Genomic DNA, 144,179 nt, shown 5'->3' with positions numbered 1-144,179 from the left:
AGATTAGATGTCAACTACAGGGGAAAAAAAACTATTAAAAATACAAACATATGGAGGCTAAATAACATGCTTCTGAATAACCAACAAATCACAGAAGAAATTTTAAAAAATCAAAATATGCATAGAAACAAATGAAAATGAAAACACGACAACCCAAAACCTATGGGATTCAGTAAAAGCAGTGCTAAGGGGAAGGTTCATAGCAATACAAGCTTACTTCAAGAAACAAGAGAAAAATCAAATAAATGACCTAACTTTACACTTAAAGCAACTAGAAAAAGAAGAAATGAAGAACCCCAGGGTTAGTAGAAGGAAAGAAATAATAAAAATTAGGGCAGAAATAAATGAAAAAGAAACAAAGGAGACTATAGCAAAAATCAACAAAACTAAAAGCTGGTTCTTTGAGAAGATAAATAAAATAGACAAACCATTAGCCAGACTCATCAAGAAAAAAAGGGAGAAGAATCAAATCAACAAAATTAGAAATGAAAATGGAGAAATCACAACAGACAGCACAGAAATACAAAGGATCATAAGAGACTACTATCAGCAACTATATGCCAATAAAATGGACAACTTGGAAGAAATGGATGAATTCTTAGAAAAGTATAACCTTCCAAAACTGAACCAGGAAGAAATAGAAAATCTTAACAGACCCATCACAAGCACAGAAATTGAAACTGTAATAAAAAATCTTCCAACAAACAAAAGCCCAGGACCAGATGGCTTCACAGGTGAATTCTACCAAAAATTTAGAGAAGAGCTAATACCTATCCTACTCAAACTCTTTCAGAAAATTGCAGAGGAAGGTAAACTGCCAAACTCATTCTATGAGGCCACCATCACCCTAATACCAAAACCAGACAAAGAAGCCACAAAAAAAGAAAACTAAAGGCCAATATCACTGATGAACATAGGTGCAAAAATTCTCAACAAAATTCTAGCAAGCAGAATCCAACAACATATTAAAAAGATCATACACCATGACCAAATGGGCTTTATCCCAGGGATGCAAGGATTCTTCCATATTCACAAATCAATCAATGTGATACACCACATTAACAAATTGAAAAAGAAAAACCATATGATTATCTCAATAAATGCAGAGAAAACCTTTGACAAATTCAATATCCATTTATGATAAAAAAAAAACCCTCCAGAAAGCAGGCATAGAAGGAACATACCTCAACATAATAAAAGCTATATATGATAAACCCACAGCAAACATTATCCTCAATGGTGAAAAATTGAAAGCATTTCCCCTAAAGTCAGGAACAAGACAAGGGTGCCCACTCTCACCACCACTATTCAACATAGTTTTGGAAGTTTTAGCCATAGCAATCAGAGAAAAAAAGAAATAAAAGGAATCCAGATTGGAAAAGAAGAAGTCTCTCGCTGTTTGCAGATGACATGGTCCTCTACATAGAAAACCCTAAAAATACTACCAGAAAATTACTAGAGCTAATCAATGAATATAGTAAAGTTGCAGGATATAAAATTAACACACAGAAATCCTTGCATTCCTATACACTAACAATGAGAAAACAGAAAGAGAAATTAAGGAAACAATTCCATTCACCATTGCAATGAAAAGAATAAAATACTTAGGAATAAATCTACCTAAAGAAAAAAAAGACCTATATATAGAAAATTACAAAACACTGATGAAAGAAATCAAAGAGGACACAAATAGATGGAGAAATATACATGTTCATGGATCAGAAGAATCAATATAGTGAAAATGAGTATACTATCCAAAGCAATCTATAGACTCAGTGTTATCCCTGTCAAGCTACCAGCGGTATTTTTCAGAGAACTAGAACAAATAATTTCACAATTTGTATGGAAACACAAAAGACCCTGAATAGCCAAAGCAATCTTGAGAAAGAAGAATGGAACTGGAGGAATCAACCTGCCTGACTTCAGACTATACTGCAAAGCTACAGTCATTGAGACAGTATGGTATTGGCACAAAGACAGAAATATAGATCAATGGAACAAAATAGAAAGCCCAGAGATAAATCCATGCACCTATGGACACCTTATCTTTGACAAAGGAAGCAAGAATATACAATGGAGAAAAGACAATCTCTTTAACAAGTGGTGCTGGGAAAACTGGTCAATCACCTGTAAAAGAATGAAACTAGAACACTTTCTAACACCATACACAAAAATAAACTCAAAATGTAGTAAAGACCTAAATGTAAGACCAGAAACTATAAAACTCCTAGAGGAAAACATAGGCAAAACACTCTCTGACATAAATCACAGCAGGATCCTCTATGACCCACCTCCCAGAGTGATGGAAATGAAAGCAAAAATAAACAAATGGGACCTAATTAAACTTAAAAGCTTTTGCACAATGAAGGAAATGAAAAGCAAGGTGAAAAGACAGCCTTCAGAATGGGAGAAAATAATAGCAAACAAAGCAACTAACAAAGAATTAATCTCAAAAATATACAAGCAACTCCTGCAGCTCAATTCCAGAAAAATAAATGACCCAATCAAAAAAGGGCAAAATAACTAAACAGACATTTCTACAAAGACATACAGATGGCTAACAAACACATGAAAAGATGCTCAACATCACTCATTATCAGAGAAATGCAAATCAAAACCACAATGAGGTACCATCTCACGCTGGTCAGAATGGCTGCTATCAAAAAGTCTACAAACAATAAATGCTGGAGAGGGTGTAGAGAAAAGGGAACCCTCTTACACTGTTGGTGGGAATGCAAACTAGTACAGCCACTATGGAGAATAGTGTGGAGATTCCTTAAAAAACTGGAAATAGAACTGCCATACGACCCAGCAATCCCACTGCTGGGCACACACACTGAGGAAACCAGAATTGAAAGAGACACATGTACCCCAATGTTCATCACAGCACTGTTTACAATAGCTAGGACACGGAAGCAACCTAGATGTCCATCAGCAGATGAATGGATAAGAAAGTTGTGGTACATATACACAATGGAATATTACTCAGCTATTAAAAAGAATGCATTTGAATCAGTTCTAACGAGGTGGATGAAACTAGAACCTATTATACACAGTGAAGTAAGTCAGAAAGAAAAACACCAATACAGTATATTAATGCATATATATGGAATTTAGAAAGATGGTAACGATGACCTATATGCAAGACAGCAAAAGAGACACAGATATAAAGAACAGACTTTTGGACTCTGTGGGAGAAGGTGAGGGTGGGATGATTTGAGAGAATAGCATTGAAACATGTATATTACCATATGTGAAATAGATCACCAGTCCAAGTTCAATGCATGAAACAGGGCACTCAAAGCCAGTGCACTGGGACAACCCTGAGGGATGGGATGGGGAGGGAGGTGGGAGGGGGGTTCAGGATGGGGGACACATGTACACCCATGGCTGATTCATGTCAATGTATGGCAAAAACCACCACAATATTGTAAAGTAATTAGCCTCCAATTAAAATAAACAAATTAATTTAAAAAAGAAATATCTCAATGCTTTGATTAGTTCTTCCTTATAAACAAAATGGAAGATGGAAGCAAACAGTAATTAATTATAGTATAGAACCAATAAGCCATACCCTATAAATATTAAAAACAATGAGATCACATTTCACTAAATGAAATAGAACTAAAATTTCATTCCAATTTTCTGAATGATTGAACAGACTTCTTCAAAACATTTTTGTCTCCACAGTCAATACTTAGCTCTTTTTTTCCTATGTCTTGTTAATTGTTCTTATGGGCTCTGGTTAGTTCAGTGATGTACTCTGACTATCCCCTCCTCTCATAAAGTGGTCATATGATCTTAGACACAAGAGCAGATGCCCAAATTGCAACAAAATTGAGATTTTTACCCCCACCAAACGATAGGACATATTTGTGCTTCAGTTTGGACGCAAAGCTTTGTTTCTGCCTTCTGTGTTGATAACTGCACCATTTGGGGTCAGCACTGGCATCAGTAAATTGCATGTCCTCTATCCTCTGATGTGTGTTGCCATGAATTTGAATTGTTTCAATGCCTGTAATCTAGTTGTACTCCAGGACTTGGTTATTGGGGAATCTAACCTCACAATGCTAATTATAGATTGTAGCTGACTCCAACACACTTAATTTGTTAAGATAACAAGTTTAAGGGACACCTAGATGAGATGTCTAATTCCCACTAACAGGCCCATACTGTTTTAGTGAGAGGGAACTTGTGAACCTGCTAGACTTCTCAAGACAGCCAGATTTATTCAAAAGTTTCCATAACCCATTTCTGTAAATGGCATTAAGGGCTTCAGTTAGGTCAATATATCATGTGTGATCTTGATGCTCTCCCCATTTTTGCCAAACCAGCCGTAGTATCACATCCAGCAGAAGCATCCTACTACCTTGCATTTCATTCTGATTTCCTAAGTTTCAAGGCACTGTGTTAGGAAGGATTTTACCAACTGGAGGAGTGGTATGATTATGTTCCTTCACTCTTTTATTCAACAGCTATTTATTGTGTGCCTATATGCTCTAAGTACTAAGGATGCAACAGTGGAACAAACTAGACAAGAAGCCCTTGCTCTCATGGAACTTACATTTTTATTGGGAGAAAAACAGAAAAACAAATACAGGATGTCAGGTGATTATAAGTTCTACGAAAACTAATAAAGCAATTTAAGAGGAAGGAGTGAGAGAGAGAGACATGGATGACCAGTGCAAGAGATATGTACTAATTTAGAGAGGGTAGTGGGGCTTTCCTGGTGGCTCAGATGATAAAGAATCTGCCTCCAGCGTGAGAGACCCAAGTTAAACCCAGTTGGGAAGATCCCCTGGAGAAAGGAATAGCAACTGATTCCAGTATTCTTTCCTGGAGAATTCCATGGTCAGAGAAGCCTAATGGTCTACAGTCCATGGGGTTGCAAAAAGTTGAACACAACTGAAGCAACTGAGCACGCACACACAGGGAGGGTTGTTAGGGATCCACTGAGACCTGAAAGAAATGAGGGATGTCAGAGGGAAATGCATGAGTAGTAGCAAAGTGAAGTCTGTGGGGCAAGACAGTGCTTGGGTGTTCAGGGAACAGCGAGGAGGCCTTTGCTAAAGGGAAAAAGCAAGGAGTAGTGGAAAGTAGTGAGGAAAGAAGGGAGTAGTGCATAGGGAGGTCAGAGAGATAGTTAGGAACAAGACAGTGTAAAGTCTAGTGGGCTCAGGTCATGCTATGATAAAAACTAATCTTGATTTTACATTTTTTGTTTTAGAGTTTCATTTATAAATTGGGTCATAGATTAATATAACAATGTTTTATTTACATATTTTGATATTTAGTTGCAGTGGTAAAAGCAGCTAGCTTATATATCAATAGCTGCTGCTGCTAAGTCACTTCAGTCGTGTCCGACCCTGTGCAACCCCATAGATGGCAGCCCACCAGGCTCCCCCGTCCCTGGGATTCTCAAGGCAAGAACACTGGAGTGGGTTGCCATTTCCTTCTCCAATGTGTGAAAGTGAAAAGTGAAAGTGAAGTCACTCAGTCATGTCCGACTCATAGTGACCCGATGGACTGCAGCCTACCAGGCTCCTCTGTCCATGGGATTTTCCAGGCAAGAGTACTGGGGTGGGGTGATATCAATAGCTAGGAAACCTTTATTTTCAAAGGAAACATGCTTTGGAAATAAGACAATTAGAACAGGAACTGATACATGTGTGGTGTAACAAAGCTGGGCCTTATTCAAAACAGATCAGTTCCCCAGTAGATGGCTTACTTGTGGCATGCTAATGTCTGGCATTTTCAAAATGCTTTTATATTTGTGATCTCATCAGACTCTCATAACAACCCAAAGAGATGGGGGGACAGGTGGTATTGCAGATATGGGAATAGAGGGAGTTGATATGGTTTACCCCAAGATAACCCAGAGTATGAGTCAGTATCAGAGTGGGAGACTCATGACTCTAAATAGCCACCTCCTCACCGCCTGCTAAAAGGATTATTGAGTAACTTTTTGACTCAGGGGTCAGAATGTTGAATCAACCAAGCTGTTAGCTTGTTCCTCCCTTTTACCTCCCAAGGGCATAAAAAATATGCACTATAGAGTTGAAAAAGAAGGCAAGGGATCTCTCTCTCTCTCTCTCTTTTGCTCCCCAAGCAAAGTCACTGATCACTTTGAAAACATACCTCTACACTCGGAGAAAGATTGGGTATGTGGGACACAACCATCTTCCAGATCACCATAGTACAGGGGCTATCCTTTTCCCACCCTCCCAGAATCAACCCTGGAAGAGTAGAGTAGCTGTCTGTGAGTCCCATGCGTCTATGAATAAGGTTCAATACTTCAACAAGTTAAACTTCTGCTACCATATTCTCAACTTAACAGGTATATAAATTTTTTCTAGTTTTTTAAGAAGTATTAACAGCGTATTTACTAACATCCTCCTACTGATATGTGGTAAAAAGTAAAAGTACTCCCTCACAAAAGTAGCACAATCTCCTTCAAGAAAAGGAATGTTGATTTAAAGAGGGGAAGAGTTATATTTTTTTGGATGTAGTCAGGGTGATTGAGTGGCAAAGTGAAAGAAAGAATTCAGGATTTTTGATATCCAGAAGTGGAGGGAGAATCCACATATTGTTGTAGCTACTTTTTCATTTTGGAGTACAAAATGAAACAGGCAAAGGCTAACAGAATTTTGCCAAGAGAACACATGCATCATAGCAAATACCCTTTTCCAACAACACAAGAGATAACTCTACACATGGACATCACCATATGGTCAATACCAAAATAAGATTGACTATATTTTTTGCAGCCAAAGATGGAAAGCTCTATACAGTCAGCAAAAACAAGACAGGGAGCTTACTGTGGCTCAGATTATGAACTCCTTATTGCCAAACTCAGACCTAAATTGAAGAAAATAGATGAAACCACTAGACCATTCAGGTATGACCTAAGTCAAATCCCTTATGATTATACAGTGGAAGTGACAAATAGATTCAAGGGATTAGATCTGATAGACAGAGTGCCTGAAGAACTATGGATGGAGGCTCATGACATTGTATAGGAGGCAGTGATCAAGACCATCCCTAAGGAAACCAAATGCAAAAAGGCAAAATGGTTGTCTGAGGAGGCCTTACAAATAGCTGTGAAAAGAAGAGAAGCTAAAGGCAAAGGAGAAAAGGAAAGATATGCCCATTTGAATGCAGAGTTCCAAAGAATAGCAAGGAGAGATAAGAAAGCCTTCCTCAGTGATCAGTGTAAAGAAATAGAGGAAAACAATAGAATGGGAAAGACTAGAGATCTCTTCAAGAAAATTAGAGATACCAAGGGAACATTTCATGCAAAAGTGGGCACAATAAAGGACAGAAACTGTATAGACCTAACAGAAGCAGAAGATATTAAAAAGAGGTGGCAAGAATACACAGAAGAACTGTATAAAAAAGATCTTCATGACCCAGTAACCACGATAACCATGGTGGTATGATCACTCACCTAGAGCCAGACATCCTGGAATGTGAAGTCAAGTGGGCCTTAGGAAGTATCACTATGAACAAAGCTAGTGGAAGTGATGGAATTCCAGTGAGCTATTTCAAATCCTAAAAGATGATGCTGTTAAAGTGCTGCACTCAATATGCCAGCAAATTTGGAAAATTCAGCAGTGGCCACAGGACTGGAAAAGGTCAGTTTTCATTCCAGTCCCAAGAAAGGCAATGCCAAAGAATGTTCAAACTGCTGCACAATTGCACTCATCTCACATGCTAGCAAAGTAGTGCTCAAAATTCTCCAAGCCAGGCTTCAATAGTACGTGAACCAAGAACTTCCAGATGTTCAAGCTGGATTTAGAAAAGGCAGAGGAACCAGAGATCAAATTACCAACATCCACTGGATCATCGAAAAAGCAAGAGAGTTCCAGAAAAACATCTACTTCTGCTTTATTGACTATACCAAAGCCTTTGACTGTGTGGATCACAACAAACTGTGGAAAATTCTGAAAGAGATGGGAATACCAGACCACCTTACCTGCCTCCTGAGAAACATGTATGCAAGTCAAGAAGCAACAGTTAGAACCGGACATGGAACAACAGACTGGTTCCAAATCGGGAAAGGAGTACGTCAAGGCTATATATTGTCACCCTGCTTATTTAACTTATATGCAGAGTACATCATGTGAAATACTGGGCTGGATGAAGCACAAGCTGGAATCAAGATTGCCAGGAGAAATATCAAAAACTTCAGATATGCAGATGACACCACCTTTATGGCAGTAAGTGAAGAAGAACTAAAGAGCCTCTTGATGAAAGTGAAAGAGGAGAGTGAAAAAGTTGGCTTAAAACTCAACTAAGATCATGGCATCTGGTCCCATCACTTCATGGCAAATAGATGGGGAAACAGCGGAAACAGTGGCTGACTTTATTTTTTGGGGTCCCGAAATCACTGCAGATGGTGACTGCAGCCATGAAATTAAAAGAAGCTTGCTCCTTGGAAGAAAAGTTATGACCAACCTAGACAGCATATTAAAAAACAGAGACATTACTTTGCCAACAAAGGTCTGTCTAGTCAAAGCTATTGTTTTTCCAGTAGTTATGTATGGATGTGAGAGTTGGACTATAAAGAAAGCTGAGTGCCGAAGAATTGATGCTTTTGAACTGTGGTGTTGGAGAAGACTCTTGAGAGTCCCTTGGACTAAGAGGAGATCAAACCAGTCAATTCTAAAGGAAATCAGTCCTGAATATTCATTGGAAGGACTGATGCTGAAGTTGAAACTCCAATACTTTGGCCACCTGATGCGAAGAGCTGACTCATTTGAAAAGACCCTGATGCTGGGAAAGACTGAAGGCAGGAGGAGAAGGGGACGACAGGATGAGATAGTTCGAAGGCATCACTGAAGCTATGGACATGAGTTTGAGCAAGCTCGGGGAGTTGGTGATGGACAGGGAGACCTGGTGTGCTGCAGTCCATGGGGTCGCAAAGAGTTGGACACGACTGAGTGACTGAACTGAACTGAGCTGAACTGTTTTGTTACACATGTTGACTTTTCCTGAGGCCCAGTCCTCAGTTGTCTCCCATGTCTATGCTCTCTCCCCTGGCAAACTCACCCGCATCCACAGCTTAGTTACCACGTGCACACACATGACGTCCCCAGTTTATATTTCCAGCTCAGTCCTCTTGTCTGACCTTCAGACTGGTATACCCAAATGCCTACTGGACTGGTCCTCTAGGATGTCTGAAAGCCTACTCAAACTCAACTTGCTCCCCAAACCTGGTTCTCTTGCAGCCTTCCCTATCTCAGTTGATTGGCCTACCATTCTACCCAGTGGTACTTAGGGATCTTTTGATACCACTTGGCTCCTCCCTCATTTTGAAACTTGCTTTTGGGAGGGGAGTCAAATTTTGCTTATTTTTTTGTTTATTGCTTACTTCCTGAAATCTTGGGAATTCATCCACTTCTTTCCATCTTCATTCTCACCATGCTACCATCAACCTCTTTCCTAGACTACTGCAGTATCTTCTCATCTACAAACATTCACTCTGATCTGTTCTGTTAATTGCTACCAGAATGGTCTTAGCATAAGGAATGCCATGTCGTCCTCATGCTTAAAAGCCTTACAGCTTCCCATCACTTTTAAAACAAATGCAAACAAGACTCCTTAATGTAGGCTACAAGGCCCTGCATGACCTGGCGTGTGTACTTATTTTTCCAGCCTCATCATAGACCCCTTCACTCTCCTCACTTACTATCACGTTTGTCTTAAGTTCTTCAAGTCACCAGGCTCCCTCCTGCTATGGGACCTTTGCATATTTGGATTTGTTTTGTTTATTGTTCCTTCCTTTCTCATCTCTTATTCATCCTTTAGATGTCATTCTGAGTGACTCCCTTAGGGTTATCTTCTTTGACCACCAACTCCCCACACCAGCCACCCTCCTCCTCGTAGGTCAATTAGTGTCTTGGTACTGTGTACTAGCATCTGTAGCACTTACTATAGTTCCTTTTTGACATTTGTTAGTATGATTACTTGATTATTATCTGTCTCCCCAGTAGATTGTTAGCTCCTGGAGAGCAAGAACTTAACACAGTATTCCTAGGGCCTAGTAGTAGTAGTAGTAGTCCTAGGGCCTAGCACAAACTATATGCCTGGCACATACTAGTAGTAGTGTTATTCGCTCAGTCGTGTCTGACTCTTTGCGACCCCATGGACTATGGCCCACCAGGCTCCTCTGTCCATGGGATTCTCCAGGCAAAAATACTGGAGTGGATTGCCATTCCCTTCTCCAGAGGATCTTCCCGACCCAGGGATCAAACCTGGGTCTCCTGCATTGCAGGCAGATTCTTTATCATCTGAGCTACAGGGAAGGTCCTGGCACATAGTAGATACCTAATAAATACTTGTTGAATGAATAAGTATGTTTAAGTACATTAGGTCAGTACTTTTCCCCTGTAGAACAAACACTGGACCTTTTTAATTTTTTACATTCCTTAGAGCTACTGACTGGATTCCATAGCCATGCCCAATGGTTACCTATGTTTTTAACAGTAGATTCAAGGATGAGAAAAAATAGACCTAGTTAGGGCTCCCACAAATTTAAATACCAGGGAAATAAAAGAATTTTGCAAATGGAATTTCTGATGTAAACCACTGAAAAGAATGCCACCTTATTAATGCTGTTGGAATAATTTAATTTTTAATATTTTGTCCATTGTGGTTTCTCCCCCTTAAAATAGACTTTATTTTTCAGAGCACATTCTTTTAGGTTCATAGCACAACTGAGCTGAAAGTACAGAGAGTTCCCATATACTCTCTGTCTTCAAACACATACTGCCTCCTCTACCATTAACATTCTGAACCAGACTGGTACATTTGTTACAATCAATGAACCTACAGTGACACGTTATAATCATCCAAAGTCCAGAGTTACCTTAGGGTTCACTCTTGGTGTTATATGCTCTATGGGTTTGGTTTAGTCTCTCAGTCGTGTCTGACTCTTTGTGACCCCATGGACTGTAGCCTGCCAGGTCCCTCTGTCCATGGGATTCTTCAGGCAAGAATACTGGAGTGAGTTGCCATTTTCTTCTCCAGAGGATCTTCCCACCCAGGGATTGAACCCTGGTCTCCTGTATAGCAGGCAGATTCTTTCCTGACCGAGCCACCAGGGATGCCTAATTTTATTCAAAAGGGCTGAGAGGCTGTAAATGATTCCTTCCTTTCAAGTAGTGTCCATGGGAAAATCATTAAAAAAGAATTCAAAGCATGGTCCAAGTCCAAAAGCACTTGGAAACATACTCCACATTGTAAGGTGAGTGCAGAGAAAAAGAGAGCGAGCCGGGCAGTCAGGCAAGAAAAGGGAAATTTATTAGAGGGAAAAGAGAGGGTGACTGGCCCTTAAGGAGAACCAGCATCCTCCCTTTCTGACGGAATCCTTCTTATAACCCACCAATGAAAAATTCTCTGGGTTTGGACAAGTGTATAATGATATTGTAGTATCACACAGAATATTTTCACTGTCTTGAAAATCCTGTGTTCTGCTTATTCATTGCTCTCTTTCCTGCTTATTCTCTGGTAACCATTGACCTTTTTTAAAAAATAATTTTATTTATTTATTTATTTTTGCCTGTGTTGGGTCTTTGTTGCTGCATGGGCCTTTTCTCTAGTTTCAGTTAGTGGGGGCTACTCTTCGTTGTGGTGTGTGGACTTCTCATTGCGGTGGCTTCTCTTGTTGCTGAGCACAGGCTCTAGAGAACTCAGGCTTCGGTAGTTGCCGCATGTGGGCTCAGTAATTGAGAGTCCTGTAGAGCACAGGCTCAGTAGTTGTGGTGCATGGGCTTAGTTGCTCTGCAGCATGTGGGATCTTTCTGATCAAAGATTGAACCTGTATTGGCAGGCAGATTCTTTACCACTGAGCAACCCGAGAAGCCCACCACTGACCATAGTTTTGTGTTTTCTAGAATTTCATATAGTTTGAATCAAATAGTATGTAGCCTTTTCAAATTAGCTTCTTTCACTTAGTAATATGCATTTAAAGTTTGTCCATATCTCTTCATGACTTGACTTTTTTTTAGCTTGAGTAATATTTGACTGTCTGGATGTATTACAGTTTATTTATCCATTCAGCTATTGAAGGACATCTTGGTTGCATCCAGGTTTGGGGAATTGTAGAATAAAGTTTCTATAAACATTCATGTGCAGGTTTTTTAGTAGATGTAAGCTTTCAGCTCATTTGGATAAATACCAAACAGTGTGAATGCTCTATCATATATTAAGAGCATACTTCATTTTGTGAGAAACTGCCAAACTAGCTTTCAAAATGACTATCATTTTGCATTCCCACCAGCAATAAATGAAAGCTCCTATTGCTCTGCATCCTCACCAGCATTTGTTGTTGTCAGCGTTCTGATTTTTGGCCATTCTAATAGATGTGTACTAGTATCTTATTGTTGTTTTAATTTACAGTCACCTAATAATACATGATAGGTACTTCCGCAGTGGCTTAGTGGTAAAGAATCCACCTGCCAGGCAAGAGATGTGGGTTCGATCCCTGGGTCAGGAAGATCTCCTGGGAGGAGGAAATGGCAACCCACTCCAATATTCTTGCCTGGGAAATCCCATGGACAGAGGAGCCTAGTGGGCTACAGTCCATGGGATCACAAAGAGTCAGACATGACTGAGGGGCTAAACAACAGCAAATAATATCCAATTTGGAAAATTTTTTCATATGCTTATTTGATATCTGTATATCTTCTTTCTTTTGGTGACATGTATGCTCAGGTCTGGTGTTAGAAAAGGCAGAGGAACCAGAGATCAAAGTGCCAACATCCACTGGATCATCGAAAAAGTAAGAGAGTTCCAGAAAAACATCTATTTCTGCTTTATTGACTATGCCAAAGCCTTTGACTGTGTGGATCACAATAAACTGTGGAAAATTCTTCAAGAGATGGGAATACCAGACCACCTGACCTGCCTCTTGAGAAACCTGTATGCAGGTCAGGAAGCAACAGTTAGAACTGGACATGGAACAACAGACTGGTTCCAAATAGGAGAAGGAGTATGTCAAGGCTGTATATTGTCACCCTGCTTATTTAACTTATATGCAGAGTACATCATGAGAAATGCTGGGCTGGATGAAGCACAAACTAGAATCAAGATTGCTGGGAGAAATATCAATAACCTCAGATATGCAGATGACACCACCCTTATGGCAGAAAGTGAAGAGGAACTAAAGCCTCTTGATGAAAGTGAAAGAGGAGAGTGAAAAAGTTGGCTTAAAGCTCAACATTCAGAAAACTAAGATCATGGCATTTGGTCCCATCACTTCATGGCAAATAGATGGGGAAACAGTGGAAACAGTGGCTGACTTTATTTTGGGGGGCTCCAAAATCACTGCAGATGGTGACTGCAGCCATGAAATTAAAAGACGCTTACTCCTTGGAAGGAAAGTTATGACCAACCTAGACAGCATATTAAAAAGCAGAGACATTACTTTGCCAACAAAGGTCTGTCTAGTTAAGGCTATGGTTTTTCCAGTAGTCATGTATGGATGTGAGAGTTAGACTATAAAGAAAGCTGAGTGCCGAAGAATTGATGCTTTTGAACTGTGGTGTTGGAGAAGACTCTTGAGAGTCCCTTGGACTGCAAGGAGATCCAACCAGTCCATCCTAAAGGAGATCAGTCCTGGGTGTTCACTGGAAGGACTGATGTTGAAGCTGAAACTCCAATACTTTGGCCACCTGATGTGGAGAGCTGACTCATTGGAAAAGACCCTGATGCTGGAAAAGATTGGAGGTGGGAGGAGAAGGGGACAACAAGGATAAGATGGTTAGATTGCATCACCGACTCAATGAACATGAGTTTTGGTGGACTCCGGGAGTTGGTGATGAACAGGGAGGCTTGGCATGCTGCAGTTCATAGGGTCGCAAAGAGTCAGACACTATGGAGCGACTGTACTGAACTGAACTGATGTTCAGGTCTTTTGTCCATTTTTAAAATTACATTGTTCATTTTAATATTGTCGAATTTTAGACTTTGTACATTTTGAATGACAGTCCTTTATCAGATATATTTTTTGCAAATATTTTTTCCCAATCTGTGGCTTGTGTTTACATTTTCTTAATGTTGGATTTCACAGAAATGAAGCATTTATTTTTAATGAAGTCTAGCTTATCAATTATTTCTTTCCTGATTTTTGCTTTGGTGTTGTACCTAAGGGGCTTCCCAGGTGGCACTAGTGGTAAAGAACCCACCTGCCAACGTAGGAGACATAAGAGACACAGGTTCAATCCCTGGGTTGGAAGATAACCTGGAGTAGGAAATGGCAACCCACTCAGTATTCTTGCCTGGAGAATCCCATGGACAGAGGAGCCTGACGGGCTGCAGTCCACAGGGTCACACAGAGTTGGATACAACTGAAGACACTTAGCATGCACACACATTGTAACTGAAAAATTCATTGCCATACTCAAGGCAATGATATTCTCATATGTTATTTTGTAGGAGTTTTATAGTTTTGCATTTTATATTTAGGCCTGTGATCCATTTTCAGTTAATTTTTGTGGGGAGTATACCCAGATTTTTTTCTTTTTTTACATATAGATGTCCAATTGTTCAAGCACCATTTGTTAATAGAATTATCTTTGCTCCATTGTATTGCCTTTGCTCCTTTGTCAAAGAACAGTTGACTATATTTTTGTGGGTCTATTTCGAGGCTCTCTATTCTGTTCCGTTGATCTGTCCATTCTTTCACTAATCCCATTTGGTTATGGTAAGAATTCTTTTTATACATTGCTGGATTTGATTTGCTAATATTTTGCTGATGAATTTTGCTTATATATTTCTAAGAGATATTTGGTCTGCAGTTTCCTTTTCTTGTCATGTCTTTGTCTAGTTTTGGTATTAAGGTAATGCTGGCCTCATAGAATGAGTTAGAAAACATTCATTCTCTTTCTATTTCTGAAAGACATTGCAGAGAATTGGCATAATTTCTTTCATAAATGTTTGATCGAATTTACCAGTGAATCTATCTGGCACTAGTGCTTTCTCTTTTAGAAAGTTATTAATCATTGACTCAATTTCTTTAATAGATATTGGCCTATTCAGATTGTCTATTTCTTTTTGAGTTTTGGCAGAGTGTGTCTTTTGAGGAATTCCATTTCATTAAGGAGGTCCATTTCATTCAGGTTAAGAAATATGTGGGTGTGGTATTATTCATGGTATTTCTTTATTATCCTTTTAATGTCCATAGGATCTTCAGTGATGTTACCTATTTCATTTCTAATATTAACAATTTGTGTCACCTCTCTTTTTTTTCCTAATTACCTTAGCAAGAGGTTTACTGATTTTATTTATCTTTTAAAAAAAACCAACTCTTGCTTTCATTGATTTTCTGCATTGATTTCCTGTTTTCAATTTTATGGAATTCCTCTCCAATTTTTATTGTTTTCTTCCCTGTGCTTGTTTTGGGTTTATTTTGCTTTTTAGCTTTGGAGGTTTCTACTGACATAGCCTCAAGCTCAGAGGTTCCTCTATCCTCAGTTGTGTCCTACTAATGAGCCTACCAAAGGAATTCATTTAGTATGAATGATGTTAGTATGTTTGATATCTAGTGTTGCTTTTGTAATCTTTTCTAGAATTTCTGTCTCTCTGCTTATATTATCCATTTGTTCTTGCATGTTGCTTGCTTTTTCTTTAGAACCCTTAGCATATCAGTAACAGTTATTTTAAATTCATGGTCAGAATTCCAATATCCCTGACGTACTGAGTCTGGTTCTGATGCTTGCTTTTTCTCTTCAAACTGTATTATTTTTACTATTTAGTATAATTTATTTTTTTTATTGAAAGGGCTGAACATGTACCTCATGAATGAAAAGATCTTCAATAGATAGGCATTTAGTGATATGCTGGTAATGTGTAGGAAGAAGGGAAAGTTTTCTGTAGTCCTATGATTAGGTCTCAGTCTTCTATGAACCTGTACCCCTGGGATATAAAATTCACCAGTATTTTTCAGTCCCCCGCCCTTCACCGTAGTTCAGACAGGATGGCCAGAGGGAATTAGAGTTGGGTATTTCCCTTCTCCCCAAATTGGGTATTTCTCTTTCATAGGTGGAAGGCTAGAATAAGCTGAAACTGAGTATTTCATTTCCTCCAAGTCAGGCTCCAGTACAAACCCAAAAGTTTAGGTTCTGGTAAAATAGATTCTCTTGAGGGTAAGTCTTGTTAAGAAGAACAGAATGCTCTGGTCTACTTGAAAGTGGCCTCTTTCCCCTTCTTCCTGCCAGAAGCCTGAGGGGATTTTCCTTTTCTCCTCCGTGTAAGGACCTGGTAGGGCTCCAGGAGATAAAAGTCACAAAAGAGTTGGGTCTCCCCTGGAGTTTTTAACTCACTGACTTGTCCACACCAAGCCTCCAGCAGTTCATCATTTACATCTCAGATTTTCCTACCCCAGTACCCAGTACAGGTTCCACTGGAAGTTTCTGCTTTGATAAACTGTGATTCTCTATATCCGCCTGTCTGTTTCTCCAATTTTCAGAGCAACATTTTACCCTGTGACCTCACTTCTTTTATGGATTTAAGAAAAGCTGTTGATTTTTCAGTTTGTTCAGCTTTTTACTTTTTGTCAGGATGGAGTGCCAACTCCCAAGCTCTTTACATGTTAGACAGGAAACCAGAAGTTCCTGTTGTTTTTAATGCCACCTTTTAGTGTAGATGTTATCTCTGCAATCCTTAGATAAAAACTTTAAAAACAAAAAAGTAATTTGATCTGTGTTAAACAGTGAATTACTTATTGAAATCTTGGTAGGCTAGAATAATATGCACTTTGTTGTACATTAACTGTACAACTGATCAAACAACTATCATTGCCCCCAGGCAAGAGTTAAGTTTTTTGTAAGAAAAGGACTTCGAGTATTCTACCCAAAGCAATCTATAGATTCAATGCAATCCCTATCAAGCTACCAACGGTATTCACAGAACTAGAACAAATAATTTCACAGTTTGTATTGAAATACAAAGAAACCTGAATAGCCAAAGCAATCTTGAGAAAGAAGAATGGAACTGGAGGAATCAACCTGCCTGACTTCAGGCTCTACTACAAAGCCACAGTCATCAAGACAGTATGGTACTGGCACAAAGACAGAAATATAGATCAACGGAACAGAATAGAAAGCATAGAGATAAATCCACGTACCCATGGACACCTTATCTTTGACAAAGGAGGCAAGACTATACAATGGAAAAAAGACAACCTCTTTAACAAGTGGTGCTGGGAAAACTGGTCAACCAGTTGTAAAAGAATGAAACTAGAACACTTTCGAACACCATACACAAAAATAAGCTCAAAATGGATTAAAGATCTAAATGTAAGACCAGAAACTATAAAACTTCTAGAGGAGAACATAGGCAAAACACTCTCTGACATAAATCACAGCAAGATCCTCTATGACCCACCTCCCAGAATATTGGAAATAAAAACAAAAATAAACAAATGGGACCTAATTAAACTTAAAAGCTTTTGCACAACAAAGGAAACTATAAGCAAGGTGAAAAGACAGCCTTCAGAATGGGAGAAAATAATAGCAAACAAAGCAACAGACAAAGGATTAATCTCAAAAATATACAAGCAACTCCTGCAGCTCAATTCCAGAAAAATAAATGACCCAATCAAAAAATGGGCCAAAGATCCAAACAGACATTTCTCCAAAGAAGACATACAGATGGTTAACAAACATGAAAAGATGTTCAACATCACTCATTATCAGAGAAATGCAAATCAAAACCACAATGAGGTACCATTACATGCCAGTCAGAATGACTGCTATCCAAAAGTCTACAAGCAATAAATGCTGGAGAGGGTGTGGAGAAAAGGGAACCCTTTTACACTGTTGGTGGGAATGCAAACTAGTACAGCCACTATGGAGAAAGGTGTGGAGATTCCTGAAAAAAACTGAAAATAGAACTGCCATATGACCCAGCAATCCCACTTCTGGGCATACACAACAAGGAAACCAGATCTGAAAGAGACATGTGCACCCCAATGTTCATCGCAGCACTGTTTATAATAGCCAAGACATGGAAGCAACCTAGCAGCATCCATCAGCAGACGAATGGATAAGAAAGCTATGGTATATATACACAGTGGAATATTACTCAGCCATTAGAAGAATACATTTGAATCAGTTCTAATGAGATGGATGAAACTGGAGCCCATTATACAGAGTGAAGTAAGCCAGAAAGATAAACACCAATACAGTATACTAACGCATATATATGGAATTTAGAAAGATGGTAACGATGACTCTATATGCAAGACAACAAAAGAGACACAGATATAAAGAACAGACTTTTGGACTCTGTGGGAGAAGGCGAGGGTGAGATGATCTGAGAGAATAGCATTGAAACATATATATTATCAAGTGTGAAACAGATCGCCAGTCCAGGTTGGATGCATGAGACAGGTGCTCAGGGCTGGTACACTGGGATGACCCAGAGGGATGGGATGGAGAGGGAGGTGGGAGGGGGGTTCAGGATGGAGAACACATGTAAATCCATGACTGATTCATGTCAATGTATGGCAAAAACCACTATAATATTGTAAAGCAATTAGCCTCCAACTAATAAAAATAAATAAATAAATAAACAAATATATATATTTGTAAAAAAAAGAGTGAACATGTAGTATACAAACTATATCTCAATAAAACTGTTCTTAAAAAAGAAAAAAGAAGAAGACTTCAACTATAGTCCTATGATTAGGTCTCAGTCTTTTATGAACCTGTACCACTGGGATATAAAATTCACCAATGGTTAACTCTCAGATGACAGGGAGTACATCCTAAGCCATTCTTACTTATGATTACTTGACTCCATCTCTGCATCATTATTACCTTCTCTTGTATTATTTAAAGATGCTACTGTTGGCAGAGTCCCCCACGTGTGGAAGAGTAATTGAAGAGGCTCAAAATTGAGGCAGTTTTCTCTACAGTCGTGTGTGTAAGGAGATGGACTGAAAATGGGAATAGGCCTTTAGAGCTGTAAAAGGCCACAGAAATAACAATTTTTAGTTGTCTATTTCCATGATAATCTCAGGATGTTATGTAATGTTTCCATTTATATATCTAATATATGACCTCAGTAGTGTTTGTATTTATTTCCTTGATCATTGGCATATCATCTTGTGAATATTTTCATGGCACATATTCAGACTACATCTTGTATGAATTATACGCTTATTGAGAAGAAGATTGGAAGTTTATTCCAAAGACAAGTTTCTAAACCCCTTGCTGGTTTATGTCTTGGCTTAGCTTCCCTGGTGGCTCAGATGGTAAAGAATCTGCCTGCAATGCAGGAGACCCAGGTCTGATCCCTGGGTCAGGAAGATCCCTTGGAGAAGGGAATGGCTATCCACTCCAGTATTCTTGCCTGGAGAATCCCATGGTCAGAGGAGCCTGGCAGGCTACAGTCCATGGGGTTGCAAAGAGTTGGACATGATTGAGCAAGTAATACTTTCACTATGAAAGATAAAAATGGATCTATGACACAATATTTCTTTTACAGCCTTAGTGACTGAGGGGAATGTTCAGGGTTGTTGTTCATTGCTTAGTCACCTACTTTTGTCTGACTCTTTTCACCCCATGGACTGCAGCACGCCAGGCCTCCCTGTCCCTCACCATCTCCCAGAGTTTGCCCAAGTTCATGTTCATTGCATCAGTGATGCTGTCCAGCCATCTCATCCTCTGACACCCTCTTCTCCTTCTGCCCTCAATCTTTCCAGCATCAGGGACTTTTCCAATGAGTTGTCTGTTCGCATCAGATGACCAAAATACTGGAGCTTCAGCTTCAGCATCAGTCCTTCCAGTGAATATTCAGGGTTGATCTCCCTTAAGATTGACTGGTTTGATCTCCTTGCTGTCCAAGGGACTTTCAGGAGTCTTCTCCAGCACCACAGTTTGAAGGCATCAATTCTTTGGCATTCTGCCTTCTTTATGGTCCAGCTCTCACAACCATATGTGACCACTGGGAAGACCATAGCCTTGACTATACAGACCTTTGTCGGCAGAGTAATGTCTCTGCTTTTCAACACACTGTCTAGGTTTGTCATTGCTTTCCTGCCAAGAAGCAATCGTCTTCTGATTTCATGGCTGCAGTCACCATCCACAGTGATTTTGGAGCCCAAGAAGAGGAAATCTGTCACTACTTCCACCTTTTCCCCTTCTATTTGCCATGAAGTAATGGGGCTGGATGCCATGATCTTAGTTTTTTTTTTATATTTAGTCTTAAGCTGGCTCTTTCACTCTCCTCCTTTGCCCTCATCAAGAGGCTCTTTAGTTCCTCTTTGCTTTCTGCCATTAGAGTGGTATCATCTGCATATCTGAGGTTATTGATGTTTCTCCCTCTTATCTTGATTCTGGCTTAAAACTCACCCCCTTCATGGATCACTGCCTTGTCATGGCAAAGGGGCTTGCATAACTCAATGAAGCTATGAGCTATGCCATGCAGGGCCACCCAAGACAGACAGGTCATAGCAGAGAGTTCTGACAAAATGTGATCCACTGGAGGAGGGAATGGCAAACCACCCCAGTATACTTGCCATGAGAACCTCATGAACTGTGGTGGTGGTGGTTTAGTCGCTAAGTTGTATCCGACTCTCTGTGACCCCATGGACTGTAGCCCTCCAGGCTCCCCTTGGCTCCTCTGCCCAAGGGATTTTCCAGGTAAGAATACTGGAGCAGGTTGGGTAGCCATTTCCTTATCTGGGGATCTTCCCTACCCAGGGATCAAACCTGGGTCTCCTGCATTGCTGATGAATTCTTTACCAACTGAGATACCAGAAAAGCTAAAAAAGATATGTTCAAGATACCAATATCTATAATATAATTGACCATATTATTATGGGATATTAAATGGATCTCATCTGAATCTTAGCTGTAAGGCAAGGGATTAGGCTTCAAGAAATTTGTGCTAAATCTTTTGCCAGTGCATAATATGGCCTAGAAATTTTAGTGTTCATTGAAATTTTTTCTACATTTTTTTCTGTATCTGTCACAATGCAAAGAAAGTGAATGCTTGTAATTAACAGTAATTAACAGTAATTAAACAGTTCCCAAAAAATGAGAAAAAGAACAAAATAATGTTATATTTATCCAAGAGTTGCAAAAGTCTGGGTTTTCAGCAAAGTAATGGTTTGAAGACGTCTGCTTTTGTGAAAAAAAATATTGGTCATTGAGGGAAGAAAGTGGCTCCCTGTGTGAAGTGTTTATAAAAGGATATATTTAGAGCTTACCACAGGAGATAAAAAGAAGAATCCTTGTTGACTTAAGAGACTATCTGAGGAAGAGTAACTCTTGGGAATTTACAGAGGATAAGAACTATAGCCCATTAATATGACATTAGATAAGATAGCTCAAAAGACTCTCAATGGAAACTGTAGTGGAATTCCTTTAACTGTGGGATGGGAATGATGGCTTAGGCCTGGAGAAATAGCAGTCTTCTATGATGGAGGCAGGCTTAAGAAGTGTGAGTTTTTATTAGAAGTGAGGCTTGTTGCTGCTGCTGCTGCTAAGTCGCTTCAGTTGTGTCTGACTCTGTGCGACCCCATAGACGGCAGCCCACCAGGCTCTGCCATCCCTGGGATTCTCCAGGCAAGAACACTGGAGTGGGTTGCCATTTCCTTCTCCAATGCATGAAAGTGAAAGGCAAAAGTGAAGTCACTCAGTCGTGTCCAACTCTTAGCGACCCCATAGACTGCAGCCTAGCAGGCTCCTCCATCCATGGGATTTTCCAGGCAAGAGTACTGGAGTGGGGTGCCATTGCCTTCTCCGAGAAATGAGGCCTAGATGACAGGAATTATGTAACACAAATATGCCAGATTTTTCCATTTGGTGAAATGAGATCACATGATTGCTACTATCCAAATTTCATCAGCTGCAAAGCCCCACCTGCTCTCAGAGGAATTTAATCCCCTTCCAAAGACTCTCCAGTTATTTCTAGCCATCCTCTGCAGAAAGCTTTACCACATGTGCTTGTAACAATATCATTCATATTCTTATAGTCCAGCCTACCAGACAAGGCACCTCATCACTATCTCTGTTGCTGATACCCTTTGGGCAAATAGCATTGAGCTTCTAGTTCTTGAGGTATTGAGATTGGGACCCTCACCCAACTTTATATTAATTTTATCAATTTGGCCTTAAACAGCAACATTTGAGCTCAGAATCACAGAAGGACCTTCATGAAAATGTTTTTTTTTTCAGCTTTTGGCTCCATCTTCCACATTGAGCCTTGAATCCAAAGGGCTAGCAGGAGCACCAACACTCCACCTTTCTCTCTGTTCTTTGAAGCTCTCTCTCCTCTTCTGTGTGCCCCAGAAAAACCCAACTTATCACTCCTTCGGGCAAAACCAGAAAGCCTCAATGTGCACAGAATTGTGCTAATAGGTAAAGGAAGTAACAGGGGTAGGTGCCATCTGATTTGTTTCAGAAAAAGTTCTATCACTAGCACCAGCCTAGTCAAGATAATCTATAACACATACAATAAAAACACAGGCTATGTTTCTGTTACATCCTGGGTGGGAATAGGAAGAGCATATCAAGGAAACAGTGGTATAAAGGAACCACCACTTCAGAAAGAGAATTAAACTTTTAAAGAGTGATTGACTGTCTTTGTCATTCTTTCTTACTGCTCTCTTTCATTTTTTCAGGTTTAATTTCAATATTGAGTCAAGCTCTTTTGTTCCTTCATCTCCTTCATCTTTAGATCCAGGAGAGGACAGAGATTAATTAGTGTTTATAACTGAACAACCATGACTTAAGATGAGTTTTCATTATGAAAAGCTATGGAAAATGATTGATGACATTAAGTTTGATAAACCTCTTTGCCTTAAGTTAATTCTACTTTATAGCCAAAGCAGAAAGCTTCTATTCCATAATTCAGTGGAATATCTTTTCAGACAAAGCAGCCTTATTATGATGACAAGATTACACTTGAAATATAGTTACTGAAACAGTAAGGACATGCAAGTACTACCCCCATCCTGTTTTTGGAGGAGAGGAAGGCTTATTGCATGGTCATTCAAGGAGAACCAATGGCTCATATTCAAAAGACCCAAACTCCAAAAGTAGCCCTGTTAAATTAGTCATATCACTGAAGATTTTCATACTATAAAAAAGAACAAATAGTTTAACAATTATCTCATGTCTTGAAATGGGAGAATTTATAGACTTGATTTGTTAGATATTATTACCCATGAGGGAGATGACAATGAACCTCACTTCAATAGGTATGTTGTGGATTGCCAGACAAAAGTGGAGAGGAAGAAATTTCTGGAAGCTGTAGGTGAGGACTCTGAAGATTTTAAAGTTTTAAGAAAAATTCTTGAACATCAAGAGTTGCTGACAACATAGAGAAGAATCTCAAACTTGGTAAAATACTATAAGGTGTTGTGCAGTTTAGTCACTAAGTTGTGTCTGACTCTTTTGCAACCCCATGGACTGTAGCCCACCAGGCTCCTCTGTCCATGGGATTTCCCAGGCAAGAATACTGGAGTGGGTTGCCATTTCCTTCTCCAGGGGATCTCTTCTGACCCAGGGATTGAACCCATGTCTCCTGCATTGGCAGGCAGATTCTTTACCACTGAGCCAGCAGGGAAGCCCAGTACTGAGGGTGGAAGTGCTATAATGAAAAGGCAAATGATTAGATTGAGTTAGAGCTGTGGTTCTCTACTGGGGAAGGTTTTGCCCACTAGAGGATGTTTGGCCATGTCTGCAGACATTTAAAAGATAACCTTTCAAACATTAGTATATCTTTCACTTCAGTTCAGTTCAGTTCAGTTCAGTCGCTCAGTCCTGTCCGACTCTTTGCGACCCCATGAATCGCAGCATGCCAGGCTTCCCTGTCCATCACCAACTCCCGGAGTTTACTCAAACTCATGTCCATCAAGTCGGTGATGCCATCCAGCCATCTCATCCTCTGTCATCCCCTTCTCCTCCTGCCCCCAATCCCTCCCAGCATCAGGGTCTTTTCCAATGAGTCAGCTCTTCACATCAGGTGGCCAAAGTATTGGAGTTTCAGCTTCAGCATCAGTCCTTCCAATGAACACCCAGGATATCTTTAGAGTTACAAAAAAGTTACAGAGGAGAGAGACTTCCTGAATACCTCTACTTTCTCCTATTGTTAACCTGGCGGCTTGGATGGTAAAGAATTCACCCGCAATGCGGGAGACCTGGGTTCCATCCCTTGGTTGGGAAGATCCCCTGGAGAAGGGAATGGCTAGCCCACTCTAGTATTCCTGCCTGGAGAATTCCATGGGCAGAGGAGGCCAGCAGGCTACAGTCTATGGGGTAGCAAATAGTCAGACAGGACTAAGGGACTGTAACATACTAGTCTGATATATTGTTGCGAGCATGATATATTGTTACAACCAAAGAAACAATATTGACATGTTATCATTAACTAAAGTGCATTCCTTATTCAGAAGTCCTTAATTGTTATCTAACACTTCTTTTCTGTTTCAAGAAGCTACATTGTATTAATTGTCATGTCTCCTTAGCTTTCTCTAAGTGAAGGTTTCCCAGATTTTCCTCCCTTTTGATGATCTTGACAGTTTTGAGGGGTACAGGTCAGGTATTTTGTAGAATGTTCCTCAATTGTGATTTGTCTCAAATTATTCTCAAGATTAGACTGGGGTTCTGGCTTTTTAAGCGAAAGAACAATAGAGGTGAAGTGCCATTCTCATCACATCATATCTAAGGTTATCGACATGACTTAACAGAAACAGTATGGACCTAACAGAAGCAAAAGATATTAAGAAGAGGTGGCAAGAATACACAGAAGAACTATACAAAAAAGATCTTCATGACCTAGATAATCATGATGGTGTGATCACTCACCTAGAGCCAGACATCCTGGAATGCGAAGTCAAGTGGGCTTTAGGAAGCATCACTATGAACAAAGCTAGTGGAGGTGATGGAATTCCAGTTGAGCTATTTCAAATCCTAAAAGATGATGCTGTGAAAGTGCTGCACTCAATATGTCAGCAAATTTGGAAAACTCAGCAGTGGCCACAGGACTGGAAAAGGGTCAGTTTTCATCCCAATCCCAAAGAAAGGCAAGGCCAAAGAATATTCAAAAACCACTGCACAACTGTACCCATCTCGCACGCTAGTAAGGTAATGCTCAAAATTCTCCAAGCCAGGCTTCAACAACCTTGAACCATGAATTTCCAGATGTTCAAGTTGCATTTAGAAAAGGCAGAGAAACCAGAGATCAAACTGCCAACATCTGCTGGATCATCGAAAAAGCAAGAGAGTTCCAGAAAAACATCTATTTCTGCTTTATTGACTATGCCAAAGACTTTGACTGTGTGGATCACAACAAACTGTGGAAAATTCTGAAAGAGATGGGAATACCAGACCACCTGACCTGCCTTCTGAGAAATCTGTATGCAGGTCAAGAAGCAACAGTTAGAACTGGACATGGAACAACAGACTGGTTCCAAATCGGGAAAGGAGTATGTCAAGGCTGTATACTGTCACCCTGCTTATTTAACTTATATGCAGAGTACATCATGAGAAATGCTGGACTGGATGAAGCACAAGCTGGAATCAAGATTGCCAGGAGAAATATCAATAACTTCAGATATGCAGATGACACCACCTTTATGGCAGAAAGTGAAGAAGAACTTATGAGCCCCTTGATGAAAGTGAAAGAGGAGAGTGAAAATGTTGGCTTAAAACTCAACTTTCAGAAAACTAAGATCATGGCATCTGGTCCTGTCACTTCATGGCAAATAGATGGGGAAACAATGGAAACAGTGACAGACTTTATTTTTGGGGGCTCCAAAATCACTGCAGATGGTGACTGCAGCCATGAAATTAAAAGATGCTTGCTGCTTGGAAGAAAAGCTATGACCAACCTAGACAGCATATTAAAAAGCAGAGACATTACTTTGCCAACAAAGGTCCATCTAGTCAAAGCTATGGTTTTTCCAGTAGTCATGTATGGATGTGAGAGTTGGACTATAAAGAAAGCTGAGCACCAAAGAACTGATGCTTTTGAACTGTGGTGTTGGAGAAGACTCTTGAGAGTCCCTTGGACTGCAAGGAGATCTAACCAGTCCATCCTAAAGGAAATCAGTCCTGAATATTCATTGGAAGGACTGATGCTAAAGCTGAAACTCCAATACTTTGGCCACCTGATATGAAAAGCTGACTCATTGGAAAAGACCCTGATGCTGGGAAAGATTGAAGGTGGGAGGAGAAGGGGACGACAGAGGATGAGATGGTTGGATGGCATCACTGACTCAATGGACATGAATTTGAGCAAGCTCTGGGAGTTGGTGATGGACAGGGAGGCCTGGTGTGCTACAGTCCATGGGGTCAGAAAGAGTCAGACATGACTGAGCGACTGAACTGAACTGAACTGATCAACATGACTTATCACTAGTGGTGTTAATCTTGACCACCTGTTCAAGATAGTATTTGTGAGGTTTCTCCACTGTAACATTATCCCCCCTCATCCCACCCATCTCATACTCTATCCTTTGGAAGCAAGTCACTCCCTTGTGTAGCCCTCACTTGCAAGGTGAGTAGTTATGCTGCATTGCATCAAAGGGGGAGTATCTATGTAAATGATTTAGAATTTTGCACAGGAGGTTTGTCTCTTCTCCCATATTGATTTATTCATTGTTCATTTACATTTGTATGGACTCCTGTATATTTATTACAAACATTTAGATCTTTATAATTATCTGGGTAGACTGCTTATGGCATCTAGTGGGCAGAGACCAGGGATGCTGGTCCTGTATTACATCAGACAGACCTCCGTGATAAAGAGTTGTCTGATCCCAAAATCAATAGCACCGAGGTTAAGAAACCCCACTTTCGAGTCCTGGATGTTCTATCCTGCTAGAGAGTGCATATGGAAATACAGGTCTAAAATCATAATTGAAGTCAGTGAATAAAAGTTGTGTTTTCAGAGAACTTCATTGGAATACATAAAATGATTCTTTTGGTGTTGCTGCTAAGTCGCTTCAGTCGTGTCCGACTCTGTGTGACCCCATAGACGCAGCCCACCAGGCTCCCCTGTCCCTGGGATTCTCCAGGCAAGAACACTGGAGTGGGTTGCCATTTCCTTCTCCAATGCATGAAAGTGAAAAGTGAAAGTGAAGTCGCTCAGTCGTGTCCGACTCTTAGTGACCCCATGGACTGCAGCCTACCAGGCTCCTCCGTCCATGGGATTTTCCAGGCAAGAATACTGGAGTGGGGTGCCATTGCCTTATCTGTCTTTTGGTGTTATACAAACTTAAATAAAAGACTTAGTCTCTCTAGGCTGTGCTCAAAATAAGCTGGAAAGTTAAGGCAGCTACCTAGACTATTTAAATCCAGAGGTATAGTGACTCCATAGTCCACATAGGTAGTGTGCATTGAATGAACTTACTGAATATTTACTTAGAACTAATGTATGAGTTCTGGGAATCAAGAGATGCTTTGGAATGAGCCTGGAGATGGGAAGGTTAAACATGGCATAATGCACAGGACAGGCTCCTCTGTCCATGGAATTCTCTAGACCAGAATACTGGAATCTATCCCTTCTCCAGGGAATCTTCCCAACCCAGGGATCAAACCCAGGTCTCCCACACTGCAGGTGGATTCTTCACCATCTGAGCCACCAGAGAAGCCCAAATAAAGAATTATCCAGCCTCAAATGCCAATAGTGCCAAGGTTGCGAAACTCTGGACTAAAAGGGCAAACAGCAGTCTTTCAACTTGATCAAATTGATTTCTCACAGAGAGTGGTGTAATTATCTTGGATTTCTCTTTTAAAACTGTGTGTGTGTGTTTCACCAAGCCTCTTTGTCCAGATAACTGCTGGTGCTGAAAGACATTTCAGAGCATAGGTGCATCTGAATAAAATCAAACTTCTTACGCTAGCCTATGAAAGTGAAAAAACCAGGCCCTCCCCACCTTTCTGTCTTCTTTCCATGCTCTTATGCCCTTGGTTCTCTTGATCCATCCAATTGTAGAAGATGCAAGCCCCATCTGACTTTAAAACCTTTGTACTTCATAATCCTTCTTCCTGGACCACTATAGTCTGAGACTTAAGTATGGCTGGCTTTCTTTCATATTCCCATTTCAACTCAAACATCACCTTCTCAGTAAAGTTCTCTTTTTCTTTCTTTTTTTTAATATGGACGGTTTTTAAAGTTTGTATTGAATTTGTTACAATATTGCTTCTGTATTGTGTTTTGGTATTTTGGCCATGAGGCGTGTAGGATCTTAGTTAGCTCCCTGACCATAGATTGAACCCATACCCTCTGCATTGGGAGGCAAAGTCTTAAACCATCAGACCACCAGGGAAGTCCTTAGGACTCAACACTTTCACTGCCATGGGCCAGGATTTGATTCCAGGTCAAGGAACTAAGATCCTGCAACCCAAACAATGTGGCTAAAAAAAAATGGGATTATACATTATGTGACCTTTTGTGTCTGGCCTCTTTCACTTGGCATGCTGTTTTTAAGGTTCATCCATTATGTATCACATATCAGTGCTTCATTCATTTTTATGGCCAAATAATATTCCATTGTATGATTACACCGTATTTGTTTATCCATTCATAAGATGATGGACCTCTGGGGTGTTTCCACTTTTTGGGCTATAATGAATAGTGTTACTTGAACATAAGTTGTTCCTGTATTTGTTTGATTACCTGTTTCCAATTATTTGGAGTAAATGTCTAGTGGTGGAATTGCTGGATTACATGATAATTCTATACTTATCTTTTTGAGGAACTGCTGAATTGTTTTCTACAGCTATACCATTTTGCATTCCCACTAACAGTATGGGAGGGTTCCAATTTCTCCTTTTTTTTGTCTTCCTTTTTTAAAAAAATAGCCTTCCTAGTGAATGTGAAGTGGTACCTCAACATAGTTTCAATTTACATTCCCTAATGACTAATGAGGCTGAGCACCTTGTTCTGTGTTTATTGTACATTTTCCATGCAGATTATTTCTGACTGTAGAGTATTTCTGAAGTTTTTCAGTTTCTTTTATATAGTGTAGAAGATGGAAAGATCAGAAGCAAATAGGAACAAGAGAACTAGTGTCATAAAATTATAGCTGGCAAATACCCCAAATGTCTTTCTGGCCTCAACTCCTGAGAATATCACATTTTCCATAACACTGGAAATTTTCCTTCTGATATCAGGTATTACCTGACTTGAATATTTGCTGATATAGTTAAATGACATTGCAGGAATGTCATAAAAGTGACAGACAGGAAATATGGAAGGCATCTATAGATGGGGCAAGCTGGCCATCAACTCCATGCCTCCACTGGGTAAGAAAGAGGTTGCAATCCAAAGTGGACCTTTGTAAAGTAGACTGACCACATGCAGATAATCAACAAATACATTGGAAGAGTTTGTTTCTTTCCCTTAATGAATTAGATTAGGGAGCAGAAATGATCTTTCCCCTCAAAATTTCCACTTGCTTTCTCAGACATGTTCCACATAAATTGAACAGACCACATTTTCTTGCTATTTTTAAAAAGGTATTCCTGATTTAAAAAAAAGAAAACTGAACAATTCAGGGCACTTTAATAAATGTGGTTATGGAAACATAACCTTTTCAATTTGCTTCAAATGTCAAATGACCATAGAATGGTCAAATATATATATATATATATATATATATATATATATATATATATATATATACACATATATATATCAGTTCAAACCTGTATCAACAGAAGAGGTTAAAAAGGAAAATAAATAAGGCCTCGGGACACAGGCTTTCAAGTTCCAGAGTCACACTCTTCTTTGTGTACTGGCTAAATGCCTGGGTGCTTTCTACGTGTGATGATCTGTCCTCTACCCTGAGGTTTCTTAATCTACGTTTTGCAATGTGTGTCATAGATGTTTGTTTATCAAACATAACTGACTCACACAGGACATAGCACTCTTTCCTAATCAGTGGCTCAAATATTTCTCATCTCCTGAACTTTTCCAGTCTTAAATTCCGATCTGAAATGAGGATATTTTAATTTTCACTTAATTTGATGATGCATTCTATTGTTGCAGGAAGATACTGGGTTTCAAAATGTTTCCCCCCACCTACTTCATTTGTAGGAAAACATTACATGAAATGGTAAGGTGATTGTTCTGTCACCCATAGAGTCTCTTTCCAGGCACAAGACCTGGGAAACTCTGGGTCATTTCATTGCCATTGCCAGGAGAGTAGAACTAGCAACTTTAGTCCCTGATGAAGAATCCAGAGTTTACGATCTCTCTGGGAAGGGTTGTGTTACATTTAGGTACAGTATAGCATGAGGTTGTTTGTAATCTTGGGATTAACATAGAGCCAGTGGAAAGGAAAGGGTGAAGCTAGTCATCTCAGATGAGGGAAGCTGACCGTAGTCTTTGCATTAGCATTTATTTCCAATTTGGAAGATGTTCTCACATGAAAAACTGTCCTAGATAAGATAAAGGCTCTATCGAAATTTATGATCAGAGAACTTTACCAGAAAACTGATCTGTTCTGCACTATCTTAAGACTCATTTTTCATGTATTTATTACCTCTTGGCTATTTCTTTTTTGTTCATTTACAGGTGTACATTGCATCAGTGCTTTTCTTGGTTTTCTGTATTTGGTCTTTTAGCCCTAGGTCAGCTTGTGTATTTCCCAAAAAACAGCAGCTTCTGCAAAATGCTGGGAAACAGGGTGGAGTATGGGGTGTGAAGGAGGGAAATGTGATGGAAGCTGAAAGGAACTTTTATGGTTAGTGTGTTCTATTCAACTAAGCTATCTCTCCCTCAACTTTTTTTCTCCAGTAGAATGTTAAAATATTGTATTCCTGCCAAAAAATTTCCTAAACTCAAATCCTACACAAAAGAAACACCCTCTCTATCCTGAACTAAGCTGTATTTATTTTGTGTCTTATTTCAAGAATCATTATATTTATTTATTTTTTTTCCTTTTTTTTTAATTTTTATTTTTTTTATTAGTTGGAGGCTAATTACTTTACATCATTACAGTAGTTTTTGTCATACATTGAAATGAATTAGCCATGGATTTACATGTATTCCCCATCCCAGTCCCCCCTCCCACCTCCCTCTCCACCCGATCCCTCTGGGTCTTCCCAGTGCACCAGGCCCGAGCACTTGTCTCATGTACCCAACCTGGGCTGGTGATCTGTTTCACCCTAGATAATATACATGTTTCAATGCTGTTCTCTTGAAACATCCCACCCTCGCCTTCTCCCAGAGTCCACAAGTCTGTTCTATACATCTGAGTCTCTTTTTCTGTTTTGCATATAGGGTTATTGTTACCATCTTTCTAAAGTCCATATATATGTGTTAGTATACTGTAATGGTCTTTATCTTTCTGGCTTACTTCACTCTGTATAATGGGCTCCAGTTTCATCCATCTCATTAGAACTGATTCAAATGAATTCTTTTTAATGGCTGAGTAATATTCCATGGTGTATATGTACCACAGCTTCCTCATCCATTCGTCTGCTGATGGGCATCTGGGTTGCTTCCATGTCCTGGCTATTATAAACAGTGCTGCGATGAACATTGGGGTGCACGTGTCTCTTTCAGATCTGGTTTCCTTGGTGTGTATGCCCAGAAGTGGGATTGCTGGGTCATATGGCAGTTCTATTTCCAGCTTTTTAAGAAATCTCCACACTGTTTTCCATAGTGGCTGTACTAATTTGCAAGGAATCATTATATTTAATTTAATTTAAAATTACCTTTGTGATTTTACAGCAGAAAAGTACATATATTTGTTTTCCTATTGGGGTCTATTGATAAATGGGACTATCATTACAAATCATTGTTTTCAATTTCTTTTTAGAATCAGAGGAAAATTGTTATGGTGATGTGAGTCAATTACCTTGAAATGCATCATCTGATTCAATAAGTCTATATCTAGGAGTTATTCTAACAAAATAATTAGGAAGACACAACAACATCATTTATAGTACTGGGAAAATTTAAAAACCAACATAAACGTCTGGCAAAGAATAGGTAAATAGTTAAATAAATTATGACTCTCACATGCTAGAATAGTATGCAATCCTAAACATTATTTTTAAATAATTTTTAGCAAATGGGGGAGAGTTCATGTTATATGTCAAGTGAAAAAAGCACACAGTATCCAATTTTGGAAGAAATATGCATAAGAAAAAACTGATAAAAATATATCAAAATATTAACAGTGGTTCTCCCAGGGCAGTAGAATTGTGGAACTAAACAGCATTCATCATACATTTTTGGTGTTTTCTATATTTTCTATGATGAATAGTTATTACTTTCATAGAAAAATACAAATAGCTATCAAACATTTTAATGAAAGCCAAATAAACAACAATGAGATGGCATTACCTATCAGATTGGCAAGATTTTTAAAGATTGATAATATTCAATGTTTTCAAGAATATAAGGAAAATGTTACCCTTATACACTCTAACTAGGAGTATTAATTCATCTAGCCCTTTTGAAAGACAATTTGACAGTATCTTTTAAAATTTAGAATGCACATACTCTTTGACCCGAATCATTTCCACTTATAGTGCTCCACTGTAGAGATGCTTGAACAAATACACAAAGCTATATGTATTGGGATATTAATTGGCATATTGTGAAAAATTAGAGAAAAATCCTGACTGTACATCAGTAGGGCTTTGGCTAACACATTATGGTATATCCATACTATGGAATACCGTGTAACAGTGAAAAAAGGATGAGGTGTAATTCTTTAGATATCTATCTACATACAAATATAAAGACATGGGATAATGCTTGTGATGTATGATTAAATGCATAAAGGCAACCTTTAGAGCAATATGCATAATCTCATTTGAAAAAAATAAGTATATGAATGGATCTGTGCACAACAAACATTTGGAATGATATATACCAGATTATTCATAGTTATCTCAGAAATTCTGTTACTTCATACACTTGAACCAAAGAAGTGAACATGCACTTCGTTTGTAAAAGAGTAATAATAATAAAGAGACAATCAGTGGAAAATGAGGCTTGCTGTGTGAAAATCTGATTTATTAATAGACTTTCAGGAATATATTACAGTGGTATACAGCTACTAAGAGTGTGGCCACCTTAACCTAGGGCCTAATCCGTACCATGGCTCAATAAAGAAACAGAATAGTCTCAGGGAAGGAATTGATTCATAAACTGATCTAGACTGCCATACCTGAATTTTTCCCAATGGCAACAAAATCAGATTTGTTGAACTCTTTCATAAATATCATTGAAGTGAGCTTGCAGGGAGTTGAAGTTAGCCAGTGATGTTGAAATCTGCCTGCATAGGTGAATTAGATTCATATCATAGCTAAAAATATCTATTCTAACCTATAAGTTAAATATGTTTTGAAAAATTCTATGTGTCCACCTTCAAGGTATTTGCTTTAAATGTCCTTTCATAGGTGGGATTTTCCCTGGGTCTAATATAGAAATAGGATGTGTCCAAACGAGACTTTGCTTCTCTTCTAGATGGGTTTATGTGATAATGAGATGGACACTGGAAATTTTACTTATTCAATCATATGTACATTTCCTCTGGAATAATAATAGCATCCACCTCATAGGCTCATTGGTAAGGTAAAATGAAATAACACATGCAGTGTTTGTGGCAGTGCCTGGTACATACTAGGTATTCAATAGCTGGTGGCCATCATTATCCAACCACTTACTAAAGCTTTTCCATTTGAATAGTAATAACTTGGCCTGAACTAGGTGCTATATATGGTCTGAGTGAAGGAGACAGTTTTCTTATAGTATTTTAGTTCGAAGGAGAATTGCTTTGAATGGAAGTTTGCCAGTTTAAGCAGAGTGAATATCTAGGTATAAAGATGGGGCTTGTCCATTTCATAGAAAGCATTAGCAAAGGCACATTTAGAGGACTGAAAAGAATGGAGGCTGGCTTGTAGGTCAGAGAGTGATTTAGTGAATGAAAGTGAAGGTGGTGATTGTAGACCACTTCAAAAGGGATTTAGCCCTTGACTTTAAAGAAAGTCACTCAATAAATAGGAGAATCTGGAGAAATACTGGTGGAGTGTAATGGAAGGATGTAAGTTTTGGTTCTAGCTTTTTTTTCAAATCTGTAAAATGAGGAGATCAAAGTTGGTAATGAATAGCCCCATTTTCTATATGCTTGCCATCAGTTCAGTTCAGTTCAGTCACTCAGTCATGTCCAAACTCTTTGCGACCCCATGGACTGCAGCACACCAGGCCTCCCTGTCCATCACCAACTCCTGGAGTTTACTCAAACTCATGTCCATTGAGTTGGTGATGCCATCCAACCATCTCATCCTCTGTCGTCCCCTTCTCCTCCCACCTTCAATCTTTCCCAGCATCAGGGTCTTTTCCAATGAGTCAGCTCTTTCACATCAGGTGGCCAAAGTATTGGAGTTTCAGCTTTAGCATCAGTCCTTCCAATGAATATTCAGGACTGATTTCCTTTAGGATGGACTGGTTAGATCTCCTTGCAGTCCAAGGGACTCTCAAGAGTCTTCTCCAACACCACAGTTCAAAGCATCAGTTCTTTGGTGCTCAGCTTTCTTTATAGTCCAACTCTCACATCCATACATGACTACTGGAAAAACCATAGCTTTGACTAGATGGACCTTTGTTGGCAAAGTAATGTCTCTGCTTTTTAATATGCTGTCTAGGTTGGTCATAGCTTTTCTTCCAAGGAGCAAGCAGTCTTTTAATTTCATGGCTGCAGTCACCATCTGCAGTGATTTTGGAGCCCCCAAAAATAAAGTCTGTCACTGTTTCCATTGTTTCCCCATCTATTTGCCATGAAGTGATGGGACCAGATGCCATGATCTTAGTTTTCTGAATGTTGAGTTTTAAGCCAACATTTTCATGCTCCTCTTTCACTTTCATCAAGGGGCTCATAAGTTCTTCACTTTCTGCCATAAAGGTGGTGTCATCTGCATATCTGAAGTTACTGATATTTCTCCTGGCAATCTTGATTCCTGCTTGTGCTTCATCCAGCCCAGTGTTTCTCATGATGTACTCTGCATATATAAGTTAAATAAGCAGGGTGACAGTATGCAGCCTTGACATACTCCTTTCCCGATTTGGAACCAGTCTGTTGTTCCATGTCCAGTTCTAACTGTTGCTTCCTGACCTGCATACAGATTTCTCAGAAGGCAGGTCAGGTGGTCTGGTATTCCCATCTCTTTCAGAATTTTCCACACAGTTTGTTGTGATCCACACAGTCAAAGTCTTTGGCATAGTCAATAAAGCAGAAATAGATGTTTTTCTGGAACTCTCTTGCTTTTTTGATGATCCAGCAGATGTTGGCAATTTGATCTCTGGTTTCTCTGCCTTTTCTAAATCCAACTTGAACATCTGGAAATTCATGGTTCAAGGTTGTTGAAGCCTGGCTTGGAGAATTTTGAGCATTACTTTACTAGCGTGTGAGATGGGTACAGTTGTGCAGTGGTTTTTGAACATTCTTTGGCATTGCCTTTCTTTGGGATTGGGATGAAAACTGACCTTTTCCAGTCCTGTGGCCACTGCTGAGTTTTCCAAATTTGCTGACATATTGAGTGCAGCACTTTCACAGCATCATCTTTTAGGATTTGAAATAGCTCAACTGGAATTCCATCACCTCCACTAGCTTTGTTCATAGTGATGCTTCCTAAGGCCCACTTGACTTCACATTCCAGGATGTCTGGCTCTAGGTGAGTGATCCACACCATCATGATTATCTAGGTCATGAAGATCTTTTTTGTATAGTTCTTCTGTGTATTCTTGCCACCTCTTCTTAATATCTTCTGCTTCTGTTAGGTCCATACCATTTCTGTCCTTTATTGTGCCCATCTTTGCATGGAATTTTCCCTTGCTATTTCTAATTTTCTTGCTTGCCATAATTTCTTGCTTCTTGGTTTATGCTTGCCATAAACCAGACATTTTATGAGCATGATTTCATTTAGCCCTCCCTCAGAAAAGCCTGTGATACCATAATGAACGTGGTATCATTATTATCCTTGATTTACAGATGAGCAGGCTGATGCTCAGAAGAGGTTATGCAACTTGTCTAGAGGGGTCCAAGTCCAAAGCCCATAGAGTTTCTCTCCTGTTTGTCTGACTCTATGTGACCTCCTGACTCCAGTAGTCAATGACTCCCAGCAAAGGACATTAAAAAACACAACAACAAACTTTCGTTTAGTTATTTTTGCCTGTGCTGGTCTTCACTGCTGCATGGGCTTTTCCCTAGTTGCAGCCAGTTGGGGCGGGGGGTGGCTCTTCTTTGTGATGCACAGGTTTCTCACTGCAGTGGCTTCTCTTGCTGCAGAGCAGGGCTCTAGGGCACACAGGCTTCAGCAGCTGCGGCTCCTGGGCTGTAGAGCACTGACTGCAGTTGTGGCGCGTGGGCTTCAGTCTCTGTGTGGCATGTGAGCGCCTCCAGGGAGAGATCAGAGCTGTGTCTCCTGCACTGGAGGCAGATTAGTCACCACTGAGCCACCAGGGAAACCTCGAGTAAGGGGAACTCTGGACTTGTCTTTTAAGATGGGTGTGTGCTGTAGGAAAAACTTTGACTCGTCATTTAAGAATGGGTAAAGAAACCAAATCTTCTTGCATGTGAAAAGGAAAGGAAAATAAAGATTTAAAGCGAGTTAAGATATTGATGACCTTTTGTACACATTGCTATATTCAAAATGGATAACCAACAAGGACCTACTTGTATAGCACATGGAACTCTACTCAATGTTATGTGGCAGCCTGATGGGAGGAGGGTTTAGGGGAGAATGGATACATGTATATGAATGGCTGAGTCCCTACACTCTTTACCTGAAATGACCACAATATTGTTAATTGGCTGTACTCCAATAGAAAATGAAAAGTTTAAACTTTGAAGAAGTAAATAAAATAAAAAGGAAAATTCTAAAAAATGAAAAAGATATTGATTTACAAGCCCGCACACCTAGAGCCTGTATTCCTCAACAAGAGAAGCCACAAAAATAAGCTTGAGCAACACAACAAAAAGTAGCCCCCACTTGCCACAACTAGAGAAAACCCAAGAGCAGCAGCCAAGACCCAGTGCAGCCAAAAATAGATAAATAAATAATTGAGGGAAAAAAGAAAAAAACAACTTCATGATCTGGCCTGATTCAAGTAGACATGGGGTGCTCAACCCAGTGCTCTGCGACAACCTGGGGTGGGGTGCTGGGGTGGGAGATGGGAGGGAGGTTTAAGAGGGAGGGGACACATGTGTACCTGTAGCTGATTCATGCTGTGTGTGGCAGAAACCAACACAATATTGTAAAGCAATTTTCTTCCAGCAAAAAGGTTTTTCAAAAAAAAAAAAAAAAAGATATTGATGATCAACCTTTCCCTCTAACATTATTAGGCTAGAATCACTACAGAAAATGGGCAAACTATACAAAAGGTAACTTTTTGCAGATTTGAGGACTACCACTGCACATTCAATTTGCCTCTGGCCTTATGGATAAACATGAATATTTTGTTCTTTTTTTCTTTGTTTTTGGGAAGGTTGCAAAAGCAATTTGCGAGGATACTTCAGAGGATTTTATCTAGAGGGGATAGAATTTGTTTTTAAGAAGACAGAGTTAATGAGAGACACGGAAGTCAAATTTCATTAAAACCCTGCTGGGATTTGGTTTGGACTGCATGATCTTTACAGATGAATTTAGGAAGAATTGGGTTTTTACTGAGATTTCCCATCCAGATAAGTTCAGTATCTTTCCATTTGCTTTGTCTTTTCAATTAGTTTAAAAGCCAGTGGAATGTACTTAAAGTGACAAGAAATTGTGGTCTAAAAAGATAAAAGAGTTGTTTCTCAAAAAATGACATTAAATCTAGCTGCGATGGCTATGGTCATTTTCAAAAGGATTAGCTTAGGTTATTATTTATGTTCACAGTTAGATCAGCTTCTGTCTAGGTTTCTGATTTCACCAGTTTCAGACATGCCACTGAAGACAATATTTGGCTTGGTTATTGGGTCTAAAAAAAATAAGGTCTCATGAATGACAAAGCATAACATCACTTAGCTATACAAATATTATTATAAAGTCCTGCTGCTTGTAGTGAGACCAAAAAGGAAATTATTATTTTACAAACATGTGAAGTATGTTTAACATGCAAAGGCTTGTTACACAGTCAATGAAGAACAGTTGTTTTCTGCCCTTCCATAAATAACTAATGCCAAGAGCAGCCTGGCTATCTGTTTCAGCTTCTTGTTACAGGAGAGTAAAGTGGGCAAGGTCTAAATATCAGTACCTGCTAACAGAGCTGTCCTGTAAATTCTGTTTGCCTTCAGTTTAATTTCCATGCTTACAGTGCTTTTTATGTTGTATGTTGAATCTGTCAATTGCACTGTACATTTTCCTAACTTTTCTCCATGTTCATATGTTTCTCTCTTCTGTTTCTAATTGGACTGGTTGTCCTGGGTAAAACTTATTACCTAGGGAGCCTGATGTAGTGCAAGCACCCTGGTTTGGGAATCACAATTGTGATGGGAAATCCAGGCTCTGCTACTGGTTAGTTGTATGTCTAGACAAGCTGTTTAACCTGCATCTGTTTCTCTATCTGTAAAATAGGGATAATAATCCCATGTCTTCCAAACTAGTAAACAGTGATGCAAATGTTCTCTCTAAAATGTCCTACAGGTGGCTTGGGGGATGTTTTGCTCCTGGGTAGTACACTTCTAGAGGGTTTCTGATGACAAGAAATTAAGCAAAGTTTATATTGACCTTGAAAAAGTGAAAAAAGAGCAGTTAGAAACAGCGTGGATACACTTGGTTTCCTTTTTGGAGATCCTTCCATCCTCTTCGTCCTGAGTGTGGTTAACTAGAGAGGAAAAGGTGAGAAAAGGCAGATGATAAAGGTAGTCAGAACTGTTAGCATGAATGACTAGCATATGATAAAGATCTTGAAAATTCAACTAGTTTCTTGGTCTGATAAATATCTCTATATCTGTATTTACAGACATGCTTATATACAGGTATGTACATGCACAGATTCATACATACAAACAAAAACTGATAGCTTCAGGCTCTTTCCTTTACACCTTCTAAAGCTGGAGGAACTTTAGCAACCTACGACTGACTCAGTGTTCAGAAAAAATTACCCAATTGAAAAATTCTGGGCTAAATGCCTGCTAGTAAAGGAAATTGACAAAAGTATGTACTTTCATTATGAGTTTTTCTTTTTTTTCATTTTGGTCTGATTTATGTGGTCTATTGGGTCTGTTCTCTGTGTTTTCATTCCATCACTAGACACTAAGTTTGTTGAGGGCAGGGATGATCATTTGTTTGATTTCATTTGTGTTTACTATACTTGACAGTCCTCTGTACACTGTTGGTGCCCAGTGAATTTTATAGATGACAAATGATTACTTATTTCTGGTATTACAACAAGATCTCATAAATAAACATGACAATTAAACTTGTTGTTTGAAGTCTTGAACTTTCTAGGTCAGTCTTGAAAAAAGAAGTTATATGACTGCCATAGCAATATTCATAGGCATATTATATATAAGTGGGTGGGCCTGTTGAAAATTGGATGAGTAATCCCACTTCAAAGATGTAACATATAAAGTCTGCAGCTCTCAGCTCTCCAATTGCGGGCTTCCAACCACCTATAGTGTCACCTGAGATGCTTATTAAAGATTCAAATTTCTCAGCCCCACTCAGATCCAGGTATCCATATTTTAACAAGCACCCCAGATGATTCAGATGCATACTAAAGTCTAAGAACAACTCTAGCCTGTAATCTGAGTTGGCCACACACACACACACACACACACACACACACGTACACACACACTCTTGTGATATTTCATAAGTGGGGGTGGCTGTACGGGGTCTTAACGCAGTGAGGCGCGATAAAGGGGCAAGAGAGGCGTTAGGTGGGGCTTGGAGGGGCAGGATGTCTTCGGCAAAGAACGTTAAGATCTCTCTCTAAAGAGTAGTGAAGTCCAAAGATGCGTATCTTGAAAGGGCAGCTGGAATATGCCCCGAGGGGAACTTTCATTCTGGGGTGGAGTCCTGGGAAAGCGAGCGCAGGTGCGGGCGTGGGCCTATAGGGTAGCTCGCTGAAATCAGATAAGCGCCGGAACCTCCCGAAAACACGCTCCATCACCGGCGGTGGATGCGGGAGCTGGACCCTAAGGCAAGCCCGCGGGGAGCTGTTAGCCAACTCGGTTCCCCCGCACCTTCCCCCGCCCCCCGCGTTCTAACGGCCCTCGCCGCCCCTCCTTTTCGGCTGACGTCTGGGTGAGCGGAGGCGGGAGCGTGGGTGGGCTGAGCGGGCCGTCGCCCGCGATTCGGCCGGCTGTGCCACACCACCGCGCGCCCCCGCTCCGCCCGCCCCTCCGGGCGCGTCTTTTCCGGGCCCGCGCGCCGCTGCGCCTCGCCCCGCCTCCGTTGGCCCTCCGGGCGCGCGCGCGCTGCTGCGGCTTTTTCTCCGGCCTCCGCGGCGCGCCCCTCCTCGTCCCGGCTCTAGCGGGCACGCGGCTCCTTTCCGCCAGCTTCTTGAGTGCCGAGCGCTCACCGGCTGCGAACACGCCACAGGCAGCGCCTCGGGTAAGTAGCCGTAACCGGCGAGGCTCCGGCCCCGGCACCCCTACCCCGTTGATATGGCCCGGGCCCCCCGCTCTGGCCGCGCCACCGTCCCACACCTGAGCCCGGAGGACTGGGGCGGTGGGGATGGGGGGGGGGGGGTGGAGCGGACGTTCCTGTTCCCGAAATCCGTTCGGTTTCTTCTAGAGCCTGGGCGATTTACCTGCCCGCCTCCTCCGGGGCCGGGAAGATTTCCCGAGATCCCGGTATCGTCTCTTTTGCTGAGGTGTGGGGTCTTCGAGACCCTGGTTTGCCTCTTCATGCCGCTCATCGCCCCCCCCCCCCCCTCCGAGGGTCAAAAGCTCTTCCTGATCGTGGTGCTAGGCTTTGCCATGACCTTTCCCCAATGAGCACACCAGGGACTCGCCAGACCTCCAAACGACCTTTAGGACGCCCCCGGACCTCAACTCCATTTTGTCCGTTTCGAGTCGCTCTATATCTGAGAGCTTGGGACTCTTTCTGGCTCTAGAAGCATCCGCCCTTCGAATTTGAAGGATGCCCTAGCTTCCGATATCCTCTTAGCTTCCTATCTTTAGGTAGGTTAGAAAACGACTGGTTTCTAGCAGGAGCATGCTCGTATTTTTTCCTCTCCTACCTATCTACATCCCTGCCCTCCGTGGGTGCTGTATATTTAGCATCAGCTTTATTCACTTCCTCTTCCTCTCATTCGAGTGCCCTACAGAAATAACTGTGGTCGATGTCTATAGCACTGAGAAAAATCGAGGAGAATATGATTCACTGCCTAACCCCCATTAAGGGGTTACATATTTGAAATAAGACGTCATTTCTCCTCTTCACTCCAGCATCTCCTCTTTCAAAGGCATTTTTTTCCACCCTCTTGAAATGACTTTGCTCAGATCGCTCTTTTCACGTTAAAAGAATCAATCATCGCTCTAAGAAACAACGGCGAAATGGCATTTAAATGAGTCCCTCTGAAAAAGTAAGCAGTCTGCTCTATTGGTTAATGGTTTAATCAACGCCTCAGTTAGCTCATTTACAAAATTGAGGATGTTGAACGAAGGTTCCTTCTAGTATTTTGATTTTAAGACTTGTGAATTCACGGTTAGTATTGTAACGTGTTGCAGCGTAAGGGAGATTTAACCTGATGAAATCCACGTTTCCCAGTAGTTGCTTGTCACATTAGGTTTTCTTTTATATTACTTCTAACAAATCCTTTTAATTGCTCTTGATGCATAAGTTTGTAAGCAGAGTTCCAATGACTGTACTGTCAATGAGCATATCAATAAAAATTTGCATAGTGTGAGGTCTCTTCCTTGAATTGTAAAATAGCTCATCTTTTAGATTGAAAAGAAGTGTGAAACACCTAAAACTCCTGTAAGAATTAACACCCTCTCTGCCATTTTGGCAGAGGATGAAACACTAAGCTGTTACTCTTCTCCCAATGTAGAATAAAGTACCTTACTGTTCCGATAGAAGTAATTTGACACCTAAAAATCCACAGAAGGTGTAATGCAACAATAAACATCTTGAATAAATTCAATTTTCCCCCCTAAAGCCCCGATTTAAAAATAAGTGATTCAGAAGAACATTTTTGAGTGTTTTGGGTAGGGGCAGGATGGGTGGAGAAAGGAGAGGCTTGCCTAATTCCGTGGGAAGAGAAATGAATTGGGACTCTGGAGAAGTTGACCTGCAGTTCCACTGCTAGCTAAATGTATAACCTTGAACAAGTCACTTTACCTCACTTCTGTAAAAGAGTCTTGATGTTGTCAGAATAATCTGCATAAGTCCCCTAATTTGACAATACATATCTATCACAGTTTGCATTAAGGCTGTGCCATAAATCATTAATTAAGTCCTTAGTTATTTAGAACGTTTTTCTCAAAGATCTGCTTATACTAGTTCCAATCTATATATGCAAAGTTCTTAATTCATCCATATCAAATGAATTACTCTCTGTGAAAGTCTGTATATTGGGAAGCATTCTACAAAAGTCAGGTATTGTTCACTTCAGATTGCAAGTGAAGGATGTGCATACCACACTTTATTTTTCTTTAGAGGTTCAAGGCTTTTAAGAAATTTGTATGGGAATGTATACAGACTGCCTTGTAACTGTAATTGGCTAGGTAATTTGAAAAGAATATGCAAGCATCTCATTCATTCATTCATTTGTTCCTTCATTCAACTTATCTCACTCCTCCATCTGTCATTTATTTTGTGCCAGGCCTCTAGGGTATGATGGTTGAGAAGACAATCCTTTCCCTCCAAGGTTTAATTTTATCGTCCAGGAGGAGGCGATGGTGGTGAGGGTTGTGGAGAGGTAGTTTTGTGTGTCAGTTTATTTTTATTAACAACAGTCAAATCAGGGACATAAAATCCTGGGGAAGTTAAGGCTCCGTAGGGGAGGAGGAGATAATTGTGTTAATTGTAGCCTGTAGACTCTCTTCTTGGTGTTCCTTTTTTTTCTTTCCATTCCTTGACTTTCAATTACTGAGACTTTAGCAAAAATGAAAGGTTTGCTTTTCTCACTCCTGCTGTTGACTGGTTTTATATATTCCTTTTATTTGTTACTCTTTTAGCTGTTTAAGATAGCTGTACATTCTCATACAATTGTAAAAAACAATAGCCTTTAATTTTCTTAGCGGTAACATCTGGCATAACTGTAACATAGTATCACAAGGATATTGAAACAGGTACAGTCCAGCCACCTGATTCAGAGATCTCCCGTTTTACATGCACTCACTTGGGTGTGTGTACTTAGTTCTATGGGCTTCTCTATAGGCAATATATATAGGCAATATATAGTAGTAAAGAATCCGCCTGCCAATGCAGGAGACGTGGGTTTGATCCCTGGGTCAGGAAGATCCCCTGGAGAAGGAAATGGCAACCCACTCCAGTATTCTTGCCTGGAAAATCCCATGGACAGAGGAGCCTGGCCAGCTACAGTCCATGGGGTTGCAAAAGAACTGGGTACAACTTAGTGACTAAACAACAGTTTGGCTCTATGCGGTGTTAGCACATGTGTAAGTTCCTGTAACCACCACCACAGTCAAGATACAGAACAGTTCCATCACCCCAAAGGTCTCTGATGTCCTTTTATAGCCATCTCACTCCCTCCCTGACCCCCTGGCAACCCCTAATGTGTTTTCTTTGCCTGATTGATGTTTTTTCACTCAGTGTAATTGTGTGGAGATTCTTGCAGGGAATATATTTTGTATCAATAGTTCTTTTCATTCTTGAGTCGTATTCCACGCTGTGGATGTATTATAGTTTAATCATTCACCCATTGAAGGATATCTGGTTCTTTCTTGTACTTTGTAACCCGTTATGAATAAAGCTCCTATGAACAGTTATGTACTGGGTTTTGTATGAACATAAATTTTCATTTCTCTAGGATAATTGTCCAAGAGTGCAATTGATGCTTGTATGGATGTTTAGTAAGGAACTGCCGAACTGCTTTCCAGAGTGATTGTGCCATTTTATATTCCCTCAGCAATGCATGAATGGTTCTCCTCTTTGCCAGCACTTGGAGTTGTTACTATTTTTTATTTTTAGCCATTCTGATAGATATATATTCGGTGATATCTTGTCATAGTTTTAATTTGCATTTCCCGAATGGCTATGATATTGGATATCTTTTCATGTGCTTATCTGCTATCTCTGTATTTTCATCAGTGAAATGTGTGTTCATGTCTTTTCTCCATTCTCTAGTTGGATTTTTTTTTTTACTGTTCTGAGAGTTCTTTATATAATTCTTAATACTAGTGCTTTGTTGGCCACGTGGTTTGCAAATATCTTCTCCCAGCCTGCGGCTTAGGTTTTTGTCCTCTTCATAGGCAAGTTTCACAGAATAAAAGTCTTTAATTTTGATGAGGTCCAGTTTGTCAGTTTTCCCTCTTATGGATAGTGTGAAGGAATCTTATGTACCTTTGTTATTTAATTTTGTTCCTTGCTGTTCTGTAGAACATCCAGTATTTCTGTAAGCATTGTGAACATGTTTTTTTCTTTGAGCATTCCTAGAGCTCAGATGTATTCTTCAAACAAGTGACCTTGATGGCTTAGAGTGTGAATCCATACTTATACATGTTCTCACTGGATTAAAATGGCTGCCATCCTTTTGTGCCTTAAAAATATAATTTCTACCTTACCAGGCAGTCACCATAACATTAAAATTAGTATTTTAAAATTAAGTAGATGCGTCATATGCCAAGGAGATTTTAAGTTTCACTTTCTAATTTTAAAATATTTTGGCAAAACTGTGTAGTTTCTAATCAACATTTCTGGTAAGTAATCCAAAGAGAAAAAATTGAGTTCTCATTTAAATGTACTTTGAAAGTCTGCTTCTGCATTTTGAGTAGTGAAGTTGTGAATATGATGATAGATTTAGTAGGCTTGTTCTGCTCAGAATAATGAATAGAATGTTGAATTTGTCTGTCTAGACTGTATATTTTTCTTTTATAGTAGCTACTTAATGTTCATTTTAATTATCTTTTAAAATAAGCATTAGGTTTAAGGTAGCTTACAAGTGTTATTTTGAAAAATATATGTGCTCATGTTTGAGAAGAACTTACAGGAAAAGCTTAGTGATTGATTTTTAAGAGTATTCATTTCTGTAAGGGGGCACTAAAATTATTAATTGTCCCTTCAGTGTCACAATATTTGCTCAATAAATTTATAGCCAGGATAGTGGATTCCTAGTTGGAAGAGATCAATCATTGGTGTAAGACAGTGGTGGGTAAAATACTGCCTGTGACCAAATCCTGCCCACCACCTGTTTTTGTAAATAAATTTCTGTTGGAATACAGGCACATCCATTCATTTATGTGTTGTTTGGCTGCATTCAAAATACAGTGTCAGAGTTGAAACAGAGAACTTAACGGCCCTAAAAGTCAATTTACTCTCTGGTCCTTTACACAAAGTTTGCCCAGAGATAAAGCAACCTTATAACAAGTTATTGAGTCTCTATGCTTTAAAGGTAATTTAACAAATGTTACCTTGACTTTTAGTACCTTTTAGGTATATTTCCATGTGGAAATTGTGGTTTGGAAGAGTGTATTCATTTTCTTTATTGTGTCCAAAGGCACTGATCTAGGGGCAGTGTTAACGAACAGATGGAGAGTTGGAAAAGTTGATTTTGTTGTTTTTGTCAAGTGTGGGCTATTTCAGTGTGAATGTCAGTTTGTAAGTTTGGCAACTGGTGAGATTCAGAAGGAGGCCTATCTAGTCGCGATATTCTTTGGAGATTCTGTTGTGTGCGGGAGTGGTAATGACAGAACCAGGTATGGCAGTTCTGTTGCTCCTCCTCCCAAAGTTACTGTGATCTTTAAATACATAGTAGTTTGAGCCTGTCAAGCTGAACTTAAGACTGTTTGTTTATTATTTTGTGTGCACAGCTTCCTTTTGTAAGTTAGAAGTTCATACTTTAGTTTATTTTAAATGCCCCACCTACAAGTAAGGTTGAAAAGGGAAATTGAGTTTGGACTGTTTCACTATATATTTGGAAAGAAATGGGTCCCTGCCTCACATCATACTCCAAAATAAGTTAAAGCTGTCTTTTAAAAAAAATCTATGTATATATTAAAAACTTCTGGAAAGCACAACTCACCGTAACAAAGTTGAAAAGTCATATGACAGGCTGGAGGAAAATAATTTTTATATATGCCATGGAAGCTTTTATTGACTTCCACTTGACTGACCCACCATATTAAATGATATTCATTTGTTTTGTAAAACACACTATGAACTGAACACTTGCTATTAGTAGATTGGTATCTGATATGCCAGACTTGTGAACCCACCAGTACAACAGATGCTTTTATAACTGAATTATTATGAATTAAAATAGTTAAATTAAAAATATGAATTACTATTTTATTATGAATTACTATGCTTGTTCTTGTTTTTGTAAATATGAAATTTATTTTCATATAACTTGATACAATCTGAGTAGTGAGGAATTGAAGTTCTTACTGAAAATTTACATATGAAATGATATGATGTCTGGGATTTGCTTCAAATTATATAGGAGTTGAAGTGCAGAGTGCATAGAGATATGAAAGAAATAAAATTAAGCAAATACAATTGATAGTTGAAGTTGGGGGATAGTTTATTGTAACAAAACAAATGGTATATTTTGAAATGAGTTGACGAAAGCAAGTTGTAAGTGTATAATTAGGTGTGTGTAAGACAATGATAAAAAATTTGTATAAAATATATATATAAATCTGAAGGGTTCTCCACAAATAGTTCCTTGCAAGTATCTTTTAAGTTCTTTGAAGTTCTGCATTATCTAAGAATTCAGTTTAAATTTCTTTACAGTCAGTGGGCCTGGAGTTAAAGAAAGGTTTTGGCTTCCTGGCCCTTTATCAAGAACTTGATGAATGAGTGTACATTTACCACTGATAAAATGAAGATAAAATGAAATGTTTGTCATGAGCATATTTTTTTTATGATTATTCACCTTAGTTGACTTTTTAAATTAGCTAATTGTGATCCAAATAAAATTAGGTTAAAAGGTTTCTACTATATAATATCTATGATATGTAAAGAGCTCCTACAGATCAATAAGTAAAAGGTACCTGTTAGAAAAAGTGGCACAGGGTTGTGAATTGGCCTTTTACAAAAAAAGAAAAGAAATTGAAATAATGATTCAAAAAGAAAAGATGCTCAAATTCACTCTAGTAATTAGGGAAATGAAAACCATTTTTTTTTTTTACCAAATACATTAGCAAAAACTGTAATATCCACTTTTAGAAAGGAATGGACACTGTCATACACTTTAATGAGAGTGTGAATTGTGTAGCTTTTTGATAGAGTGCCAAAATCCTCTCATTTTTAAATGTGCATATATTTTTGACCCAGTAATTCTGTAGGAAGCTATTCTGGGTAAGTATCTGCACATTTGTATAAAAATATATACAAGATTTCAAAGCAATGAAGCTTGGTAATGGTGAAGACTTGGCAGCAACCTAAATGTCCATCAGAGGGGAATGACTTAAATAATAACATGCTGTTCTGTGGAATAATATGAAGCTATTAAAGGAAAGAAATCCCTTAGACCTATATAAATGGGAGTTCCAAAATATGTTGTTAAAGAGTGGAGGGAATTATATAACACTCCATATACCATGATTCCACGTATCTAAAAAAGACAAAACCTTGCCATGCATATGGATAATACAAAGAGGTGTGACTGATAGGTACCATGAATGGTTATCTCTAGGGCAAAAGGAAGGCATTATAGAGATACTTATACTTTTTACACTATACAATTCTATAATGCATTTTAATATACAATTATCCTTTTGATAGTAATTTTACAGATTCCTCATATGCAACATTACACATTGAAGGATATTTACAATGCATTTTCTTCATTGTGCTTTATATGATAACATTGTGCTAGAAATAGGGTGAGTACCTTGTATTTAGAGAGTACTTGGTACTTTAACAAAGGAAGAACATTATTTTTAAAACGATTTGTATTTTCTGAATTTTCTGCACTGAAAATTTAAGTATAAAAAAGAATAAAAGCACCATAATCCTATACCCAGGGAGATCTACTGTCAACTTTTAGGCACACGTTTGTGTGCATACATGTATGGACACTTGCATGCACACACACATGCACGTGTGCAAACATATGTATCTTCTTTCTACAAAAGAAGGGTTCTTAGTGTACATGCCGATTTGTAACTTGCTTCCCTTTAACTGGACTCTATACAGTGAGCATCTTGCATGATCGATAACCGTGAATAAGTGAAAAAGACATCCTAGTGGGGAAAAGAACAACCATGTGCCAGGTAAATGTAGTGTTCCACTTAAAATAACTGATTTCTGGGACAAACTATAATCTTCAAGCAAAGTCATGGCCACCAAAAGTAAATAACCAATGAATGAAAAAATTCTCAATGTTAAACCAGTTCAGTTCTGTTTTGAGTTTATGCACGTTATTTAAGTTGTAGTTACTAGTAATGATGTAGAAGTACAGTATATTAAAAGGTCATTAGGGGTCTTTTGGGTGTGGTTTGGTTTCAATGAAGGTTTTAAAACTGAGCTTGAACAGTTATTTTGGTTCAAAGAAAAACCAACTGCTCTGACTAATTTTTGGTAAATGTGTGGGCGTAGTTGTGTTCTTTCACAGCTTATAAAAGTAAAGAAAATCTGGGTGTCTGTGGCAACATGAATCTTTGTCTATGGTATCTCAGTCTACAGTAAAATTGAACATTAAGAGAAGTGTGTTGCAGGACCAGGTTTGATTTATATAGTATGTATTCTGCTCATATTTCATCGAGAAGCATTCATTAAGCACATCTGCTATAGGCTCATTATAACCACTTCTGGATTTATACTGTGGGATTTAAAGATGAAAAAACCTTACTTTATGATGAATTCAATAGAGTATTTAACAAAAGACTATTCTACATTGTAGACAGTGGTGTTAATGTGATGGCCCAGTGTAGCTGCTCATGTTTTTGTTACAGCGATTGAAATAGCATCCCCATTCTCCATGGCCTTTCTGGAATTGATTTTGCAGCAAGATGATTTTTTTTTTCATAGGCACTGTGAAGTTAGAAGATTTTATAGGGGAGTAAAAATCCCATGGACAGAGGAGCCTGGCAGGCTACGGTCCATGGGGTCGCAGAGTCAGACACGACTGAGCCACTAAGCATGCACGCAGAATAGAGTTTTCCCATTTCTCACCTGATTAATGATAGGTGCGTGTGAGATGAGACTATTAGCAGAAGTATTTGAAACATTTATGGTGGCTTCTAGTGACTGTTAGAAGTTAAGGCAGTGGAAGGCATGGTGAAATACCTGTTTTCTCTTAGGTATTCTGCTTATTACCTTCAACATGTGCCTGAAGCATTCTAATACTGTTAAAAAAAAAATGACAGGGTTTTTGGAGGACGATTCCCCTGGGGGTACCTAGGTGATGTCATAAAAAAAAGGTCAGCAAAAATGGGCCAGAGCTGCTCCCTATGAAATGGTGATCATTCATTTTTCTCAGAATATATTAGTCATTTCTGCTTTTGAAATGAACTGAAAGCTGAAAACTTCTTGCAGACAGGAAACAGGAACTTGGTTGAATGAGCTTAAAGTTCAGTTATGGCTTTGGAAACAGAAGAGAAGACACAACTAGCACTAGTATCTCATGGGATGCATCCAAGTAAAAGGTGCTCTGTTCTCCATGACTGCTGAAGATGGTAAGTTGAGAAGTAGCTTCAAAGAATAGTTGAAAAACCGTAACTTGACTCAGGGGTGGAACTGAGCAGAACTAGCCATAAATAACTGTCAGATGAATGTGTTTCAGACAAATAGAGTAGAAAAGAGAAAAGCAGGCCGGGATAATGGTATTCTTATACTTGGAACTGCAGAAACCTTCCGGATTTGGTCAATTGCAGGTTAGTCTAGAATGGTTTAAAGCCTTTGGTAAAATATTTGGGATTCCCTCTGTGCCCAGGCATTTCCTTACAGAAGTAGGTTAGAATATCTGTGAAGAAAGTGGTTTCCATACTCTGGAAACTAGAAAAGGCATGGTTCAGGCTCACTATTTGGTGAATTACAGCGACCTGCAGATGGGAAAATGTGTAGTGTTTATTTCCCTCAGTAGAAAGAAATGTCAGTATTAGCATATTCATTCAAATATAGTTACATGTTATACATTTTTAGGCAAAATGACTGAACTTGGAAGGATATTATACAACTCAGATTTTCCACCAGAAATTTTGGGATCCCTTTCCTTTGATTTTGTTTTTAGTGGCAAGTGTAAAGGCCAGGATTTTTATGTAGAAGCAGGTTTTTAATTTATGCCCTTATGTACATTAATTTTAATGTTCTCTTGATCACCAGGAGATCGTTGAGAATTAAACTGTTAATAAGGGAGTAGCTTTCTTTAGGAAGTATCCCCCCAAATAATTTACTTCTTTACAAGTAATTTTAGAAAAGACAACTGCAAAATGGAAACCTCTCTGGCAAATCTCCCTTTTCTGTTTTTTATTCTTATTTTGAAATGGAGTTCCCCAATCTCACTATTCCAGTCTTTCTTTTAGGAATGAGTAGAATTGAATCAGGATGATGATTCTCAACCCCAGAAGTACAGAGTGTTCTCTGCAGTTGTTAAGACACATGCACTAGTCCTGCTGGCTGACGTGAATCCTAGCTCAGTAGGGTCCTTTTGCAGTCACTCTAATTATATGGAGTCTGCAAAGGAAGACTGTTCTACCTGGCTCTTGGGAAAAGAATATTCCAGTGCTCAGATAGCTCCCTAATCTGTCTTATGTCAGCGGTACCCTGCATTTGAGCCATTGTTCTTTGGTTATATGAAATGTTTGTGAGGAGTGATTGGCCTATGATTGCAATGCTATACATGTGGTGAAATGGCAGGGTTGTTCCTAACTCAACTTTCAGACCACTGATCTTTTTCCCATAAAGCCCCTAGCCCTTAAAGATTGTAGGGTTGTTTTTTTTTTTTTTAAACTTCTTAGGGAGAAAGTGTGTTTCCCTGGTGGCTCAGTGGCAAAGAATCTGCCTGCCAATGCAAGAGACTCAGGTTCGATCCCTGGGTTGGGAAGATCCCCTGGAGGAGGGCATGGCAACCCACTCCAGTATTCCTGCCTGGGAAATCCCATGGACAGAGGAGCCTGGCAGGCTACAGTCCATGGGGTCGAAAAAGTTGGACATGACTTAGCAACTAAAAAACACAAGGAGGAAGTGCTTCCTGTTAATCTTGCTTCTAGTTGTTCTCAACTGATGAAGACTGTTGTCCACCTCACTCACTGCCTTTGATTGAAGGATCATGTTGCTTAGGGCATTGCCCACAGGAAAGAGGAGGTGGATTCTATACTAGGGCATGACCAAAGGAGTGGGAGGTGGCTGTGAGCATACAGTCTTTAGCCAGAATGTACCTTGAGTTTTGGAAACTAGGAATCTCAGCTCCAGTTTGTAGTTTAAAGACATATTTTAGAAACCAGCTGTAGCCTGCTGCTACTAAGTCACTTCAGTCGTGTCTGACTCTATGCGACCCCATAGATGGCAGCCCACCAGGCTCCCCCGTCCCTGGGATTCTCCAGGCAAGAACACTGGAGTGGGTTGCCATTTCCTTCTCCAATGCATGAAAGTGAAAAGTGAAAGTGAAGTCGCTCAGTCGTGTCCGACTCTTAGCGACCCCATGGACCGCAGCCTACCAGGCTCCTCCATCCATGGGATTTTCCAGGCAAGAGTACTGGAGTGGGGTGCCATTGCCTTCTCCGAGATGTAGCCTATCGAATCCCTAAACTAAGAGAATATTGAGAAGCCTTGCAGTGTTTAATCTGATGATATCACAGTCCTCAGTGGAAATCTGCAAAATTGAGTCAAAATTCTATTTGTCTTCTTCAAATATGGGGTTGTTATGAAACACATATATGCTACTTTAATGACTTTGATGAGATGCACACAGCTTATTTTGATGCAGCTAATTCTGGTTGAAAGAATTACTTTTCAACCTAGATTAGATTTCTTCACTCTTGCATCGTTTCTAGCTGTTGTGACACTAAGGTCATTTTATTTGTCTGGTCTCTTCTAGATGTCATAACATTTTGTCATGAGATCATGAGAAGTGTTTCTTCTGCTTTGAGAGGAGTGATTAGGAATCTGTTTAGGATGGAAAATCTATTCTTAGATTTGTTGCCTCTACTGCTTACCTCTATGTTGCATGAAAGAAAATCAATAATGTCTCAAAGCCTCACAGTTACATATTTGAGTTAGATAAAATTATTCTGTGGAATGATCTAAACTTTTAGAGTTTGTTTTGAGTTTGGTACTTGGCTGGGTCTGGGGCCATGTCTTGCTATTGCTTGACCGTAAATTTTTTTTTTCTTTTTTTACTGGCACTGCCCCACTGCTGATGAAATATCAGGATGTTGTCTAGGTCGGCTTGGCACCAGATGCCAGACCTTAGTACCTTTCTCTTCTATTTTCAGGCATAGCAGCCCTGGAAACAATCAAATTGAGGTGCTGGAGGTATTTTAATAATATCTTTTCTTATTCTTTAAAAATCTGGCCTGTTACTGTCACACAACCATCAGACCTCAAGATGTGTGCTTAACGGAGAACGTTTGTTTTCAGAACCGCCTCTGTGTTGACCTTGTTTTGCTTTTGAAGAAGAGTAAGCAGTGTATTGCCTCATGCAGTACGTGAGAAAGCAAAGCGCTTTTACTGCTCCTCTATTGTTTGCAAATGTTTCTAGGAGGATTGAATTATAACTTAACTTAAAGATGATACATTTTCGCTTAACAATTCACAGAAATAACTGCAAAGGGATGTCTTAAAGGCAGATTACATTGCAGATACAGCAAAAATTAATTGCTTTAGAGATAAATGGGTGATATCTACTAGTAGGGAATATCAACACTGTTGAAATTGCAGCAAGTTTCTTGGCTGACCTTTTTATGGGGATTCATAATAGCCCTTCCTTAAGCAGTGTCCCATTGAGATGGGAAAGACTTCTGCTCTGCTTGGGAGTTCTTAGTACACTGGTGCTTCTTTTTAAATCTGTTTTTTGAAATTCTTGTTTTGGGTCTCATCTGCAGAAATACCTTATTGATGCATTTTCAATACTCAACTAATGAAACTTCCAGGTAACAAAACCTCAGTTGGGTGTGTTTTGCAATGGAACTGACCTATTCCAAATTTTACACTTGCCAGAGTAGTATTATAACCAGAAAGCTGTAACCTGTTTGTAACAGCTGGGTAGCAGTCTGCAGATGAAATTGATCAAAACCTTTTAGTTTTCTGTTTGTGTACTTCAGCTCTGCATTTTCCTTTCCTTTATTTCTTTTCAGAACCTCACTTTCATCCTTTGGCTTTGCATAATTCTTCTTGTTCCAATATTTAAAGATAAAAAAAAACATTTTGAGCAAGCCAGCTGATCCCTAAGCAGTAACAGGTATAACTGGACAATTCTAGAGGGTAGCTATTATTATTAGCTTTTTATTAATAAAAGATAAGATGATCATCTGATTGGGCATATAGGGTTGAGGGTTGGCTCATGGGTGACCCTCCTTTCCTGTTACAGGTGCATGTCTGCTCTCTGTGTTAGTCTCATGGCCTCTTTTTATAAAATTTTTTTAAAGATTTTTCTGATGTGGATCATTTTAAAAGTCTTTATTGGATTTATTACAATATTGCTTCTGTTTTATGTTGTGGTTTTTTTGGCCACAAAGCATGCAGATCTTAGCTCCTGGATCAGAGATTGAACCTGTCCCCCCTGCATTGCAAGGCAGACTCTTAACCACTGGACCACCAAGGAAGTGCCTAGTCTAATGTCCTTTTAAACTGTTATCTATTGAACACTAAGCTCCAGAAGGAGAGGGCATAGTAAATGTTCACTGGATTTTTCATGAATGAATGTATATTCATGTACCTGTAGCTGCCTGGAATTTGACAACTAGAAACATTACAAAAGAAAAGGATTGGGACTTCCCTGGTGGTCCAGTGGTTAGAATCTGCCTGCCAATGCAGGAGACATGGGTTCGATCCCTGGTCTGAGAAGATCCCACATGCCATGGGGTAACTATAACTAAGCTGGTGCCCAACAACTACTGAGCCTGCGATCTAGAGCCTTTGAGCCACAACTACTGAAGCCTATGGGCCTAGAGGCTGTAGTCCATGCTCTGCAACAAGAGAAGCCACGGCAATAAGCCCGTGCACCACAACTAGAGAGTAGCCCCCACTCGCTGTAACTAGAGAAAGCCCTAGTGCAGCAGTGACGATCGAGTGCAGACAAAAAGTAAATACATTTTTTAAATTAAAAAAAAAAGAAAATGGTTGTTACTGGCTGTCCTTACTTTTAATTCCTTCCCTCAAATATTCTTATGGTGGTTGGTCTTCAGCAATGATGACTACAAAATCAAAGAAAATAGAGACTCAGCCATTTATTTCCGGCTTCAGTGAGTCTTTGCCCAATAGGGTAACTTCACTTTCATATTATGAAAGGCAATGCATATGTCATTAAGTCTTTACAGCTTTTGGTTGTCATGCTAGAAGGCATAGCTTCTTCAAAAAAGAAGTTTGATTCCACAATATTATTCTTTAAATGTAGGAATCTTTTTAACCAAATGGATTTTTTCTTCTAGGTTTAAAAGGTGTGATCTTAATACATGGCTTATTTTTTTAAATAAGTATTTCATATTGGAATAATGTTAGATTTACAATGAATTTATGAAGATAGTTCTGATGTTCTGGATATCTTTTCCCCCAACTTCCCCTAAGGTTAACATTTTACATAACAGACAGTGGCACAGTACTCTACAGTTTAGAATTTGCTTGGATTTCCCTAGTTTTCCTACCAAAGTCTTTGTCTTTCTTCTTGTTCCAGGATCCAGAATTGTTATACATGTTTATTTTAGAAACATGTACGGATAAAAAGACAAAACAAAGTAAGGGTAACCCCCTACCCAGAGACATCTATTGAGATTTTTAGTATATATCCTTCCATATGCCCCCAAACATTTTGAATGCCCCTAAAACACTGGGTCTTAGAAAAGACCCTGATGCTGGAAAAGATTGAGGGCAGGAGGAGAAGAGGATGACAGAGGACAAAATGATTGGATGGCATCCCCGACTCAATGGACATGAGTTTAAGCAAACTCCAGGAGATAGTGAAGAACAGGGAAGCCTGGCATGCTGCAGTTCATGGGGTCGCAAAGTCAGACACGACTGAGTGAACAACAACAACAGAACACAAAATGTGTTTCATATACTGTTTTGCAATTGCTTTTACACTTAATATAGCGTTTACTTTTTTGGTGAACATGTTCCCATGTCTGCTATTTTTTAATATAGTTTAATCTATTCCCTGTCCTGAGGGTTTTTTTTTTTTTGTCATGTTATGTGGCTTGCAGAATCTTAGTTCCTCAACCAGGGATTGAACCCAGGTCCTCAGCAGTGAAAGCACAGAGTCCTAACCACTGGACTGCCAGGAAATTCCCTATCTTTAGTTATTTTGTTTCCATTTATTTGTTCAATTAACTCTTCATGATTAAAGAGAAACTATGTATGTATTCTCAACCTTTTTTCCCCCAACAAACCGGAAATATAGGACACTCTTATCAGTAACAGTGGCTCACTAAACTAGTGACTCTAAATAGATGTGTATTTGGTTGAACTATTTGAAATTGCTATTTTGGGAGGTATATAACAGTTTTTTGACTATCAGTAATTTTATGTGGCTCAACTTAATAGTTTTTTTTTAAATCTTTATTTGTATTTTGAAAAATTTCCGATAAAGATCATGTTCGTTTACTAAGACAAAGTATATTCTTTATTTCCACTAAAAGTGTTTTAAGAGGAACTAAAGAAAAGCTACCAAAATCAATTCATGAAAGCATATTTTAAAATGTGGGATAATACCACCTAATAGTTTTTTGAATAGCTTTCTAAGTCATTCTGATTCCCTTCCTTCCTTCTCACTCCACTCAGAATCCCTGGCATCTCACTCTGAGATTCTCTGCATTTAGAATGATAAGCTGACTCTGAAAAATTTCACCAGGTAAAAGTGTTGACAAATCACCTTCCAGGTGTGTCTGATAAACACAACATCCTTAAGACTTATGCCTGTGTTAATGATATATGCAGAGAACTTGAAATCTGGTGAATTGCATCTGTCCACCAGTATGCTGAAAATAAGCTTCTGAGCATTTAAACTAAGGTCGAAGATGCAGGCTAATTGATGGCCCTGCCTCTTGGTTCCATATCTGTATTGGATAGCCAGGGGCACTGGCGCCACCCAGTGGTTCCTTGTAGACTAGCAGCTGATGTTGCTCTTAATGCTGCCGCCGCTGCTGCTGCTAAGTCGCTTCAGTCCTGTCCGACTCTGTGCGACCCCATAGACAGCAGCCCACCAGGCTCCCCCCGTCCCTGGGATTCTCCAGGCAGGAGTACTGGAGTGGGTTGCCATTGCCTTCTCCGCTCTTAATACTACTTTCACTTTTTTTCTTTCCTGTTTTTCCACGTTCATGGTCTCACCTTCCTTTGCTTCTCTCCATCTGTGCCAGTTGCACTAACGGATTTCATTTAGCCCAGCTGATGAGAATTGGAGCGGTACCCTAGCCATATAATTTTGCTGCGATATCCTTATGTCAGTAAAGGCTTTGGAATATGAGACATGAAATCATAGCTGTAAACATACTGAACAGACTGTTACTTGCTCTGCTTGTGAAATCATTATTCCTACCCAGAATGGCCAGAAAACTTGTATTCTGCCAGAATGTGGCATGTCTCGTGTTTAATTTCAAACTTTTCAATAGATGAGAGGAAGTATTCCTAACATCTCAGATATGAAGAGGCATACATTTCTGCCCAGAGTGAAAGATTTAAGTGGGAATTCATTCTTTGGTCTCCTTCCTCTTTAGCATGACTTGTTATTTCAGTCCAGAACTGTTTTGTAAGCACCTACTGTGTACCTGTACTGTGCTGGGTTCTCGGGATTATAGCAGTGATGGGGACAGAGCTTATAGCCCAGCTGGGGAACAGAAACTTGAACACGTTTAGGTGTTGTGCTATATGAGCACCAGGAGGACAAACAGCAGAGGCACCTGACATAAAGTGGGGAGGTCAAGGAAGGCTTTTTAGAAGTGTCATTTAAACTAAGACCTAAAGGAAGCCAAGAAAAGGGAGAAGAGAATGTTCTTGGCAAAGAGAAAAGCATGTGCTAGATGCAGAGGTGAGAGATTAAGCTTGGTGCTTTTGAGAACCTAAACGAAGTTCGTGATGGCTGGAGCTGTGAGATCAGCTCATTTCAGTTTCATAGCAGTCCCGGGAGGTAGTAGTAGTATTCCCTCCATTTCAGGGTTGTGGCAAATGAGGCGCAGAGGGTACATAACTTGCCCGAGGTCATCCAACTCTAGTAACTGGAACCGCCAGGAACTGGACCCAGGCCGGCTGGCTCCAGCACATTGGTTCACAATTACCCCCCCATCAGGGCGGTGTGTTGTGTGTACTGGAGCTTCACTGTCCCCCTCCCTTTAGCCTTTGCTGGAGCATAGCACCTTATCCTGTTCATCTGTGGTCTTTATTTTATTTTTTTCTGATGGGCCAAATTAAATAAAATCTTTCTTAGTAAGCTGGGATACAGCCTCTTCCAAGAACTGAAGCTTATAAATAGGTGAAAAATTCCTTAAGCTTACAGCATCTGGGTTAGCCTGGAATGTCTCCTGTTTGCTTCAGTCTTTTATCACTGGAATCAAATACCTCATTTGATATGCAACTGTATGGTTGCTAACCTGTATTTTCCAGAAAATCTTAGATGGCACGTTATAATTGGTTGTATTTTTCAGAAATGAATATCAGATTTGTATTCCCTACAAAGTTAGAATTTTTGTCTGCTCAGTCCATGGGGTCGCAAAGAGTTGGACATGACTGAGTGCATAAGTACAAAGTTGGTTTGGCAATAGGTTAATTGTCAAATTAACATTTGATTTAGGTTAATTTAGTGAAAGGGTAAGCACAACTTCTTAAATAGGATTATAGTCTTTAAAAGTCATAAGTTAAAAACCTATTTGTGGCGGTATTTTCTTAAAATGGATCTGATTTATCTTTTATGTACTTAATATACAAGTGTATGCTTTGCAAGATGAGGAAATGACTTCAGTTAGAAATTACCAATTAAAATCTAAGTAGATTTTGGAAGTGGGATTATAAATATTTGGTTGTAGATAAAATATTTAAAGTTATCATAATTTGATATTGTTGAAACACTTGGAATAAAAACTCGTGTGTGTGTTTAATGGCACAAAGCTGATTATTTCATTTACTTACCCATTTGTATATGACTGTGGATTCAGTCAGGACTTAGTACATGGAAGTGTCTTTCCAGTTGTGAAGGTTGGCTTCTGCTGATGTAACCATACATTCTTACCTTGTTCTCTGTGGGACTAGAGTTAGGGTTATTACTGGGTCATCACTAGGGTTGTCTCTCCAAAAAAAGGAAAAAGGTTGAGGGGGGACAACTCTGATAAGAATTCTGGTAAGAATCTGGGACAACACATGACAAACCAGGGAACATACATTAGCAAGCTGAGATATGTGATTGCCTTTTTTTTCACCAATTCACATGTATGTGAGCTTGGTCACTCAGTTGTGTCTGACTCTTTGCGATCCCATGGAGCCCACCAGGTTCCAGTGTCCATGGAATTTTCCAGGCAAGAATCCTGGAGTGAGTTGCCATTTCCTTCTCCAGGGGATCTCCTGACCCAGGGATCGAACCCTCATCTCTTACATTGCAGGCAGATTCTTCACCAATTCACACAGGGCTCAAATTTGTGAGCTTAGCTTCAGAAGCACTGGCTCAACTCAGTTAGTTGAGTTACCCAGCAGCCACAGATAGCTTTCTCTTTACTTTGGAGTAAAAACGTTAATTTTCAAGTAACTTCGTTATTGTGTACTGCAGTGGAATGTTCCGCGTAGCTGCTGTGCCTGTTATTGCTCTGAGCACTGTGAACTCAGTGCCGCTAGGCCCTGTCGAGGTTATTGCAGGACACAGTTGGAGCTGTGTGGGCCTTTACAGGAAATGAGATTACTTAATGATACTTTACTGTTGCCCGAAACATTTTGAAATGAAAACTTTGAGGGAAAGAAATGATTCAACCCTTTCTGCCTCCTACAGCTTTTTGAAGTCAGCTAGTACATATTAGTAACCTGATATCACAGTTGACTGGAATGTCTGAAGCACGACAGTCTTAGGTAAGATGAGCTCCTCTAATATTCTGGGCCACTGGTCCCAGAGTTCAGGTTGTAAACAAGTGGGTACTGATGGAGAATGTACTTCTAAAATCCCCTCCCTGTATCGTCCTTCCTGTCACCGTGTGAAAAGCAAGCAAAGGATACTCATTTGCTGCCTTCTGCCTGTGGTGCTTTCACCTGGGGGCAGGCAGGCCTCAATTCCCATTAGGGGGCTGATTGATATTAATATTATATTAATATTACTTAATAATATATTAGTGTTAATATACTTGGGCTAGCTGAAAAATATTTTCTTTGTGGGGCAGAGGGATGCCAGTATGACTCTTTTCATGCCTCTTAAATCTTTTGCCAGTGTCACCTGACATTTGAGTTCCTGTTTGTTTTAATCGGATAAGTGGGTGGAACTGTGGGCATTAAGGAAATTATTGATACTTCCATCTGTACAGAACCCCTTGTGATTATCTGGATTTTTGATATTTCCTATTCACTTGCCAGTGGGCTTCCCTGGTGGCTCAGACGGTTAAAGAATCTGCCTGCAGTGTGGGAGACCTGGGTTCAATCCCTGGGTCAGGAAGATCCCCTGGAGAAGGGAATGGCTACCCACTCCAGTATTCTTGCCTGGGAAATCCTGTGGACAGAGGAGCCTGGCAGGCTACAATGTAGTTACAGCAAGAAAAAAACCCACTCATTTTATTTCACTTCATAGATCATATTACACGAGCAAAAGAAGTTTCTTTTACTTTGAGTCTAGTTTAAAAACTGAAGTATCTGATCTTCTCTCTACAATGCAGTTATGTCAGCTCTTGGCTCCTTTTGTAGCATCACTTCACCATGTCAGTAGGGCCAAATGCATTATGGGCCATGTTCATTGTCACTTATCAATACCCACATATAAACATAGACACACACTAGAATTAATTGACACTGGTGCTATATTTTTTACTTATGTATTGAATGATAAAAGTAATATGTTCACTGTAGCAGTTTTAGAAAATGTAGGAAAAAATAGGACAAAACTAAAAATGACCTATAATTCTGCAGTCCAGAGATGAATATTTCAGCTGGTAGCCTGCATATATTTGGTTAAGTTTTGTCTTAATCCAATTTCACTTATTAATGTCTTGACCGTTTTTTCATATCCTTAAAAATCTTTGACTATACTGCATTTGATGACTGTAGTGTTAAATCATGAGTCTACATCATTATTTTACCAATCTCCTTTTGGATATTTGCTGCTGTTTCTAGTTTTCTGTTATTTATATCATAGCAGTGACTTTTGTCTATGTTTTTTTGTGCGTGTGCATTTCTATTTCCTTAGGCTAGTCCTAGAAGTTAGAGTAAAATAACTCAGTCATGAGGTATGTATGACTTAAAGCTTCTGAATTACTTTCTATAAAACTTGTACCAATTTACACTTCTGTTAATGGGATATAAAGTGCCTTTCTGTGTACATTTGGCAACACTGAACAATTTCTTTATTCTTAATTGGCATTTTGACAGAACTCAAGTGCATTTTTTTTCAGCAAATAAAACTTATTCCTGGCAGAAATGAAAGTGGCGCTTGCAATATTATGAACAGTAGTACTGCCAGAAACTGGTGGCCCCGGATACTTTGAGAATCATCAAAACAGGCCATATTTTAGCTCTAAGAGTCTGTATTTCTAAAAATATATTTTCTTTTCTCAAGTAGTTTATCAATCTCATCTTTAATGTAGAAGAAAATGCTAATGTTTTTCTCCTAAAATGATTGCTTCATGAGTACTTATTGTTCATTATCTTAGCGCTCTCTCTGTGTTTATTTATTGAGTCATGTCTTTAAAAACAAAATGTAACTTCTGGCAAAAATTGCCCAAGATTTTGGAAAGTTTTGATTGTTACACAGCAGTACTTTCTGGTCAAGATCTCTTAAAGTAACAAATACTTCTTTCAAGCATTGTTCAGTTCTTCAGTATTTTAATAAAAGCCTTGTAAATTCAGAATTACCCATGTATCAACACACTGCTTGAGTAAACTTGAAAGGAAGAGATGTGGTAAGTCCAGTGTTTGATATTATGCAATCAATTTGTTCAAAACACTCTTTTAAATCAGTATCAGAAGATCATTCATTGCTCCTGAGTCAACGATTACCAATGTGTCAGCAATTTTCATCTATTAAAACAGTTCTTCCCCAGTGATTGCCTCCTAATAGTCAAGCTATATCTTAGGGGGATCTTACAAATAGTATTCTTGATATTTGTGGCTTTAAAAATTTCTTATTTAAATGCAGTTGTTCTATTGAGAGCATTTAAAGAGAATGTGCCTTTCTGTCCTGATACTGTTAATTTCATCCTAGGTAACCAAAAGTTTAGAAATAGTGTACTTTTTTGCTTTCTAATATTCTCACATTTCATCTTAAGAGTAAAACTAATCAACAGTGATTAGAAAGAAATTCTTACATTAGCCGTATAGGGAAGCATATAAGACACTTTCCTTATGTTCTAGAAAATAGATCCTCTCTTAGCTCCTGTGATCATTTGGAAGGGGAGAGAAGAGAGTTTCTTCCTAGAGACTAGTTACTCTCATTTTAAAGCGTATTTCAGCTCTGGAAGTCTATAGCTTTGTAGATAAGGAATGGAATTTATATGCATATAGTTTATCTTCCTGTCCCAGGTGAGATCTGGTACTTATATTGTAAGTAGATACTTTTCATTTTTATACATACACACAATTTACATATGTGTGATATGCAAATTGTATGTGTGCATGTATATATATAAAGCCATGCTAATGATGAAACTGTGTGTGAATATAATTCATATAATTTACCATACTAACAACTATAAGGGGAAAAGTTATGTAAGAGAATGGGTGATAGCAGAATTCTTAACTAGAGCTGAAGTATTTCTCTTAATGTTCAAACCAGACTCTGTCTTTGAGCTTGACAATGGGTAGACAATTGGTAGACAATGGGTAGAGTATAAATAAACATTGCTTCAAAACTGAGAAAATGAAACAAAGAATTTACCCCAGAATACTGCAGATTTAACTACATAAAGAAATACTCATTGTTGTCATGGATATGCAATTTATATATTGTTCTAGCACTGAAAAGAATAATTTCTGACTAATGAGTAAAACAAAGGATTTTCTCTTTGGCTAAAATTGATTATCATTGTATCATTGTTCTAAAATATAATGGTAGTTTTTTTGTTTTAAGTACTTTTCCAAAATATCTGCTGAAGTTGATAATGTAAAAAAAAAAACCTATCTTAAAAATAGTTACTAATGAAATGAAAGCTGATATTAAATGTAAAATGAGTTAAACCAGCTATATTCTCTGACAGCTGTTAGTTTCCTTTATCCATTCCAACAGATTTTTAATGCTCTTTCAAGCCAAAATAGATGCAGAGATAATAAGACACAATCCTTGCCCTATATGACCTTATATTTATGTTTACTTAAGTGATTAAGATAAATTCATAAATGGTATAAGGTGCAGTTAACCTAGCAGTTTGACTTAACAATTCTGCTAGAAATGTATCCTATAGAAGGGCTGGCATAAATATATTGTTAAGGGTGTTTATTGCTATGTTTCTAATGATGAGAAATTAGAAAATCCCAAATACCCATCAGTAGGGAAGATTGGTAAGACTTAATTTTGACATGGCCATACAATGGAATACCATATAACTGTTAAAAATTTAAAAAGCAATAACAAAGTAGTGTTATGTTAGATCTATGTATTCTGACATGGAAAGGCATGTAAGAGCCATTTTTTAAAAAGAAAGTTGCAAGCTTGTATAGATAGTATGATTCAGTTTTTAAAAATTGTGTGTGTATATTGGAATATGCTTAGAAAAAAGTCCCCAAGGGTATTCACCAAACTGTTAAAGCTCTTGTTTCTAGAGGATTGAATGAAAAAGATAGTTTCACTTGTATTTGATATTTTGTAATGTTTGTTTCTCAAGCAGCTTTTTGAGATCATGAGTATTTTATAAACACTTTTTGATTTTAACTGACTTTTCCATGAAGCAACATTATAGTCTATGACTAGTCTGTGACTAGTCTAGAGTCTGGAATTATATCTGTACTCTTTTCATGATAGATTCTGGGTAGTTTTACTTAGGTTATACCATTTCTTTAATAGTTTTAATGTTTACAAATCAAGTGATCTACAATCTTAGGAGCATTTAAAGCTCCTGGACCACTCATACTCAAGTATATTTTTAAAGGGAAAAGAAAAGATTCTATTGTAGCTTAGACTCTGAGCAGTACCTCTGGTAATTTGACTAGCTTATGACTGTCATGTAGGCCTTTTAAATGAGTTATTTTCTTGTTCCTTTAGGATTTTGAAAAACTAATTTTTAAGTAAGCAACTTTTATTTCTGGAAACTTTGGAAGATACTAAGTCAAAGAATACACAGCATAAAATTAGTAAAGCATGTAAAATTCCCCTTTAATTGTACCATGCAATAATAGCAGTATTATTCGGTGCATGTCTTGCTAATTTTTCTACGAATATGTGCCGTCTCAAATATGTATGTATATATATAATGATAAACTCATACATACTGTTTTGCACCTGTGTTATTCTTTATTTCAACACCTCTGACCTTTAAAATATAGGCTAGCATGGCAGTTTTCATCCATTAGTACTTGCCGGTATAAAAAATTTTGTATACATAGATTTATAAAAGACTGTTGCTTAGGGAATTGTTTTGTAAGGGACTTTCCAGGATTTACTTTTAGATTTGGACACAATGTGCGTAGGACTTTGTTAATGTTTCCCACTCTTTCCCGAAACATTCTCTTTTAAACTTACTAAGATTGGTCCTTGAGTCATTAAGGAAGGAATGATTGATCATGCCTGCAACATTTCCATCTGATGCTATCACATTTTTAGTATATTGACTTTACTTTAGAAAAATGTTTCCAAGATATTCATTAGCAGACTAACTTATTTACAGAAAGGGCAAAAACTAAACACATTAATGGTTTGTTTTGAAGTCTGTCTCAAAACATGAGGTTGAACAACACTGCCTTCTATTTGTATTACTTTTCCCCTTAGTCACCCTCTTGTTAGCTGCAAGGACACTGTTATGCTTCTTGATATTTAGTGGGGAAGGCTTTCTCAGAGCTGCCTCATTCCCTAATTGAAAGATGATCAACTCTAGATGCTGTATTATAACTCCTTTTTTTCATGCCACCAAGTGACTATAAAGTGGAAACAAACCATGTTATATGCTTTAGTCTGTTAAAAAATTTGCTATGCTAAGGATTTCCAACTTCCTTATGTTGCAAAAGCTTGCATATCCGTGAAAGTGAAAAGTATGACTCAAATTTGCGCTATAATCTTAGCCAGATAATCCCTATTTCTGATCATCTGTAAAGAGAACCTGCGTGTTGATAATCTGTTTAGTTCTTTTATATCAAATTATTTCTTCAATTTAATAGGATGACTTTAAGAGGAGGATGCTATTTTGTAGGGAGGAGGTGAGAGAGAGGCAAGTGCCAGTTTTTCTGTTGTGTAGAGAAAATTAGGCTTGGTTAGGAAATATGATTTGATTCCCTTTTATCATACTGGGCAGCTGTTGCTTGCTTGCTTTTTTTTTATGTGTGTGATGAAAGAAATGCCCTTTATGATTATAGGCACTGAGAAAAATTATGTCTGTCTTTTGTATTAAAGAACATCTGAGAGTTACTTTGTCCTGCCCAATTGATTGAGGGCTCTCAGACTGGAAATTAGCCAAAGGTTGGTATGGGCCTCTCATCCAGCTGAAAGAGTTCTCTTATACTTATGAGTATCCTCTCCAGCCTCTCTCTCTGTAGGACCAATGACCAAGTGTCAAGTCTCCTTTGGAAACTTTCACTAGGGAAATTATTTTTCAAATTTCACAAACTGCTAGATAGTTTTGTATCCTGTCCCCACTCTGCACCACCTATAGGTGTTCAAGTGATTTTATGGAAGGTTGGTTTTTTGTTGTTTGTTAGTTATCTGAATTAAGCTTTGTGTGGGGGAGGAAATACATGCATTTGTATAAGAAATATGGAGTTTTTCTTCCTCAGCATTCTCTTTTTGAGCTCTTGGGACTTTGTTTTAAAAGGAACATTCAGAGATTTCCCCTCTTGGTGTTAATATCAAGTGTTAGCCCTCAGGGAGAAAAGGAAGAAAATATTAAATAGTGTGTCTTTTGTTTATAAGTAATCTTAACCACTTGCATTCACACAGGTACTGATACTATTGCCAGAGCCCCCTTTCCTAAAGTAGATTGTGGGTAGTTGAAAAGTAGTAGTTGAAGTTGAAAAGTAGTTCTATTAAGCCAAACGAGAGGCATACTCAATTAGTGATTGATCTAGGTATAAACCTTTGTTTCCTTCACCCTCCTGATGGTAGCAAAAGAGAAAACCAACTGTTTGAGTTAATACCAGCTAGTTAGTATGTTGATTAGTTATATGGATGTTTGATTTGCAACTTCCATTGGGGTGTCTAGAGTAAAAATTTTGTTTGAATGTTATTCTCATAATCATATGGAAGTAGTACTGAGCACTACTGGATGGAAAGAAAACTGAAGCATAATATGATGCCCAGTCGTGCTGAAATGTAAGTAAACAGTATCAGTTACTGGAAGCTTTATTTTACTGTTCTGAGTATTCAGATGGTAAGAAGTTTTCTCCTGCATTTTCCAAAATAGACTAACCCTCAACTATAAATGGATCCTAAACCTTCACAGTGTATATATCTTGAAGAATGTCACAAGACTATATCTTTATTCATTGAAGGAAGATGAAAATTGTCTCTCATTTCTACTTAGAATAGTGCTGTATTTGAATTTGGAAAGAGCCATGTATTGTTTAAAGGAAATAATTCATTTTTAATGAGAAAATAGCTGGGTGCATGTGGCATTGAGGTTGGGGATAACCAGTCAGATTGACCTACTAGTTTCCTATAGTCAGACTTTGTGTCTGAACTTGGCTCCTGTCCTGACTATGGGACAATAAGAGGTACAAATAAAACCATTTACATCATGACTCCTGCTCCCTGTCATTTAAAAAATTTTAATTGTGTATATATATATTCTATTGAGATATAATTAACATATAACATTGTATAAGTTTAAGATGTACAATGGGTTGATTTGATATATTTATATATTATACTGATTACTACCTTAGTATTGGCTAACAACTATCACATCATGTTAACATTTCTTTTTTGTGACAAGAACATTTGAAATCTAATCTCTTAGAAATTTTGAAGTGTGTAGTACAGTATTGTTAATCATAATTACTATGCTGTGCATTATAGATCTCCAGAACTTACTCAATGTTCTAGTTTCAAGTTTGTATCTTTTAACAACATCTCCCCAATTCCTCCACCATCCCACTCAGCCCCTGATAACCAGCCTTCTAGTCTGTTTCTTTGTGTGAGTTTGACCTTTTCAGATCCATATAAGTGATATAATACAATATTTGTCTTTCTTTGACTTAATCTAACTATAATGTCTCAGGGTCCATCCATGTTGTTGCAAATGGCAGGATTTCCTTCTTTTTCATGACTGAATAATACCTCCATTGTGTGTGTGTGTGTGTGTGTGTGTGTGTGTGTGTGTGCGCGCATGTGTGTATGCATGCATATCACATCTTCTTTATCCATTCATCCATTACAGACACTTAGGTTTTTTCCATATCTTGGCTATTGTGAATAATGCTTCACTAAACATGGGAAGGCATTGAAGAGATCTTCAGTATCCTGTTTTCATTTCCTTTGCATATATAAGCAGAAGTGGGAATGCTGGATCATGTGATAGCTGTAGTTTAAATTTTTGAGAAACCTCCATACTGTTTTCCATAGCGGCTGCATCAGTTTACATTCCCACCAACAGTGCACAAGAGGTCCCTTTTTCTCCACATCCTCACCGGCACTCATTATCTCTTGTCTTTTTGATGACAGTCATTCTAATAGATGTGAGGTGATAACTCATATAGTTTTGATTTGCATTTCCCTGATGATTAGTGATATTGAGCACCTTTTCATGTACCTTATTGACCATTTTCTTTGGGAAAATGTCTGTTCAGTCCTCTGCCTGTTTCTTAATCTGCCCTTTTCCCATAGGGTTTTGACTATTGTTTCTTAAAGCCAGACTCAGTTACTTTTGTAAGACCCCAATAGCACTATTTCTAGTCATTTCTTGTTTTTCCTTTGGTACCTGGCTTATCATGAACTAAGGTGCACAGGTAATGCGAAAAAGCAGATGGGTTTCTTTTTAAAAAGGATCTTTTCTTATGTCACCATACACATAAATATTGTCTCTTATTGCAGATTCAAATCCAGAAAGGTATACGGGTTCTTCTTAAGAGAAAAAGAGAAAATCTGTAAGTATTTGTCCTTTAAAAATTCTAAATTTGCAATCTTGTCAGCTTTTGGAGAAAGTTAAGTGACCAAACTAATAGACATTTTTCCTCTCTTTATATTGGAAAAGCCCTGCCAATGTTTATGTTAAAAAGGTAAAAAGGCATTATTTGGAAAAGTAAAATAGGAAAACTTTTTATTCTGGACAGCTTCTAAGATTTAAACCATCTGTCACTCATTTATGAATGGGGAAGTGATAATTAAAATATAAATATGATCTTTTTTTTTCTTTGAGTATTACCAAAAAGTGGAGTCAGGATTGGAGTTCCAGTTCTGACCACTGAGGCAGTGTGTCTCTGAAAAGTTATTTAGTTTCCCTTTGCCTCAATTTCTTCCATCTGTAAAATGAGCTTAATAGTAAGTGTCCAGTGAATGGTTCATTAATATTGATGAAGTTGAATCTGTAGTAGTGTATACTTTCTCCAATAAATTGAAGCTTAATTTTAGTTATTATTTCTCAAAATGATTTAAATATATTTCTGATCTTCAAAAATCTAAGCATCAGTGCTGTCCTTCATGGAACACCTACTCTAGAGTATAATATAGAATGAAAGAAGTATAACAGAGCACCTAAAATTATAATTTTAGTGTTTGAGCCTTGGACCTTGAAAATTACCTAGTTCAGGAGTTCCCAAACATTTACTTTTAGACGGTACCCTGACCAGTCGAAGACTTTTTACTGGTCCGTGGTGAAGTGAGAGAAATAAACCCCACAGGCCATGAGATTTTTAAAGCTGAACTTTTTCCATTTGAAAAAATGCTGCTTATTATAAGTTATAACCTTCTAATTTTGAGGAGTTAGACCCGTTCTGTATTATATGAAATGATGATGATAGTAAATGATAGGTTTTTGTTTTTTATGTCCATGCTTGGCCGAAAAAAAAAAAGGGGATGTTGTATCATTGCCCTCACCATCATTCTTTGTTTATAAAACTTTTACTTCTCTGTGATATCTTAAAATCTGAATCCAACTTTCTCGTGTAGATGAGGAAATAGACAAGAGGTAATTTAATTTGTTCCAAGTAGTGCAGTTCGTCAAGCTGCTGAGCCAGGACCAAAGCCCCGTATACAATGCTGTCTCTCTTGTATTTCTGGTCTTCTGAGAATCGCTCTCATTATAATAGATTATGAAACTGAAACAGAAGAAATAGTAGTTTTTATGTGTAGTAGTAGTTTTTATGTAACTATTTTTGAATTCCAAGTATAAAGAAATTCAAGACTTAATGTGCTTGTATAGCGAAGATTGCTACAGTTGACTGATTAAGCTGCATTAGAAAAATCTTGAACATGAACAAAGATTTTCATCAACAGACCAAAATTAGTTGTCTTCAAATTCAGCTACACAGGTAGCATGCTATCCCATGATTGACAAAGGAGATAAGGTAATGGGTTTAGTGTTTCTTTTGGGAAATAGACCATAGTGCAATTGTATGGGCTGTAGGATTCAGGCTCCTATAGTTATTTATATACAGAGAATCTATTTCCTGTTTCTTTTTCCCTCTCCACCCCCACCCCACACGTCACACACACACACAAATTTATTGTAATTGGCCTACAGCCCATTTAGATGTGTAAGAGAAAGAACTACCAAGGTGAAAAGCAGGAGTTTCCAGAAGCTTTAGCAAGAGCATCTGGCCAGCTCAGGAGTCAACAGACACTGGAGAGAGTTCTTCAATTGGCATGGTGCCCTGGCTCTTCCAAAGTACACTTCAAAATAGAAATACCTAATTCCCTTATCTCACTCATGTTCGTGAAGCTTGCATGGGTCAGGTGATCAAATGAACGTGAAGAGAGAACAGAATGGAAAATATTCCTCATCCCTAACATGGAGACATTACCTCTAAGAGTACTTTTCCATGGCTTCTTGTATTTGACTTCATGTGGCATCCTTCTTAAGTTAAAAATTCTTTAATTCCTCAAATGTCAGGTACACCCATAATTCAATGTGAATAATTTAAATATGTATTGCCTTAATAATAATGTTAATAATAAAAATACACATTGAATTTTTTCATTGTCTTTGGAACATCTATGCCCTTTTGTTTAATAGCACTAATAGTTGAGTTGACTGAATGGCTGTTAGATTTCAGTCTTCAACAGATTTATCAGTCACTGAACTCTTTTATTAATCTCAGTTATAAGATATATTTGCTACTAAAGAGCAGAGTGAGGTTTTGTTGTTTTATTTTGTTTGTTATCTACCACAGTACAGTTTCACATTATGGTGGCCTGGTAGCTGAATCATAGTGACTTATTTAGCCATTTTGTAAGAAATGGTTTAAGACTACCTTGCTGCATAACTTTTTAACAGTGTGAGTACTGGAAAACAACATTCATAGAGAACCAATCTATTGAATTGGTCCCTCCTCTAGCAAAGGCCAGAGGATAGGGCATGTGGCCAAAAAAGATGTAAGTTGCAAAATTCTCGCTGTAACACAAAGGCTGTGGGAAATAGCACTGCAGGTTAACAGATTTTTTTTTAACCTGTGCTTAGTGTTGGCAGCTCACAGCTGTATTAATTTATTATAATTAGTAGATAAGATGATAGGAGACAGATGTGTAACAAATAGCAGATAATAGTCTGTATATTTCTCATTCAGATAACACATTTATAACTGTGAGCTAATTTGAAAGTTCAGATATGTAATCCGATTGTTTTTAATTAACTTATATTAAGATCATAAAGAAAAAATACCCAGTACGTGGAAGACTTTACAGACAAAAAGTCTACACCATGCATGATGGGCCATTTAATGTAGCAGCAGGGTTTTGTCTAGAGGGACCTGTAGCAGATCCTCTTTAGCAGCAGCTGTAGGGATTGGGGTTGTCATTGTCGTTGTCTGCTTCCCTTCTACAGCACTGAACCCTTTATATTTCTCTCTGAACACATAACTCCTAGACCTTAGTTTCTCTCCCATTTTTCATGATGTCTGATAAAGTTGGATTATAACATCATGCTTTGTTGGCAGGTGCCACTTCTAGCATGATATATCCTCAAAATTCCTTATATGTAAGCTTTGGATTAAATTATATCCAACCCACTCTCAACTTTGGAAAGCTTTAAAAATCAAGTGTGTTTTTAAAAATAAAAATCAAGTGTGTTTTTAAAAATAAAAATCAAGTGTGTTTCAATCACTTAAAATGAGGAAGATAAATGTACTTGTACACAGTGTGTGTGAAGTGTGTAGGCACAACATTGTATGAGGCTCCAACATTTCAACACACTGCATCTCCTTATTTCAACATATGTAGATAGGATCCCAATTATACTATCCTGTGACCTAGAAAAAGCATTATCTGATGCATGCTGGGCATGTTCTTAATGCATTATGGGAGGGAACAAGAAAGGGCATCTTCAACATGGCAGCTGAGGTGCTTTCTTTGCTGGGGAAAGCTGGGAAGAGACTAGCAGGATGGCGACTTCAGGAGTTAATATACGTCCAGGTGATGAAGCAAACAGGTTTGGTTAATTTTGTTAGAGATGTTACCAAAGATCAGTCATAGCTGTGAGACTCTTCTAGTCAAACTAGCTAGGCAGGGGTACGGTGTGTGGTGTAGAGCGTCTGTCTAGTCATCCTAGGTGTTTGCTTTTCTTTTGCTTTTTTTTCAGGTTTCAAATGTATTTATTATAATTACTGTATACTTCAAAAGTTTGACTGTATAAGCTATTTCATATTGATTAGATTGACTTAGCAACTTTGAGTCACATGAGACTTACATAGAGCAGACAGATATATATTTCACATGATTATTCAGTCCTACAAACTGTCTGATAGCAAAAGATCATGCTAGCTACTCTTACTGCCTTTTATTTTCTTAAAATATTAACATTTAATAAGTTTTAATGTTGAAATATAAGGTTAATTATGTTGTAGTGCCTATGAAGTTTGATTTCATTAACCAAAGCAACTGTTTTCTTTAATGTGTATATAACCTTTCTCCTATATGTTTTAAAATCACTTGAAACTTTTTAATAGTGTGTGAAAGAAAATAGGAATTTTTTAAAAAGCACTCCACCCCTTTACAAAAGTCTTGTTGATGCAATATCTATGTCGAAGTGTGATCTTTTAAAGTGCAACAGGTATGCATATCTGTTTTAATCTCTTGGAATTTTTATAATTGTTTTCTGATTTAATGTTTAGTGGATATAGGCTTATCCTTTTCAGAAGGCAAATTATTTCTTTCTTTGGTATTTGAATTACTCTTAACTGATGTGTGATTTGAAAATGTGATTTCTTAAAGTAGCACTGACAGTTAATCATTGATTATCACATTGATATCTCTTACATTTTCATAAGGAAATATATCAAGGACAGATGAAGTATATTTGTCTCTACCACGTGTCTCAACTTGGTAGATGCATGGATCCTTGCTTGGTTTAGACCATTTTCTAAAACTTTCAGAAAAAAATATCTTGGCATTGACTTTAGTTTATTATTTTTTCTCTTTCTTAAATGGGTGTTGTGTCACATACTACTAGGAAAGATGATAATTTCTTTTAAATTCCTTCTTTAATCAGTATGTCATGTTTGTTTACTTTGTGTGCTGGAGCTTCATGTATTACTAATGCTTTTTGTGTTTAACCTATCTCAGAGCATTTGAAGTAACTGGAATGAAATACTTAACGTTAAACTTGGCCTCAAAACAAGAAGCAACGTAAAATTACATCTGATTTTCATTTAAACTTCTAGGACTTACTGGGCAGCTAAAGGGCTCCCCACCCCCCCACTGCCCCGCTCTGCTGTAAAAATGCCTTAGACTGTAGGACAGATCAGTGCTCAGAGTTGTCATCAGGATTTTTTCATACACAAAGTTTGTCACTCTCACCTATTTAAATTATACCTGTATGACCCAGGTCACAGACAGTACAGCTAAAAGCATGGACTTTAAAATCCAGTAGACCTGGATCAGAATCCCTACTTAGCTGTGTTATCTTGGTCAAATGATCTGTCTGAGACTGTTATATCATCAGTTATAAGTTATATCCCTAGGGTAATTAGTTCAGAGTGTTTCTGAAGGATTAAAGGAAATAGTGTATCTAAAGGACTGAGCACAGTCCTAGCCCATAGTACAGGCTCAGTAAGTGGTTATTAGTCTGATTCTCAGGCTTCCCAGGTGGCTCAGTGGTAAAGAATCCACCTGCCAGTACAGGAGATGCAAGAGATGCAAGTTCGATCCCTGTGTCAGGAAGATCCCCTGGAGGAGGGCATGGCAAGTATTCTTGCCTGGAGAATCCCATGGACAGAGAAGCCTAGCAGGCTACAGTCCATGGGGTCACAGAACAGTTGGACACAACTGAGTGAGCATGCAATCTGATTCCCAAATGGAATGCTGAACATCAACAGGAATGATTTGCTATCCCCTGACTGAAGCTGATGCCCTGCCCTTTGCAGCTGCATCATTTGATTTTAAGGAAGTACAACTCAGAGTTCATGTCCTCCTGGTGGGACAGCAGTATCCCTCTCATACATGGCAGGACAGCATTCCTTTGTGAAAGGCATCCGTGAAAAGGCACATGGTACAAATTCTATAATCCTCTTGCTTTTGTAACAGCTTGTCTTTTTCCTTTGTGGAAAAGGCAGTTTGTCCAGTTTCATGTTTTCCATCAAGCAACTAAACACATGTTCAAGTTAATTACCAGGGATTTTAAGAGTATACCATTTCCTGGAGTGTTGGCATGGACAAGTGATTTTTTTAAAAGATGACTAAGATTGGTTGTCTTCTGGCTATTGCCCTTAACGTCCATTTTTACTTTATAGTTTCAGAGCAATCCCATGTCCATTCTTATTTCAGTCAACAAGTTTATTGAACACTTCATACACAGAGGTACAAGTATAGGAGGATTCAGCAGCACACAATAAACTCTGCCTCACAGAACCTTTATGTTCTAATGGAGGCCTTGAAAATAAACATGAAAGATAAAGCATATGCTGTAGTAGTGATAAGTACTAAGGAGAGAAATCAAAATGGGCTGTTATTTTAGAGTGACTGGAGAAGACCTTGGGTTTCCCAGGTGGCTCTGTGGTAAAGAATCCACCTGCAATATAGGAGATGCAAGAGACCTGAGTTTGATCCCTGAGTCAGGAAGATCCCCTGGAGAGGGTATGGCAACCCATTCCAGTATTCTTGCCTGGGAAATCCCATGGACAGGAGCCTGGCAGGCTATAGTCCATAGGGTCACAGAGTTGGACACGACTTAGCAACTGAGCATGGAGAAGGCCTTACTGAAGGGGTGATATTTGAATAAAGGCAAAAAGGAGATGAGAAAATAAGCTGGGCAGGTATCTTGGAAGAATGTTCAGGCAGAGAGAATAGTGTGTACAAGAGCCCTGAGGCAGGGTCATGCTTGTTGTGTCCCAGAACCATCAAGGAACAAGTGGCATGGTAGCAGAAGGAAACAGGGACAGTGTCGCAGATGAAGGCAGAAACTTGAGGTGGGGGACAGGTACCTTTGCATAGATTGGAGTAAGGACTATGTTTTTTTTTTCTGGATGAGTCACATGGGGATTCTTTGAAAGGTTTTGAGCAGAGGAATGGCATGATCTAGCTTACAGTTGAACTAGAGCACTCTGGCTGATGAGTTTAGAATTTGTTATAAAGGTGGAAGCAGGGAGCTCACATTGGCTATTGCATTTCTCCAGGTGAGAGGAGATAGTGGCTTGAGCCAGGTTGGTATGTGTGGAGGTGGTGAGAAGTAGTCAAATTTGATACCTGTTTTATAAGTAGAGCCGGTAGGATTTGCTGATGAATTGGGTGTGGAATTGTGAGAAAGAGAGGGGAATGAAAGTGAACCTGATTGAAGGCTTTTCATTAAAGCAACTGGAGCTACAGAGACGAGCAAGACTGAGTGGGCTATTTGTGGAAGGATGATCAGCGGCTCAATTTCCTAGCAATACATATGTATTAAATGAGTATGTAACTGATATCTAAATGGATCTGTTGAGGAGGCAGTTGGATATACAAATGTAGTGCTTAAGGGAGACCTTCAGGCTTAGCAGAGAAACTTTGGGATCATCACCATATATATGCTGTTTAAAGCTATGAGCCTAAATGAGATCACCTTGGGAGTGAGCTTAGATAAAGAAGAGGTTCAAGGACTGAACACTATAGCATTGAGAGGCCCAGGAGATGAGGAAGAAGCAGTAATGAAGATGGAGAAGGAATGGTCAGGGAAGTCGGAAGAAAACCTGAAGAATGGGTTCTCCTGGAAGCCAAATGAAGATGTTTCCAGCAGGAAAAGAGGGGTCAACTGAGCTGAAGGCTGGTGGTGGGTCAAGGGCAGGGTGAGGGCTGAGCTTTAATTGACCTTGGGATCTGACAACATGGAAGTCATTGGTAACCTTGAACAAAGCAATTATGTGGAGCAGTAGGAGGAAACCTGAGCTCAGTGGGGTCAAAAGAAAAGGGGAGATAACCGGGTGACAGAGCATAGGGACAACTTTTTAAAGGAGTCTTAAAGAGAAGGAGAGGGTTTCCTAGGTGGCGCTAGTGGTAAAGAACCCACCTGCCAATGCAGGAGACTTAAGAGACACAGGTTCGATCCCTGGGTTGGGAAGATCCCCTGGAGAAGGGCATGGCAACCCACTCCAGTATTCTTGCCTGGAGAATCCCATGGACAGAGGAGCCTGGCGAGACTATAGTCCAAACAGTCAGATGTGACTGAAGTGACTTAGCACACACACAGAGAAGGAGAAGAAATGGAGCCACAGGCAGAGAATAAGGTACAAGAGAGGGAATGGTTTTTAAGATGAAAGAAATCATAGCCTGTTAGGATGTGGGTGGGACCAGTTCAGCAGAGCAGGAGAAAGTAATGAGGCTGGAGAAGGAAGAGTCAATAGAGCAGTGCTGCAAGGTCTTTCTGGTCCAGACAGGGGCTTCATGCACGAGTGAAGGGGTCAGCCTTGGCTGGGAGCATCACCAGCCCATCTCTAGTCACAGGAGAGAGGAGAAATGTGACCACAGATGTGAGTAGTTGCAGAGACACTGGTGGGAGTCTGTGGATGTTCTCTTCAGACAGTTTCAGTTTTCTCAGCCAAATGGTAAGCCAGGTCAGCAGCTGAGGTTGAGGACAGTGAAGGAGCCTCGGTGGTCTGAAGAGAGAAAACAAAGCGTGAACCCCAGGAGAGCAAGCCTGTGGATGGCCTAGGGCAGGGCAGTGTGGCTTCTCTGCAGCTTCAAGGGTCCATTTGAGGGAGCAGCCATGGATCTAAAGGGGGATGTTTGGCACTGTTGAGTGTTTCTCCAGCCAAATTCAGCTTCATGGGGATGGGTGCAGATGAGGTGGTAAACTGAATTTAACCAGGTTGTGGTTTAGCTGAGTGAGTACACTGAAGTGGGAGGGGGCAAGAGGGTTGAAAGTGTATTCCAGGGACCAATACCACACACCCATGGAAATGAAGCTGGATCAGACAGAGGACTTTCCCAACAGTGCCATGAAGTAGATAACACAAGCAGTATTCCCGATTACACATGATGCCACTGGTACAGAGCTTTTACGTGAGAGGTCATATATTTTGTCCAGAGTCACACTTAAGAGCAGACATTGAGTTGAGAGGCCAGATCTCCTTTGTTTAGGGTGTTTACCACCCACCCTATCATCAGGCTTTCTTCTGATATAATAGCAGGATGTTTAATCTTGAGTTACCAAATCATTATACACATGTGTCTCTTATAATGACATTCTAGTAGCATTGACTCTGAAATAATATGACTTAGATCACAAAAGGGGACCAGCACTTTAAAAGCAGAAAGCTTGAAAGCATCTGCTATGCTGCTTGCTGTTTTCTGATACATCCTGCAGTTCTGCTGCCAGCCATTCCCCAGTCCGTGAGGACCATCCTCATTTCCCAGTCTTTGTCCTCTCCTTTTGAAAACATTCCCATCCTTCACACCAACCCAAAATACTGTGCTTTTTTTCTGAAACCTTCCTAAATGGTTCTCCTTCCTCCTTCATCTCTCCCCTGCCCCTGCTCCCCAAACTGGGTGTAATCTCATCCCTTTTTTGAATACCTTTTGTTCTTGCTTCTCTGATGGGATCTATCATAATCTACTGTATATGTTTGTGGACTCATCTTCCTGCCCCCTACCATACATATGGACATGCACATGTGCATGCAAAGGATTGAGAGCGTGTTTTACTCATCTTTGTGTTATGTGCTCAAAATATACATAGTAGGTGTTCACATCTTTTTAAAAAAATGAATTTATAAAAAAAATAAAAAAATAAAAATGAATTTATCAGTAGGCTGTGTGTAATGCTGGAAAACTTTTGATAAAGAAGGATTTTTAAATGATAGGCCAAAGTGGGCAGAGGCTGGCTGGGAGCAGGGCGGGGGGTGCTTGAAAGAGCACAAGACTTGGGGACAGGTCTTGGATACAATTTGCACTGTCACTCATTTGCTTCCCTTGGAGATGAAAGATCAGACAGCATCAATGGCTCAAATACTCAGCTGAAATGGAGGTTCCATGGAGTCCCTTCAGGTGCTTAAACAGCTTCCCCAACTGAAGTAACTCTGCTTTTTTCTTTTATCTATTCTTGTGTTTCCATGTCCATATAAGATTTTATTCAAATGAATGACCCATACCCACCCCATGCCCCCAGCCTCAGCACCATCAGAAAAAATTAGAAAACTTCTGGACTAAATGATCTCTCTTTACCTCAGTGTTCTTTGAGCCTTGTGGTGTGTGTGTGTGTGTGTGTGTGTGTGTGTGTGTGTGTGTGTGTACTATGAGGATTAAGTGTGGGGTGTGTGTGTGTGTGTACTATGATGATTAAGTAGATGTTTCCCTACCTCTAAGACTTAAGGGAAATCTGTGTAAAAAAATTAAGTGTATATAACAATACAATTGACTGAAAAGCATACAGCACAGTTTAAATCCAGCTAGTTTGTAATATTGTCAAAAGCTGTCTTCTGCTTATTCAGCCCCATTTTTCAAATGAGAGTGAGGTGATACTCCCCACTTAAGGGGATTCTATCAGTCTAAAGACTTTTGTTTGTCTTCTGGTATTGTCCCTGAGAATTTATGTATTGAAATAAGTATTTATTTTGAATTAATTTCCTTTCAGTACTTCTTTATATTAGAAGTAAGGAATTATTTTAAAAACTGTGTGTGTAAGTAGACTATCATTTGTGAGTACCCTTTAAGGTTTAAAAAGGAGTATTATAAAATACTTGTTATAATAAAGAGGTGCTGGATTTGATAGGGTTGAGAACTACTGGTCTGTGCTGCATACTTAGATGCTTAGATGTTTAAAAATAATGGTATAATCAAGGATCAGAATGAGTGGTAGACATTTCAGGTGATGTGGGAAATTAGGAAAAGGAGAGATCGTGGATTTGGGTAGTCATGGAATGTTTGATGGAGGAGAGGATTGTTAGAGAAGATCTTGCATACTGAGGATCAGGCACTATGATAATGTGTTTTATCTTGAAAAAAAAAAAAGGATGACAATACTTGTCAGAGAGATGGAGAAAGCAATTTCTAGGTATATTGTTGTTTAGTAGCTTAATTGTATCTGGCTCTTTGTGACCCCATGGACTGTAGCCCTCTAGGCTCTTCTGTCCATGGGATTTCCAAGGCAAGAATACTGGAGCAGGTAGTAGTTCCCTTCTCCAGGGGATCTTCCCAACACAGGGATCAAACCCACATCTCCTGCATTGGCAGGCAGATTCTTTCCACTGAGCCACCAGGGAAGCCCTTTACTAGGTATAGTAAAGCATAAAGTTAAGGTTGCAAGGGCCCCAGGAAATTGTAAGGGTGGTGTCAACCTTTGGTGTTCATGGATGGATTCCAGGGAACTCAGGAATTTCCTGAATTTGAGTATACCATTTTGCATATCTTTCTGAGAACTGGGTTTATAGTTCTCATTGGATTCTGAAAGTGGTCCATCACCCCTAGCAAGTTAAGGCCTACTGATCTAGCCAGGTCTTATGCTCAGAGGCTTTGCCCGAGGTTACACAGCTAGTCAGTGACAGAGATGGGGCCTGAATCGTGGGTCGTTTCATCTGTAGTTTCAAGCCCATTTCACCATGCTCAGTTGAACAACATGAATAACAGCACAGCATGTTTAAGGATTATGTTACCATTTATAGTAATTGGCGTAAAAAGGCACAACTGTCTTGGGGTCAGTAGTCGATTTTCACAGGAGTTGAAGAAGGATGCACTTTACTTTGGCTCCTCAAAGTGAGCTAATACTTTACTTTTTTCTAGTTGAAATACACTGCCACTCACCAAAATAGCTTTCTCAACTGAAGGCAAGCTCCTGGAGAAAGATTATTCTCTCTGAAGCTGTTTCTGCAGTTCCTTTCCAATTGGCACTGTTTTTCTGACCTGCAGCGGCCTCCAGTTTCCTGCCAAATCAAATGAAAGCTCCTTTGCCTGATTTGTCAGATCATGTACTACTGTGGCCTGTACTGCTGTGGCGAGTACTCTGTGCCCCAGTCAGGCGAGTGTCCTTATTATTTTCACTCATTCCTCTCCCAGAGTCCTTTCATTCCTCTCTTCGTGTGGTTCCCCAGCCCAGAATGAACTCTGCCCTTTTCCCTTTGTTTCCAGATCCCCAACATAAGGTCCAGCTTAAGTCTAATCTCCACAAAGCTTCCCTTTGTAACTGTGGACCATTTTGCACTTGCTCTGAACTGCTATCACATTAATTGCTTGTACTGCGCACCACAGGACTTAGGTATTTCCACAGACTTTTCATTGGAAAGGCTCCAGTGGTCACTTTGGGAATGGGGTTCCAGGAAGTCCAGGGTGGGACTCAGGGTACCCCCATTCCCTGCTTCAGCCAGTGTTTACAGATGGGAAGTCTTCACTAGTGTTTATTTGATGAAATGTGTTAGCTGCCCCTTTCTCCTGCAAACGAAGTTTGAAAAACACTGGGTCTATCTTGTGTGCTGATGACCTCATAACTGTTAACTCATAATGAGCAGGGGCCAGGAGACTTACACTGCATTGGACTTAATACTGCCACTCCCAGGCAACTGGTGCAATTTGAGCACAAAACAGACATGTAGGAAATGATTTTATGATTATATTAGTCCAATTTGGGGGATAGGCGATAGTGAATAGCATTACTAAAAAATTATCTTAATGAAGAACTCAGAATATTTCTGGGTTGATCGTTGAGAAATAAACCAAAATTGGTGGATTTATTTCTCCTCTTTTGAAAAAGTCAAATACTATTTAAAGCTGTTCAGTTTACATATGCATATTGAAGAGAAACCTCAGTATTGGCATTCTCTACTCTCCTAAAATTTAGCCAAACTTAAATATCACATGCATGTGCTCATATAGGTGCTATAGTGTTATACAACTGACTTGTAGAGTCACGTGCAGTATACCAGAAAACCTGCAAAAATTACATCTAAAATTTATGGCCATAATGATTAAAACTGGAAAATACCAGTCTTTCAGACCAGTTATTTCTGCTTTCTCGTATCAAATCAATGATAGAAACTAATAAAAACCTGAGTATTTAAATCAATGGTGCTATCAACTTGTTAATACTCTTTTTGTTTTTGTTTTGTTTTCCCTGCTCTCTGCCTGGTTCATTGTCTTCACCTGCAGGTGTACTTTGTTGTCGGCTTCCAAAGATTACTAACTCTTTCTGTATCATTAAAATTGAACTGCCTTGACTATTCTGCTACTCTTACTGCTGCTCCCATTATTGCCTTCTTCAGCAAAATCAGGCTTTCTGAAGCCAAAGAATAACAAGAAATAAACACCATTTTAGAAGCCTTGCCACCATGAAACTTAAGCAAAATGTGCTCACCATTATTTTGCTGCCTATCCACCTGTTAATAACAATATACAGTGCCCTTATATTTATTCCATGGTATTTTCTTACCAATGCCAAGAAGAAAAACGCTATGGCAAAGAGAATAAAAGCTAAGCCCACCTCAGACAAACCTGGAAGTCCGTATCGCTCTGTCACGCACTTCGACTCGCTAGCTGTCATAGACATCCCCGGAGCAGACACCCTGGATAAATTGTTCGATCATGCTGTCTCCAAGTTTGGGAAGAAGGAGAGCCTGGGAACCAGGGAAGTCCTAAGTGAAGAAAATGAAATGCAGCCAAATGGAAAGGTTTTTAAGAAGGTAAAGCATTTTGGGGCTTTCTATTTTTTTTTTTAAAGGATAAACTTGATTATAAATCAAGTGCATTTAAAACACACTGACATTTCATTACAGTTCCTGTAACTAATTCTCCAAAGGTGTTCCTAGCATCTGTATATTCACTTAAGGGCAATTTTGAGTTCTCCTCATTGAATAGTATTTTAATTGCTTGTTTGAGTACATATGCTAATATTACAGCATCTCTCACTCTAACAGTTAATTCTCGGGAATTATAAATGGTTGAACTATCTCGAAGTGAACCGCAGAGTGAATAACTTTGGTAGTGGACTCACTGCACTGGGACTGAAGCCAAAGAGCACCATTGCCATTTTCTGTGAGACCAGGGCTGAATGGATGATTGCGGCACAGACCTGCTTTAAGTACAACTTTCCTCGTAAGTGCCTGGTGGTTTTGGAGAGAGAGAGTGGGCTATGCTTACACATCAAACTGTCCTGAGATCCTCTTGTCTTCCAAGCAAGTGTTAAGCCAGAACCTGTTGACCTTGAGAATCTTAACTGATGGATTTTTGCCCAGTTTGTGGCACTTTCAGTATTTTCCGGTTTCTTTAGGTTTAGAGAGTTAGAATCCTGAGAATTTGTAAGACACATTTGTGACTGCCAGGAAGTTTGAGGCAAGGTGGAAGGGTAAGAGCAGAGACTGAATTTAAATTAGATTATAAAATATATTCATGTCTGTGAGTCTACCATTAAAAGTTGGCTGAAATAATATATCTGAGAAATGCTTATCATTTAATGTTTGTGTTTATTTTTTATTATGTAGTTGTGACTTTATATGCCACCCTTGGCAGAGAAGCTGTAGTTCATGGGTTAAATGAATCTGAGGCTACCTATCTGATTACTAGTGTTGAACTTCTGGAGAGTAAACTTAAGGTAAATATGACATTTTCTTTTAATTTATGGTAGCATTTGACAGCATAGGAAAATATTCAGCAATGAAGTTGATTGCAGGCCCATTTTTAATAGCTGGATTTTCTCTGTTCAACAGACTGCATTGATAGATATCAACTGTGTCAAACATATCATTTATGTGGACAATAAGACTATCAATAAAGCAGAATACCCTGAAGGATTTGAGATTCACAGCATGCAATCAGTAGAAGAGTTGGGATCCAAGCCAGAAAACTGTAAGTAAAGCAAACAAATTTAATCTTTTCAAGGCTTATTATTCCAGTAGGTTAAAGAAATAATACAAGTGAAAACTGTTAAGTTCTCTGATTTAAAAAAAAATGGTTTGTATAACTCAATAAAAACTATCAAGACCATATAGTATTAAGATTTTGTCTCTCTCCTCAAAAAGGTAACCACTGCTTGAAAATTTACTAAATTATTGCTGCTGCTGCTGCTATATCGCTTCAGTTGTGTCCAACTCTGTGCGACCCCATAGATGGCAGCCCACCAGGCTCCCCCGTCCCTGGGATTCTCCAGGCAAGAACACTGGAGTGGGTTGCCATTTCCTTCTCCAATGCAGGAAAGTGAAAAGTGAAAGTGAAGTCACTCAGTCGTGTCTGACTCTTGGTGACTCCATGGACTGCAGCCTACCAGGCTCCTCCGTCCCTGGGATTTTCCAGGCAAGAGTACTGGAGTGGGTTGCCATTGCCTTCTCCGACTAAATTATTGCGAAGTATTCAATAGTTCAGGGCTTCCCTGGTGGCTCAGATGGTAAAGAATCCGCCTGCAGTGCAGGAGACCCGGGTTTGATCCCTGGGTTGGGAAGATCCCCTGGAGAAGGGAATGGCTACCCATTCCAGTATTCTTGCCTGGAGAATTCCATGGACAGAGGAGCCTGGCAAACTATAGTCCATGGGGTTGAAGAGAGCTGGACATGACGTAGCAACTAAGCACACATGCATTCAATGATTCAGGTTTATGGCAGCTGATGCCAGACTTACTTTCTTTGTTTTTTTTTGTTGTTGTTAAAAACCTACTATAACCTTCCAATCTGAACCTCATGTAAGGGACAGATCTCAGGCTTTCCCTTCAGTAAAATTTTCCTTAGTTTTTTTTAATGCTATGCTACTGATTTTAATCATGTCTTTGAGGATACAAACCTGTTTGCTAAAACCATCCTTGGATTTATTCTACCACTGATATGGTAGTTGGTATTCCATTTGAAGTAAGTTAAGTGTGTCATATCAAAATGTCAGTTGGTCATCAGGTCAGAGAGGGTTGAACAATTGAAATACTCCATTTAAATTATTTTCTTTCACATGTTGAATGAGAAGATCACAATACTCTGCTAGATGAGGAAGCCAAGTCTTTTATAACAGGCAGTCAGCATGCCTGCCCTTTGCTCTGAAGAAAAGTATTATCATCATTGCACTGGACAGTGAGCATGCCTGTTCTTTGCTCCAGAGGGAGACACTTTTTCTATCTTCCAAGGCTGTGGAATCATCTTTGAAAAGATAGTCCAGAATAAAGTCAGTGCCTCTGCTCACAAGATGTGCAGAAACTCAACAGACCCATGGGGAATTGTGTCTCAACACCAGGTTGACCCTGCAAGATTGGGATAAAGTTGACTGAGAAGTCCTGATTGGTTGGGATTTGTTGGCATGAAACTATGGGAGGTAGGGGTCCTCGTAATTTTGTGTAAGCCATAACATGATAGACCACATATCCCACCGAGTCCACTCATCTCTACCTTCTTTTATTGTACTTTACAAATGCATCCATCCATAAATTATTAGGGGAAAAAAAGGTCCTCACAGCAGATAGTTTGAGAAGCACAGCTCTAGCATACAGTTTAGCAAGCTCCAACCTGCATCTGTTTCTCTAAATGAAGTTGAATTGGAACACAGTCACATCCATTTGTTTAACAGCTGCCTATGGTTTCTTTAATTCTCCAGTAACAAACCTGGATAGCTTTGGCAGAGACCATACAACCCTCCGAGTTTAAAATATTTACTCTATGGTCCTTCGCAATGAAAGTTGGCTGATCCCTGCTCAAGACAGCTAACTGTAATCTGTTGGGAAGACCTCTCTGTTTCTTTCCCCCAGTCATTCAATGAGCAGAGACAGCACTGGGGCTCAGAACACAAGATGATTAAACGTTCCTACCTGCAGGCAGACAGCAAGAAGAAACAAAGTTTAGAAACTGTTTAGATATTACCTTTGGTGGGAAATGAAGGGCATGTAAGCCCCTCCTAAATTGTCTCTTTTTCTTGGTTTCCTAAAATTCCTGTCTGATTTTGATTAAAAAGAATCAAAGTATGGTCTGACCCTGATAGGGAAAGAAGCATTAATTCTGGAAGACCCAAAAGAATCCCCAATCCAGACATATACCAAATATTCTAACTACAGGCATGAGTGAGTGAGTGTGTGTGTGTGTGTGTGTGTGTAGCAGAGAGAGAAACAATTTCCTGTTACAGTTTTTATGTCACTGCACTTTCAATAGTTTCAAGAAATGATTTCCTATATAGATTTCAAGAAGCAACCATCAAAACACAGACATCATTTTGGTTTGATGCCCTTTGGATTTTACTTGCTACTTGGAATCTAATTAAAAATATGTTTAAATGTATAATGGTTATCTTGTTATTTTACTCAATATCCATGGTTCAGTTATTTTTAAAATAAAATTATTTTTCTAAAAACTTGAAAAAAATCAAGTCCAGTGGTTTTCAATCAGGAGTGTGTATGAGTATCACTTGTGGAGCTTGTGATCCATTCCAGGCATACAAAACCAGAATTTTCAGAGCTAGTGTCCAGAGATAGTATTTTATTTAAGTTCCACAGGCAATTCTTATGCCCTCCAGTGGTTAAGAACCAAAATCTAGTCCAACTATTTCATTTTAGACATGAGAAAACGGAGGCTTGAGGCGCTCACACATAGCACTCTATCTTCCTAATTCTCCAGATCTTAGATATCTTTCCACAACAAAACCCTGTAAACAGCACTGTGGAGAGGGATTAGGCTAAACATTCAGAAAATGGGCCAAATTAAGCTTGAAGTTCTCATTGCAGGTAACCAGAATTGGATAACCATTTTCTTGTTGATGATCAATAGAGAGTATTTGTTTTAAATAGTTTATCATTACACCAGAATGTAAAAATCTTACCTTTGTTTAACAACTTAACTTTTAAACTAAAGGAAATGTGCTTTTTCATTTAGTGAGCATTTCTCCAAATAGACCAACTCCTTCAGACTTGGCTATTGTCATGTATACCAGTGGATCTACTGGCCGACCTAAGGGAGTGATGATGCATCATAGCAATTTGATAGCTGGAATGACTGGCCAGTGTGAGAGAATTCCTGGGCTGGGGTAAGAGAAAATTATTGAGTGTTCTTAGAACTCATGTTTGACATTCTCTAAACTCAGGCTATAGTAAAACAATAATTGATGTTTCTAATTACAGTGTCTTTTTAAGAATGACTAGAATCTTTCTCTTACTTTGTTTTAGACCAAAGGATACGTATATTGGCTACCTGCCTTTGGCTCATGTGCTTGAGTTGACAGCAGAGATCTCTTGCTTTACCTATGGCTGTAGGATTGGATATTCTTCTCCACTTACACTCTCTGACCAGGTGACAAGCTTTTTAGTCTATTGACATGATCATATTAAGTCACAGTGTTCGGCTGAGAACAGTTTACTAAAACGTGAGAAATTTTAATTCAGCTAAAACTTCCCCCTTGGCTTCAAAAATAGCTCCCATGAGCAGTATGTTGCTATAGAAAATAACCTTGAGGATTTGTTAGCATTGCTTTATCTATATGTTTTAAAATTATTTTGAGACTGATAATTACTTTCATTGTCTTCAGTATTCTATCAACCAAAATGTTACCAAATTAGTATTTGTATATGGTGCTAGTTGATGTTCATAGAGATGACTTTGAGATGTGGCTTTGCCTTTTGGCTGATCAAAGAAAGTTAAAATTTTTTTCAGTTTTGTTTTGTTTGATCTACCTTAGTTTAGGTTTCTTCACCTTTTTTTGTTTTTGTTTGAAAATGGATGGTCTGTGCTATATGTGATATGTTATTAGTGAAAATGCTTAGTTTACCAAAATACCCCATTTTCTTTTATCCTGGATCAGAGTTTCTCCTATAAGGAAGACTGAAATGTGCTAGAAGAAATCATCTACAGGACAAAACACTAATGTCCTCATACCTCAGACTTGTGGGTTATGATAGTTGGAACAGATAACTCACAGCAGTAGAGAGCAAATTCATGTGTAAATATCTGTCTTTGCTCTTGATAATACTTAAATAATAACCTTTTTTCTGCTAAGGTTTCTTTCTTGATCCTGTTTACTTTTTCTTTACTTCTAGTCCAGCAAAATTAAAAAGGGAAGCAAAGGAGACTGTACTGTACTGAAGCCTACACTCATGGCTGCTGTCCCGGTGAGTATAGCATGTCAGTGTCATCCATGGCCTGCACTTGGACTTTTTAAAAAGTAACCCTCTTAAATATTTGTCAACATTTTAAAACAATTTTACTTTGTGGAAATTACGGTAAAATGTGTCCCTTAAAATCTTAGATACGCATCGGGAAAAGATGAAATGGCAAACTTCTGAAGTGGATGCCTGTAAGGGTTTGCTGATTCTTGAAAATGAAGTGATGAAACTGACCTAGCTCAAATTACATAGTCTGATAATTGGTCATAATATTTTAAAGATAGACAACACTCTAAAGATCATTTAGTTTAGTCACTTCATTTAAAAATGAGGCAACTGAGGCCATCCTAGAGAACTGGGGCAGTGTATACAAGGTTACAGAGCTGGTTCATGGCAGAGTTGAATCTAGAATCCAAGCCTGCTGACCCTTATGGTGGCTAAGAAAGATTAAGGAAACTGTCATATGAGAGAACTCCCAGAGGAAAAAAGTTGATTTGTCTCAGTTCAATTCAGTCACTCAGTCGTGTCTGACTCTTTGTGACCCCATGGACTGCAGCACACCAGGCTTCCCTGTCCATCACCAACTCCCAGAGCTTGCTCAAACTCATGTCCATTGAGTCGGTGATGCCATCCAACCATCTTGTCCTCTGTCGTCCCCTTCTCTTCCTGCCTTCAATCTTTCCCAGCATCAGGGTCTTTTCTAATGAGTCAGCTCTTCACATCAGATTGAATTCTAGATATTCAAAATCTTTCTGTGAAATATTGCCTTTCATAAAAATAAGATGTTACATTTTATAGCCTTGTAATGATAAATTATGAAACCTGACAATGTTTCTAACGTGTATAGTCAAATATATTCTAGCACTTTAGGCTTCAGAAACTCCAGTGGGAGTATCACTACTGCTTGTATTATGATCAGACTTTACATCTTATCCTATTATCTTTCAAAGAATTATTTTTGCATATGGATTAGATGCATATGTGATTAGATAATGAAGTGTTCAGTCCAAGTTTTTCTAAGAATTACAGATGGAAGATAATTTTTTTTACCTTTAAATTACCAAAATAACCAAAGTATTAGATCAGAGTAGCATTTGCTGTTTTATTTAGAGGTGCTGTAGAATTCAGCAAGTTACAAACTGAAAGGAGAGGCTTCTGATTAAAAGCATAATAAGGGGGGAGGAGCCAAGATGGCGGAGGAATAGGATGGGGAGACCACTTTCTTTCCTACAAATTCATCAAAAGAATAACCGAATGCAGAGCAAACTTCACAAAACAACTTCTGATCGCTAGCTGAGTTCATCAGGCGCCCAGAAAAGCAACCCATTGTCTTCGAAAGGAGGTAGGACAAAACATAAAAGATAAAAAGACAAAAGAGCTAAGGACGGAGATCCGTCCCGGGAAGGGAGTCTTGCACTGGCGGGTCTGGGGGAAGTTTTTGAATCTCGGAGGGCAACCTGACTGGGAGGGGAACAATAAATAAAACCCACAGATTACGTGCCTAAAAGCAACTCCCAGCAGAAAAGTACCCCAGACACCCGCATCCGCCACCAGCAAGTGGGGGCGGAACGGAGAGGAGCGGGCGGCATTGCTTAGGGTAAGGACCGGGCCTGAGTGCCCTGAGGACAATCGGAGGGAGCTTTTGTGAGTTACCAACTTAAAACTGTGGGACAGCAAAAGAGAGAGAGAAAATTAACCGGCCCGAACACACTGCCGGCCGTTCGCAGAACAAAGGGACCGAGCAAGTCCAGAGAAGAGCTCGCAGGCTGCGGACCGGCCCAGCCCCGCCGGAGACTGGAGGCAGGGGGGAGGGGAAAGGGGCAGGCTCGGCCCCAAGGACCGCAGCCCCTACCGCACTGCAAACAGGCCTCCAGTTTCTAATCAAAGACCTCCTGAGATTCTGGATGGTCGACATCCGCCGGGAGGGTCGCGGCGAGACACAGGGCGCACAGGCACCCGACCGGCGCGGGCGGGGACTGGGGCTGGGGACGCGGAGGGCAGAAGGCGCGCCGCACCCGGGGAGAGTGCGCCCGTCAAGCCCCTGGCTGCCTGAGCCGCTCTGACGGGGAAGGCACAAAAAGCAGGCGCAGCTTTTTGTTCCGGGCTTTTGTGGAACACCCGAGGGCTGGAACCGCGCGCAGCGCAGGGCACGCTCCATATAGAACAGCCGGGAGCCTGAGCAGCGTAGAGGGGAAAGCAGCACCAGCCCCTCCCCGCAGCGCGACGGAACTAGCAACCTGAATAAGAGACCACCTCCGCCCGCCTGTGTCAGGGCGGAAATTAGGCACTGAAGAGACCAGCAAACAGAAGCCAAACAAAGGGAACCGCTTCAGAAGGGACCGGTGCAACAGATTAAAATCCCTGTAGGTAACACCGACTACACCGGAAGGGGCCTGTAGATATCGAGAAGTGTAAGCTGGAACGAGGAGCTATCTGAAACTGAACCGAACCCACACTGACCGCAACAGCTCCAGAGAAATTCCTAGATATATTTTTACCTTTTTTTTTTTTTAAGTAAAAAAAAAAAAAAAATTTTTTTTTTTTTTTCTCTTTTATTTTCTTTTAAAATTCCCTATTACTCCCCCATTACTCCTTAACTTTCATTTTCATAGATTTTTACGATTTTTTTAATTAGGAAAAAATTTTTTTTTTTGTGTTTTTCCTTTTTCTCTTCTATTTTCTATTTTTCTTTTTCTCTTATTTCCTTTTAAAGTCCTCTATTACTCCTCTACTACTCCTTAATTTTCATTTTCATTACACTATAACCTTACCAAAAAAAAAAGAGAAGCCCTATTTTTAAACTATAACCTTACAAAAAAAAAAAAGAGAAGCCCTATTTTTAAACCGAACTTCATATATATTTCTAAAATTTTTTTGTGTTTTTGGTTTTTGTTTTTAATATAGTATTTTTAAGAGTCTAACCTCTACTCTAGATTTTTAATCTTTGTTTTTCAGTATATGATATAAATTGTGGACATTTAAGAATCCAAGATTCAGTTCCCATTTTTATTCAGGAGTGTGTTGATTATTCTCTCCCAATCTTGACTCTCCATTTTCTACCTCAGAACACCTCTATTTCCTCCTTTCCCCTTCTCTTCCCAATCCAATTCTGTGAATCTTTGTGGGTGTCTGGGCTACAGAGAACACTCTGGGAACAGACAACTGCGTAGATCTGTCTCTCTCCTCGAGTCCCCCTTTTTCTCCTCCTGCTCTGCTCTATCTCCCTCCTCCCTCTCCTCTTCTTCATGTAACTCTCTGAACCTCTCTGGGTGTCCCTAATGGGGGAGAATCTTTTCGCCATTAACCTAGAAGTGTTATAGTGTATGGTTGAAGAAGTCTTGAGACTACTGGAAGAATAAAACTGAAATCCAGAGGCAGGAGACTTAAGCCCAAAACCTGAGAACACCAGAAAACTCCTGACTACATGGAACTTTAAGTAATAAGAGACCGTCCAAAAGCCTCCATACCTACACTGAAACCAACCACCACCCAAGAGCCAATAAGTTTTAGAGCAAGACATACCACGCAAATTCTCCAGCAACACAGGAACATAGCCCTGAACGTCAACATACAGGCTGCCCAAGGTCACACCTAACACATAGACCCATCTCAAAACTCATTACTGGGTACTCCATTGCATTCCAGAGAAAAGAAATCAAGTTCCACGCACCAGAACACTGACACAAGCTTCCCTAACCAGGAAACCTTGACAAGCCAATTGTCCAACCCCACCCACTGGGTAAAACCTCCACAATAAAAAGGAACCTCAGACCTCCAGAATACAGAAAGCCCACTCCAGACACAGCAATCTAAACAAGATGAAAAGGCAGAGAAATACCCAACAGGTAAAGGAACATGAAAAATGCCCACCAAGTCAAACAAAAGAGGAGGAAATAGGGAATCTACCTGAAAAAGAATTTAGAATAATGATAATAAAAATGATCCAAAATCTTGAAAACAAAATGGAGTTACAGATAAATAGCCTGGAGACAAAGATTGAAAAGATGCAAGAAATGTTTAGTAAAGACCTAGAAGAAATAAAGAGTCAATTAAAAATGAATAATGCAATAAATGAGATAAAAACACTCTGGAGGGAACCAAGAGTAGAATAATGGAGACAGAAGATAGGATAAGTGAGGTAGAAGATAAAATGGTGGAAATAAATGAAGCAGAGAGGAAAAAAGAAAAAAGAAAAGAAATGAGGACAACCTCAGGGACCTCTGGGACAATGTGAAATGCCCCAACATTCAAATCATAGGAGTCCCAGAAGAAGAAGACAAAAAGAAAGGCCATGAGAAAATACTCAAGGAGATAATAGCTGAAAACTTCCCTAAAATGGGGAAGGAAATAGCCACCCAAGTCCAAGAAACCCAGAGAGTCCCAAACAGGATAAACCCAAGGCGAAACACCCCAAGACACATATTAATCAAATTAACAAAGATCAAACACAAAGAATAAATATTAAAAGCAGCAAGGGAGAAACAACAAACACACAAAGGGATTCCCATAAGGATAACAGCTGATCTATCAATAGAAACCCTCCAGGCCAGAAGGGAATGGCAGGACATACTTAAAGTAATGAAAGAGAATAACCTACAACCCAGATTACTGTACCCAGCAAGGATCTCATTCAGATATGAAGGAGAATTCAAAAGCTTTACAGACAAGCAAAAGCTGAGAGAATTCAGCACCACCAAACCAGCTCTTCAACAAATGCTAAAGGATCTTCTCTAGAGACAGGAAGTGCAGAAAGTGTATAAACGTGAACCCAAAACAACAAAGTAAATGGCAACGGGACCACACCTATCAATAATTACCTTAAGTGTAAATGGGTTGAATGCCCCAACCAAAGACAAAGACTGGCTGAATGGATACAAAAGAAAGACCCCTAATATATGCTGTCTACAAGAGACCCACCTCAGAACAAGGGACACATACAGACTAAAAGTGAAGGGCTGGGAAAAAATATTCCACGCAAACGGAGACCAAAAGAAAGCAGGAGTCGCAATACTCATATCAGATAAAATAGACTTTCAAATAAAGGCTGTAAAAAGAGACAAAGAAGGACACTACATAATGATCAAAGGATCAATCCAAGAAGAAGACATAACAATTATAAATATATATGCACCCAACATAGGAGCACCACAATATGTATTGGCAAATGCTAACGAGTATGAAAGAGGAAATTAACAGTAACACAATAATAGTGGGAGACTTTAATACCCCACTCACAACTATGGATAGATCAACTAAACAGAAAATGAACAAGGAAACACAAACCTTAAATGACACAATGGACCAGCTAGACCTAATTGATATCTATAGGACATTTCACCCCAAAACAATCAACTTCACCTTTTTCTCAAGTGCACACAGAACCTTCTCCAGAATAGATCACATCCTGGGCCATAAATCTGGTCTTGGAAAATTCAAAAAAATTGAAATCATTCCAGTCATCTTTTCTGACCACAGTGCAGTAAGATTAGATCTCAGTTACAGGAAAAAAATTGTTAAAAATTCAAACATATGGAGGCTAAATAACACGCTTCTGAATAACAACAAATCATAGAAGAAATCAAAAAAGAAATCAAAATATGCATAGAAATGAATGAAAATGAAAACACAACAACCCAAAACCTATGAGACACTGTAAAAGTAGTGCTAAGGGGAAGGTTCATAGCATTACAGGCTTACATCAAGAAACAAGAAAAAGCCAAATAAATAACCTAACTCTACATCTAAAGCAATTAGAGAAGGAAGAAATGAAGAACCCCAGGGTTAGTAGAAGGAAAGAAATCTTAAAAATTAGGGCATATAGGGTTATCGTTACCATCTTTCTAAATTCCATATATATGTGTTAGTATACTGTAATGGTCTTTATCTTTCTGGCTTACTTCACTCTGTATAATGGGCTCTAGTTTCATCCATCTCATTAGAACTGATTCAAATGAATTCTTTTTAATGGCTGAGTAATATTCCATGATGTATATGTACCACAGCTTCCTTATCCATTCGTCTGCTGATGGGCATCTAGGTTGCTTCCATGTCCTGGCTATGATAAACAGTGCTGCGATGAACATTGGGGTGCACATGTCTCTTTCAGATCTGGTTTCCTCGGTGTGTATGCCCAGAAGTGGTATTGCTGGGTCAGACAGACTTTTGGACTCTGTGGGAGAAGGCGAGGGTGGGATGTTTCAAGAGAACAGCATCGAAACATGTATATTATCTAGGGTGAAACAGATCACCAGCCCAGGTTGGATGCATGAGACAAGTGCTCAGACCTGGTGCACTGGGAAGACCCAGAGGGATCGGGTGGAGAGGGAGGTGGGAGGGGGGATCGGGATGGGGAATACATGTATATCCATGGCTGATTCATGTCAATGTATGACAAAAACCACTACAATATTGTAAAGTAATTAGCCTCCAACTAATAAAATAAATAAAAAAAAATTAGGGCAGAAATAAATGCAAAAGAAACAAAAGAGACCATAGCAAAAATCAACAAAGCTAAAAGCTGGTTTTTTGAAAAAATAAACAAAATTGACAAACCATTAGCAAGACTCATTAAGAAACAGAGAAAGAATCAAATTAACAAAATTAGAAATGAAAATGGAGAGACCACAACAGAAAATACAGAAATACAAAGGATCATAAGAGACTACTACCAGCAGCTCTATGCCAATAAAATGGACAACTTGGATGAAATGGACAAATTCTTAGAAAAGTATAACTTTCCAAAACTGAACCAGGAAGAAATAGAAGATCTTAACAGAGCCATCACAAGCAAGGAAATCGAAACTGTAATCAGAAATCTTCCAGCAAACAAAAGCCCAGGACCAGATGGCTTCACAGCTGAATTCTACCAAAAATTTAGAGAAGAGCTAACACCTGTCTTACTCAAACTCTTCCAGAAAATTGCAGAAGAAGGTAAACTTTCAAACTCATTCTATGAGGCCACCATCACCCTAATTCCAAAACCAGACAAAGATGCCACAAAAAAAGAAAACTACAGGCCAATATCACTGATGAACATAAATGCAAAAATCCTTAACAAAATTCTAGCAAACAGAATCCAACAACATATTAAAAAAATCATACACCATGACCAAGTGGGCTTTATCCCAGGAATGCAAGGATTCTTTAATATCTGCAAATCAATCAATGTAATACACCACATTAACAAATTGAAAGATAAAAACCATATGATTATCTCAGTAGATGCAGAGAAAGCCTTTGACAAAATTCAACATCCATTTATGATTAAAACTCTCCAGAAAGCAGGAATAGAAGGAACATACCTCAACATAATAAAAGCTATATATGACAAACCCACAGCAAGCATCACCCTCAATGGTGCAAAATTGAAAGCATTTCCCCTGAAATCAGGAACAAGACAAGGGTGCCCACTCTCACCACTACTATTCAACATAGTTTTGGAAGTGTTGGCCACAGCAATCAGAGCAGAAAAAGAAGTAAAAGGAATCCAGATAGGAAAAGAAGAAGTGAAACTCTTGCTGTTTGCAGATGACATGATCCTCTACATAGAAAACCCTAAAGACTCTACCAGAAAATTACTAGAGCTAATCAATGAATATAGTAAAGTGGCAGGATATAAAATTAACACACAGAAATCCCTTGCATTCCTATACACTAACAATGAGAAAAGAGAAAGAGAAATTAAGGAAACAATACCAAATTCACCATTGCAACAAAAAGAATAAAATACTTAGGAGTATATCTACCTAAAGAAACAAAAGACCTATACATAGAAAACTATAAAACACTGATGAAAGAAATCAAAGAGGACACAAACAGATGGAGAAACATACCGTGTTCATGGATTGGAAGAATCAATATTGTCAAAATGACTATACTACCCAAAGCAATCTATAGATTCAATGCAATCTCTATCAAGCTACCAACGGTATTTTTCACAGAACTAGAACAAATAATTTCACAATTTGTATGGAAATACAAAAAACCTCGAATAGCCAAAGTAACCTTGAGAAAGAAGAATGGAACTGGAGGAATCAACTTGCCTGACTTCAGGCTCTACTACAAAGCCACAGTCATCAAGACAGTATGGTACTGGCACAAAGACAGAAATATAGATCAATGGAACAGAATAGAAAGCCCAGAGATAAATCCACATACCTACGGACACCTTATCTTCGACAAAGGAGGCAAGGATATACAATGGAAAAAAAAAAAAAAAAACCTCTTTAACAAGTGTTGCTGGGAAAACTGGTCAACCAGTTGTAAAAGAATGAAACTAGAACACTTTCTAACACCATATATAAAAATAAACCCAAAATGGATTAAAGATCTAAATGTAAGACCAGAAACGATAAACCTCCTAGAGGAGAACATAGGCAAAACACTCTCCGACATAAATCACAGCAGGATCCTCTATGACCCACCTCCCAGAATATTGGAAATAAAAGCAAAAATAAACAAATGGGACCTAATGAAACTTAAAAGCTTTTGCACAACAAAGGAAACTATAAGCAAGGTGAAAAGACAGCCTTCAGATTGGGAGAAAATAATAGCAAATGAAGCAGCAGACAAAGGATTAATCTCAAAAATATACAAGCAACTCCTGAAGCTCAATTCCAGGAAAATAAATGACCCAATCAAAAAATGGGCCAAAGAACTAAACAGACATTTCTCCAAGGAAGACATACAGATGGCTAACAAACACATGAAAAGATGCTCAAAATCACTCATTATCAGAGAAATGCAAATCAAAACCACAATGAGGTACCATTACACGCCAGTCAGGATGGCTGCTATCCAAAAGTCTACAAGCAATAAATGCTGGAGAGGGTGTGGAGAAAAGGGAATCCTCTTACACTGTTGGTGGGAATGCAAACTAGTACAGCCACTATGGAAAACAGTGTGGAGATTTCTTAAAAAACTGGAAATAGAACTGCCATATGACCCAGCAATACCACTTCTGGGCATACACACTGAGGAAACCAGATCTGAAAGAGACATGTGCACCCCAATGTTCATCACAGCACTGTTTATAATAGCCAGGACATGGAAGCAACCTAGATGCCCATCAGCAGACGAATGGATAAGGAAGCTGTGGTACATATACACCATGGAATATTACTCAGCCGTTAAAAAGAATTCATTTGAATCAGTTCTAATGAGATGGATGAAACTGGAGCCCATTATACAGAGTGAAGTAAGCCAGAAAGATAAAGAACATTACAGCATACTAACACATATATATGGAATTTAGGGGTAATGATAACCCTATATGCAAAACAGAAAAAGAGACACAGATGTACAGAACAGACTTTTGGACTCTGTGGGAGAAGGCGAGGGTGGGATGTTTCAAAAGAACAGCATGTATATTATCTATAGTGAAACAGATCACCAGCCCAAGTGGGATGCATGAGACAAGTGCTCGGGCCTGGTGCACTGGGAAGACCCAGAGGGATTGGGTGGAGAGGGAGGTGGGAGGGGGGATCGGGATGGGGAATACATGTAACTCCATGGCTGATTCATGTCAATGTATGATAAAACCCACTGAAATGTTGTGAAGTAATTAGCCTCCAACTAATAAAAATAAATGAAAAGAAAAAAAGAAAGCATAATAAAATGCTGATAATAGGTTTCACAGTACTTAACTATGTTCCAGACACTGTGCTAAGCTGGTTTAGATGGATCATCTCACTTAATCCTCCCTAAAACTCTGCTAGGTGGGTCCTTTTATAAAGGAAAAAAAAAACTTGCCAAAGGTCACAGAGCCCATAGGTGGTAATTAAAACTTGAACTGTGATGGCAGAGACTTCTTAACCACTGTGGGTGTCTATTTAGGATTGTCTTTGGGAAACAGTATGTTGGGTTTATTACCCAGGAGTTCTTAGGAAACAGTATCAGAGGACAAAATTAGGGAGGGGGAAGGACCGAGTAGTCTAGGAAATAATGTCTGAATTTAGGCCTGAAAGATAAGCAAGAGTTAGCTGATATGCTGTGTATCTCTTAATTACCTGTTTTTCATTCTTTACTTTGTATCTTGGGAGGCTGACTCCAGGAGGATTTGCATGCGTTCTGATTTCTGGTGGGGCTTGGCCACTTGTTGGTGCTCATGAGAGATCAGAGGACGGAGAGAGAGGTCTGCCTATTTACTGACTTTGCCTCTTCTCTGCTAAGCTGCCATTTTTGGCAGTTGTTGCCAGGTGCTCATTGGACAGTCTCTTTCCTATTGGCTCTAACCAGGTCTTTCCCATGGCAACAGTCCTCCATCAGATTCCAGTAATACTTCTCTCCTCTCAGTTCTTCAGACCTGGAGATAGTAAACCATCTCCTATGTTGCTAGTTCACTGATGCTTTAGGTTCCCTTAGCTCCTTCCACTCTTCTATAAATAAACCTTTAAAAAATCTTTTTATTGAGAACTGTTTCTGATAGACTCTATTTTCTGTTTATTTCCTGAGTTAGAATAAAAGATACATTTAGTATTGTAATATTCACATACATGATAAGAATTCACAGTAAATCACTACTTATAAGTAATGACTGTATTGAATGTCATGTAATATTATTAGGTCGAGTTAAAGGGTGACTGAATGTGCTAATAATAAACCCTGCCAGCGTGTTACAACTGTGTTGTGTTCTTTACTCATTAAGGCCTTTCTGTATCTGTGATTGGTATCTAGTGTTGGAAGTAGTTCTCACACATCTGTCTCACTCCCATATGCTCTTTTCCACCCAATATATTTTTTTAAAAAATGACTTGTACATGATTTATTGGTAGAATACACATGATACAATTTATTTCCCTCAGTGGGGGTTTAGATTGAAATATAGTTAAGGTATAGTATTATATTAGTTTTAGATGTACTTGTACTACATGGATTGTTGTTTGCATACCATACACTTTCTTTTTTTTTAATTTTTTTTTATTTTTTTTTTCCATTTATTTTTATTAGTTGGAGGCTAATTACTTTACATCATTACAGTAGTTTTTGTCATACATTGAAATGAATTAGCCATGGATTTACATGTATTCCCCATCCCAGTCCCCCCTCCCACCTCCCTCTCCACCCGATCCCTCTGGGTCTTCCCAGTGCACCAGGCCCGAGCACTTGTCTCGTGCACCCAACCTGGGCTGGTGATCTGTTTCACCCTAGATAATATACATGTTTCAATGCTGTTCTCTTGAAACATCCCACCCTCACCTTCTCCCAGAGTCCACAAGTCTGATCTATACATCTGAGTCTCTTTTTCTGTTTTGCATATAGGGTTATCGTTACCATCTTTCTAAAGTCCATATATATGTGTTAGTATACTGTAATGGTCTTTATCTTTCTGGCTTACTTTGCTCTGTATAATGGGCTCCAGTTTCATCCATCTCATTAGAACTGATTCAAATGAATTCTTTTTAATGACTGAGTAATAACACCAAGGAAACCAGATCTGAAAGAGACACGTGCACCCCAATGTTCATCGCAGCACTGTTTATAATAGCCAGGACATGGAAGCAACCATACACTTTCTTAAGAGAAATAGTTATAGGATGTTAAAACCCTTTTAGAGAGTCTTTGGGATTTCTCAATCACAGATATAAACAAGGATTTCAGTTTATCCAATAGTGATTCTTTTTGGGGAAATGGAGAGAAACAACATTGTACCATACTTGAGTTGCTACGCTACCCTCCCTCTCCAGCTTTATTGAGATACAATTGACATACAGCATTGTGTCAGTTTAAGGTCTACAATGTGATGATTGGATATACAGATGTATTGCAAAATGATTACCACAATGTTAATTAAAACATTTATCACCTCACATAGTTACTGTTTGTGTGTTATGAAGAGAACATTTAAGATTTTACCAACTTTCAAGGATACAGTACAGGCTTATTGATCACAGTCATCATGGTGTACATTAGATCTCTAGACTTATTCAACTAGAAGTCTATACCCTTTGACCAACATTTTCCCATTTCCCTCCGCCTAGACACAGGCAACCACCAGTTTCTCTGTTGCTATGAGTTTGGCTTTCTTATGTTTCACATATAAATGAGATCATGCAGTAGTTGGCTTTTTCTGTCTGACTTATTTCACGGAACATAATGTAAGGGCTGATTCTGCTGTCCTCATTTGAGAATGACTCTGTTCTAGCATTGAAAGAGCCATCCATAGAGTTATTCATGTAGCACAACTGAATTTACATTACTAGCTATTTTAAATATTTGAAACTAGGTATAAATATGTATGCTTTATGTAATAATTCTTGTTGATTTGTGCTAAGTAATGCCAAAGAAACATCATCTAGTGATATAGTGATAGTTGGGGCCTTTACTGGTTGGTTGGTTTTGTTTGTTTTCTGTTTTCTATGTATTAGCTTGGTAGTTAGTATATCCCAAACCTTGAACTACTTCTAATTTTCCAAAGAGCTGTGAGCAAGAATCCTTTTGTTGTTGTTGTTAACTTAGCTTCTATTAAGATGAAATAGGAATGCCTCGTGTATAAGGAAATCATTTTAAGAAGCTGTAAAACTCTCTGCCAGGCTGTAAGAGTCACAAGGTAATAGTAAGAACAACATTAGGATTATATTCAACATTGTTGGATGTTTTGGTGCTATTTGAGAACAAGTGAATATATTTAAAAGAAAAGAAATTTTTTAAAGTTACTTTATGTGACATGGGGATGAATTATTTATACTTTCAGTTCAAGTCAGTTCAGTCGCTCAGTCCTATCTCTGTGACTCCATGGACTGCAGCACGCCAGGCCTCCCTGTCTATCACCAACTCCTGGAGCTTGCTCAAACTCATGTCCATTGAGTTGGTGATGCCGTCCAACCATCTCATCCTCTGTCGTCCCCTTCTCCTCCTGCTTTCAGTCTTTCCCAGCATCAGGTTTTTTCCAGTGAGTCAGTTCTTTGCATCAGGTGGCCAAAGTATTGGGACTTCAGCTTCAGCATCAATCCCTCCAATGAATATTCAGGACTGATTTCCTTTAGGATTGACTGGTTTGATCTCCTTGCAGTCCAGGGGCTCTCAAGAGTCTTTTCCAACACCACAGTTCAAAAGCACCAATTTAGTCAATGTTTAAAACACTTCCATTCAATATATTTATTAATTGGCCACACCACGTGGCTCACAGGATCTTAGTTCCCCAAGCAGGGATTGAACCCAGGGCCATGGCAGTGAAAGCACTGAGTCCTAACCCCTGGACCACCAGGAAATTCTTGTAAGAAATTTTAGATAAAGTTAGTGTATAGAACTGAAGAAACCCCTATACTTGCTCTTAGTGTTTTTGAAATAGTAAACAAGTTAGTGAAATTAATTCTTTAATAAAGTAAATATTTCCATAATGCTAAAGACTATTAAGATTTTGTAAATAAAGTATTTTCAACTAAAGGCTATCTGTGTTCGTGTAGTTCTTTTCATATTATTTAATATGTTGCTTACCTTTCAGGAAATCATGGATAGAATTTATAAGAATGTTATGAGCAAAGTCCAAGAGATGAATTATATTCAGAAAACTCTGTTCAAGATAGGGTATGATTACAAATTGGAACAGATCAAAAAGGGATATGATGCACCACTTTGCAATCTGTGAGTATATTTCACAGACTCTGTAGTTTGAGCCTTTAAATCTTTTTGTGTTTTAATATCTGGACGATGAATAAGTAAATGACAAGTTAATTTAGTTTGAGCATCGCCACCATGATCATAACATTGAATTTCTCTCTTAACGTCTAAGCTTTGTTGCTTATATAGCAAGCAGAGGACCTTGAACTCTAATCTTGGCAGTTTAACAAATTTTAATAATTGGCATACATATGTAAGATTTAATTATAAAATTTGGTCTCATGAAGAAAAACTAGAGTAGACTTTTTCTCAAGATAGTTGAGAAAAAAGTGATCTAACTAAAAAAGTGATTTTCAATATTTATTTTGTGTGAAGGTTTCTGATTTATTGTATTCATAAAATAGCATATTAAGCATATGAATATAATGGTTATTTTAAGTGTAGTGCTGGGGAGTCAAGATGAGGAAGTATTTTTCATTGGAAGGGAAATAAGATAGATGACAAAATGTTCCAAAGATAACTTTACGTTTTTTCATTTGACATCATCCTTTTCTTTCATTTACTGTGTGTCAAAGCAGTTTCCCAACACCATACAGTTTTCTTTTTGAATTTTTCAGAGTTTTTCTAGCATTTTTTAAGGTGTTACTAGTTGTTGCTTTGATCACCTCTCATTATCACAATGGTCCCAAAATCTAGATGTTCAACCAAAGTTGAGACATCTTTTCCAGAGGCTATGAATTAGTGCGTCACCAAGAATAATCTATGCATACATTAAAATATAGATATCCAGCGGGAATTTGCGGTGTGACACAGAGAGCTCAACCCAGTGCTCTGTGATAACCTAGAGGGGTGGGATGGGGTGGGAGATGGGAGGGAGGTTCAAGAGGGGAGGGGACATATGTATACCTGTGGCTGATTCATGTTGATGTATGGCAGAAACCAGCACAATATTGTAAAGCAATTATCTTCCAATAAAAGATTTTTAAAAATAATTTGTCACCCCTTTTTATCAAGGATACTGTTTAAAAAAGTGAAGGCTCTGCTGGGAGGGAATGTCCGTATGATGCTGTCTGGTGGAGCACCCCTGTCTCCGCAGACACAGCGATTTATGAATGTCTGCTTCTGCTGCCCAGTTGGTCAGGGTTATGGATTAACAGAAACGTGTGGTGCTGGGACAGTTACTGAAGGTAAGTTTTTTTTTAATTAAAATTTATTGAAGTATAGTTGCTTTATAATGTGTTTGAACATCAGCATTTTTAACATGGCAAATAATTATATAATTATAATTGCTGTTGGGAACTGTGGTGACTTTATACCTCTTAAGTAATATTAGATTCAGTGCAAATCTACATATTTTAGTTTTAGAAACTTCTAATTGAGCCATGTGTACCCTTTATTTGTAAGCCTCATAAATATTTATGACACATTGTCAGTCCTCAAAGTTCTGTCACCCTGGTCTTGTAATCTCTCTCTAAAATGATCACTTCCTCAGAGCACTGTGCTCTTGGATTCGGTATCACTTTTTTTCTCTCCTAGCTTTCTTTTTTTAATTAATTATTATTGGAGTAGAGTTGCTTTATGACATTGTTAGTTTCTGCTTTTACACTTTTGTGCTCCCTCTTGAATCTATGTTCCTATCCTGACTTCTTGTTTGCTTTTTTTTCTGTTGTTTTCAACAGCCTACAGCAGGGTTTCTCAACTTAAGCACTGTTGAGATTTTGAACCAGATAATTCTTTATTGTTGGGACTGCTCCTGCATGTTGTAGGATGTTTAGCCTGCTACATAGCCGCCAGATGATGTGACAATGAATTATATCTTTAGTTGTTGCCAAGTATCCCTGGGTTGTGAAACAATGGAGTAGAGCAATTCTTTTTTGTTATCTCGCTTTCACTTTAAACTCCTGTCCAAAGTCAATGCCATTGTCCAAAACATCTGTCCATTGCAACATTGTGTATGGCAGTGTTATTCAGTTCAGTTGCTCAGTCATGTCTGATTCTTTGCGACCCCATGGACTGCAGCACGCCAGGCTTCCCTGTCTATCACCAACTCCCGGAGCTTGCTCAAACTCATGTCCATCGAGTCGGTGATAAAACCATTCAGGGCATTAGCTTTGAAGTCATTGGATTGTTTATTTTTAATATCTTTAAATTTCACCCGATCTCCCCATTTTTTTCATTGGATTGCTCCCTCCCCTGGCTTCCACCTTTGGCATCTCACCTTTTATTACTTTACCATGTCCTGAAGTAACAGCCTTTCAACTGCTGTGTCTGCTTCTATTATATCACTTCTGATTCATTCTGTATTCTTCTGTTAGACATGTCCACCTCAAACACTGCTTCATACCTGGTGAACCTAGATTTCAAACATCTCTATCCTGGCACCATTGTACCTATTCATCATTATTTCCCACCTGTATATACACCTGGGTTCTTTTCTCCAGACAAGCCAATCTTCTTACTCTCTCTTGTATTTTCTGTTCCCTTCTCTTGGAATGCCCCTTTTGCTGTCTGGTCCCAGCCATCTTCTCATGTGCAGCTCTTCAATTAAATCTTTCCCAGCCATTTCATTTTATGTTGACCTTTCTATAGCCTCCAAGGTGCTAGTGTGCTCACCTTCAGAACCATGCAGTTTACTATTTGATGTGCTTTTCTCTCCAGGTAGTTTGTAAGCTTGGTGAGGGCAGGGTGTCCTTACCTTTACTGTGTTTTCCTCACAGTGTTTAATGTAATGCTAAGGTACATAATAAGTTGTCCATAAATACTTGATTAATGCATGCAACAATCACATACTACAAAAGGACAATATATCAGTGAAATGTCTTGCACTAATTAATATCCTTGTTACTCTTCCCTTATAGTTACTGACTATACCACTGGCAGAGTTGGGGCCCCTCTTATTTGTTGTGAAATTAAGCTGAAAGACTGGCAGGAAGGTAAGCATTTTATGACAAACTCTAGTGTTTCTAGATATGCTGAAAATCACCATGAGCGTCTAGACTTCCATTTTTTAAAAGTGTTAGGTGGTCAGTGGTAGCAAGTGAGTCTTTGCTGTTGCTTGTTTTTTGTGCTTTTTCTTCAGTAACATCATTAGGTTTCCAATAGAAAAAGAAAATCTCTAGAAACTAGGCATGAAGATTCTGAACTTGGGACTACTTGATGGATGGTAAAGAGGAAAACGTTCTTAATGGGGCATTTCCTGGGTTCAGAGAAGGATAAATGTCCTATCCTTTGAATCTCGAGTTTACTGCTGAGTAGATTTGGGCTGAAAAACCCCAGATTTTCAGGGGTTACAGTGACTAATCACACACACACGCTTCCAACTTCTTAGCTCTTCACCCCAGCAAACATTTTTATAGTTGAGAATCCACTGTCTAGCTTTGTATAGTTTAATTTTTATAAGTAACTGTAGAAGGTGAACCACTTAGAGGAGACCTGTGCTTTACAGACATTAGTGATAATCCTTTTCTGTAAATCAGCTGAAGGCAAAAGTAACGCAGTCTTCTGTGATGAAATTGTGAAAAAACATTACGTATATTCATTAACTGCAAAATAATTAACAACCTAGCCATGCCAGATGAAGAGTAATTAAAAAGTTTAAGATTTCCTTCTATTTTTAATTTACTGTATTTGGTATATAATATGTAAACTTAAGACATACAACATGTTATTTTGATACCTTTTTATATTGTAATATGATTGTTGCTGTAATGACATTCAGCATTTCTATTACATTACATAATTGCCTTTTCTTTTTAGTGGATGGGATAATTAAATTTTAGTCTCTAAGCAAGTTTGATGGATATAGTACAATATTATTGTCTGTTTAAAAAAAATCAAAGCTTAACTTTTGAAAAGGGAGTATTCACCTTAGGATGGAGCCATAGACTGAAATTTTAAAGGACCAGTTATCTTGTTGTACATATCCCTTAGGTTGTTCAAACCCAAGAAAATGAATGGGCTTTGTCTGACATAAGTTTGAAGTTTCTAGAAGTGTTCCTCCTATGTGACTTTTAATTATATGTGCATTATTGTTGGTGCTCTATGAGCAAACAACCATTTCTTTTTAAATACCATGTTGAAAAGCCAGTTTCATTCCCAGGTGTTTTACATGTTGAAAATAAGTCTTCCTCCATTCTCCCATGGTAGTGCCTTTCCAGCTTTAGAATGAAATTGAAAAAATATAGGGGCTGTGTGTCTATGTTACACTGGGCATGAGCATCAAAATTGCTGTATTCAGTGGGTTATTTATTAAGCAGTTGAATCAGAGAAACATGGTATATTATAAAACTTGGTAAGAATAATTTTGCCTTTAATTTTTATTTTCTGATTTTTCTTGTACTGGGCTTTAAGGTCAGTTTTGTGGGGAGTGGGTCCATGTTTGGAGTTTTCCTTGCTATGAAAGAATCTTTGCCTTATATGATACGAATGATGTTCATGCTTTACATACAGTGAGTTTTGTCATATTGAAATATTGAATTGTTTTAAATTTATAAGAGTAGCTAACAGCTGGGAAGAACTCTGCTTTTAATTCTTTTATGACCTAAAATCTAACCAGAATCTCAGTTTATCAATTCGAATTTTTGTGTATTTTCCTTAGAGTAAGCTTTGTTCAGTAATAAACAAGTAATGAGTGTGATAAAATGTTTCAGTACTCATTGTCAATGATTTCGGTGCTTTCACTTTTAAAGCCATGACTGGCCAGAGTCAAAGTGAAGAAAATAATGTTTCCGTCTCACTTCATAGCTTCCCTGGTGGCTCAGATGGTAAAGAATCTGCCTGCAATGCAGGAGACCCAGGTTCGACCCCTGGGTCAGGAAGATCCCCTGGAGAAGGGAATGGCTACCCACTCCAGTATTCTTGCCTGGAGAACTCCATGGACAGAGGAGTCTGGCAGGCTACAGTCCATGGGGTTGCAGAGTTGGACATGACTGAGCGACTAACACTTTGTTACTTCATGATGTTGCCTTTGAGAGCACTTACTCTCAAACTGCTCTCTTTGATTAAAACAATATATCTGAAACACATTTTATATCAACATATTAATAATTTATTTATAACAGCTTCAAGTATTATCCTACTTGGGGGTGATTTTATTTTAGTAGACGTCTGTGAACCCTAAACTCTAATGATGTTCTAAGTGTGAAATTTTCAAATGGGTTGGTACTTCTGCAGTCACAGTCACCCTCTATCCTCACGCAAATCTCAGTAAGTACTAACTAATATGCTCCTGTAGAGTGAAGTAAAATTTGACCAGTAGAAAAATATTAGCAAAGGATCTTTAAGAATTAATGCAAGTAAATTTTGTTTTGAAACAGTAACTAAATAGCTTTTATGACCTCCAGGCGGTTATACAATTCATGACAAGCCAAACCCCAGAGGTGAAATCGTAATTGGTGGAAAGAATATCTCCATGGGATATTTTAAAAATGAGGAGAAAACGGCTGAGGATTATTCTGTGGATGAAAATGGCCAAAGGTGGTTTTGCACTGGTGATATTGGAGAATTCCATCCCGATGGGTGTTTACAGATTATCGGTCAGTGTGTTCTCTTTTTGTGCTTGTCTGTAGTTTTTGCAACTTCAGCAACTATGAAAGGTAATATTGGTCAAGTCATTAATAACATTGATGATGGTTCTATTGGTTTAAACTTTAGACATGTTATTTAATTAATGTCTGTGCTTCTCCATCTGTGAAATAGGGACAGCAACATTGACCTGGTAGGGGTTTGTTAGGATGAAATGAATTTGTATGTATAAAATGCTTAGAGCAGGGCAGTGCCTTCACCTTAGTAAGTGGTAGCAGAACCAACATTAGAGTGGGCAGACATAAGTTTGAAGTTTCTGAAAGTGTTCCTCCTATGTGACTTTTTAATTATGTGCATTATTGTTGGTGCTCTATGAGCAAACAACCGTTTCTTTTTAAATACCATGTTGAAAAGCAGGAAGATAGCAGTTGATAATGAGAAAACAAAAATTGCTCAGAACAGGAATTTTTGGTTGTTTCTTTGTGGGTTTTTTCCTTTTTTTTGTCAACTACATTTGGTTCCATATAACCATGTACTGCAACATACTCTATTCTAGGGCTTCCTCACCATTTTCCTCCCCACCCAAGAGGCATTATGGACACATTATTTTCCCTAGTGGCCACTTATATGACTCTAACTAGCCTAGACTCTTAGAACGAACTTTTTGGCCAACACATCTCAATTCTCAACGTTAATCTATTCTGAGAATGTCAATTGGCTTGGCACTGCCTTTATTGAGCCTACTAGAATAGACTTTGAAGTTCAAAGCTACTCCAAAATAGCCCTCACACTACTCACTTTAATCAGGCAAAAGTTAAAAATTTGACTAGCTAATACCGATCACAGTATTGGGTCTCATTCAGGCTCTTTTCAAGCCATAAAATTTCCTCAGTCATACCTACAGTGGTCCATTTAAATCTGTCTCTGGACCCATATGTGACCTGAATAGAATCAGAGATTTCCTGAAAAAATCTGGTTCTTTGCCTAGAAGTTTGATCTGCCAGGGAAATTTCCAGGAAGCATGGCTTGATTTAGAACCAGTAACCTCCTCATTGCCTTTTTCCCCTTGATCCTTAATTGTGCTAGAATCAAAGATTGGCTCTGTTGGCATGTAGAGTGGGTTCCCAGCCTATGAGTAGGGATGTAAGACAACCTGATGATTAGCCATGCTGTGCCATCGTGTGCCAGCATGTTATTAGAGCACAGTCATTTTAACAATAAAAGATTGAAAAAGAAAAACTTTTGGTGTGGGATGTAACATTTTAGCCAGTACTTCTTTAAGTAGGCGTTTTCTTTTTAACTGATATGTGTGAGCAGGCATTCTATATAACAGGATTTTAAAAGTATCTTTATAACTAAAGGGTTAAGGCAATGGGATGGAAAAGAAATCAAAATTGTACATACCTGTACTGTGGTAAGCTAACATGCTTCATGACTTACAGACCGTAAGAAAGATCTGGTGAAGTTACAAGCAGGAGAATATGTGTCTCTTGGGAAAGTAGAAGCTGCACTAAAGAACTGTCCACTTATTGATAACATCTGTGCTTTTGCCAAAAGGTAATTCTAAAGTTGCATTTGTTTCATATACTTACAGTAACAGGATAATGGGGAAAATATTGATATAATCATAAGGAAAACATTAAACTTTTAGAGTTGGGGAATGTTATACATTTTATGAAAGTTCTTGAATTCAACAGCTTAAAGGTCATTTGAGATAATCCAGACATTTTAACCATTTATGGATCACCTACAATGTCTTGCTATGCCACAACAGTTATTTGATTTAACATCCATAACAACTGAAACTTAGCATAAGTAATTTTCCTAGGAAGGTAACACAGCTAGTGTAAGTTTTCTAAATAAAAAGCCTGAGAGACTGAACCATTTTCTTTCTTTATATGTTAATATGGTTTATTTTTCTAGACTTTATTACTCCCTTTAAAAAATTTAATTATAAAAACACAAAACCTAAGTTCACCATCTTAACCATTCTTTTTTTTATTATTTAAATTATTTATTTATTTTACTTTACAACATTGTATTGGTTTTGCCATACATTGACCTGAATCCGCCATGGGTGTACATGTGTTCCCCATTCTGAAACCCCCTCCCACCTCCCTCCCCATCCCATCCCTCTGGGTCATCCCAGTGCACCAGCCTCGAGCATCCTGTCTCATGCATCGAACCTGGAGTGGTGATTTGTTTCACATATGATAATTTACATGTTTCAATACCATTCTCCCATATCATCCTGCCCTCACCTCTCCCACAGAGTCCAAAAGACTGTTCAATACATCTGTGTCTCTCTTGCTGTCTCGCATACAGGGTTATTGTTACCATCTTTCTAAATTCCATATATATGCGTTAGTATACTGTATTGGTGTTTTTCTTTCTGGCTTACTTCACTCTGTATAATAGGCTTTCTTAATACAGTTCACTAGCGTTAAGTATACTTACATTGTTGTACAACCAATCTCCAGAACTTTTCATTGTGCAAAAATGAAACTCAATGTCCATTAAACAACTCCACATTTCCTCCTTCCCCCCATCCTCCCCACCCCCTGTCCACCAACATTCTCCTTTCTGTTTCTGTGAATTTGACTACTCTAGATACCTTAAATAAATAGAATCATACAATGCTTATCTTTTTGTGACTGGCTAGAATATTATTCAGCCATAATAAGGAAGGAAATTCTGATACATACTACAGTATAGATGAACCTTGAGGGGAATTCTAAGTGAAATAAGCCAGTTACAAAAAGATAAGCACCATGTGATTCTGTTTATTCAAGGTATCTAGTGCAGTCAAATGGCAGAATCTCTTTCTTTCTCATGGCTTAGTAATATTCCATTATACATATACACCACATCTTTATCTGTTCATCCACTGATAGACATTTGTTTCTGTATCTTGGCTATTATGGACTAATGCATGCAGTCCACTACATGGACTATGCAGCTGTGAACATGGACCAGCTATCTCTTTGATATCCTGTTTTCATTTCCTTTGGATATATACCCAGAAGTTAGATTACTGGATCATATGATAGTTCCATTTTTAATTTTTTGAGGAGCCTCCATACTGTTTTCTGTAGTGCCTGCACCAATTTGCATTTCCATCAGCAGTGCACAAGTGTTCCTTTTTCTTCACATCCTCCCCCAAACTTGTTATTTCTTGGCTTTTTGATAATAGCCATTCTAACAGGTATGAGGTGATATCTTATTGTGGTTTTGATTTGCATTTCCCTGGTATTGAGCACCTTTTCATGTACATGTTGGCCATCTGACCTGTATGTCTTCTTTGGAGAAATGTCTGTTCAGATTCCCATACCTATTTTAACTGAATATTTTTTTCTATTGAGTTACATGAATTCTTTATGTATTTTGGATATTAGCCCTGTATCAGATATGATTTTCAATTGCTTTTCTCCCATTTTGTAGGTGGCCTTTTCATTTCACTGATGGCTTCCTTTGCTGTGCAGAAGCTTTTTAATTTTATATGCTCCTACTTGTTTGATTTTGTTGTCTTTGCTTTTGGTGTCTAATTAAAAAAACTATTACCACACCTATGTCAAAAAGCTTCCACCTTTGTTTTCCTCTAGGAGTTTTATGGTTTCAGGTCTTTGCCCATTTTTTAATAGAATTATTTTGTTGTTATTGAGTTGTATGAATTCTTTATACATGCTAGATATTAACCCCTTATCAGACATATCATTTGCAAATAGTTTGTCCAGTTCCATAGATTGCCTTTTTATACTCTTGTAACCTTTGATACACAGAAAATTTTTTATTTTTGTTGTACTCTTCATCTATTTTTCTTTTTTGCCTGTGCTTTTGGTATCATATCTAAGAAATCATTGCCAAATCTAATGTCATAAATCTTTCCCCTTGTTTTCTTCAAGGTGTTTTATTATTTTAACTCCTACATGTTTAGGTCTTTAATCTATTTTGAGTTAATTTCCCTATGTGCTATAAGAAACAGATGCAGCTTCATTCCTTTGTATGTGGATATCCAATTCTTTCAGCACCATTTGTGTTAGAGACTGTCCTTTCCCCATTGAGTGGTCATGGTGCTCTTGTTGAAGATCATTTAACCATATATGCAAGGATTTATTCTGGACTGTATTCTATTCCATTGGTCTATCTATATGTCTGTGTTTATGGCAGTACTCTGGGCTTTATTACTTCTTAATGAACTTGTAACAAGAGAAATATGTATTTGGACTTACGTGTACTATTTTTGTTGAATTTATATTTTAATTTCTGTTCTGTTTTGTTATCTAAATTTTTAGTGACCAGTCCTATGTGATAAGTTTTGTGGTTCCTAATCAGCAAAGGTTGACACTTTTGGCACAACAGAAAGGGGTAGAAGGAACTTGGGTTGATATCTGCAATAACCCTGCCATGGAAGCTGAAATACTGAAAGAGATTAGAGAAGCTGCAAATACCAGTAAGTAAGAAATTTTTTGTCTTCTGAAGTCCTCAAAAGTTATTTAATGAGGTCCTATGCATTAGGCTTTTCAAGATGTCTATTTGTTTTGTTTTGATAATAAAATACATGTTTTTTTTTAAAAAACCTGACTCTTAAATTATATATAATGAATTTTCTTGTTGAAAGGATCTTTAAATGTTATATGGTGAAGTAACCTATCTAGTTCTTTATTGAATGTCACAGCATCCCTGCTAAGTGGTCATCTAGCCTGTGTTTGGAATGGTCTGTCTTTGTTCTCATTGGGCTTCCCTGATAGCTTGGTTGGTAAAGAATCCGCCTGCAATGCAGGAGACCTCAGTTTGATTCCTGGGTTGGGAAGATCCCCTGAAGAAGGGAAAGGCTACCCACTCCAGTATTCTGGCCTGGAGAATTCCATGGACTGTATAGTCCATGGGGTTGCAAAGAGTCAGACACGGCTGAGCGACTTTCACATGTGCCCTGGTGTGAATCTTTTATCATTTACTATTGTGTATACTTACTTGGTGTGGGCCCTTTTAATCTAGAAATCTCTGCTCTTTGTTTCTGGGAAATACCCATTTACCTTTTGTTGTGTGTTTGCTTTTCTTTCATAGTCTTTCCCTCCTTTAAGTTTTGGGTTCACGTTTTTATCTGGGATTACTTTTATATGACTGTTGACCTTCTACATTCATCCTCTTATTTTCATATCTATTTTTTCTTTTGTATTCTGTCTCTTCCGTTTTGTTTTATATTCTGGCAGATCCCTCAACTTTATCATTGCTTCAGTCTATTGAATTTCCAGCTTCTAATAACAGAACTTAAATTTTCAAGAGCTCTTTCCTGCTTTCTCAGTGTCCTTTTAGTAGCTCCAGTTGCTCTTTCATGGGTGCAGTCATCCTCTGAGGATAACTTCTATGAAGTTTTCTTCTCCTGTTACTGTTTCTGTTTCCTCCAAGTTCCACTTTCTGCTTGCTTTGGTTAGCCTCACATACATCTGCTGACCTTTGTCCATTCATATTTGAGAATGAGGTACTATAAAGCTATTTGGAAAACTTACTGGGCTTCACGAAAAGTTACTCAAATGTTAATGTCTTGGGTAATACTGTTTCTGCAAAGAAGACTTCTCCACTCTCTTCCCTGGAGTGATATTAACCTAAGTGTCAGTTTTCTGGCAGCCACAAAAGGGACTTGGGGCTGGGGTTGGGGTACATAGATCTTCCCCTCACTGAATTCTTAGGTTTTCAGCTTTATTCCCTCCCTCTACTGTACCTGGTGTCCTTGAGTCCAGAGTCTCTAGTTCAGTTGGGGCTTCCCAGGTGGCACTAGTGGTAAAGAACCCATTTGCCAATGCAGGAGACATAAGAGATGCAGGTTTGATCCCTGGGTTGGGAAGATCCCCTGGAGGAAGGCATGGCAACCCACTCCAGTATTCTTGCCTGGAGAATCCCATGGACAGAGGAGCCTGGCAGGCTACAGTCCATAGGGTCACAAAGAATTGGACATGACTGAAGCAACTTAGCACACACACACCTGTCTCCAGCCTGGTTGGGGAAGAGCAGAGTGAGAACTGTCCTCTAAAGAGGCGGGGGTCAGCCCTCCTGTTTTCAGTGTGCCTCTCATCTCTTTCTTTGGCCCCTGTAGCTTCTGTCTGTGGGCTCGGGAAGTCGGTTTGCCTCTGTCAGTGTCCTTCAATGTCAACAATTAGCTTTTTAGCCCATTTGCTTTTGGTCTTCTAAGATTTTGTTGAGTCCTCTCACCTACTGTCCTCTTTCTCGCATTTCTGTTTTTTTTTCCTGTGAGGTTAATACCTTTTTAATATAAAAAATTATTTTCAAACTGTTTATTTTCCAGAGGAACCTGTATAAACTGTACTCTTCATGCTTAATTGGAAGCTCTTAACCTAGTTTAACCTGTTGCTGTCCCTCCAAAAAATGAAAATATCATTTTTCTAAGGATAGGTTACCTATATTCATTCTAAACTACTGGACAATACAGAAAATTTAAAGGAAGAAGCAAAAATCACTTGATAGTACTTACCTTTGGGTGGTGACATTACATATGGTATATATACTTAATGTATCAATGTCATCTACTTTCTTCTAAGTCAGTAGATATAGAATTGCATTACCATTTTTTTTACCTAAATAGTATTCAGTATAGGAGTATCTACTTGTTAGACTTTTTCCCTCTACTGTTAAACAAATAGACCCCCACCTGTTCTTGCCTCCCAGTCAATTTATTTTCTTATGTAATTATTTTATTAGTATGAATCCTTAGCCATTGAATTTCTTTTTTTTAAATTTATTTATTTATTTTCATTTATTTTTATTAGTTGGAGGCTAATTACTTTACAGTATTATAGTGGTTTTTGCCATACATTGACATGAATCAGCCTTGGATTTACATGTGTTCCCCATCCTGATCCCCCTTCCCACTTCCCTCCCCATCCCATCCCTCTGGGTCTTCCCAGTGCACCAGCCCTGAGCACTTGTATCTAAATGTAGTATTTTAAAAACAACTTCAGTCAATAGGCTGAGCCACCAGGGAAGCCCCAATAGGCTGTTAGTCACTCTCAAAGTACTAATGGACTAGAATGTGACTTGAATAATTCATCATTGAATATTTAACTGTGTGAAAGCAATAATAAGGAAAGTTTTTCAGGCTGGAAAATGGAATAATATTCTAGGATCTAATACATCTACATAACTTTCCTGTGTTTGGAATGGGCATGAAACTGAACAATTCATGATTTGGTTAATGAACAGTAATCATGAGTTAAGTCTGTATAACTCAAGAGCTTGTCTGTGCCACAAAAGATTTATTTTACTAATCTTTTGCTTCAGATTGTAACTTCAGAAACTGAAAGTGTTAGTCACTCAGTTGTGTCTGATTCTTTGTGACCCCATGGACTGTAGCCCACCAGGCTCCTCTGTCCATGGAATTCTCTAGGCAAGAATACTGGAGTGGGTAGCCATTCCCTTCTCCAGGGGGTCTTCCCAACCCAGGGATAGAACCTGGGTCTCCCATTCTTGAACTTTTGAGCCACCAAAGAAGCCCTAATTTCAGAGACTAAGGCAAAAAAAGTATAAAATAGTTTTGATTGGTCTCAGCTAAATCTGCCTGAGATCATGCACTGTTCACAGCAGGCCTGTTCATGTTTTAAATATAAGTGCAAGGTATTGATAAGAATGCAAAATAATTGTTTTGGGGTGATTTGACAATTATCACTGGCTAAAATAACTGACATTTGCTGCCACCTTCAGGTCACATTTCATAATGTCCTAGGTAATTCTGATAAAATGCCATGACAAAAATTGTCTCCTCTAATCTTTTTCACTTGTTGGCAGTTTTTCCTTTTTATAGGAAACTGTGTGATTGCCTATTGTTCTCTATAACTTGTGGTACTAGATAATGCTTAGGTGTTTCCAAAACTGGGAAACCTCTGATGCAGCATTTAAAAAATATGTATGCTTTATTTGCTTGTGTGCAATTGAAATAATATGCCTGCTTTGTGTCATTGTTGTCAGTGTTTCTGGAATAGGACCTAGGTAAGCAGGGAAAGTAATACAAAATAAAAGATTTTGGAGCCCGATCAATACTTGAGTTATTCCCTTGAAATTCAAATTTGGCCTTATTTCAGGGACCTCTGTGTACCTGAGCTGTAATGTATCATTGGAGTAGATACAGTTAATTTGAACAAGTTTTAATAGTGTTAGTCGCTCAGTCATGTCCGACTCTTTGTAACCCCATAGATTGTAGCCTGCCAGGCTTCTCTGTCCATGGAATTCTCCAGGCAAGAATACTGGAGTGGGTTGCCATGCCCTCCTCCAGGGGATCTTCCTGACCCAGGGATCAAACCTGGATCTCCTGCATTGCAGGTGGATTCTTTACCATCTGAGCCACCAGGGAAGCCACCAGGGAAACAAGTTTCATATCCTTTTAGTTACCTTTTTAGGCATCACTTCTAGGAAGTTGGTTCTAAGTAGTTCAAAAGATTACTTTTCATACTCAGCTTTGTATTTTTCTCTTATTTTAATGAGAAACTCAATAATGCAACCAAGCTTTCATAAAACTTAGACTAGCCTTAGAACAAAAGCTTCATTGAATTTGAGTTCTTTGTGCCTATCACTAAAACCAAGTTATCCCTAAAGTTACCTAAGGCTGTTTAGTAGTAGTTTTAAAGCATGCCGATGTTTGTGTCTTCAAAACTGATGTTTTAAATGATAGCATATAAAAAATAAAAATAAAATAAATGATAGCATATAAAATAAAGCTCATCTGTAGATTAACATTACTGTTAGTAGTGGGCCTTCAGAATCTTAAAGAAGACATTGTATTAATAATAAGTAACTTGACTGAATATAACTTATTGAAATTTAAAATTATTGAGTACTATATTGATTGCTTCTCTTTATTTTCACCATTTTTCTTATATTTCTTTCAACATGTGTTGTCTAACTCAAACCCATTATGTGCTACATCAGTTCTTGTATCGTTTAAAAGTATGAAATTCACAACCCCCTTTTGATTCTTATTTGAATTATAATAAAGTTTCTGAAGAAACTAGAGGCTAATTTTCTGTGGAATGAGTGAATAAACATGTATGTGCTTCTTGAGGGCTCAGTGTAGCCTGTGAATGGCAGTGAATAGAACAAAACCCCTGCTTTCATGAAGCTTACATTTTAATAAGTGAGACACATATACAATGTATGGGGTGGTGATAAGTATTTTGAAGAAAAGATAGCATAAGGGGATACAGAGAGACAAAGGGACTTCTGTTTTGTTAGGAGTGGTCAGGGAAATCCTCTCTGAGGAGGTGGCAGTTGAACAGACACTTGGATGAAGTAAGGAAGTGAGCTGTGCAGCTACAATAGGGAAGGCTATTCGAGGCAGAGGGAGCAGCAGATAGACTCTAAATCGGAGGGTGTCTACACACACATATATATAGTGTGTGTGTGTGTGTGTGTACTCAGTCGTGTCCGACTCTTTGCAACCCCGTGGATTGTAGCCTGCCAGGCTCCTCTGTCCATGGGATTCTCCAGGCAAGAACACTGGAGTGGGTTGCCATGCCCTTCTCTGGGGATCTTCCCAACCCAGGGATGGAACCTGCATCTCCTGCATTGGCAGGCAGATTCTTTACCACTGCACCGCCTGGGGACATATATATTAGGGGAAAAAACTGCATAGAACAAAACCATCCAACTGAAACAATTGATGTGTACTTTGAGAAGTATAAAATGAAATTATAAGGTGGTGGTATTTAATTAACTATAACATACCATTAAGTAAGTTTGTCTCATCACCTGCCTCATCTAAATCCTGCAAAATTCATGTTTTATTGTTTCTCTCTCTCACTCTTCCCCCTCCTTTCCTCGCTCTCTCCCCCTTTCCTCTCCCTGCCCCCACACGTCTCATTTCAGTGAAACTGGAGCGATTTGAAATTCCAATCAAGGTTCGCTTAAGCCCAGAGCCCTGGACCCCTGAAACTGGTTTGGTCACTGATGCTTTCAAACTGAAAAGGAAGGAACTGAAGAACCATTACCTCAAAGACATTGAGCGAATGTATGGGGGCAAGTAAAATGCTGAGCTCGTATTTACAGTTGTGCAGAAGGTGGCTTGGTGTTTTTTTGTTCTAGAGTTTTAAGCCTGGTGTCGTTGAACTGTCTGTTAGAATGTAAAGTGTATCGTTCTAAAGACATAGTAACAAAAAATCAAAACCAAAAGTGATTAAGTCTACTTTAACTAGTTTCCATAGCTCTAGTGAAGCTGAAATTGAAAAGTTATTTCCCTGTAGCTGTGTTATTAATTTTAGAACAAAACTTTGTTTTTAAAAATTAGCCTAAGATTATACTTGTTTCATTAAAGAAAAAAATTTAATGTTGAACAAAATAAATTAGAGCTGGAGCAGAATGTAGTTTGAGGAAATTTGCAACTTCCAACGTCTACTGTCTTCCTAGTTCAGAAGATGCTTAAATATTAAGCATGACCAAAAAAATGTATTAACATTACTCAAAGCAGAAGTGCTGCAGGGCTTTAAAATTCTCTTCCAACCATTTGTCTTGTAATGTAATATACGGAATCAAATAAAAACATTGGAAACCATTTTAGGATTCATAATTGTTGTGTAGGTTAGACGTAGAATCATTATAATATTGTGAATAATTACAGTGCCTGAAGTTAGAATAAAAACATATAAATGCACCAAAAAATATCTAGTAATACATTTAAAGGGAAATTGAACTGTTATTTGAAACTTGGAGATGAAAAATCAGTAACTAATTATTTGAATGGCTTAAGTATAAAAGTACATCTTCAAAATGCTGAAAATTGCCTTTCTCTTTTTGTTCAAAATAAGACTGAAATCAAGAGTTAAAATGATAGAAATTTAATCAAATTTTAGTGGGAGCATTTTCTCTGTTAGAAAAGGTGATGATATCCTGAGTATTTAGAATCCTGACCCTTACATAGCATTGAACCTGGGAAAGGATTTAGACTCTGAATTTATCTTTGATAACGGGGATTGATTTTAAAGTGTATTAAATCACACTCATAATTTAAGGTCTGTTTGCTATTGCTGATTTGATTCTTGATCAATTTGTATTTCTAAAAGCATTTCATTTTGCTTTAATTTTAGCAAAGCGGATTATGACAAATGAATTCCCTGCTATCTTGTTTAAATCTATGAATGATTAATTAACTTGGATGAATTTGGGGAAGTTAAAGGGAAGAACACTGTTACTACTTTTTTTCCTGTTTGTAAGAAGAGTTTAGAAACTGGAAATGCTGGATTTGGGAGAAGGGAAGTTACTCAATAAGGGACTGATATTTGTGCAGTAACTTTGTGTGTGGGCTTCTTTTTGAATCTTTAATTGAAATCTGGGATTATATATCCCTGAAATATAGTCACACTTGAACCATAGTTACTGTAAAAAAAAAAAAAACCACAAAACTTCTTAATACTGTTATTCTTTGCACTTTTTTCTTAGTCATTTTATATATATACATATATATATGCCTATATATATATATGTTGCTTATATTGCTTTGTACAGTTGTGGGCCACCACTGCAACAAAACACATTCTTTTTGCTCTAGAATATTTATAAAGAAAATATTTAAATATTATGTATATGGTGGTTAAAAGGAAAAATCATCTGGTGTTATTATAAGCAAGAATGAAGGTTTTTGTAAAGAATGTTCAGTGTCTGCAATGTAAAATTTGAAGCAAGGCCCCCTGAAGTTATGTGTATGTGAGTATTCTCATTTTTCCCAAATTGCCTTTGAAGAGTGAAAAACCATTCTTACAAGTAGACTACTGTTCAGCTTCTGCTGTTCCTGGCCCACTGTTTATCCTCTAAGGATGAAGTACTTAGACTTTTTCAGTATGTGACCTCCCTTTTTGGAATGGTGATTTAAAATGTGTGAGTGCATGCATACATACTCAGATATTTGCACCCCCACCCACTCCCATCTCCCAAAAGCTAGAACACTGCCAACTAATCTGTTGTATGGGTCCTTTCGAAACACGTAATTAACACTTAAGGATGGGTGCTGCTAATTCTTTGTGAAAATCCAAATATTGTTAAGGGACCAGGGAGATGCCACTACCCCATGATTTTTCATCAAAAAATACACTTGTTTATGTAAACAGATCTTTCCATATTCATGGTGACTTTTCAAGTATTTGAGCCTACAGATTTTGATCCTACATTTTTATACCGGTTTAAATTGTTCACTGTTATTATTACATGTCAGCCATCAAATAAAGTTGTACTTTAAAAATTTCCTACAAGTATGTACATTTCTAAGATGAACACCTGTGACTTTTGCTTTAATTACATGAAAATATCTTGCCTCCAAAATTTCCTACAAGTATGTACATTTCTAAGTCAAACACCTGTGACTTTTGCTTTATGTGAAAGTATTTTGCCTCCTTGATATTTGTATTGATTCTTTTTTTTTCTGGAGTGGAGGTATAATTGTATCACTTTTTGGAACTGAGATACAGATGAATGATTCAAAAAGTCAGAAGTTAAGAATGTTTCTATGGTCATAAAGATTGATTAATAATCTTTGCCTATATTTTCCTGATGGCACATTACAGATGTTTCTGGAATAGCAAGATGAAAACAGATTAAAGATTGTGGGGTATTTGAGATTTGGAGAGAGATATTTTAATTTTCAAATGTAGTTACAAATTAGAATGTATTCATATTTGTATTTTCTGTTCAAATGCACGATTGCCGGATTGTTACTTAGATTTTCATGTTTTCCTTGATGAAAAGCTTTGTTCTGGTTTTTAAGTTTGCACTCGAATCTTAAGAAATAAATCCACCCATGTTATCAAGCCAGTTCGTGCTTAATTATGTGCCAGGATAAAATCTGCAAATTTGAGGAATATTAACCAAACTTTTAAACACATATTTCAAAAGTACTCATCTCTAGGTTTATAGAATTGCACTAAGCAGATAACCTGGTTTGTGGAAATCACATCCATTAGTTTGGAGGATTGAACCCAAAGCTGTTACTTTTGTACAGTTAATAGAGTAAAATTCCTTTGTAGCACTGATACTGTGGGACAAAACATAGTCATTTTGTGTGGATTGTTAGCATGTGCTAATAAATAATTGTTACCTTCAGGCTAATTAAAATTTATGGAGAAATTAAGTTACCTGAGTTATACGAGGGTATATATAAAATGGTATTAGAGACCGGGAACCATTGCCTGAGTCTATTTCCTGGCTTTGCCACTCACTAGGTGTGTGACTGGGCAAGTTTGTTAACATCTCTCCACTGCATTTCTGCTTCCTGAAAAATGAGGTGGATTGATAATAGGATGGTTGTGAGGGTAAAATGAGTTAAACTGTTTAAAACATAGTAAGCATATGTTACCAGCACCAACAAAAACATGTTAGCTGTTATCATCATCATTGTTATATCCAGGTAACATTCATCAGTCAAGTGTTTTAACATACTGGCTGGCACACTCAGGGACTCAAAGGACTGCTAGCCCCTGAAGACTTTTGGATTTAGAGGTGAGGAGACCTGGGCTCACTCTGTCACTAGTTTTGTAGCCGTGGACAAATCTCTCCCTTAGCTTTAGTTTCTTTTTCCTATATCAAAGAAAGAAAGGGGGAAGACTGGACTTTAAAAAAAAAAGCCCTTTGTAAATAGAGAAAGATGAATGACAGAAGAAATAAGGAGTGTAATTGACCCTAAGTCCCATCACATTTAGCTTTCTTATTGTGATTTTGCTATCCCAAGGTGAGTTTTTGTTTTTTTAAGATGCCCTCGGTCCCAAGTTTCCTATAGGGATATGAGGCTGTAGATGATGCCATGCTACTAGGTATCAAGAGTTTCTGTCACTCCCATGTTCTGTCTTTAAAAAGCAGGGCTGTGCATACACAATTCAGCAGTGCTTCCAGGTTTTTTTTAAAAACATGATCCATGATGCTGTGACCATACATTTCTGTGTATCCTGCTCGTGCTCAGTCCCTCAGTCGTGTCTGGCTCTGTGATCCCATGGACTGTAGCCCACCAGGCTTCCCTATCCATAGGACTTTTCAGGCAAGAATACTGGAGTGGGTCGCCATTTCCCTCTCCTGGGGATCTTCCCGACCTAGCAATCAAACTTGCATCTCCTGCCTTGGCAGGCCGGTTCTTTATACTGAGCCACCTGGGAAGCCCCTGCTTCTGTGTATATGAAACAATATTTTATGACAGTGTTTATGTGAAGAAAAAACGAGATGACCAGTGACTTTCATTTATTTAAATGCTGGTTGTCATCCTCTCTACACTGATTTCATGACCCCATAAGATGGTGCTGTCCGATGGAACTCTGTGAGGTTGGAAATGTTTTGTATCTGTGCTATCCATTACAGTACCACTAGGCCATCAAGCATTGGAGATGTGGTTAGTGTGACTGAGGAACTGAGTTTTTCATTTCATTTCCATGTTGGATAGCACAGCTCTAGAGAGTGTGCAAGCCACTCTGGAAAGCACAGGTTGAAAGTCAGCTATCCTATGAAGTCCATGAAAGAAAGCTATCCCTTGCCCTCATCCACCTCCTCTACCTCAGAGACAACCACACTGTTAGACCTCCCAGTCAGTACTAGTATTTTCTTGTTAGATGAGAAGGCACGGATTACCTTTGAAGACTAGAGAAAAGAGCAAATTGGTTTTGTAAGATAAATTTTCATAAAAAACTTGAAAACTACCATTAAATAAGAGTAGAGAGCTGCAGGAAAAAGTAATATATAGAAAACAAAGCCCAGCTCTTATTACAAATATGATGGCTAAAATGAAAAATTGAAAGAACTGGTAAATTTCTCAGAAAGTAGATTTTTTGGAGGGGCCAAAATATTGTGGTAAAATATATATAACGAAATGTTGCTTTAACCATTGTTGAGTGTACAATTAGATGGTATTAATTACATTCACAAAAATGTGCCACTATCACTACTACCTAATTCCAAACAAAGTATTTTTTAAAGATGAAAAATAGGAACAGAAAGGTAAGGGTATTAAAGAGTCAGTCCAGGTGATTCATCATTTGAACAACAGAACTTCGAGAGAGAACCAAATAAAGGGGGGGATTTCAAGTATTCAAGAAAATTACCCAGAACAATGTGGGTGGAGTTTGTTAAAAAAAAAGCTTTGCTGTAAGGTGATGTTGGCTGGGCCATTTGGGAAACCCCATGTCAGCACTATTCATAATGACCCACAAATTGGAAACAACTATAATGGCTATCAACAGGAGAATAGATAGAAATTGTGGTATAGTCATACAAGGAAATGCTACATAGCAAGTAAAAAAGAATAAACTACATGCAAAGATATGGATAAATTATATTCACAGATAATTATGTTGTATGAAAGAAGCTATTCACAGTACATTATGATTCTATTTATATGAAGTTTATATGAAGAATAGCCACAACAGTGATAGAACCCAGAATAATAATGAACCCAGAATAATAATGAAGAAAGTGGTGGTGTTGCCTAGAAAGGGGCATGAGGGAATCTTCTGGCATCCTGAAAAATGCCCTAAATCTTGTTAACACGAGCATCCTGAGTAGGATCAGACATGTCTGGCCTGAGGAGGCAAGATTGATGGGAGAAGTTGAAGGTTGGGTGTATTTGGGTGTGTTGGAGGAGAAGAGGATGAACCGATTACGCTCATATTCTGTCCAGCATATACTGGACAGAATGTCAGACTGATCTCAAACTGATCAATTTTGGAAACAAATATGTTTAATTAAGGGTGTGGGAGAACCTGAAAGGCTCATCTGATGAGTAACATCTTTGTGGGCTTGAATAGGAGGAAGTAGACCTAGGCAGCTGTGAAATAAGGGGCACAGACAACTTGGGTGAACTTAAAATACCTGAAGTATGTCAGTATATTTCACTGTTTGCATCTGCTTTCAGTCTCAGTTGGGCTTAGTTTTTGGGAGACTTGACCTCATGTACCTAAAGTTCATTTCCTACTCTTCCCGCAATTACTACCATAGATCAGACCTTCACTACTTTTCACCTATATCAGCTACGCATGCCTGAGTGCTTAGTCGCTCAGTCTTGTCTGACTCTTTGCTACCCTATGGACTGTAGCCTGCCAGGCTCCTCTGTCCATGGGATTCTCCAGCAAGAATACTGGAGTGGGTAGCCATTCCCTTCTCCAGGGGATCTTCCCAACCCAGGGATTGAACCTGGGTCTCCTGCATTGCAGGCAGATTCTTTACCATCTGAGTCACCAAAACAGCTATACTGACCTCCCAAGTAGTTTCTTGGCAAGTCTTTTCTTTCCATCACAGCCAGTATACTCAGTATACTCCATCTTGTACAGAGCTCTGCCAGACTAACCTTCTTAAAATACCACCTTGTTGATGCTCTTTTTATTCAAATCACCATGTCTTGGTATTCAAGTCCCTGAATCAGAAGCTCTCTCTTTACTTGTCTTACCATATCTCTACAACAGAAACCTTCCATTCTCTTTCATTTCTGTGTTTTCCAATCTGCCAAGCTCATCACTCCAAGTTGTTCTTCATCCTGCCTTCACTTAGGAATCACATGGGAAGTTTAACAGCAACAACAACAACCAAAACCCAAACAAATAAAAAACAGTATCCGTGCCTCATCCTCTCTCATTGGTCAACAGTGACCTTTTCCCTAGATCTGTAAGTTCCTTTGACACCTGTCCTTAGATTAAACTATTATACAAAATAATTCACAGAAGAGAGGGCAGTCTTCACAGCTTACCAAGAGAGGAGGCTCCCGGTTAACTGTTGGCTCCCCTAATCCTCTACTGTTGATATGGGATTGATTTTTCTTTTGTGGGACAGATGATCTATTTCCTTTGACACCTGAAAACATGAGAGATTCTGAGAGAATGAAATCTTGAATCAGTTTCTTGGAAGACACTCCTAAGGGTATTAAGAATCAGAAATGGGCTTTAGTGGTGAGACCACTTGGAAGTGCTAACCATCAACTTTATCTAATTCATATTTTTGCCTTGGGGCTGTGAGAAATCAACAACAGCAATAATAATAAGAGTTAAGAGACTCCTAGGGACAAGGAAAAATAAAAGAAGAGAGAATATGTTGACCTATCCATGTGTCTCTCCAGGGAGACTTTTTGAAGCAGAATTATGAAAATGATTCTTTTGAAGTCAGGTATTTCTTCTTGTGGCCAGCTTTTTGCTAGCTCATGGAGTTATAAGGAGCTCAGAATCAGATATATGTATATGTATACATACATATGTATTACAGACATGTCCGCACATATTTTCTTTATGGCCAACAGCTCTACCTTAGCTGTATCTTTGACATTCCTTAGGATGGGGCACTCCAATGCCCACTTTCAATTTGGGATGGTGAATTGTACTCATCAACATAGGAAAGTAGCAGTGTAGCTCCCCAAGAATGGGGGGAGGAACTTCCCTAGTGCTCTAGTGGCTAAGTCTCTGTGCTCCCAGTACAGGGGGCCTGGGTTTGATCCCTGGTCAGAGAACTAGATCCCACATACCGCAACTAACAGTTCCTATGCTGCAACTAAAGATCCCATGTTTGGCAACTAAGACCTGGCACAGTCAAATAAATAAAATAAATATTCTAAAAAAATTATTTAAAAGAATGGGGGAGAGACTGAGCCAGAAAGGGAAATCAGGAAGCCTCCTTGTCTAGTGACTGAATCATGAGCTACTTGAGCATGCAATGCAAAGAGATGAGTTAAAATTTGTCACATTTGAACCCCAGCCTTCCTCAAGATCACATAATTTCTCACCCAAATCTTCATTTCATTGGCCATTAGGATTCATGATGATGAGAGAATTAACTTTTCTCAGGGAGTCCAAGGGAAGGAAAGGATGTGGACTCTTCGTTTCATTTCAGCAGGAGTCTTTATTTTCTCTGCAAGACACCCCTTGGGCTCTCTCTGCTTGTGAATTCTTCCCTTTTGCTTATGATATAAACAATAGCTCCCTTGACCCTATCTCCTAGGGTTGTGGGATATCTTGGTTGACCTTTGGTTGTGTTCTGAGAAGAAAAACTCCAAACTGACCTGGAGTTTTGGAGCTTCAGCATCCTGTCTCCAGGAAGAAGGCCAATTACTTCATTCTCTTACAGCTCTGGGACTTTCTCTCTGAAGTTTTAAAAGATGGCTTCAGCACTGAATGTTTCTTAGATAACAAAGCCATTTCTGTTTTAAGACCCTTTTAAGTTCCAATAAGACTTCTTTGGTCTTGAAACATGACACTGAAGAAGTACTTCGGAGCTTGATGCTGTAGGGTAGACGATGTTCTTGTGCTGTCAGCATGAAATATCAGACTATGGGGGTGAATTAGAAGTTGAACTGTGAACTGAAGACTCTCAGTATGTAGGAATTTGGAAGAGACAGAGATCCATTTAGGCTTCAGTTGTCCAGGAAGCCTTCCTTGGAGCCTCCAGTCTAAGCCTAATGCTGAAGAGGCAAAAGTGACTCTTACCAACTTCTAGTTAATAACAAAGAGTGCATATTCATCTGCAGCAGCATCCCTTCTGTGCCCATCAGCCTACAAGGACAAAGTGGGATGAGAGCAACAACAATACCATGGGTTATAACTCGAGATTCTCAACCAGAGATGCTAGGTATGCCTGAGATATTGATGCCCTCTGCCCTTGGAGTGGCCAGAGCTCCCTGGCAGGCTACTTTCTTACCCATATATCCTAGGGGTCATATATGTTTTCAATGTGTGCTATGTGATGAAAACAATTGTAAAGCACTATTTTAGATAGATCCCTCCTCTGAGAAAACTCTGGTGACTCATGGTCACAATGCTTTGTTTTCATGTCATAGTTCCAGGCAGACTGTCAGCTCTGGGAAGGTAGACAGACTGTGTCTGTCTTGTTCACTGCTGTATCTCTAGTGTCTGCCACTGTGCCTGGCACATAGTACATTCTCAGAAAATATTTCAGGCGAGTCAAAATCACAGTGAGCTACAACCTCACACCTGTTAGGATGGCTATTACCAGGAAGACAAGAAATAACAAGTTTGGTGAGGATGTGGAGAAAAGGGAACACTCGTGCACTGTTGGTGGGAATGTAGATTGGTGCAGCCACTATGGAAAATAGTATGGAAGCTCCTCAAACAATTAAAAATAGTATTGAGGTTCCTATCATATGATTGAGCAATTCCACTTCTGGGTGTTTATCTGGAGAAAATGAAAATACTAACTTGAAAAGATATATGCACCCCATGTTCACTGCAGTATTATTTACAATAACCAAGATATGGAAATAACCTAAGTGTCCATCGATGGATAAATGAAAAAAGAAAATGTGGTGTATATATACAATGGAATAAATGAAATAAGTCAGAGAAAGAAATACTGCATGATCTCATTTATGTGTGAAATCTAAAAAAACCGAAAAACAAGCTCATAGATACAAAAAACATTGGTGGTTGTTGGGAGGTATGTGGGAGAAAGGGGTGAAGAGGGTCAAAGTTACAAATTTCCAGGTATAAAATAAATATGTCCTGGGGATGTAATGTATAGCCTGGTGACTATAGTTAATAATACTGTACTGCATATTTGAAAGTTGCTAAGGAAGTAGATCTTAAAAGTTCTCATCACAAGAAAAAATTTTGTAACTGTGTGTGGTGACTGATGTTCACTCACCTTATTGTGGTGATCATGTCACAGTATATTCAAATATTGAAGCATTATGTTGTACACTTAGAACTAATAAATGTTATATGTCAATTATACCTCAACATAAAAAAGAGAATATTTCATGAACAAATGAGAAAGTCTAGACCATGAAGGATGAGTAAAATTAGGACAATATAGAAGGCTTAAGAGTTTGCAGGGAAAAACAATATGAATAGAATCAGATGTGGTCATGATGTGGGCCAGGCACAATTTGGAGAGCAACAGAGGGGCTCAGAAATGTTCATGTTTTGAGGCAGTGGGAAATTACCAGGCTCCAGCATGCCTATGTTGGGTGAATAAAGAACCAGTGAAGCACTATTGCCCCCAAAGTCAGAATTAAAACAAACACGTGGTAGTTGACACAACTGGTCTTGATTTTTCTTTTAGCATCTAGTTTCAAGTCAAGCTTTGCTTATCCACTGTGGGAACCAATTTCTCACTTGGTCTGGGTCCCAATCCCAATATTCCTAAATGTTCCCACAGCATCTTCCAGCTCAGAGGCCCTCATCAAATCTCCTGGCACTCCCAAGGCAAGGATGCTGTGCCAGCCCTTCATGATGCAGGGGTGAGAGGAGGTGAACGCTGTTGTTTTCCTCACCCACATATTGCGGACATTGCTTTCCACATGGAGGAAGGGTCCGAGTGACTACTTCCTATTCAAAACATCCCAAATGTCACATCCACAGGGACGGCTGCTATGAGCTCTCTGAGGATGAGTTAAATGCCCCTCTTCTGGGCCCTACAGCACCATATGCTTATCATTAATGATGAAGTAACCATGGCTGAGGGCTTCCCAGGTGGCTCAGTGGTAAAGAATCTGCCTGCCAGTGCAGGAGACATGGGTTTGATCCCTGATCCGGGAAGATTCCCCTGGAGGAGGAAATGGCAACCCACTCCAGTATTCCTGCCTGGAGAATCCCATGGGCAGAGGAGCCTGGTGGGTCTACAGTCCATGGGGTTGCAAAGAGTCAGACACAACTGAGCACGCCTATAACCACGGCTGACATTATTAAACATTTAATATGCTCAAAGCACTATTCTAGGGGCTTTCTCAGCATTATCTTATTCAATCCTTGCCACAAAACCCTACAGTGAGCACTTTTATTATAATCTCCATTTTACAAAAGACGAAACTGGAACACAGAGAAATTAAGTGACTTTGCTCAAGTTAACAGAGCTGGTAGGTGGCCAACCCAGAACGAAAATGCAAGTTTGCCTTATTTGTCTCTAATAGGACTTTTACCACAGTGTTGTAAGGGTTTGGGTAACCCCCACACCCTAGAACGTTAGCTTCATTACGGGAGGAAGCGAGTCTCATTTGGATTCTCCACCCCTAACCCAGGGCCTGGCACAGAAACCGGCAATAAACCTGTGAACAGAAAAACGAAGGAAAACAAAAACCCAAGGCTTCCACCAGATGGCGCTGTGGCAAGTCCAAGAGAAAAGTGCCCCGGGCTGCTTCCTTTCCAACTTCTTTCCCACAGAATACCTCAAGTCTTCACATTTGTTTTCTTTCCTTTTCCAGAGAAGACTGAGTGGGCGGGAGAAACATTTTTCAAGATAATGCTTAGGCATGAATTGACACAAATTTGACAATTTAATTTGTGACCTTATGTTTTGGCCCTAAAGGGAAGGTTGACCCTACTCCATTCTCTTAGATTCACACACTTCTTTCAGAGATCTCAAAATGGTTTTCAGACTCTTGTCATTATTAAAAGGCAGAAATAAAATCCGAATTGCCCAAAACATTGAAGGAGGCTGTGTACTGGAGTGAAAAGGTTTCCTGACTAGGAGGTAGGATTCTGATGGCTGTGTGTGTGTGTGTGTGTACGTGTGCTCCATCATGTCTGACTCTTTGTGACCCATAGACTGTAGCCCACCAGGCTCCTCTGTCCATGGAATTCTCCAGGCAAGAATACTGGAGCAGGTTGCCATTTCCTTTCTCCAGGGGATCTTCCCAACCCAGGGATCGAACCCTGGTCTCTTATGTCTCCTGCACTGGCAGGTGGATTCTTAACCACTGAGCCACCTGGGGACTTCAGTCAAGTCTTTCTCCTCTCTGGACTTCCATATTTTCAGCTGAAAAACAAAGGGGTTAGGAGTGAACAGAGAAGTTCTTTTTTTTCCTGTTAGCCTCTGGACAAAGGACATTAGACAGCAGCATTGTAGCATAGTGGTAGTACATTACGGGCGGCTTCCCCTGTGGCTCAGTGGTAAAGAGTTCACCTGCAATACAGGAGCCTCAGGAGATATAGTTTCAATTCCTGGGTTGGGGAGATCCCCTGGAGGAGGAAATGGCAACCCACTCCAGTATTCTTGCCTGGAGAATCCTATGGACAGAGGAGTCTGGAGGGCTACAGTCCATGAGGTGGAAAAGAGTTAGACACAACTGAAGTGACATGGCATGCATGCAGTGCATTAGACTCAGGTTCAAGTCTTGGCCACCTACAAGCTTGTGACTTTGAGCAAGTTAGCCTCTCTGGGCCTCAGTTTCCTCATCTGTATAATGAGAATGACACTGTACCTACCTCACAGGGTTCCTGTAAGGATTAAGTCAGATAATGCATATAAAATGTTTAACACAGTGCTGGGCATATGTAAACTTTCAGTAAAAGCTGCTATTGCACAGAGTTGACTCACATTTTAGCAACTCCATCTAGAGACTGGATATACATTTAGTAGTCAGCAAAATGGGTGATGGGGGAGGCTTTATGTAATAAACCACAAACAAGCCTGGCCCTATTCTAAGGGTAAATGCATGTCATGGATACAAGACAAAGCTAAGTATGGGACTGAAGCAAAGAGCTGGAAAAGTAACCACAAACAATTGGAATCCTCATAAATTATCGGTGGGAGTGTAAAAAAATACAACCACCTTGGGAAAAGGTCTGGCCATTTCTTATAAAACTAAATCACATCTTCCCTATGACCCAGAATTTTCTCCCTCTGTATTTTCCCAAGAAAAAGGAAAATATATGTTTAAAAAAGACTTGTATGAGAATATTCATAGCCACCTTACTCTTAATAGTCAGAAACTGAAAACAATACAAGTGTCCATCAGTGGGAGAAAGGATAAATGGATGACTGATACACAAACTGTGGTACTGTCACACAATGGAGTGCTATTCAGCAATAAAAAGGGACAAATGACAGGTACATGATTGGATGATTCTCAGAAACCTCAGGCTGAGTCAAAGAAGTCTTTTCTTAGCATGTGTCTTTTCAAAGAAGTCTTATACAAAAGAGTTCATGCTATATGATTCCATTCATATGAAGTTCTATAACAGGTAAAACTAATCAATGATGGAAAAAAAATCAAAGCAGTGGTTACCTCTAGGAGTGAAGTGAGAGGACTGCCAGGGAAGGGGCAAGAGGAAGCTTAATCTTGAGTGGAGATAATCTTCTACATCTTAGTAGGGAGCTAAGTTACAGAGTTACATTTGTCAAAACTCAGCAAATGTACAATTAATGTTTGTGTATTTCATCATAGATATATTTTACCTCAAGAGTAAAACAAAAGAATAACAAGCAAATATTGAACCCTATCCCCTGGAGTAGGAAATGTCTACCCACTCCATTGCATGGGAAATCTGATGGACAGAGGAGCCTGGCGGGCTACAGTCCAGGGTGACTTGAAGAGTCAGACATGACTGAGCACATGCACACACACATACACACATACACGTGGAAAGTGTTTAGGAGCAAAATGTACTGATACCTGCAACTTAAGAAAGAAAGGACACTGGATAGACAGACAGATGGATAGGTGAGGGATGGATAAAGCCAATATCAGAAAACTTTACGGTAGGATCTGGCTAATAAGTTACAAGGTGCTGCTGGCAAATTCTTTCAACTTTGCTGTATGTTTGAAATTTTCATAATATTCTCTTTTTTTGGGGAAAAAATGCATACACAAACTTCCATATCCTGAATGGAGCCAATTTCTTTCAAACTTATAAGGCTTCATTGGAAGAAGGCACACCTCAGACCCTAGTAAATATTTCCTGATCACCTACTATATGCCAGGCACTGTTCCAGGCTAGACAAGGAATACGAAGAGAAAGAACACAGCCCTTGCTCTCAAAAGGATTGTTGGGACCATCTGACAAGCACACATATTACTGGTATCCTATGCTGTGGAGTTGCTAAGGATGGAGAGATGTTATCTAGTTGAAAACGTGTCTTAAAAGCTCTCCCCACCAAAAAGAAATGATCATTCTGTCAGGTGATAGAGGAAGATTTAGCTCATGTTACGGCAGTAATCATTTTGCAATACAAATGTACCAGATCAACATATTTGACACCTCAGACTTACACAGTGTTATATACTAATTACATCTCAAGAAAAATAAGTTATAAAAAAGAGAAAAGATTTCTGGTATTGGAGACATGTTGGGTAGTTATTGCTACAAATATGACTGGAAGGCATCTTCAAGCCAGAGCACAGAGAGTTTTGATGGGCACACTAAGGTGATAATTTGTCAAGCCGATGAGGCCCATTCAAGAATTTTGAGCCAACAAGTGGCATCCTTAGAAAACTGCTGGGAGAGAGGGGCAGCTGCAGTAGATATCATTGCTTTAGAGGAGTCAGCAGGCAAGGGGTATTTCACGTGCTTGCTGTGGACACAGGGAGCCGTGGAGACACCAGCAGGGAGGAAAAAGATTCAAAATGACTCAGGACAGCTGTGAACCCCGAGGAGATGAGATCTTGGTTTCGTCTTCTGGGAACTAGGAAACTCTTTAGTCTGTGCCTCTCTCCTATTTCTTTGCCCCATGATGTGGCTCTGTGAGGCTATATTGGTTGTTTATAGTCAGCATCTAAAACCTACTCCAGTATTCTTGCCTGGAGAATCCCAAGGACAGAGGAGCCTGGCAGGCTATAGTCCATGGGGTCACAAAGAGTCAGACACGACTTAGCGACTAAACCATTCTGATTGTTTGCTCATCCATCAGTGCCCAAGACATAGTGCTGTTAAATATTTTTAATAACAACACTACCCTCCTCATAGGGTTGTTTGAAGTTAATTAATAGCACATGCTAGGCATTTGAGAGTCCCTTGGATTGCAAGGAGATCAAACCAGTCAATTCTGAATATTCATTGGCAGGATTGATGCTGAAGCTGAAGCTCCAATACTTTGGCCACCTGATGCAAAGAGCCAGCTCATTGGAAAAGACCCTGATGCTGGGAAAGATTGAGGGCAGGAGAAGGGGGCAACAGAGGATGAGATGGTTGGATGGCATCACTGACTCAATGGACATGAATTTGAGCAAACTCTGGGAGATGGTGAAGGACAGGGAAGCCTGGCATGCTGCAGTCCATGGGATTGCAAAGAGTCAAACACAACTGAGTGACTGAATAACATCAACAGGCATTTGATAAATGAGATCAGGGGCCATATTTCATGCTCCCATATGTGGCCTGGTTATAGGGTGACCTCAGCACAAGCCCATCTCCAAGAAATCTCCAAAATAGGCACATGAAGCTCCTGGGGTTCACTTGAACCCATAAATATTGATTTTATCAAACCACAGTCCCTCTACCCCCAATACTGCACACAATCCTATGAAGCAACTGAGAAGTCCCAGTGGGATCCAGGAACTGTCCCATTTATTCTCCTCCCTCTTTTGAATTAAGGGGACTCTTCCTTTTTAAAACAAGTCTTTGGACTCTAATGCTTAGGTCCAGACTCAAAATTCTCTCCCAATCAGAATTCTGGCTATCCTTCATGCCCACCTCTCATCCCATTCCAGATCCTGCACTCCCTGCTTTGGCCCAGTTCACAAAGAAGTGTCTGTGATCCATCAAAGCCACAGCCAGCTCACCAGTGTGACTTGTTTGCTGAGGTGTCTCTAGGATCCAGCACAGTGCCTTGCACAGTGTAACATGCAACAAGTATTCACTGAAGAAATGAATGAATGAATGATTCTTTCTCGGTCTGTAGTTGGTGCTTCATGAAGCCTTCTTTCCTCCCCTCCCTTGGAGCCCATTGTAGCTTTGCCAGCCTCCTGGACTCCAACAGTGCTTACCATCTGTGCCCGTCCTTTGGCAACTAGCCAAACTCAACTCAGTTCAATTCAACCAACTTCCATGGAGCTGTGCTATTGGCAGGAAACATTCACAGTTTCAAGGAATGGTGAAAGCATTTCCTAGCCCATGGCGCCTCAATTGTACTTTTAAAACAACCCTGGCATGGAACAGAACCTTTTCCAAGACTTTTTTTGAAAGTCTAAATACATGATTATAAATTCCTTCCCTTTGTCAACAAACTTGATTACCAGTCAGGAAATAAGTGAGTTCTGGACAATGGATAAACAGATGATTATGTGACAGGTATGGGACAGGTGTAGAGGGGATGGAAAGCTGGGGAGGAATGAGATTCAATCCTTGTCTGATGGATTCACAATTTCATTAAGTAGGGGGTCGGAGGGGGTTGGCATCTCAGCCATTCAGGGCTGGGGTTGTAGGGTTGTCCAGCAGCCAGCCCCTTGAGTGAAAAGAAAGCTAGAGCCTTCCCCACACACACCTGTTGTTTTTTTCAGAGGGTTGGGCCTTTTTAAATTTTATGACTAGTCTCCATTCCTGTTTCCACTCCCTTCTATACATCTCTTGCTCCCTATGCCAGTCTTCTGCAAATGTGTAACTTGCTTTCTCTCTGATAATTATTTCTTTTAAAGGAATTAGAATTAACCTTGTATGTATTCATGAAAACATTATCTTTAATAGCAAGAACCTTGAAATTAACCAGAAATCTTACAATAAGAGCTCATTTAAATACATCATAGCAGGTCCATAGTACAGAATACTGTGTAGATAATAAAATGATGTTATAAAAAATAGTTACTGACATGAGGAAAAATTCCCAGTGTCTTGTTAAGTGAAAAAGGCTACAAAACAATGATATATGTATGGTGTGTGCCTGTATGTGTGTGTGTTCATGTGAAACATTTGTGTGCTCTTGGGGATTCTTTTTCTTGGTGTTTTTCTGTGTTTTCCAAATTTTGTGCATTGAATACTGCAGTCTGAGTTGGGGCACTATCAGGCGGGGTGTGTTGTCAGGACTCTGAGAGCACAAATAGGGGCATCAAGCAAGACTTCCTTTTGTCAGTGTATTTTGAGGAAGATGAAAGACCCAGAGTATTGGAGAGGAACTCCAGGAATATGCTATTTTGCAAGTGCAAAGGAAGAAGGTGGTGTCTATTCGTGATGAGGACTTCAGACCCATCAAAGAAGATTAAAGAAGCAGTAGGGAACAATTTTGGGTTTCTGAACACAGGGGTGAATGGATGGAAGTGGTGTTGGTGGAGAATTATTTCAGTCATAGCAAGGTGGACTGGGTTGTAGGCAGGGCGATCTGACAGGAGACTCTCAGTTTGCGTATTTGACCTGAGGTAATGAGAGCTTGGATTAAGCTTGTGGTGATAAAACCAGAAAGGAAGGAATGGATTGATCTAAAAGATGCTAACAAGAAAGAATCAGAGCTAGAGATTCAGATTTGGCTAAATAAATGCCATGTGGTCGGTGAGACCATGTAAGGAGACACTTTCCAAGGAAATGGATGTTAAGAGAGAATAGCTGAGGACTGAGTCTTTGGGAATTCCAACAGCTAATGGGAGGAGGAAAGAACAGGAGCCAGCAAAGGAGACAGAGAATGATGCATCAGAGAGATAAGAAGAGAAACTTGAGAACCCATACCACCAGAGCCAAGGGTAGGACAGGAAGAAGGGGGCGGTTGATGGTATCAAATTCACCCTTGAGGTCAAAGATGCAAACTGAGAAGAGACCCTTAAATTTGGCCCTGAGGGTGTTGGTGAACTTACTGACAGAGAGTAATTTTGTCCAAAAGCGCTGGACTCTAGAAGTTTCCAGGAATGGAAAGGAAAGGGAGGGGTGAGAAAATGGAGGCAGCTCATGGATACCGACCATGTGACAAGAGTCATGTGTTATGACATGGAACAAGGTCAAACTTTATTATTCTAGTCCTGCTGCTTAACCATTTGAATCTATTGGCTTATAAGCCTGTTGAAAGTAAAAGTTTCAATGATTGTATTCATGCTACAGTAAAGAGGCTTCTTCCTCCCACTCCCCGAAACAAAAAACCCTAGGTATTATGGGCATGTTTTAAATGTTTTAACAGATCAGAGAGGTTTTTTAGCTTAACATTTCTGTCGTTAGGTTGGTAGTGCTTTGAGAATTTCCTAGCTGTGTCCTCTGGCATTAGTCATACCAATTCACTTGAACAGTTCTTCCCTGAGTCCCTCTGAGGTGAGGACATTGAGGCAAGGTGATTAGGAGGGATGCAGTGGTCAGGGTCACGTGGAATGTCTCTAAGAGGTATGTAGAGGCTGCTAAGCAAGGTTCTGTTTGAGACCCTGGGTACGGTTTGGTGCCACCTTCACTCCAACATACAGAAGGCTACAGCCCCGCAGTGGCTGGCCCTCTAGTTGAAGGGTGGATGAAGCAGAGACATCAGAAAAACATATCTTTTTAAACCTATGGTCCTTGCAGATCAAATGGCCCCTGGACTGAATGATCTTAAACAGGCAGCTTTATTTGCATGGGGTGCATACAGGCATATAGCTTTTTAAAAAAAATCCCTTTTATTCTTACTTGGCAATCATATACGAGACCTGACCAGCACTACTTCATTTTTTTTTCCTACTCGCTGTTTAGAAATCAATCCTTTGAGCAGTTTCTCTTTGTGAATCCCAGTCTGTTTCCAGTTGGACATACTATGAACTTATCTCTGTCTTAGTGCCTTGATTCCCCCTAAAAGAAGACTGTTATTGTTTTCTAGTTGCTAAGTCATGTCCAACCCTTTGTGACCCCATGGACTGTAGCCTGCCAGGCTCCTCTGTCCATGGCATTTTCCAGGCAAGAATACTGGAGTGAGTTGCCATTTCCTTCTCTAGGGGATCTTCCAGACCCAGGGATTGAACCCACATCAGCAGGCAGATTCTTTACCACTGAGCCACCAGGGAATACCCTCTGAGGAAAAAAAAAATGACTGCTGCATGAGCCAGCAGGGCCAAGACCTATTACCAAGCCCCACAGAGGCACAGAGCTGGATATCAGCCTAATTGGGTGTGGAGGTCAGCAAATTCTCTAGAATTGGCACTTTTCAGATCCTGAGATGTCTAGAGTATAGCCAAATGGTCTTTTAAATGTCCCTGCTCCTTTTAATGGAAGAACTTGGCTGCTTATCTGGGAAGATGACTTGCCACCCAAGGGAAAACAGGGTCACATAATAGATGTTACACTCACATGCTAAGATGTGGAGGCCCCTCTAAAAATATGATAGGAGATCAGAGCAGGGGTACTTCCCAGGAGGCTAGTATATTATCAGAAGCCTTTTTGGAAGCCTGGGGCATCCTACTCCACTTCAGTCGCCATATTTGTTCTGAGCATCTTCTGAATAAGATGCTCACCTCCTCCATCCAGGGGAAGCAATGATGGCTGGGAAGCTAGGCCAGGGTCCTTGTCTACATCAGTAATCACCAGCTCTGAGAGGCGGACCAGCGGTCTCTGCTGCCACATTCTGTGAGAGCTGATGGAACCCCCGCACAGTGCCGGCCTTGGGAGGGGGGGGGCAGGGGCGGGGCGGTGGGCAGATGCTGTAACTGGGCCAAAATTGGGTCTGCAGGGCAGGTGGCCAGAACTTAGAAGGAATTCTCTTCCGCTGCAGCCCGGGGTCCAGGCTTGGCCCCAGTGAGCCGCCCAGCCAGTCTTGGCCGCCGGGGGCCCCGCGCATTCCGCGCCCCCGCCCCCTTCGCCCCTCTCCTGGCCTCGCCCCCTCCCTCGTCCCCTTCTCCTCCCCCCACCAGCTGTCCCCTATCCCCGGGGCGGCGAGACAGCCTGGGAAGAGGCGGCCTCGGGCCGAGGGGGCGTGGTGGGGAAGGGGAGGAGGTGCGGGGGTGAGGGAATAAGGAGGCCAGGGCGGCGGGGCCCCCCAGCCACTCCGCCACCCGCCTTGGAGGAGCCGGGTACCGCCGCCGCTCGCCCGCCCGCATCCCCTCGGCCTGGCCCGGGGGCAAGGTCAACAGCGATCTGGAGCCGCCGTGTCACTCCCCGACAGCCATGAACTGCAGCGAGAGTCAGCGGCTGCGGACCCTGCTGAGCCGCCTGCTGCTGGAGCTGCATCACCGGGGCAACGCCAGTGGCTTGGGCGCCGGCCCCGGCCCGAGCATGGGCATGGGGGTCGTGCCCGACCCCTTCGTGGGCCGCGAGGTAACCAGCGCCAAGGGCGACGACGCCTATCTCTACATCCTGCTCATCATGGTCTTCTACGCCTGCCTGGCCGGCGGCCTCATCTTAGCCTACACCCGCTCCCGCAAGCTCGTCGAGGCCAAGGACGAGCCGTCCCAGGCCTGCGCCCAGCACGAGTGGCTGCCGGGAGGGGCCCCGGTCACCGCCGACGCCGAGACATTGGCCGGCTCGCCAGCCGAGGGCCGCCGCCAGCTCGCCCCCGGCGGGCTGCCCGCTCCGGCCATGGCCCGGGGCACCGAGGGGGTCTAGAACCGCCACCCAGCTCTCTGGCTCGCCCGCTCCCTCCTCAGCTCGCTTGTCTCGCCGTGTCCTCTCCTCCCCTTCCAGGGCTTGCCTCCCCTGAGGCTCAGAAGACGTTGAGAGGCCAGGAGACCTCGCCTGGAGGGCCGTGGAAGAAGCATTACCCTCCGGGCCAGCCTCTCGCTCCTCTCCCCGCCCCCCAGACCCCCACCCCCACCCCGCACATCCCACCACCCTAAACTGCCTCTGCTCGCTTGTCTTCAGACAGCCCTGACACCAAGCTCCAGGCCCCTGGGAACTGAATCCAACACGTCCAACACTTGGCATTGAACTGAAGCGGTGAAGTCTACCTGAACTCTGGGCCGTCTAACTGGCAGCTGCTCCAGGGGCTCAGACTCTGCAGAGCCAATGCGCTTGCCGCCACTGCCAGGCCGGCCGCGGCAGCTCCAACTTCCTGTTGCCTTAGGGACAGAGACAAAGAAAATGAGACCTCAAAAGTCTTTTCCCTCCCTCCTCCTTCAGCAGGGAGCTAAGCAAGACACTAGGTCCAGTCTGTGGTGTAGAACGGACTTGATGGGGACTGGTGGGGGAGGGGGCTTAGGGGTGGGGAAGACGTCTGAGTCCCAACTGTATGGTTTTCTGGCTTCCAGTTGTCATCCAAAGGTAACTTGCCTACTTTTGAGCAGCTTTGCCATCTTCTGCCATGGACAGACACTGCTGGGTGTATTACCCCAGTACTTCCCTGTGCCTCTCTTATCTTGATTCAGTTGTTAGGGCAGCTATCTGCTCCCTCCATGGAACACGAGGCTCAGTCGTCTCCTGCTCTGTAACCTGGGGAATGTCAGAGGCAGCTAATAAAGGTCATTTAAAAATGATTTAAGACTCTTTTCTCAAAGATCCCAGCGTTGAGACCCAGCACTATATACAGAATGAATTCTTTTTGTTTTTTTTGGAAATAATGTTTAGATTTAGGAGTTGGGTTGTTGTGATATCCAGTTCCAATGTCATAGATGTCACTGTGGGTGAAGAAAAGGCTTATATATGGATAAATGGGTTGTTTTTTTCTTCAAATGTTTCCAAGCTATAATGGCTTTATTCTCCTTTTCCCTTAATTCTGAAGCACTTTCAAATATCACAGTGCTAAATAAGGATTTTTCACTTGCCTTTTGCAGTTTTTTGGCATAGAGTTTAAATGAAAGCAACATCTCATACCCATCACTATTAGCTATTATCAGAGTTAATTTTTAGAAGCCACCTTTGTAACTTTCTCAAAGAAGTGGCTTATTTAAAAGAGAAAAAGCCAACAAAGAGTGTAAATCTTAAATCAGAAAGGAGATGCTTAAACTATCTTAACCAATGATGGGTAAAGTTAGAGGTGTATGTTTATTGATTTATTCTCCTCTGAAGGTCATCAGAAACTTGCTTGCCTAGGGCTTAAATGCTTATACCTGATGATGTCTGTTTGAGCCTCATCAAACACACATGAAGTCACCTCAGCATTAAGTCAACTTGCTTCAAGACAGCTGGTTTCTCAGTAGTAGCAGGACAAAGATATTATGGGTTACTTAAATGCACTGAAAATACACAAGCCTCATTCAAGGCATTGGCTTTGACCTTGTAGCCCATATGGTATTTTACTGGAGCTATTAATAAGTTAGACAAACTTACTTTCATTCCCAGGATTCACTCCTTGAAGATATACTGGCCTTGCCCCACTGGCTCCTCTCCAGTCTTAGTTCCAGCCCCAGGAACTTGCAGGTGGGGGCCAGGGATTGGGCAGTGGTCCAAGACAATGAGAGGAGAAGAGATGATGCTGTGAGAGTCATCTCAGGGCCAGGCAGGGGGGCCTGAATGGGATATGGAGGGAGGACACAAATATCCATCCATGCCAGGGGCATGGCAGGGGAGGGGGAGCAGTGGCAGCCCTCAGCCTTGTATTAGTTGGCCAAAAGTTCATTCAGATTTTTCTGTAACATCTTATGGAAAACCCAAATGAACTTTTTGGCCAACCCAGTATTTTGGGTACAAAAACGTCCCTCACTGATCTGGCATAACTGGAGACATGAGGTTGTTTGATAATGAAGCATCGTCACTGCTCTAGGTGTTGAAAGTTTGTAAACATCTGTACTTTTTTTTTCAAAGACATTAAAAATATATATTGCCCCCAAAAGGGCAGCTGGGAGCAGTTGGGATAATGTCCATAAAAAAGCATGAATATGCCAGCTATGGGAAGCAAATCCCATTGCCAAACTATTCCTGCTTTTAAACACATTTTAACCTTTTGTTTTTCAATTTCATTTTCTTAAAAAAATTTTTTTTCCATTTATTTTAATTAGTTGGAGGCTAATTACTTTGCAATATTGTAGTTATTTTTAATTGAAGGATAATTGCTTTACAGTATTGTGTTGGTTTCTGCCAAATATCAACATGAATCAGCCATAGGTATACCTATGTTCCCTCCCTCTTGAACCTCCCTCCCATCTCCCTCCCCATCCCACCCTCCTAGGTTGTTACAGAGCCCCTGTTTGAGTTCCCTGAGTCATACAGCAAATTCCCATTGGCTATCTGTTTTACATATGGTAATGTATGTTTCCATGTTACTCTCTCTCCATACCTTCCCACCCTCTCCACCACCCCCCACCGTGTCCATAAGTCTTCTGTTCTCTATGTCTGTGTCTCCATTGCTGCCCTGCAATTAATATTTTAACCTTTTTAGGATGATGAGGGTCCTGACCAAGTTCATGTGAGAGTAGCCAAAGAGCTTTCCCAGTGAGAAAAATGAGCTGGATGGGGGAGAGTGATTTGCTTGACTGCCCATCCACTTTTCCCAAGCACTTTCAAGAGTGCAACTGTGTCCCAGATATTGAAGTTTCCCACATGTCTGGACACTTGACTCTGCACCACTTGTGGGGGTGTCAACAGTATTGAAGTGCTCACACTATGGTCAGCATGAGCTGGAAGAAAGAAGACCTTAAGGGACCCGGTCAGCCTGTAGTTTTAATAATGTATTCCTGAATAGCACTAGCTGACTGTACAAACTGGGACATTTTTTTCACCTTCTCCTTAATGTGATTCTAATCAATTAGAGTGATTTTTTTTCAATCTACCCCCCAACAGCAGGCTATTTCTTCTGTGTAAGTAGGTCCCATTTCAGTTCAGTTTCAGATCTTTGCTCCATAATAATAATGAAGAATGCTTCCTTACTTGTAACTTGAGGCTTTAAACCAAGTGGGGCTCCGAGATGTTTTGAGTTCCAATGTCTGGAAGTGCTTATTGACAGTGCAAAAATAAACAGAAGCTTTCCTCCCGTTACAGGCATAATTCTGTGTTGTCAGTTCATTTTTCTAGAGGGATATAAATGGGGTCTTTCATTTGTCTTTAGTCAGTCACCATCTTCTTTACAATTTGCCATCTCCTTTAGAAACCAAAGATCTGCACACAATTTGTATCAATAAGAGGAAAGGGACTGGGCTGCTTTCCAAACAATCTTGCCTGACGGCTAAAGCAAGGACAAGAATCTGGGAGAATTGGGGTCCAGCCCCAGGTTTGCCACTTAACAGGCTTTGTTTCTCAGGGTGATCTACTTAACCTCTCTGGGCCTGTCTCTGCAGCTGTGGGGAGCTGAGGATCAAGTGAGATACCATATGGGAAAGAAGTATAGCAACTATAGAATAAGGTGTTACATTTATATTTTCCTTTTCCTTCTTTGGGGGAGTGCTCTTGGGAAGGTGTGTGGGGAAAGTGAGGAAGAGAAAATTCTCTGCTGTGTTGTTGTTTAGTCATTCAGTCGTGTCCGACTCTTTTGTGACCCCACGGACTGTAGCCTGCCAGGCTCCTCTGTCCACGGGATTTCCCAGATAAGAATACTGGAATGGATTGCCATTTCCTTCTTCAGGGGATCTTCCTGACCCAGAGATTGAACCAGAGATTGAACCTGTGTCTCCTGATTTGGCAGGTGGATTCTTTACCACTGAGCCACTGTGGAAGCTCTCTCTACTGTGTGGTTCACTTTTATTGTTCAAAGAAGAGAATTGCAGTGACTTGGCCACTAGCTCCCAGATTTGTCAGCCTTTTCCCCGAATCTTGAAATCTTGGATAACTAGGAATCTGTGCAAAACGGTCTCACATTCCTATTCTACTCCCATTTATCGGTAGGCCTACAAGTGCCCTTAAAAAAATAATAAATACTGTATTTTCAGGGATTCTAGACTTTGAAGACACAGGTCAGGGATTAAGAGAGGACATAAGAGAAGAGAATGAAGGGAAATAATCACAGGCTGTGGGCTTCATGAGAGACTTAGGAGGAAGAGCAATCTGGAATGTTCTGTGAAGGTAAGGGAGCAAGAACAAAGACCACCAAGGGTGCATAGATTAGATTGGTTGATAGCCAAGCCTTGTTGGAGAACCATCAGAATGGCTTTGGGAGAAGAAGTTGGATGGAAAGTCACTTTTCAGCCCCTTTTGTCACTTAATATACCCTGCAGCCTATCCAGAAAGACAAATAATGTGATTAAGTCAAGTCTTCTTTGCTAGATCTCAGCATGGGACCAGGTGACCAGTCCCTCATCAGCTGTTTTTTTTTTTCATTGAATGAAAGATTCTTTAAATTCTATAGTGCTTTACAATTTTCAAAAGTTGCACACATAATTTCATATAATCCCACAAATACCCCCATTTCCCCCTATCTTGCCCCTCCCCCTTCCCTCTCCCCACTGGTAACCACTAGTTTTTTCTCTATATCTGTGAGTCTCATCAGCTGTGTTTTGAGGCAGGCAGGGTCTTGGTACAGCTGTGGCCTGGGCCTCTTCCTCTGAAGAGAGTGTAGTCAGGGCAACGGGGGAATAGTTCAGATACATTTTTTAAAAAAATTGTGGTAAGTTATCTATAGCATAAAATTCAGCATCTTAGCCACTTTCAAAAGTATATAGTTCTGTAGTGTTAAGTACATTCACATCGTATCCATCACAGTGCCCTTGAAGTCAGAGAAAAAGGCAAGCAGCTAATTTATGTAGAAGGAAGCAGGGCTTAATCATTGCTTCATACGACTCGCCATTTAGGGTATTCACACTTTATAATAGACCCTTCAGGGCGATGTAAAGGTGAAACCTGAACAAAGAATCTCGAGTTGTGGATTTCAGTGGACTCTGAAAGGAGAGCTATCCAGAAATGTCTATGCAGGATGGGGAAGGTGTTTGGGGGAGAGGTGAACAAAGGAGAAGCCCCAGCAAGATGGTAGGAGGGGCAAAATCACATTTAGAATCAAACCCCATACCTGCCAGAGATGCTCAGAGGGCTCAAACAAACCTTGTGTGCACCAGGACCCAGAGACCCCACAGAGACTGAGACAGAACTGTGTTTGAGTGTCTCCTGTGGAGGTACAGGTCAGCAGTGGACTGCCGCAGGGGCAGGGGCTCTGGGTGCAGCAGACCTGGGTATGGCATAAGCCCTCTTGGAGGAGGTCACCCAGACTTGCCCATGAGTGTCCAGGAGTCTCCGGCAGAGGCGTGGGTCGGTGGTGGCCTGCTGCAGGGTTGGGGGCACTGAGTGTAGCAGTGTGTGCATGGGACCTTTTGAAGGAGGTCGCCATTATCTTCATTACCTCCACCATAGTTTGGCCCAGGTAAATAACAGGGAGGGAACACAGCCCCACCCATCAACAGAAAATTGGATTAAAGATTTACTGAACATGGCCCCGCCCATCAGAACAAGACCCAGTTTCCCTCAGTCTCTCCCATCAGGAAGCTTCCATAAGCCTCTTACCCTTCTCCATCAGAGGGCAGACAGACTGAAAACCACAATCACAGGAAACTAACCAATCTGATCACATGGGCCACAGCCTTGTCTAACTCAATGAAACTATGAGCCATGCCGTGTAGGGCCACCCAAGACAGACAGGTCATGGTGGAGAGTTCTGACAAAATGTGGTCCACTGGAGAAGAGAAATGGCAAACCACTTCAGTATTCCTGCCTTGAGAACCCCATGAACAGTATGAAAAGGCAAAAAGATAGGACACTGAAAGATGAACTCCCCAGGTCGGTAGGTGCCCAATATGCTACTGGAGATCAGTGGAGAAATAACTCCAGAAAGAATGAAGAGATGGAGCCAAAGCAAAAACAGCACCCAGTTGTGGATGTGACTGGTGATGGAAATCAAATCCGAAGTAAAGTAAAGTAAAGAGCAATATTGCATAGGAACCTGGAATGTTAGGTCCATAAATCAAGGCAAATTGGAAGTAGTCAAACAGGAGATGGCAAGAGTGAACATCGACATTTTAGGAATCAGCAAACTAAAATGGACTGGAATGGGTGAATTTAACTCAGATGACCATTATATCTACTACTGTGGGCAAGAATCCCTTAGAAGAAATGGAGTAGCCCTCATAGTCAACAAAAGAGTCCAAAATGCAGTACTTGGATGCAATCAAAAACGACAGAATTCTCTGTTCATTTCCAAGGCAAATCATTCAATATCACAGTAATCCAAGTCTATGCTCTGACCAGTAATGCTGAAGAAGCTGAAGTTGAATGGCTCTATGAAGACCTATAAGACCTTCTAGAACTAACACCCAAAAAAGATGTCCTTTTCATTACAGGGGACTGGAATGCAAAAGTAGGAAGTCAAGAAATATCTGGAGTAACAGGCAAATTTGGTCTTGGAGTACAGAATGAAGCAGGGCAAAGGCTAATAGAGTTTTGCCAAGAGAACACACTGGTCATAGCAAACACCCTCTTCCAACAACACAAGAGAAGACTCTACACATGGACATCACCAGATGGTCAATACCAAAATCAGATTGATTATATTCTTTGCAGCCAAAGATGGAGAAGCTCTATACAGTCAGCAAAAACAAGACCGGGAGCTGACTGTGGCTCAGATCATGAACTCCTTATTGCCAAATTCAGACTTAAATTGAAGAAAGTAGGGAAAACCACTAGACTCATTCAGGTATGACCTAAATCAAATCCCTTATGATTATACAGTAGAAGTGACAAATAGATTCAAGGGATTAGATCTGATAGACAGAGTGCCTGAAGAACTATGGATGGAGGTTCGTGACATTGTACAGGAGGCAGGGATCAAGACCATCCCCAAGAAAAAGAAATGCAAAAAGGCAAAATGGTTGTCTGAGGAGGCCTTACAAATAGCTGTGAAAAGAAGAGAAGTGAAAGGCAAAGGAGAAAAGGAAAGACATACCCATTTGAATGCAGAGTTCCAAAGAATAGCAAGGAGAGATAAGAAAGCCTTCCTCAGTGATCAGTGCAAAGAAATAGAGGAAAACAATAGAATGGGAAAGACTAGAGATCTCTTCAAGAAAATTAGAGATACCAAGGGAACATTTCATGCAAAGATGGGTTCAATAAAGGACAGAAATGGTATGGACCTAACAGAAGCAGAGATATTAAGAAGAGGTGGCAAGAATACACAGAAGAACTATGCAAAAAAGATCTTCACAACCCAGATAATCACAATGGTATAATCACCAACGTAGACCTAGACATCCTGGAATGCGATGTCAAGAGGGCCTTAGAAAGCATCGCTATGAACAAAGCTACTGGAGGTGACAGAATTCCAGTTGAGCTATTTCAAATCCTAAAAGATGATGCTGTGAAAGTGCTGCACTCAATATGCCAGCAAACTTGGAAAACTCAGCAGTGGCCACAGGACTGGAAAAGGTCAGTTTTCATTCCAATCCCAAAGAAAGGCAATGCCAAAGAATGCTCAAACTACCTCACAATTGCACTCATCTCACACGCTAGTAAAGTAATGCTCAAAATTCTCCAAGCCAGGCTTCAACAGTACGTGAACCGTGAACTTCCAGATGTTCAAGCTGGATTTAGAAAAGACAGAGGAACCAGAGATCAAACTGCCAATATCTGTTGGATCATTGAAAAAGCAAGAGAGTCCAGAAAAATATCTACTTCTGCTTTATTGACTATGCCATAGCCTTTGACTGTGTGGATCACAACAACCTCTGGAAAATCCTTCAAGTCATGGGAATACCAGACCACCTGACCTGCCTCTTAAGAAATCTGTATGCAGGTCAGGAAACAACAGTTAGAACTGGACATGGAACAACAGACTGGTTCCAAATAGGGAAAGGAGTATGTCAAGGCTGTATATTGTCACCCTGCTTATTTAACTTATATGCAGAGTACATCATGAGAAACGCTGGGCTGGATGAAGCACAAGCTGGAATCAAGATTGCTGGGAGAAATATAAAAAACCTCAGATATGCAGATGACACCACCCTTATGGCAGAAAGTGAAGAAGAATGAGTTTCTTGATGAAAGTGAAAGAGGAGAGTGAAAAAGTTGGCTTAAAACTCAACATTCAGAGAACTAAGATCATGACATCTGGTCCCATCACTTCACAGCAGATAGGGAAACGGTGGAAACAGTGACAGACTTTATTTTGGGGGTCTCCAAAATCACTGTAGGGTGGTGACTGCAGCCATGAAATTAAAAGTTACTTGCTCCTTGGAAGAAAAGTTATGACAAATCTAGACAGCATATTAAAAAGCAGACATCACTTTGCCAACAAAGGTCCATCTAGTCAAAGCTATGGTTTTTCCAGTAGTCATATATGGATGTGAGAGTTGGACTATAAAGAAAGCTGAGCACCGAAGAATTGATGCTTTTAAGCTGTGATGTTGGAGAAGACTCTTGAGAGTCCCTTGGACTGCAAGGAGATCAAACCAGTCCATCCTAAAGGAAATCAGTCTTGAATATTCATTGGAAGGACTGATGCTGAAGCTGAAACTCTTAATACTTTGGCCACCTGATGCGAAGAACTGACTCATTTGAAAAGACCCTGATGCTGGGAAAGATTGAAGGCAGGAGGAGAAGGGACGACAGAGGAT

At 39.5% G+C, this 144,179-nt stretch overlaps 2 protein-coding genes across 4 annotated transcripts; both read left to right on the top strand.

Moving 5' to 3' along the window:
* The first annotated feature begins 40,348 nt into the window (after positions 1–40,348).
* Positions 40,349–117,975, top strand: ACSL4 (acyl-CoA synthetase long chain family member 4). 3 transcript variants are annotated; one of them, XM_020886678.2, is made up of 16 exons: positions 40,349–40,523; positions 67,540–67,592; positions 80,200–80,729; positions 80,964–81,141; positions 81,528–81,637; positions 81,753–81,891; positions 84,876–85,026; positions 85,166–85,289; positions 86,033–86,104; positions 99,540–99,679; positions 100,670–100,842; positions 102,514–102,588; positions 104,998–105,189; positions 106,621–106,735; positions 109,471–109,628; positions 115,049–117,975. In XM_020886678.2, exons 3-16 carry the CDS (start codon positions 80,379–80,381, stop codon positions 115,204–115,206), a joined length of 2,136 nt encoding a protein of 711 aa, XP_020742337.2. In that variant the 5' UTR covers positions 40,349–40,523; positions 67,540–67,592; positions 80,200–80,378; the 3' UTR covers positions 115,207–117,975. The 3 variants fall into 3 exon arrangements, with proteins under 3 accessions (XP_020742337.2, XP_020742340.2, XP_020742338.2); XM_020886681.2 differs by having other exon boundaries at positions 40,351–40,523; positions 80,493–80,729; XM_020886679.2 differs by having other exon boundaries at positions 40,351–40,523; positions 80,490–80,729.
* A 16,769-nt stretch (positions 117,976–134,744) lies between these two features.
* KCNE5 (potassium voltage-gated channel subfamily E regulatory subunit 5) lies at positions 134,745–136,180 on the top strand. The gene has a single exon (XM_020886755.2). The coding sequence runs from the start codon at positions 134,890–134,892 to the stop codon at positions 135,325–135,327; it is 438 nt and encodes a 145-aa protein (XP_020742414.1). The 5' UTR covers positions 134,745–134,889; the 3' UTR covers positions 135,328–136,180.
* The last annotated feature ends 7,999 nt before the right edge of the window (positions 136,181–144,179 follow it).

Source organism: Odocoileus virginianus, unplaced genomic scaffold (genome assembly GCF_023699985.2).
Source record: "Odocoileus virginianus isolate 20LAN1187 ecotype Illinois unplaced genomic scaffold, Ovbor_1.2 Unplaced_Scaffold_1, whole genome shotgun sequence".
Classification (NCBI taxonomy): Eukaryota; Metazoa; Chordata; class Mammalia; order Artiodactyla; family Cervidae; genus Odocoileus; species Odocoileus virginianus.
Note: the sequence above shows the minus strand (reverse complement) of the source record. Positions and strands in the feature narration are given on the sequence as shown.

Coding starts and splice junctions, on each gene's coding strand:
- ACSL4 (XM_020886678.2), top strand. CDS start 80,379: ATGAAACTTAAGCAAAATGTGCTCACCATTATTTTGCTGCCTATCCAC. Junction 100,843..102,513: donor TGCTGGGACAGTTACTGAAG/GTAAGTTTTTTT, acceptor CTTCCCTTATAG/TTACTGACTATACCACTGGC. Junction 102,589..104,997: donor GCTGAAAGACTGGCAGGAAG/GTAAGCATTTTA, acceptor TATGACCTCCAG/GCGGTTATACAATTCATGAC.
- KCNE5 (XM_020886755.2), top strand. CDS start 134,890: ATGAACTGCAGCGAGAGTCAGCGGCTGCGGACCCTGCTGAGCCGCCTG.